General features: G+C 42.5%; 9 protein-coding genes and 1 pseudogene across 17 annotated transcripts; 5 read left to right on the top strand and 5 right to left on the bottom strand.

Annotated features, from left to right (window-relative positions):
- Positions 1 to 1945: 1945 nt before the first annotated feature.
- LOC135554977 (microfibril-associated glycoprotein 4-like) lies at positions 1946 to 3764 on the top strand. Its single transcript, XM_064987358.1, has 5 exons — positions 1946 to 2031; positions 2111 to 2284; positions 2500 to 2602; positions 3113 to 3274; positions 3417 to 3764. Exons 1-5 carry the CDS (start codon positions 2026 to 2028, stop codon positions 3662 to 3664), a joined length of 693 nt encoding a protein of 230 aa, XP_064843430.1. The 5' UTR covers positions 1946 to 2025; the 3' UTR covers positions 3665 to 3764.
- Positions 3765 to 5550: 1786 nt separating this feature from the next.
- LOC135555247 (retinol dehydrogenase 8-like) lies at positions 5551 to 6907 on the bottom strand (annotated as a pseudogene).
- Positions 6908 to 18363: 11456 nt separating this feature from the next.
- On the top strand, positions 18364 to 23849 carry LOC135555593 (shiftless antiviral inhibitor of ribosomal frameshifting protein homolog). The gene is made up of 9 exons (XM_064988169.1): positions 18364 to 19128; positions 19604 to 19739; positions 20390 to 20439; positions 20604 to 20663; positions 20996 to 21037; positions 21180 to 21335; positions 21557 to 21660; positions 21751 to 21911; positions 22094 to 23849. Exons 1-9 carry the CDS (start codon positions 19102 to 19104, stop codon positions 22309 to 22311), a joined length of 954 nt encoding a protein of 317 aa, XP_064844241.1. The 5' UTR covers positions 18364 to 19101; the 3' UTR covers positions 22312 to 23849.
- Positions 23850 to 36627: 12778 nt separating this feature from the next.
- On the bottom strand, positions 36628 to 51298 carry LOC135555591 (histone acetyltransferase KAT7-like). Of its 5 annotated transcripts, none has more exons than XM_064988164.1 (16): positions 51064 to 51298; positions 48933 to 49058; positions 47388 to 48853; positions 44655 to 44802; positions 43685 to 43846; positions 42459 to 42698; positions 42198 to 42280; positions 41966 to 42052; positions 41675 to 41773; positions 41260 to 41370; positions 40592 to 40777; positions 40365 to 40454; positions 40118 to 40258; positions 39937 to 40030; positions 39562 to 39815; positions 36628 to 38967 (listed from the first exon to the last, which is right to left on the bottom strand). In XM_064988164.1, the coding sequence occupies exons 3-16, from the start codon at positions 47400 to 47402 to the stop codon at positions 38869 to 38871; spliced, it is 1809 nt and encodes a 602-aa protein (XP_064844236.1). In that variant the 5' UTR covers positions 47403 to 48853; positions 48933 to 49058; positions 51064 to 51298; the 3' UTR covers positions 36628 to 38868. The 5 variants fall into 5 exon arrangements, with proteins under 5 accessions (XP_064844236.1, XP_064844237.1, XP_064844238.1 ...); XM_064988165.1 differs by having other exon boundaries at positions 47388 to 48878; positions 48986 to 49058; XM_064988166.1 differs by having other exon boundaries at positions 41281 to 41370; positions 47388 to 49058.
- A 274-nt stretch (positions 51299 to 51572) lies between these two features.
- On the bottom strand, positions 51573 to 54539 carry LOC135555592 (glucose-6-phosphatase catalytic subunit 1-like). Its single transcript, XM_064988168.1, is given in 6 exon segments — positions 51573 to 51838; positions 52549 to 52601; positions 52804 to 52906; positions 53742 to 53851; positions 54069 to 54139; positions 54141 to 54539. Coding segments are annotated over 6 exon segments (750 nt in total). The 5' UTR covers positions 54288 to 54539.
- Positions 54540 to 59023: 4484 nt separating this feature from the next.
- On the bottom strand, positions 59024 to 62439 carry LOC135555590 (primary amine oxidase, liver isozyme-like). Its single transcript, XM_064988162.1, has 4 exons — positions 60771 to 62439; positions 60281 to 60566; positions 60037 to 60169; positions 59024 to 59913 (listed from the first exon to the last, which is right to left on the bottom strand). Exons 1-4 carry the CDS (start codon positions 62326 to 62328, stop codon positions 59629 to 59631), a joined length of 2262 nt encoding a protein of 753 aa, XP_064844234.1. The 5' UTR covers positions 62329 to 62439; the 3' UTR covers positions 59024 to 59628.
- A 7677-nt stretch (positions 62440 to 70116) lies between these two features.
- On the bottom strand, positions 70117 to 75759 carry LOC135555588 (proteasome activator complex subunit 3-like). The gene is made up of 11 exons (XM_064988159.1): positions 75598 to 75759; positions 75017 to 75049; positions 74782 to 74844; positions 73385 to 73489; positions 72624 to 72678; positions 72256 to 72371; positions 72049 to 72117; positions 71822 to 71889; positions 71663 to 71717; positions 71491 to 71577; positions 70117 to 71366 (listed from the first exon to the last, which is right to left on the bottom strand). Exons 1-11 carry the CDS (start codon positions 75640 to 75642, stop codon positions 71286 to 71288), a joined length of 777 nt encoding a protein of 258 aa, XP_064844231.1. The 5' UTR covers positions 75643 to 75759; the 3' UTR covers positions 70117 to 71285.
- Positions 75760 to 75969: 210 nt separating this feature from the next.
- On the top strand, positions 75970 to 87632 carry LOC135555589 (next to BRCA1 gene 1 protein-like). Of its 2 annotated transcripts, none has more exons than XR_010457885.1 (19): positions 75970 to 76196; positions 78495 to 78557; positions 78645 to 78663; positions 78766 to 78788; positions 78946 to 79131; positions 80203 to 80280; positions 80433 to 80629; positions 80957 to 81082; positions 81365 to 81568; positions 81776 to 81935; positions 82096 to 82365; positions 82495 to 82702; positions 82826 to 83113; positions 83213 to 83362; positions 83487 to 83904; positions 84026 to 84108; positions 84496 to 84594; positions 84750 to 84846; positions 85059 to 85154. XR_010457885.1 is itself a non-coding variant. In XM_064988160.1 (19 exons), the coding sequence occupies exons 1-19, from the start codon at positions 76095 to 76097 to the stop codon at positions 85230 to 85232; spliced, it is 2922 nt and encodes a 973-aa protein (XP_064844232.1). In that variant the 5' UTR covers positions 75970 to 76094; the 3' UTR covers positions 85233 to 87632. The 2 variants fall into 2 exon arrangements, 1 of the variants encoding a protein (XP_064844232.1); XM_064988160.1 differs by having other exon boundaries at positions 84496 to 84571; positions 85059 to 87632.
- A 426-nt stretch (positions 87633 to 88058) lies between these two features.
- On the top strand, positions 88059 to 97649 carry LOC135555587 (transmembrane protein 106B-like). Of its 4 annotated transcripts, none has more exons than XM_064988156.1 (7): positions 88059 to 88231; positions 89136 to 89349; positions 91350 to 91503; positions 91622 to 91762; positions 91874 to 91917; positions 95278 to 95331; positions 95786 to 97649. In XM_064988156.1, exons 2-7 carry the CDS (start codon positions 89141 to 89143, stop codon positions 95901 to 95903), a joined length of 720 nt encoding a protein of 239 aa, XP_064844228.1. In that variant the 5' UTR covers positions 88059 to 88231; positions 89136 to 89140; the 3' UTR covers positions 95904 to 97649. The 4 variants fall into 4 exon arrangements, with proteins under 4 accessions (XP_064844228.1, XP_064844227.1, XP_064844229.1 ...); XM_064988155.1 differs by having other exon boundaries at positions 89139 to 89349; positions 95786 to 97143; XM_064988157.1 differs by having other exon boundaries at positions 88062 to 88099; positions 89139 to 89349.
- A 4124-nt stretch (positions 97650 to 101773) lies between these two features.
- LOC135555586 (ADP-ribosylation factor-like protein 4D) lies at positions 101774 to 104001 on the top strand. Its single transcript, XM_064988154.1, has 2 exons — positions 101774 to 101928; positions 102668 to 104001. Exon 2 carries the CDS (start codon positions 102813 to 102815, stop codon positions 103416 to 103418), a length of 606 nt encoding a protein of 201 aa, XP_064844226.1. The 5' UTR covers positions 101774 to 101928; positions 102668 to 102812; the 3' UTR covers positions 103419 to 104001.
- Positions 104002 to 120657: the final 16656 nt, after the last annotated feature.

Below are 120657 nucleotides of genomic sequence, written 5' to 3'. Positions count from 1 at the left end.
GTCAGTCCCAGGCCGCCTGCCTGTCAGTCCCAGGCATGGCTCGAGTCATCCTAGTCATTAGTCTCATTGGTCCTGGTCTAAAGGGCTTGCCCCCCCAGTCTGCCATCACTACAGTCATGCAGCTTGTTTTCACTCATTCTGAACATTCATTCAGATGAGGGCATTATTATGCCAATTCTCAAATCAACCTGTCACTGCCCTTTAGTTTTGGTTTTAACTCAGTTATGTGTTTGTTTTTTTATATACTGTATATGTGTTGACACCATGGTTACTTTTTTGAACATCTCCTCGGTGTACTAAGCTATGTTTATCAGCTGCTATTCCTTTACCACTGCCCTGCAAACATTCCTGCATGTTGCCTGTCAGTGTGAAAGCATGTTTTTGACTGCTTCTATTCTAGTTCTTTGACCCCTGGTCCTGTTTTTGTGTAGCCTGAGTCCCACATCTATTTGTGCTAACTTGCCGACTCCGTTGCTGTCATTGTTATACGTGTAAGACCGCACACATAGATCTGGGACTCAGGCTAGCTGTCGCGTTGGCCAATAGAAGCACATTCTCTTGCGGTTCCATTGGTAATGGAGGTGTTGGTATGTTCTCCTGCAGTTCAGTTACGGATAAGTCTGTGGACTGATTCCAACTCTGGTGCGCTCCAGTCGTAGTTAGTCAGTCGGTCAGTGTGAGGGCCTGGCTGGTGGGTTGGGACTGTTAGTGCTCTGTCACTCCTCAGGGGGGTGCTATACTACAGCATGCAGAGGAGCGTTCCCCTGCATCTTTAGCAGCTTGCACCCCACTAGCCATGGAGAGGACAGTTACATATGACTTGTTAGAAGACGTGGAAGGAGAGAACACTACTATGTAGTGCTGCACCCCCCCACTGTAGCTCTTTACTATGGATGTCACTCCCCAGGGATCCAACTAACCCTCACAAGACCATTGCAAGACCATTGCAGGATACTCCCTGGACAGGATACTCACTACTGGGGAAGCCAATCAGATCCTCCTCCCCTGTTCGATTTCATTACTGTTTCCTTCACTGGTCCAAGCCTGTTCACTATAACCAGCTACTACAGTACAGTCAGACCTGGGAGGTTTCTGGGTTGGACTGATACTAGGTTCAGATTCCAGTTCAGGGTTCATTTAGTGAAGTGTTTATTTGTTGTCCTTTGAGTTCCTTTCCTGGCGACACTACTATGCTCTCTCTGTACATTTCCAATATCCCAACTTCTGTCTGTAAATAATGTTTGTCCTGTGTAGATCTACTTGTTTATGATGCATCTTGTGTTTCTAAAAAAATGATTATGTACTAAAAAGGACAAAAAGAAAATGTACTTCCTTTTAGGATTATTGTGAAAATTGAGGATGTGACTGATATTTTATTGGTCTTGTATTATTAGAAGTCATAGATATTTTCTATCATTATTATTAATTCCTATACTTGTTTAAAAGTAGTTTAAAAATCATTGTACATAAAAAAACTGTTCCACAATGTTTCTTTCTACAGACAAAAGTTGTAAAATAAGTCACTTCTAATAAAAACTGTAGGGAACTACATTTCTGTGTATCTTTTTGCATTCATCGTATTTTCACACATTTATATTTGACTTGTAATAATGTACTAATTATTAAGTATCACATGTGAATAGAGCAAATCGTTTCAAATGTAGAATATGATGTTGATTGCCATTTTAGTGGATGGTTAAAGGCATCGCCTTTACAGCGTTCCTGAGACCTAGAAGTACTGTCTCCCTGGGTCAGTGGTATTGACAGTACCTCTTAAGTACCTTGTTACGGCGCTGAGAGTTGTGAGTTCGTGCCCATGCCGGGTGGAATTTCCACTCTTGTCACAATTGCACAAAAGTAAATGAGTCTACAAGGGACAGGCATGTTCTTTAAATGCTATAAAACTGAACTTCCAAAGACCTTGCTATTCATAATTATCCTCCATTTCAACGTTACTCTCGAAGCGAGGAAGGATCACAACTTTGGACAACTTCCCTAAGGTCATTTTATCCTATCCGAGAAATAATGAAGGTGAGATTACCTTGAATAGGGGGTGTGGGTTAATAATGCTGTAATAATGTCTTTAAGTTAAAGTTGACATTTATTGCAGGCTTTGGATGTGCTCAGTCTACTACTCCCAGTGGCAGTCAATACTCTACCAAATGATATCATGCCAGTGTATTGTGTTGATGTGTATAGAAGGGGCTCTGGACACAGTGGCGTGTACACCATCTACCCTGCAGGAACAAGCTGTGAGGACCAACCTGAGGGGGGGAAATGGACCGTGTGTACAGTGACTAGACCTTTTGTTTATAATCTTTTGAGCTTCATCAACGTTTGTTTCAATACCACTACCTCAGGGCTCAATCCATGTTGTTGTTTGATCAATTAACCTTTGAAGTAGAGAATATTATCAACCAGGAGAGATGGATAAAAATTCCCCTTCTGTGGAACATCTCATATTTCTGTGGAAAATCTCAAAATGTCCCTCTATTCCAGGTGATTCAGGAGAGAAAGGATGGGACAGTGAACTTTTACCATGAATGGGACCAATACAGGAGTGGGTTTGGGCAGTCATCTGGAGAGTACTGGTTAGGTAAGAGCATGACTCACTGGACACATTTGAAATGTCTATGCTGAGATACAAAATGCATTAAATGTCTGTTCATATGTATTATTACTATCTTTAGTACTCACCTCGTGTTGTGTTCTCCACCAACACCTTGTGCTCTCCCTCAGGCCTAGAAAACACCCATCTCCTCACTCAGAGGAAGAAGTGTTATTACTATCTTTAGTACTCACCTCGTGTTGTGTTCTCCACCAACACCTTGTGTTCTCCAGGCCTAGAAAACACCCATCTCCTCACTCAGAGGAAGAAGTGCTCTCCCTGTTGTGGCCTAGGAAAACACCCATCTCCTCACTCAGAGGAAGAAGTGTTATTACTATCTTTAGTACTCACCTCGTGTTGTGTTCTCCACCAACACCTTGTGCTCTCCCTCAGGCCTAGAAAACACCCATCTCCTCACTCAGAGGAAGAAGTGTTATTACTATCTTTAGTACTCACCTCGTGTTGTGTTCTCCACCAACACCTTGTGCTCTCCCTCGGGCCTAGAAAACACCCATCTCCTCACTCAGAGGAAGAAGTATGAGTTGAGGGTGCACCTGGAGGACTTCGAAGGAGCTAAAGCCCATATGCAGTACTCACCCTTCTCTGTTCACTCTGAGCATGAAGGATACAAGCTGCATTTAAGTGGCTTCAAAGATGGAGGTGCCGGTGAGCCTAAAGAACATTTACATTTCTCCTCCTTTCCCGTGAAACAACAGTATTACCAATCTGAAAGGACTACTTGGTCGATACAGTCTGAAAAAAGTTATACTGTAAATGGAAATGTGGAACAATCCCTTCTGCATTTCAGGAAAATCTATGGATAAACACAATGGGCAGAAGTTCTCCACCTTCGACAAAGACCAGGGCACTCACGCTTCAAATGGTGCTAAATCATATCTAGGAGGATGGTGGTATGGAGAATGCCACAGTGTCAATCCCAACGGGGTATATCTGTGGGGCGACTCAATCTATGGTATTGGTATCATCTGGATGTATTGGAAAGGTTATAAATACTCTTTAAACGCCATTGAAATGAAGATAAGGCCAGTGGTATAAGTTCAGAACCTCTCACACTCACACTTTGCATTCGAATATTACCTTTCAAATTATGAAAATATTTGGAAAGCCACTGACGTTTAAACATTTTAAAGCTAATAAATTGAAGGGAAAAAAGCTTTGTCTCGTTTTATTGAAGTGTTGCCAGTCTTACTGTAAACCTTCATTACACTGGTAAAATACAGTAGTAACACACTAATATCCTCTAAAAGCTGAAGGAACGGTTGAAGGAGTCCCGATTGGTCTGAGACATACTGAGCCCTTAGTCCGTACGGCTAGGTTACCAGGTTTGATTAGAGGCCCACAAACATCAGTCCTTAACTTGTCTCATCTCAGTCTCATCTTTGTTGCACAGTCATTGATAGTTTAAGAAGTGGTTATGAATGTTCATAAGGAAGGTTTCTGGTCTGAGGTGTGGGTCTTTTACTAAGGATTTATCAAGAAGGTCTCAACAGTACTCTTTTGTTGTGTCTATACACAAACACTCTTTTCTGTATACATCAATGATGTTGATCTTGCTGCTGGTGATTCTCTGATCCACCTCTACGCAGACGACACCATTCTGTATACTTCTGGTCCCTGGTCCTTGGACACTGTATTAACAAACCTCCAGATGAGCTTCAATGCCATAAAACACTCCTTCTGTGGCCTCCAACTGCTCTTAAATGCAAGTAAAACTAAATGCATGCTCTTCAACCGATCGCTGCCCGCACCTGCTCACCCATCCAACATCACTACTCTGGACGGCTCTGACTTAGAATACGTGGACAACTACAACTACCTGGGTGTCTGGTTAGACTTTAAACTCTCCTTCCAGACTCACATTAAGCATCTCCAATCCAAAATTAAATCTAGAATCGGCTTCCTATATCGCAACAAAGCATCCTTCACTCATGCTGCCAAACATACCCTCGTAAAACTGATCATCCTACCGATCCTCGACTTCGGTGATGTCATCTATAAAATAGCCCCCAACACTCTACTCAACAAACTGGATGCAGTCTATCACAGTGCCATCCGTTTTGTCACCAAAGCCCCATACACTACCCACCATTGTGACCTGTACGCTCTCGTTGGTTGGCCCTCGCTTCATACTCGTCGCCAATCCCACTGGCTACAGGTTATCTACAAGTCTTCGCTAGGTAAAGCCCAGCCTTATCTCAGTTCACTGGTCACCATAGCAGCACCCACTCGTAGCACATGCTCCAGCAGGTATATCTCACTGGTCACACCCAAAGCCAATTCCTCCTTTGGTCATCTTTCCTTCCAGTTCTCTGCTGCCCATGACTGGAACGAATTGCAAAAATCTCTGAAGCTGGAGACTCACATCTCCCTCACTAGCTTTAAGCACCAGCTGTCAGAGCAGTTTACAGATCACTGCACCTGTACTTAGCCTATCTGTGAACAGCCCATCTATCTACCTACCTCATCCCCATACTGGTATTTATTTATTTATTTATTTTGCTCCTTTGCACCCCAGTATCTCTACCTGCACATTCATCTTCTGCCGATCTACCATTCCAGTGTTTAATTGCTATATTGTAATTACTTCGCCACCATGGCCTATTTATTTCCTTAACTTACCTCATTTGCATTCACTGTATATAGACTTTTTGTTTTCTTTTGTTCTACTGTATTATTGACTGTATGTTTTGTTTATTCCATGTGTAATTCTGTGTTGTTGTATGTGTCGAATTGCTACGCTTTATCTTGGCCAGGTCGCAATTGCAAATGAGAACTTGTTCTCAACCAGCCTAACTGGTTAAATAAAGATGAAAAAAAAATATTAATAAAAAAAATGACTAGCAGAGAAGAGGGCTTGTCCACTGCAGACTGGAGTCACTCAATGACTCTTTCTGCTCTCTCTATCCCCCTATCTCTCCTCACTGGGTTATTCACTCTCTCTCCAACTTTCTGCTCTCTCTATCCACCTATCTCTCCTCACTAGGTTATTCACTCTGTCTCTCCAACCTTCTGCTCTCTCTATCCCCCTATCTCTCCTCACTAGGTTATTCACTCTGTCTCTCCAACCTTCTGCTCTCTCTATCCACCTATCTCTCCTCACTAGGTTATTCACTCTGTCTCTCCAACCTTCTGCTCAATTGGAGCTCTTCCCAGTCCTCTTCTGCAACATGCGCAGCAGCCCCAGACTGGCAGTGAAGACTGTCGTGCTTGAATAGCAGCTTATAAAAGGTGTCCAGGGGTAGACGACCGGTAGGGTCTGCGTGCTTCAGGGCAGTCATGGGCATGTACACACGGTTGGTCTGGTGGTGAAACGGAGGCTCCTTCGCTGTGATCAGTTGAAGTGTTTGCCTCAAGAGAGTAGAGTAGAGCGATTAGTCCCATTTAGCCACCAAAGGATGAGATGTTGAGACTGCATACCAAATAATACTAGGATAGTAGTCACAAAATATAAGATAGTGACATAACAGAGTGTTACTTCTGCTATTTCCTCGGGTGTCTGTTCGAGAGAGTTGAACACCTTCCTAGAGTAGGGCAGGTAGATCTCACGGAAGATCCTAGCAGTCTCCTCGTCTGACCCCGCGTGGTCCATCTTCTCAGCGTCCTCGTACATCTTCCTCTCAAATTCTGTTCCCACCGGTCCAGAGTCATCCTCAGAGTGGAAGGACAGATGGACAGAGCAGGGAGAGGGACAGATGGACAGAGCAGGGAGAGGGACAGATGGACAGAGCAGGGAGAGGGACAGATGGACAGAGCAGGGAGAAGGACAGATGGACAGAGCTGGGAGAAGGACAGATGGACAGAGCAGATAGACAGAGCAGGGAGAGATAAAGGACCACTGTTTAACTGAGGGAATCCTCCTGCTTGCACATGCATGTGCGATCAGCTATTCCCTATCTCAGGCTAATCATCTACATGAAAACATAACCTGCGGGTTCACTGTTGTGGTATTAGGGCAAAGTCTTATTACTGCCGAGTGTTGGTTTAGTTACTGATGTATGACTCATGTGAAGTGATGTGGCTGGATCTCCTTAAATGTAGACTCACTTCACACTGAACTTCCTGGCTTGTACTGCTAGACTCTCACAGAACCCCTCCACAGCAAACTTTGAAGCAGAGTAGATATCATTGAAGAGTAGCTCTGCCAATACAATCCATTCATTCGTTTTAATGTAAGATTCTATAGGGATAAGTTTAGGAAGTAAACACCATTTAAAGCAAAGTGAACAGTCACATACCGACGACCGAGCAGCGGCTAGCCCGATGACCTAACTGGGTCATGTCATTTTGCAAACTATGGCTGCTCTACTGGGAGTTGTAGTTCTTTGTTGGCAATTTACATACGTTTTAAACCGTTGGTTTAGGAGATTGGGCTGTTGATTCCGTGACTCAGTTCTCTTAGGTGTGACAGAGTGGTGGGGCCGGTGGGGGCTGTGCTACATTCGTTAAAGAGAGGATGGCATACAAAGTATTGGAGATACAGGAATTGGAATGTGTAGGAGGAATAGAAATAAAGTTGAAGTCGGAAGTTTACATACACTTTGTCATTAAAACTTGTTTTTCAACTACTCCACAATTTATTTATTTTTTAACTATAGTTTTGGCAAGTCGGTTAGGAGTTTATGCATGACACAAGTCATTTTTCCAACAATTGTTTACAGACAGATTATTTAACTTATAATTCATTCACTGTATCACAATTCCAGTGGGTCAGCAGTTTACATACACTAAGTTGACTGTGCCTTTAAACAGCTTGGAAAATTCCAGAAAAATCATGTCATGGCTTGACATGCTTGACATCATGGGAAAATCTAAAGAAATCAGCCAATACCTCAGAAACAACACTGTAGACCTCCACAAGTCTGGTTCATCCTTGGGAGAAATTTCTAAATGCCTGAAGGTACCATGTTCATCTGTACAAACAATAGTATGCTAGTATAAACACCATGGGACCACGCAGCTGTCATACCACTCAGAAAGGAGACGAGTTCTGTCCCTTAGAGATGAACGTACTTTGGTGCGAAAAGTGCAAAACAATCCCAGAACAACAGCAAAGGACCTTGTGAAGATGCTGGAGGAAACAGGTACAAAAATATCTATATCCACAGTAAAATTAGCCCTATATCGACATAAGCTGAAAGGCCGCTCAGCAAGGAAGAAGCCACTGCTCCAAAACCGCCATAAAAAAAGCCAGACTACGGTTTTCAACTGCACATGGGGACAAAGATCGTACCTTTTGGAGAAATGTCCTCTGGTCTGATGAAACAAAAATAGAACTGTTATGTTTGTAGAAAAAAGGAGGAGGCTTGCAAGCCGAACAACACCATCCCAACCGTGAAGCACGGGGGTGGCAGCATCATGTTGTGGGGGTGCTTTGCTGCAGGAGGGACTAGTGCACTTCACAAAATAGATGGCATCATGTGGAAGAAAAATTATGTGAATATATTGAAGCAACATCTCAAGACATCAGTCAGGAAGTTAAAGCTTGGTTGCAAATGCATCTTCCAAATGGACAATGACCCCAAGCATACTTCCAAAGCTCAAGGACAACAAATGCAAGGTATTGGAGTGGCCATCACAAAGCACAAACCTCATAGAAAATTTGTGGGCTGAACTGAGAAGTCCTCCCTGTCCTCTCCCAAGTCACTTAGAGGCCTAGCCAGGTCGGTCCAAACACAGTTTTAATTGATCTTCTGTATTTTACTAGGCACACGCACGCAAGTTCAAATCCTAAACTCCGCCTTGCTCAGACAGTCTGTGTTTTTCCACTATACAGGTACATTGCTTAATTCCGACTAAAACCTACACACATCATCAGATTATAATTTTATGATTCTAATCAATTTCACACAGTTATAAGGGTTCAGAGTGGAATTATTTTATCACGATCTTAACTTTTTACTAGGATTAAATGTCAGATATTGTGAAACTGACTTTAAATGTATTTGGCTAAGGTGTATGTAAACTTCTGACTTCAACTGTATGTAGGAATAGGGGTAATATTGTAATAGTTCACTTCTATAACCCCTGCAAACCTCTCTGGTTAGCAAAGTTAAAGGGATTGATAGGACCTGTAGGGGTAGAAGCTAATATGGTGTGATTTTAATAACCATAATGAAGACGACAATGGGAGTACATTTGAACAATGTATGGATAACAGGGGATTAGTGTGTTTTATTGACGGGAGGGAGACGAGAATCAATGTGGTGAGAGTCAATGCTCGGACTTAGCATTGGTATCTGCAGCGGTGGCAGGGAGGTGTGAATGAATGGAAAGTGATGAGAGAAACCACGGTAGGGAGTTATCGTTTTCCGTGTGTGGGTGTGTGTGTGTGTGCATGCATGCGTGTGTGCGTGCGGGAAGTGGTGTTGTAGGGCCAGTAGGAGGCACCCTTTCCTCTGGTCTCAACAAATATCCCAATGCCTCAAGGCCATTGCCTTGTGTAGGGTGCTGTCTTTCGGATGGGACGTTAAACGGCTGTCCTGACTCTCTGTGGTCACTAAAAGATCTCATAGCATTTATCGTAAGAGTATATGTGTTAACACTGGTGTCTTGGCTAAATTCACAATCTGGCTCTCATACCATCATGGTCATCTAATCATCCCCAGCTTACAATTGGCTCATTCATCCCCCCTCCTCTCTCGTAACTATTCCCCAGGTTTTTGCTGTAAATGAGAATGTATTCTCAGTCAACTTACCGGGTAAAATGAAAAAATAACATAAGGTGGTGCTTTGAGAAAGCTAACCTGAAGATGTTATTACCTGTGTGACCGTGTGGGACAAACGTGATCAATGAAGGGGTCTGTGAAGGAGTGCACCGAGACAGTAATGTCTGTAATTATTACAGCTGCCGATGTGACTGTTCCAGTGTGTATCATGAAGTATCAAAGAAAGAGAGCGATGGCCAGAAGAATGATTAAGACAGTGAAAGGGGAGGCATGGTGTGAATTTTGCTCCACTATTGGGATCGGGGCCAAAATTGGTGAGGTTTGGAAGAAACATTTTTAAAAATGATTGGGAAGGGTTAAACTGCTGAAATTCCAGGGTTGGTAGAAGGAAACGTCACAGCTGTAGCAAGTGAAGAAAAGGCAAATGTCCTAGGAGGTGTTTGCAGCGGTTCATAGATGTGAGTACCTGTGTGATGAAAGTAAGAGGAGACGTAGGGAAAAGTTAAAGGAGCAGAAAAGGGGAGTCAGGAGAAGCTATGGATGTTTGAGATGCCAAGGGTGTTGGGAGGGCTGCGGGCAGACTGCTTCTGAAGATAGGGTGTGTTATGTGATGTTTAAGCATGCCCCAGACAGTGTGTTGGAAGCAGTGTTAGGGTTGTATAATAAGGTGTGGCGGACTGGGGTGATACCTAATGGGTAGAAACATGAGCTGATGTTGCTCTTTTGTAAAACCAGGTAAAGATACCGCTAGTGCGTGCAGTTATAGGCCTATTGCGCTGTCATCCAACATGTGTTAATTGATGGAAAAGATCATAGTGAGTAGGATGATGTATTTCTTGGAAGTGAAGGGTTTGATGAGCGTAGCACAGAGTGGGTTCAGGAGACGGCGGTCTGCCATGGATGCCCTGTTGACAGTTAGTACAGAGATAACCAAGGCTCTGACAATTAAAGAGGTGATGAGTGTTGTGTATTTTGACATTGAGAAAGCTTATGATACCATGTGGAGGGAAGGGTTGTTGATCAAGTTGCGTGCATTGGGCACTGAGGGACATCTGTATAACTGGATCATGGACTTCCTGTTCGATTGAGTCATACGGGTGAGCGTGGGGTCAGAATTGTCAATGGGGTTTGAAGTGGACAATGGTACTCCTCAGGGAAGTGTGGTTAGTCTGGTGCTGTTCACCCTGATGATAGATGACATATTTAAGGAGCTGAGACAGGGAGTGGGTGTGGCCTTGTATGCCGATGATTGGGCTGTGTGGAAGAGAGGTGGGAATGTGAAATATGTGATGAGGAAGTTACAGGAAGTTGTGGGAGTAGTAGAAGATTGGTACCTGACATGAGGGTTTAGAATGTCTGTGGCCAATCCCTGGTTTATGGTATATTCTAGGAGGAAGGCTAAAAACGTAGGGCTGAAAAGATATGGTCAGGATATAGGTACACTCTTAAAAAAAAGGCTTCCAAAAGGGTTATTCGGCTGTTCCCATAGGATAACCCTTTTTGGTTCCAGGTAGAACCCTTTTGGGTGCCATGTAGAACCCTCGGTGGAATGGGTTCTATAGTGCATTTGGAAAGTATTCAGACCCGTTGTCACGGGCGTCCTCCTCTTTATCTGAAGTGGAGAGGCGAGAAGGATTGGAGGACCAAAATGTGGCGTGGTATGTGTTCATGATGAAATTTAATAAAGAAAACACTGAACACTGAAACACACTACACAAAACAATAAACTAATAACGACCGTGAAGCTAAATGAGAACTGTGATGACACAAGCAATCAACATAGACAATCTCAAATGGACATGATATGGAAAGGCATACACCTGTCTATATAAGGTCCCAGAGTTGATAGTGCATGTCAGAGAAAAAAACAATCCATGAGTTCGAAGGAATAGTCTGTAGACCTCTGAGAAAGGATTGTGTCGAGGCACAGATCTGGGGAAGGGTACCAAAATGTCTGCAGCATTGAAGATCCCCAAGAACAATGTGGCCTACACCATTCTTAAATGGAAGAAGTTTGGAATCACCAATACTCTTCCCAGAGCTTGTCTCCCAGCCAAACTGAGCAATTGGGGGAGAAGGGCCTTGGTCAGGGAAGTGATTAAGAACCTGATGGTGAGCTCCAGATTTCCTCTGTGGAGATGGGAGAACCATCCGGAAGGACAACCATCTCTGCAGCACTACACCAATCAGGCCTTTATGGTAGTGGACAGACGGAAGCCACTTCTCAGGAAAAGGCGTATGACATCCTGCATGGAGTTTGCCAAAAGGCCTCTAAAAGACTCTCAGACCATGAGAAACAAGATTCTCTGGTCTGATGAAACCAAGATTGAGCTATTTGTCCTGAATACGAAGCATCACGTCTGGACAAACCTAGCACCTTGCCTACGGTGAAGCATGGTGGTGGCAGCATCATGCTGTGAGATGTTTTTCAGCGGCAGGGACGAGAAGACTAGTCAGGATCGAAGGGAAAGATGAATGGAGCAAAGTACAGAGAGATCCTTTATGAAAATCTGCTCCAGAACGCTCAGGACCTCAGGCTGGGTCGAAGGTTCACCTTCCAACATGATAACGACCCTAAGCACACACCCAAGGCAACGCAGGAGTGTCTTCGGGACAAGTCTCTGAATGTCCTTGAGTGGCACAGCCAGATCCCAAAGGTGCTTTAACAAAGTACTGAGTAAAGGGTCTGAATACTTATGTAGTTGTAATATCAGTTTTTTAGTTTTGATACATTTGAAAAAAAAAATAAAAAAAAATGTTTTTGCTTTGTCATTATGGGGTATTGTGTGTGGATTGATGAGAAAAAGGTTCACACTGAGCACATGTGACAGACGTGACAGAGTCTGGAGATGCCGTGGAGAATGTTCTGCTGCCTGCAACATCCTCCAGCATGACCGGTTTGGCGGTGGGTCAGTCATGGTGTGGGGAGGCATTTCTTTGGGGGGCCGCACAGCCCTCCATGTGCTCGCCAGAGGTAGCCTGACAGCCATTAGGTACCGAGATGAGATCCTCAGACCCCTTGGGAGACCATATGCTGGTGCGGTTGGCCCTGGGTTCCTCCTAATGCAAGACAATAATAGACCTCATGTGGCTGGAGTGTGTCAGCAGTTCCTGCAAGAGGAAGGCATTGATGCTATGGACTGGCCCGCCCGTTCCCCAGACCTGAATCCAATTGAGCACATCTGGGACATCATGTCTCGCTCCATCCACCAATGCCACGTTGCACCACAGACTGTCCAGGAGTTTGTGGAGGCTTTAGTCCAGGTCTGGGAGGAGATCCCTCAGGGGACCATCCGACACCTCATCAGGAGCATACCCAGGTGTTGTAGGGAGGTCATACAGGCACGTGGAGGCCACACACACTACTGAGCCTCATTTTGACTTGTTTTAAGGACATTACATCAAAGTTGGATCAGCCTGTAGTGTGGTTTTCCACTTTAATTTTGAGTGTGACTCCAAATCCAGACCTCCATGGGTTGATAAATTTGATTTCCATTGATAATTTTTGTGTGATTTTGTTGTCAGCACATTCAACTATGTAAAGAAAAAAGTATTTAATAAGAATATTTCATTCATTCAGATCTAGGATGTGTTATTTTAGTGTTCCCTTTATTTTTTTTAGCAGTGTATTTTTACATTATTCAAAGTAGCCACCCTTTGCCTTGATGACAGCTTTGCACACTCTTGGCATTCTCTCGACCAGCTTCACCAGAAATGCCATTCCAACAGTCTTGAAGGAGTTCCCACATATGCTGAGCACTTGTTGGCTGTTTTTCCTTTACTCTGCAGTCCAACTCCTCCCAAATCATCTCAATTGTGTTGAGGTCAGGTGATTGTGGAGGCCAGGTCATCTGATGCAGCACTCCATCCCTCTCCTTCTTGGTCTAATAGTCCTTACACAGCCTGGAGGCGTGTTGGGTCATTTTCCTGTTGAAAAACGAATGATAGTCCCACTAAGCGCAAACCAGATGGGATGGCGTATCATAGCAGAATACTGTGGTAGCCATGTTGGTCAAATATGCCTTGAATTCAAAATAAATAACAGACAGTGTCACAAGCAAAGCACCCCCACACCATCACACCACCTCCTCCATGCTTCACAGTGGAAACCACACATGCAGAGATCATCCGTTCACCTCCTCTGCATTGTAACCAAAAATCTCACATTTGGGCTCATCAGACCAAAGGAGAGATTTCCACCAGTCTAATGTCCATTGCTCGTGTTTCTTGGCCCAAGCAAGTCTCTTCTTATTATTGCTGTCCTTTAGCAGTGGTTTCTGTGCAGCAAATCGACCATGAAGGCCTGATTCATGCAGTTTCCTCTGAACAGTTGATATGGAGATGTGTCTGTTACTTGAACTCTGTGAAGCATTTATTTTGGCTGCAATTTCTGAGGCTAGTAACTCTAATGAACTTGTCCTCTGCAGCAGAGGTAACTCTGGGTCTTCCTTTCCTGTGGCGGTCCTCATGAGAAACAGTTTCATCATAGCGCTTGACGTTTTTTGCGACTGCACTTGAATAAACTTTTCCGGATTGGCTGACCTTCATGTCTTAAAGTAATGATGGAATGTTGTTTCTCTTTGCTTATTTGAGCTGTTCTTGCCATAATATTTGCAAGATTTTACCAAATAGGGCTATCTTCTGTGTACCACCCGTATCTTGTCAAAACACAACTGATTGGCTTAAACGCATTAAGAAGGAAAGACATTTTACAAATTAACTTTTAACAAGGCACACCTTTTAATTGAAATGCATTCCAGTTGACTACATGATGAAGCTGGTTGAGAGAATACCAAGTGTGCAAAGCTGTCACGGCTTTCGTTATGGGAAGGAGGAGCGGACCAAAATGCAGCGTAGTTGTGATTCATTTTATTTAATACGGAAACTATACACGATGAAACTAACAAAATAACAAACGTATGAAAACCGAAAACAGCCCTATCTGGTGCAAAACACAGAGACAGGAACAATCACCCACAAACACACAGTGAAACCCAGGCTACCTAAATATGGTTCCCAATCAGAGACAATGACTAACACCTGCCTCTGATTGAGAACCATATCAGGCCAGACATAGAAATAGACAAACAAGACATCCAACATAAAATACCCACTCAGATCACACCCTGACCAACCAAAACATAGAAACATACAAATAAACTATGGTCAGGGTGTGACAAAAGCTGTAATCGAGGCAAAGGGCGGCTCCTTTGAAGAATCTACAATCTAAAATATATTGTGTTGTTTAACACTTTTGTGGTTAATAAATGATTCCATATGTGTCATTTAATAGTTTTGATGTCTTCACTATTATTCTACAATGTAGAAAATAGTAAAAATAAAGAAAACCCCTTGACTGAGTAGGTGTGTATAAACTTTTGACTGGTAATGTACATAGAGAGAGATTGTGTGAAAAGGTTAGAGAGGCTGGACAGGGTTGGGGTTTGGGTGGTGTAGTGGGGGGAGTAAATGGGAGGGAAGTGGTATTTCACCTTCTTAAATGAACAGAACTAATGAAGATAATTACTTTTTGGTAGGCTGTGACTGGCCTTACACTCCAGTACAGTAGGTGGTGGTGTATGCACCTTAAAAGTTGGATGCGATCCACCAATCCAATCCCAAAGAAGAAGGAGCAGAGCGGGGCTGGTTGGAACGGTTCACTTGAATGGGGTTCTGAAGAGGAATCCTGGAGCAAGAACAGGGATGTTGGGACAGGGACACAGAAATGTGGATTTCTGAGGAGGAATGGAGGTGGAAAAAGAGGAAGAGGTGGTTGAAGAGAATGAGGAAAGCAGATGTTGGATTTGAATCTGGAGGAAGATGGAGATAAAAATGGAGATGGGGTGTTGAAAATGATTGGTGTCAAACAGAGTGAGTCATGAGCCAGACTGAGTTCGAGAGGAGAAATTGAAGTGTATGAGGGCGGGTTATGTGAGGTGGAAGGTGTGGTGAAGAGCTTGACATCATTGAACAAAATACAAAATAATCTAGTTCAATAGGAGTGACATTTTTGGAGAAAGTGGACCCTTGCCTTTTGGCAGATCCATTTGTGGTTTCAGGATGGGTGGGAAAGGAGTTGTTTACAGTAGAATCCGTGAAGGTAACCTGAAGTGGACTTTTTCTTTTTGTTTATGTTTCTTCTGACCCAAGGAAGCAGGCGCTCCGTGTCACGCAACTTGGGTCAAGATCTGCTTCATGCTTTGCTCTTGATGCCCGCCGTTTGGCGCGACACAGACCTGGTGGTGAGCGTGGTGAAACAGTTTGACTTTTGAGTCAGAGTCTTTACCAGACAAAGTCATGTTAGGATATATCATCCTCTTAGAGTGTTTGTGGTGAATCCACTGCTCTGTTTCAGGTACAATGTTTATGGTCATGTTGCAGCAGTGTGCAGGAGGGAGATTCCAAGATGTGAGAAGTGTGCAGGAGGGCATTGGACAGAGGATTGTGTAGTTTTGGTAAAGTTGTGTGTGTCAACTGTAGTGGTGCCCATGTTGCTGGGGATCGGAAGTGTCCGGTATGAGAGTGGCAGGTTGAAGTGGCCAGAGAGTAGTGAAGGTGTTGTCTCTGTGAATGGTTTGTCCTCTGACAAATCAACTGTAAATTTCGGTGTTCCTCAAGGTTCCGTTTTAGGACCACTATTGTTTTCACTATATATTTTACCTCTTGGGGATGTTATTTGAAAACATAATGTTAACTTTCACTGCTATGCGGATGACACACAGCTGTACATTTCAATGAAACATGGTGAAGCCCCAAAATTGCCCTTGCTAGAAGCATGTGTTTCAGACATAAGGAAGTGGATGGCTGCAAACTTTCTACTTTTAAACTCGGACAAAACAGAGATGCTTGTTCTAGGTCCCAAGAAACAAAGAGATCTTCTGTTGAATCTGACAATTAATCTTAACGGTTGTACAGTCGTCTCAAATAAAACTGTGAAGGACCTCGGCGTTACTCTGGACCCTGATCTCTCTTTTGAAGAACATATCAAGACCATTTCAAGGACAGCTTTTTTCCATCTACATAACATTGCAAAAATCAGAAACTTTCTGTCCAAAAATGATGCAGAAAAATTAATCCATGCTTTTGTCACTTCTAGGTTAGACTACTGCAATGCTATATTTTCCGGCTTCCCGGATAAAGCACTAATTAAACTTCAGTTAGTGCTAAATACGGCTGCTAGAATCCTGACTAGAACCAATTTTTTTTATCATATTACTCCAGTGCTAGCCTCTCTACACTGGCTTCCTGTCAAAGCAAGGGCTGATTTCAAGGTTTTACTGCTAACCTACAAAGCATTACATGGGCTTGCTCCTACCTATCTCTCTGATTTGGTCCTGCCGTACATACCTACACGTACGCTACGGTCAGAAGATGCAGGCCTCCTAATTGTCCCTAGAATTTCTAAGCAAACAGCTGGAGGCAGGGCTTTCTCCTATAGAGCTCCATTTTTATGGAACGGTCTGCCTACCCATGTCAGAGACGCAAACTCGGTCTCAATCTTTAAGTCTTTACTGAAGACTCATCTCTTCAGTGGGTCATATGATTGAGTGTAGTCTGGCCCAGGAGTGGGAAGGTGAAGGGAAAGGCTCTGGAGCAACGAACCACCCTTGCTGTCTCTGCCTGGCCGGTTCCCCTCTTTCCACTGGGATTCTCTGCCTCTAACCCTATTACAGGGGCTGAGTCACTGGCTTACTGGGGCTCTCTCATGCCGTCCCTGGAAGGGGTGCGTCACCTGAGTGGGTTGATTCACTGATGTGGTCATCCTGTCTGGGTTGGCCCCCCCCCCCTTGGGTTGTGCCGTGGCGGAGATCTTTGTGGGCTATACTCAGCCTTGTCTCAGGATGGTAAGTTGGTGGTTGAAGATATCCCTCTAGTGGTGTGGGGGCTGTGCTTTGGTAAAGTGGGTGGGGTTATATCCTTCCTGTTTGGCCCTGTCTGGGGGTGTCCTCGGATGGGGCCACAGTGTCTCCTGACCCCTCCTGTCTCAGCCTCCAGTATTTATGCTGCAGTAGTTTATGTGTCGGGGGGCTAGGGTCAATTTGTTATATCTGGAGTACTTCTCCTGTCCTATTCGGTGTCCTGTGTGAATCTATGTGTGCGTTCTCTAATTCTCTACTTCTCTCTTTCTTTCTCTCTCTCGGAGGACCTGAGCCCTAGGACCATGCCCCAGGACTACCTGACATGATGACTCCTTGCTGTCCCCAGTCCACCTGGCCGTGCTGCTGCTCCAGTTTCAACTGTTCTGCCTTATTATTATTCGACCATGCTGGTCATTTATGAACATTTGAACATCTTGGCCATGTTCTGTTATAAACTCCACCCGGCACAGCCAGAAGAGGACTGGCCACCCCACATATGCTCTCTCTAATTCTCTCTTTCTTTCTCTCTCTCGGAGGACCTGAGCCCTAGGACCATGCCCCAGGACTACCTGACATGATGACTCCTTGCTGTCCCCAGTCCACCTGGCCGTTCTGCTGCTCCAGTTTCAACTGTTCTGCCTTATTATTATTCGACCATGCTGGTCATTTATGAACATTTGAACATCTTGACCATGTTCTGTTATAATCTCCACCCGGCACAGCCAGAAGAGGACTGGCCACCCCACATAGCCTGGTTCCTCTCTAGGTTTCTTCCTAGGTTTTGGCCTTTCTAGGGAGTTTTTCCTAGCCACCGTGCTTCTACACCTGCATTGCTTGCTGTTTGGGGTTTTAGGCTGGGTTTCTGTACAGCACTTTGAGATATCAGCTGATGTACGAAGGGCTATATAAATACATTTGATTCGATTTGATTTGATTTGTATTCCGAGGCAGTGAAGAAAGTAGAGGCGGATGGATCAAAGGTGAGGAATCCTGAGAGGAGCCCAGTGAGTCGTAGATCTGTGTCGGCACAGAGGGAGAGGCCATAGTGTTTTGAGCTTCAGTGAGGCTGCCTTCTCAGCATTCATAGCAATGGTTATCAACTGTACTGCAGAAAGGGAAGGTAAACCACAGAAAATAGATGTTGTGGTGGCAGCTGCAGAGAAGTACTTGGGTATATGAGATTTGAATTCGAAGAGTTACAGGGTGTGTTGAGTGGGGGTGTCCCGTCCTCCCAGGCCGTTGGCAAGGAGTGTAGCTGGCAGATGGGTGTGAGATTTTTTAGATGTTTTTTAATGAAATATTGGTATATAGTTGTAGGGTTGGTTGGTGGTGAAAAGTATATGTACATATATATATTACCCCTTTTTATTTTTGTATAATGTGATTGAACATACACTGCCGCACAGTAGGTGGCGAAATGCACAAACAAAATGTGCAACGCCATGATACCAAATAAGAAGAAGAAGAGGTAGCGGGGGCTGGTTGTGTGTTCATTGGTTGGTGTGTATTTGTTTTTACGGTGTGTGGCGTGCGTGGGCGTGCGTGGACGCGTGGTACGTATGACCAGTCTAATGATACGTTCAAAACAACTCGGAACTGGGAATCCCGAAATCCGACTTCAGTGTGTTAAAAATAAATGGGAACTCGCACAACAAAAGGGGCTCTGACTGGAAAAATAATAATTTGAACGGTCATCCAACTCGAATTTCAACTCGTGAACTCGGGCCTCTTTCCAGATCTCCGACTTTACACCCTAACGTAATGATCTGACATTGTATTGTTCCAAGATCCCAGTGGTTTTGAACGCGCCATCTTATCAAAGTGAAAGTTGTTAACGTTAGTCAACACACTGCAACTGCAGCGCTTCAAGGAAATATATCGATTGTTGCAAAATATGTTGCTATAGAACGACATATGCAAGGGTAGAAAAACCCTAGACGATAACAAAATGAGCTGTCTGCAAGATGAATTTGAGGTAGGCTACGGTAAACTTAGTTTTCATTTGGCCAGTAACGCTGTTTTACATGGTCGATTTGTATGCGCCTTTCTTGTTTGTATTGTAGTCCTACGGTTCAAATGTCCAATTTGTGTTTTGGTCGATGTGAAACTTTTAACGTTGGATAATAATTATGTTTTTTTCTCTCACATTTCTCATACGTTTAGCCTAAACCTAAATAACGTCATCAAACACTATAGAGTTATTACACTTTATAAATAGGCCTATGTGGTTAGATAGGACAGGGCAAGAGCAGTGTGTGTTTCATTGTGCGTTGTGTTGTGATCTGTTTTTGAATAAACCATGTCCTTAGGCTGCATTTGCATTTGTTGCAATATTCTATCGATCTTCCTGTTGAATGTGCCTGATCTTCTATTTTATTTACAACATGATTGACACCAGCTTGTTTATTTTAGATTCTTATTGTCCTTTTCTTATTTGTCTGTTAACCCAGCTTGAGAAAAGTGTCAGGCGGTTCAGGGAGACATTCCATGGAAAGATAGCGGTGGAAAAGGCAACCTTACTGATGAGACGCTATGCCAACAAACATCAAATGGTCACCTGGGCAGTTATACTGAAGAAAGGCAACGGTAAAGAAATGGTTGACAGTAAATGCAAACCCCAGTCATACCACCATAGGAAACCCTATGGAGGGTGTTCCAAGACACCGGGTCCTGTACTAAACAGCCTGTACAGTGGGGATTCTCCATTAAATGTGCCCCTTAGTCCAGGAACAGAACTAGGATTCATCTGTCCTGGAGACTTTCCCTTAAAGGGGCAATCTGCAGTTGCTACATCCGTTTGTTGGACTTATGCATTTATGATATGTACCCATTGATTCTTGAAGAATATAACTTATAAATGCCTCATGAGCTCAGTTCAACTGTCGTAACCCATCAGAACCCCAAATATAAGCTTGTTTTACTCCATTGTTTGTAAACAAAGTCAATTAAAAACAAACACTATATAGCCTCAAAACATGGTGTAAACTATCATTTTTATATCATGGATGGTCAGTCCTTGCATCTGCAGCTCTGTGTATACATTTAAAAGTTCCTACATTTTTTTACAGAAACATGGGCGAGGAAGACTGTTATTGTTTCAGCTGCTGATGGATTCTTTAACCTCTCTTCAGACATGGTCTCGGGTGGTTTAACAACCAGACCCATTTTATTTGCGTGAAAGGGTTGGCCATGTTGACAATCTAATCTCAGACTCTTCCTCTTCTCTTGCCGTGCAGAGCTGGATGATGAGGACAGAAAATGCTTACAGACGGATCAGGCAGTCAAGGTTACATTAATACATTCCATACTATTCTCTGTCGCTTTGTGTGTGTATTTGGATTAGGGGTGTATCCAGGCGGATCTGTATTTCTTTGAAAATGTGGTCTTTGTGGTCATAAACATGACAATTCAGTTGTACCCTGACCCTTGACCCACCTCTCTCTCTTTCAGAATGTGGTGCAGAGACTCACCGCTGAGGACGGGGAACCTCAGGTCCCTCCTGCACAACAGGTACAACACAGTCACAGTGTTAGTTAGTCCGTCTTTCATTGGGTTAAAGAATCAATGTTCATCAGAAGACATCTGGATTTCAGGCATTTTAGTATAATGCAAAAATCTCTGTTGATTTTGAAGTTCCATATTCCATAACCATATTGGTAATGGGTAATAACACATTGGGAATAGATTTGTGAGCTATTATAACAACACTGTTCAAGGGCTGGAAGAGAGAATAAAACTCCTATCATATTACATTTGTCCTATATCCAATCTGATAATCAGGTTGGTAAATTCGTTGCCTTGACTATTTCTAATTCTATGACTTACATTTATCTTCCCTACAGCCCCGAGGTAGCAGACAGCCTGAAGACGATAATGATATCAAGGTCAGTCATCCACAGACTGTTTACTGACTTTACTGGTGGGGAAAGAGATTAAGGGTTAAGTGGATGGCTAACTGAAAGGTGTGTGTGCGCATCAGTGTGTCCCTGCCATTATGTGTGTGGCTCGTGTGTGTTGAGTCTTCAGGAGCTGGGAGAGCGTCTGCGGGTCCTGCCTCTCACTGAGAAGAACAAGAGAATGTTTGATAATGCACAGCGCCACCTCACCCCCTCTGTCCTGCACCAGTTTGCCTGCCAGATCTGTGACAATGACTGGTGGCGTCGGGTACCCCAGAGGAAGAGGGTAATGCTCTTCCATATATACCCACCTGGTATCCACCGTGGTCTTCACACATCTCTGTTTGATATGCATGCCAAACCCATTCATAATAGTTCAAACGTATTTCTCCATGCCTGTGTCTGTAACTGTGTTCCTGATACCTTGTTACTTTGTCTTAGAATGTGTATTTCACATGGCCAGTTCATCTACTAACTGGGGTCTCCACTGACTGTCATCTCTCCTAGGTATCTCGCTGTCACCTGTGCAAGAAGAAATATGACCCTGTCCCTTATGACAAAATGTGGGGTATTGGAGAGTTCTGCTGCACCAAATGCACACGCTCCTTCAGGTAAAAACTGGAGCGTCCTGCACATGTGTGATTATGAGAAATTATAAATGTGATTTAATCTCTATGCACATGGTTTGATTTGTCCATCAGGGGCTTTGGGAGGATGGATTTGGGCTCCCCCTGCTACTCCTGCCGAACTCTGGTGATCCCAACAGAGATTCTTCCTCCACGCAAGGGAGGGGTAGGAGTAGTAGGACCCAGAAAACCTATCCCACACAGCTGCCTCGCTGAGGATTGTTACAACAGACAAGGTTAAACTACACACACACACACACACACACACACACACACACACACATTGCGCTGTACAGTGCAATGTACTGTGGTTTGTAGAGTGTGTTACTACAAACAAGTACCACAAGATGGCGGCCTTTTACATGTCTGTCTGGCTGCTGGCTCCAGCCAACTAACTGGCCTTGTACTTCCATGCCAGAGCCCCATGTTCCTGGGACAGAGTGTGTCCACCCCCGCAGTCGCCAGAGGAACAGGAAGCCTCGCGTGGTCAATCCCAGCTCCGTCCACATCAGCTCCGGCTCCACCGTCAACACCTGCCTGAGCCAAGGAAGCCTGGAGAACCTGTACGACCTCATCATGGATGACATCAGAGAGGAGAGTGAAGAGGACAACAGTAGTGGTAGCAGCAGCAGCTAGAGCAGCACTGATGTTACCAGTGACCAACAGTCATGAGCAGCTTCCATGCTTCCCCAATTGTGCTTCCAACGATCAGGATATGATCACTTTTCTTAGGTTCACATTCAGTGTAAGGATGGCATCTCATAGGCATACCGACATAGTATTGGTTGTACTTTCCTTTCATTTTTAAAAACCATGAAAATACCGCTCAATATTCACAACAGTCAGATGATATAAGTGAGATGGTATAACTAGTTTCATGTTTTGCTTTTGTCTTTGTTTATGCTTCTTGAAGTGTTCCCACGTGTTGTTGCTGCTGCTTTGTTAATGTCTGAATGATAAGGGGAGATTGACCGCACTGGCTACTGCCCATAATTCTGACTTTACTTTTGGTTACCTATTCAGGAGATACATTTCTAGTAATGTGTGTGTTCAAATAGATTTGTCATATAAACTTGAACAAGAATATATTATAAAACACAAATAATGCATTTTGGTCCTCCCCCCCCCCAAAAGAAAACAAATAATGCATTATGAAATCTTACTGTTATTCATTTTCAATACGACTCGGGTTCAAATCAAATTGTATTTGTGACATGCACTGAACACAACAGGTGAAATGTTGAAGACTTACCGTGAAATGTTACTTACAAGCCCTTAACCAGCAATGCAGAGTTTAAAAAAAGTATGAATATAAGAAAATATTCAAAAACGTAACACAATAAAATAACAATAATGAGGCTATATATATAGGGGTTCCCAATACCGAGTCAATGTGCGGTGTACAGGTTAATTGAGGTAATATGTACATGTGGATAGGGGTAAAGTGACTATGCATAGATAATAAACAGCAAGTAGAAGCAGGGTATAAAAAATGGGGGTCAATGCAAATAGTCCGGGTGGCCATTTGATTAAGTGTTCAGGAGTCTTATGGCTTGGGGATAGAAGCTATTAAGGAGCCTTTTGGATCTAGACTTGGCGTTCTGGTGCCGCTCGCCGTGCGGTAGCTGGGAGAACCGTCTGATATGGGTGGCTGGATTCTTTCACAATTTTTAGGAGGAAAAATCACAGACATGCCACCATGGATTTGAATATATCACTGTAAATAATTGAGAAGATACCTGTACATCAATAAAGCACAATTTATTCTGTTTGTTTCAGAATAACCTGAGAAAAACATTTACAGTGGGGTTCAAAGTTATTGATAAAGATAAGCAATATTGACTTTATAAAATAAAGAATTCAAACACTGAGCTATATTGTATGCGGGAAAAATTGGGAAATTGTTATTTTATATTAATACAATTCCTCAGAGAAAGAGATGTTGTTTAACAGATAATATTATGTTTCTCTCAAAAAGGTAGTGGTCAAAATTATTGACACCCCTTAAGATTCTTATAAATAAAATAGTCAAAAGTTTTGAATTTGGTCCCATGTTCCTAGCACACAGTGAATACATCATGCTTGTGACTTCAAACTTTTTGCATGCATTTGCAGTTAGTTTAAGTTGTGTTTCAGATCATTTTGTGCCCAATAGAAATGAATGGTAAATCATGTATTGTGTCTTTTTGGAATCACTTTTATTGTAAATAAGAATATAATGTTTCTAAACACTTCTACTTTAATGTGGGTGCTACCTTGATTGCGTATAATCTTTAATGAATCGTAAATAATGATGAGTGAGAAAGTTACAGAGGGACTAAGCTCCTAGGTATAACATTGGATGGTCAATTATCATATTGACTAAGTTGTTGTGAAGATGGGGAGGGGTATGTCCCTTCTTGAGTACTGTCCGTAATATGGCCAAATGAAGCAAAGAAAAACCTAGCAAATCTGCAGCTGGTTGAAAACGACAGCACGCCTTGCCTTTACAGTGCATTTGAAAAGTATTCAGACCCCTTAACTTTTTCCACATTTTGTTACGTTACAGCCTTATTCTAAAATTGATTCAATAGTTTTTTTCTCGTCAATCTACACACAGTACCCCATAATGACAATGCAAAAACAGGTTTTTAGACATTTCTTCTCATTTATAAAAAAGAAAAAACTTCACATGTACATAAGTATTCAGACCCTTTACTCAGTACTTTGTTGAAGCACCTTTTGGCAGCAATTACAGCCTCGATTCTTCTTTGGTATGACACTACAAGCTTGGCACACCTGTATTTGGGAAGTTTCTCCCATTCTTCTCTGCAGATCTTCTCGAGCTCTGTCAGGTTGGATGGGGAGCGTTGCTGCACAGCTATTTTCAGGTCTCTCCCGAGATGTTCGAGTTTTAAGTTCCTCGGCGTACACATCACAGACAAACTGAAATGGTCCACCCACACAGACAGCGTGGTGAAGAAGGCGCAGCAGCGCCTCTTCAACCTCAGTAGGCTGAAGAAATTCGGCTTGTCACCAAAAACAGTCACAAACTTTTACAGATGCCCAATCAAGAGCATCCTGTCGGGCTGTATCCAGAGGGTAGTGAGGTCTAGCATAAAAGCCTGGTTGGTGAAGTCCTGAAGAGATGGTTGACCTTCTGGAAGCTTCCCCGATCTCCACAGAGGAACTCTGGAGCTTTGTCAGAGTGACCATCGGGTTCTTGGTCACCTCCCTGACCAAGGCCCTCTCCCCCCGATTGCTCAGTTTGGCTGGGTGGCCAGCTCTGGGAAGAGTCTTGGTGGTTCTAAACTTCTTCCATTTAAAAAGGATGGAGGCCACTGTGTTCTTGGGGATCTTCAATGCTGCAGAAATGTTTTGGTACACTTCCCCAGATCTGTGCCTCGACACAATTCTGTCTTGGAGCTCCTCTGACAATTCCTTTGACCTCATGGCTTGGTTCTGCTCTGACATGCACTGTTAACTGTGGTACCAAATCATATCCAATCAATTGAATTTACCACAGCTGGACTCCAATCAAGTTGTCGAAACATCTCAAGGATGATCAATGGAAACAGGATGCACTTGAGCTCAATTTCGTCTCTCATAGCAAAGGGTCTGAATACTTATGTAAATAAGGTATTTCGTTTTTTTATTTTTAACAAACTTGCAACAATTTCCAAAAAACTGCTTTTGCTTTGTCATTATGGGGTATTGTGTGCAGATAAATGATTAATAATGATACATTTTTAAAAACATTTTTAGAATAAGGCTATAACTTATCAAAATGTGGAAAAGGTGAAGGGGTCTGAATACCTTCCGAATGCACAGTAACTGCATAACATCAACAACAAGCATGCCAATCTTTCCTTGTTGAGGGTTAAAGAGAGATTAAATACTTATCTTGTAGTTTTTATAAGAAATATTACTTTGATGAGAATTCCAGATTGTCTGCATAATCAAATAACATACATCTCAGACACACATACATACCCCACAAGACAGGGGACTCGCCACAGTATTATACAGAGCCACGATCACATGGAACCCCCCTTCTATCTCCAATTACTCAAGCAAATATCAAAATGACCTAAAAATGTTTTATAAAACAACATCTCATGGCACAATAGGAACTGTGAAATGACACACACTGACACACTCTTAACAAAGTTTAAGACACTGCATCTCAGTGGTAGAGGCGTCACTACAGACACCCTAGTTAGATTCCATGCTGTATCACAACCTGCCGCGATCCCATTTGGAGGCGCACAATTGGCCCAGCGTTGTTCGGGATTGGCCGGTGTAAGCCATCATTGTAAATAAGTATTTGTTCTTAACTGACTTGCCTAGTTAAATGAAGGTAAAAAAAAAATAAAAATACATTCTTTAGTTGTATTGCTTATATATTGTTGTATTTTAAATTTGTATGACGGTTCTTGTGTATCAGTGTTTTGGTACTTGTCGTGTTGTATGTGTGGACCCCAGGAGAGTAGCTGCTGCTTCAGCAAAAGCTAATAGGGATTCTAATAAACCAATAAAACCAGTAGACATTCAGGATTTCCTGATACAATACATTAATTACCATTCATTTCTATTGGGCACAAAATCATCTGAAACACAACCAAAACTAACTGCAAATGCATCCAAGTTTGTAGAGTCACAAGCTTGATGTATTCATTGTTTGTTAGGAATATGGGACCAAATACTAAACTTTTGACTACTTTATTTTTACGAGTCTTTAAGGGTGTCAATAATTTGCACCCCTACCTTTTTGAGAAACATGGTATTACTTGTTAAGAAAAATCTATTAAGAAAAATCTATAAAATCTATAATCTACAATATAGCCCAGTATTTGAATAATTTATTTTATACAGTCATTATTCCTCATCTTTATCTAGGGTGTCAATCATTTCAGATCCGCTGTACACACTCTTTGCCCCTGGAAAATAATATTTGTTTGCCAAATTGAAGCATATGGAAAGCAGTTAGGAGCTTGGAAATGCCTCGGGGATGAATCTCTTTACAAGGTTTTCCTTGGGGAAGGAGTAAAAGTTTATTGATGATTTATAAATGATCAATAGAATAATGTAGTTATATCGTAATTACTTTCATTTAAATGGCATCACATTATGTGTTACTCTGATATCTTCATTTAATAAACAGAAGGTCGGACTAAATGGCAAGAGTATTGAATACACAACTCATTCATTGACTCAATACAGTGGCTTGCCATCCCATGTGTGATTTAACTCTGCTTATCTTCTGATGTGACAGTTATAGTTTAGTGAAAAGGGGTTGACTTGATTATAAAGCCCACAGTGCGTCAGTAGTTCACCACACAGTAGCTAGTGGTGTGGAGAGGAGATGAAGGCAGATGCCTCTCAGTGACTCGCTCTTTAAAAGTCCATTTCCTAACAGGGTGTGGGTGTACCTCACAGCTCAGTCTGGCAGGTAGTGAGATCTAGCCCATCTGTGACACACACACATGTTGCAGTGGAGAGTGAGTGTGTACCATAAGGCAACACACCAACTAACTGACTGATGTTTGATTTGAGTTTAACTGCTTTCCAATCAGTCGAGGACTTTAGATGAAACATGCCTCAAAGACATGCTGGTCTCTCAGGCAAATTATTGAGTCAATCCATCATTGAGGGAAATGCCCAGTCATATGAATGATGTCATGACTTCCGCCGAGGTTGGTCCCTCCTTGTTTGGGCGGCGTTCGACGTCACCGGTCTTCTAGCCATCACCGATCCACCTTTAATTTTCCATTTGTTTTGTCTTGTTTTCCCGCACACCTGGTTTGCATTCCCTCAATACTCGTCTTGCATATAACCCTCTGTTTCCCCCCATGTCTGGGTGTGGAATTATGTAAAGGATTGCGTAACTGGCTGCAGGGAAGTCATGCGCAGGAGAGCAGAAATGGTTAGCAAACGGAGCCCTTTATTGAGGCGAACAAAACACGGTACTATGAAAACTAAACACACACGGGTTACAATAACCCGGCGCAAACCAGCCTGGAGTACACATACATTTACAGAAAACAATTCCACACACAGACATTAAAAATACAGATAAACCCTTGAATGAGTAGGTGTGTCCAAACTTTTTTGACTGGTACTGTATGTGCATAAATATGATATAGCACCACGACTATACCCTGATGAAGACAGCTTGTCTGTCAAAAACACTGGTTATTAGGTTATAAAATGAGTGCGTCTGAGCTCCTAGAGTGTGTGGCTCTCCTTTTCTTTTTCAAGTGTTCTACTCTGCCAGCCAGCACCTAAACATATGTGCGTTTCTTTCGCCTCCAGATCGCACCAGTATTACCACCAGTATTACCCTTGACAAGGAATTACAAAATATTTGTAGCCACATTACTGTAGAGATGGTTATGACCAGTGACATGATGGTATTGTCATTCCTTTTTGTCTAGAATTCATATGGACAGAAGCAGTCTAATTTATTCCCTGTCCGTTTTGAGAGTGGTGACAGTGTTTCTCATCAGGACACTCAGATCATCTGAGGACACTCCTTAGATCACATCCTCAATCAGCCTTGGTCTGGTCTGGTCTAACTCATCTCATCTGTCTGCATCCTCTGACCCTTCCCACATCACTCCACGCCTAAACATGGCCAGAGATGTCTGACTACTTTCAATCACCGCAAAGTGTCAGCGAGAAATGTCTTACCTCAACTAAAGGTTCCTTTCTGTAGTTGTGTGCCTTGACGAAATGTTGGCATCTGGGAAAGTTGTGCTAAAAGCACAAAGATGATTACCAATCAAGTGGAATGTCTTTGTCTGCAATTAAATGAGATTGATGTCTTACATTTGTTAACATAAAATGAATACCTTGATAGTTGATGGTGGACTGAATAACTTTATTATTGACATTGTCCAGAGAGTTATGTGAAAGCCATTGGTCCAGTTATAAATTGGTTTCGGACTGATTTAACTGGTCAATACTTTTTTGTCACCCATCAAATACATATCACATGTGGCGTCCCACAAGGTTAGATATTGGGTCCTTTACTGCTCAGTTTACATATATATAATATATAATATAATATATTTTCCACCTTCGAAGCGTTATCAGAAAGCAAAGCATTGATTGTCACGGCTACGTAGACAATACACAACTTTGTATTTCTGTGTCACCAGAGGAATTTAGCTCCACAGATAAATTATTAGACTGTATTAGTGATTTAAATTATTGGATGGCTCACAACTTCCTCCAGCTAAATCAAGACAAGACTGGGGTATTTATTGTTGGAGCCAAAGCACAGAGAGAATCTAGCTGCACATTCTAATTCACGGGCCATAAAGATAAAACAAAAGGTAAAAATCCCAGGTTTCATTTTAGATTCTGTACAAAATATCAAATCACAAGTTAGGAATGTGACCAAAATAGCTGTCGTCGGTGGAAGAAGCTGAGGACCAAGGTGCAGCGTGGTAAGTGTTCATGATTTGTAATATAATCAACACTGAACACTAAACAAAACAATAACTAGGAAGAACGAACAACCGAAACAGTCCTGTCTAGTGAATACACACAAAACAGAAAATAAACACCAACGAAACCCAGGTGGAAAAAGGCTACCTAAGTATGATTTTCAATCAGAGACGACTAACGAAACCTGCCTCTGATTGAAAACCATACCAGGCCAAACTCAAAAACCAACATAGAAAAACAAACATTGACTGCCCACCCCAACTCACGCCCTGACCAACTAAAACAAAGACAAAACAAAGGAACTAAGGTCAGAACGTGACAGGAACATTGCCAACGTTTCTCTCTCAGGCTGATACAAAGAGAATCATCCATGCTTTTATTACAAGCAGGTTTGACGACTGTAATGCTCTCCTGTCTGGTCTACCCAAGAAAGCCATTGGTCAACTGCAAAACAGACACCATGCTGCAGCATGGGTACTGACCAAGACCAGACAGAGAGCACACCGTACACCGGTTTAAAGGTCTCTGTACTGTAAAACAGACAGAATGCTGCAACACGGGTACTGACCAAGACCAGACAGAGAGCACACCGTACACCGGTTTAAAGGTCTCTGTACTGTAAAACAGACAGAATGCTGCAGCACGGGTACTGACCAAGACCAGACAGAGAGCACACATTACACCGGTTTAAAGGTCTCTGTACTGTAAAACATACAGAATGCTGCAGCACGGGTACTGACCAAGACCAGACAGAGAGCACACATTACACCGGTTTTAAGGTCTCTGCACTGGCTGCCTGTGAGTTTTACAATTCATTTTAATTATTCTATTGTGCACCCCAATACATGTCAGACATGTTATGTACCCAGTAGGTCCCTCAGGTCCCCTGGCACTGTCCTTTTTACTATCCCAAAGTTATTATGCAGCCTTTAGTTATTATGCCCCCAGACTCTGGAATAGCCTCCAATAGAACCCGAGGGACATATTTAAAAGAGATGTTAAAACACATGTTTTAGCTTTGCTTTTCCTTAGGGTGCTTTTTAGTTGTTCAGTTTGTCATTCTTTAGTATGTTTATCTTATGTTTGTTGTGTAGTAAATAGTTCAGCTTTTATTTTTGTAGGTTTGTAATATTTTTTTCCCTGTAAAGCACATTGCGTTGCATTCCATGTCTGAAATGTGCTGTATAAATAAAGCTTGATTTGATTTGTGGAACGAGAGATAACACTAAGGACTAATCATGCTCTCCCTCAGCAGCGTTTTAGTTGGCAGTGTGACATTCCAGACTGAAGGCAGAAGTGTTGAGAAGGTACTGACATAAATTCTCATCCTAATTGGCTTGAAGTCAATCTAAACTATGCATACCTCGTTACCTGTAATAGAAATGACTGACATGTATCGCCCAGGTCCAATTCTAGGAACACTTTTTTACTCATGAATACCCTCAGAGTTATAAGATGTCGCATATGTTGGGTAGGGTTGTGTAAACAATCCAAATTAGTAGGCTAATTTCCTAATTAATTGCAATAACTAATAAAGAAGCTTTCAAGTTGACATCAGATGTTGAAAACTTGAAGACTGACATTCTTTATTGCTATTTATTGCTCTCTGTGGATGGGTTGCCTGACAACATCACAAAAAAATATGTGGGCGCATTGATGGGCAGAATGCTGTGTTTTATGATTCTGAAAGGTCAGATAGCTGGGAGAAATCTACTCAACGATATGGCTGCTATGTCTCCATCTAATTTGGCTGATCTCTTGAGCTGTGCTAGACATGATTAACACAACACAGCTATGTTACCAAAATGTTGTTTCAGTTATATGGCTGAAACAGGACTGTAAAACAAACAAAAAAAGATGACTAGACTAAACATTTATTTCATTTTTTTTATCTTCCAGAAATATGTAATTATCTCCTGATGACATACACAATTTTATCTTTATTTAACTAGGCAAGTCAGTTAAGAACAAATTCTTATTTTCAATGACGGCCTAGGAACAGTGGGTTAACTGCCTTGTTCAGGGGCAGAACAACAAATTTGTACCTTGTCAGCTCAGGGATTTGATCTTGCAACACTTCTGTTTACTAGTCCAAGGCTCTAACCACTAGGCTACGCTGCCATTGATGCTGCCATTGATGCCATTGATGCTGCCATTGATACTGACCCTTATGACTTCAATGGAGAATGATTTTCAAATGGGTTTGATTTTCAATGCAGCTTGATTACAGACATTTGAGCTTCAATCATGTCATTTTGGCAGGCTCTATATAACCTCTCACCTGTATCAATCGTTCTACTTCAATGATACATTAATTTTATTACATACACTTTTTTGTTTTTTTAGTAATCACATTAAAAAAGTGAATCCTGTCAAAGACGCTAAGTTAACTTAACTTCCCAGCCAGACTGATCTTCTTAGCACATATTCACACCTCTAAACATGAGAGAGGCAGCAACATGCCTGAGATTGACTGCGTACTCAGTGAGACCGCCATTTCACTGAAACTACCTCTGTGGCCTGGGTAGGATTGAGCTGGATAGAGCAGCAATCTCATTTTACAGATTCATCCCTAGAGTTGACCCCAATGTCCAAAAAGACAATGAGGATATTAGGAACCTTTCTGTCTGGCTGGGATATTGAATGCAAAACACATTGCTATGTGCTGATTGAACCACTGTTGTCACACACATCCAATAGCACCTGCACTTCAGCCTGGAATTGGTCCATCTATCATTAGAGGGATGATGTAACCAACACGTGTGTAGCATGTTATTTTGTTCTTTCTTGTGGTGTATATCCAACCTGTATTTTACAGTTGAAGTCAGAAGTTTACATACACCTGAGCTAAACGCATTTACTCCTAGTAAAAATTCCGTCTTAGGTCCGTTAGGATCATCACTTTATTTTAAGAATGTGAAATGTCAGAATAATAGTAGAGAGAATTATTTATTTCAGCTTTTATTGCTTTCATCACATTCCCAGGGGGTCAGAAATTTACATACACTCAATTAGTATTTGGTAGCGTTGCCTTTAAAGTGTTTAACTTGGGTCAAACATTTTCGGTAGCCTTCCACAAGCTTCCCACAATAAGTTGGGTGAATTTTGGCCCATTCCTCCTGACAGAGCTGGTGTCACTGAGGTTAGGTTTGTAGGCCTCCTTGCTCACACACGCTTTTTCAGTTCAGCCCACACATTTTCTATAGGATTGATGTCAGGGCTTTGTGATGGCCACTCCAATAACTTGATTTTGTTGTCCTTAAGCCATTTTTCCACAACTTTGCTTGGGGTCATTGTCCATTTGGAAGACCCATTTGCAACCAGGCTTTAACTTCCTGACTGATGTCTTGAGATGTTGCTTCAATATATTCACATAATTTTGAAGTGCACCAGTCCCTCCTGCAGCAAAGCACCCCCGCAACATGATACTGCCAACCCTGTGCTTCACGGTTGGGATGGTGCTCTTCAGCTTGCAAGCCTCCCTCTTTTTCCTCCAAACATAACAATGGTCATTATGGCCAAACAGTTCTATTTTTGTTTCATCAGACCAGAGGACATTTCTCCAAAAAGTATGATCTTTGTCCCCATGTGCAGTTGCAAACCGTAGTCTGGCTTTTTTATGGCAGTTTTGGAGCAGTGGCTTCTTCCTTGCTGAGCGGCCTTTCGGGTTATGTCGATATAGGACTCATTTTACTGTGGATATAGATACTTTTGTACCTGTTTCCTCCAGCATCTTCACAAGGTCCTTTGCTGTTGTTCTAGGATTGATTTGCACTTTTTGCACCAAAGTACGTTCATCTCTAGGAGACAGAATGCGTCTCCTTTTTGAGCGGTATGACAGCTGCGTGGTCCCATGGTGTTTATACTTGCGTATGATTGTTTGTACAGATGAAAGTGGTACCTTCAGGCGTTTGGAAATTGCTCCCAAGGATGAACCAGACTTGTGGAGGTCTACAATATTGTTTCTGAGGTCTTGGCTGATTTCTTTAGATTTTCCCATGATGTCAAGCAAAGAGGCACTGAGTTTGAAGGTAGGCCTTGAAATATATCCACAGATACACCTCCAATTGACTCAAATGATGTCAATTAGCCTATCAGAAGCTTCTAAAGCCATGACATAATTTTCTGGAATTTTCCAAGCTGTTTAAAGGCACAGTCAACTTAGTGTATGTAAACTTCTGACCCAGTGGAATTGTGATACAGTGAATTATAAGTGAAATAATCTGTCTGTAAACAATTGTTGGAAAAATTACTAGTGTCATGCGTGAAGTAGATGTCCTAACCAACTTGCCAAAACTATAGTTTGTTACGTAGAGTGGTTGAAAAATGAGTTTTAATGACTCCAACCTAAGTGCATGTAAACTTCCAACTTCAACTGTATGTGTGTATTAACATAGACCTTAGCCTATGCCTGCTATGTGATGCATGCCATAAAACACATGGAAGCTGTAGGCCTACATGCTACATGCAGATCTGCCACCAGAGGTGTCATGCCCATAAGGGGCACAGGGACACGTGCCCCCTCAGATGTGTCCTGGGAAAAAAAGAACATTACATTTTTTTGTTTAATTTGTTGTTATTGTTTCTCTGTAATACTACTAGACCCCTACAGATGTAGGATGTTAATTTGAGGAAGTTTACTACAGCAGGAAAATAATCCCACAGCAATAGGAAATGGGAATTATTATGTGGATTATAATTAATGCACATTTTTTTGTAAGGGAAAATCAAGTCTGTTATTTCAAAGTGGAAATGACAGACTTCAGAAACCATTTTAAACCTCAAATACACTACAAGTTTTACATTTCCTGCATTGCAGGAAACTTATCCTGCAGCAGGGTGACCTAATTTAGTTTTTGGAATCAAACCACTCAACTGCATCCCTACTTTATATCGGCATCGAACATGTCACCCTCCCTAGGAGAGGGGGTGACCTCGACAATTTATTGTTAAAATGAGAGGCTGTCTGGATCTTTAATTTATAGACCCTTGCCCCCTTCAGTCTTAACATAGACTTTGATCTGAAGCCATTCTTGTGACTATTGTGATTTAGCTATTCATTGTAAATGTTTGTAGGCCTATGAAGCCAAATTGTATCTATGATCGTATGCTATCCATTCATGATTTTTATGTTATTTTTTATATCTGAGAATGAACCAATGATATCAGGCCACACCTGGCTATGATTACAGACACCTGTGTGTGTCCTTTGACACTATAAACTAGTCACCCCGCAGTGTTTGTCATTATACCCTGATGAAGACAGCTTGTCTGTCAAAGCGTTGGTTATTAGGTTATTAAATTATTGTATCTGAGCTCCTACAGTGTGCGGCTCTCCTTTAATTCTGCAGCAATTTTATGAAGTTGGCTTTAGCTAGCCCAGTGATAGCCCGGTGATAATGAACAAAGCAATGTTATACATTCCTAATTAATGACATAATTGTGTTCTGGGTTTATTTTGTAAATTAGCTTCTGTGATTTTATATTTATAGCCCCTCTCTGACCCACCCACCAGACATCCTCACATACTTTGTGCCCCCTCAGGTTTTTGGGTTGCATGACGCCCCTGTCTGACACAGAGATAGAAAGAGTGAAATCACAGAATTAGAACTGTTAAGATCAATACATATATTCATTAGAGAGGGTTTGATATGTCCAACATTGATTCCATTAGCCTTTTTCACCAAGTCAACTGCAAATGCAATGTATATTTCTTCAATAAGTCATTGCTTATTGTCCTAACTCAATAGTACTCACCTCTGGGTGTTCTGCCCTTATTGGATAATAATTTATCCAGAGGTAAACCATTCGAACACACAATGTAAAACAAATGGGTTGAGAAAAACAACACATGCATCATGAGAAAAAGGTCAGGTGGCTTTAGACAAGGCTTTAGACAATCTTGAGTTTGCTCACCAGTTGCGCACAAAGCTATGTCAAAAACAATATTTACTCCCATAGAAATGCACATATGATGCTATATGCCGAGGGGCGGAGCAAAACATTGGAATATAAACTGACCACAGCGTTACCGATTGACAGGCACACGGGAGAGACCACACTATAACGCCTGTTACAACTTCGGCTTTGCTTAATAGATATCTGTTTGTTTCATACAGAAGCAACACCTGCTGCCTATCATTTATTCCCCAAAATTTACCGACATGGACGTTTTAAAGTTTGTGGTTTTGATAGTTGCAGTTTTTGCGCAGGTTTACTGTGCCCTGGGAACCCCAACCAGCGACGATGGAGATATTTGGTCGATTGAAAACTGGCAGGTAAAACGCACGTCCCTCTTCTGAAGTGCATAGCTAGTTGGAACTAGCGAATGTTGTAGCGTTCTGCTGCGTTCAAGCTATTATTTTTAGGTTTCACGTTTAGGACATCTGATAAGGCAATGGTTGGTTGATAGAAGGCTTCCGTTACTTATTCACTGTTACAATTATTGTTACAGAGGGATCCGTTGGAGAGTGGCTTGGCCTTCCGCGTGGCTGACCTCACCAAGAGGTCCGAATTGCAGCAGTTTCAAAAACTTGTGGGGAAAAGCTCAGGTCAATTCAACTTTCATATCTTTTGATCTGGTCTGGGGGGGGGGGGAGGGGTCATAGTAAAATGAGCTTGTAGGCAATAATTTATAGAAATGATAGAAATTTGAATGAATTAAACGCATTTAATTTCCAGATTTAGGAGTCCCTCAACCGATTCTAAATAGGTGTTTCAAATTTGAAAGCATTTTAAATTAAAATTATTAATTGGCCTGCTTTGGGCTATAGCCTATATTATGTACTTCTCAAATAAATGTGTATGTGTGTGTGTGTGTGTGTGTTTCATCAGGGAATAAAGCAGACATGTTTATTGGACTCATGGGTCGAAGGTCCTCAAGTCGAGGTAGAGTCAAGCACCTTACCAGATGATAAATATGTTAGCTGTCATTCTTCCGAACAATTTCAATCTAATGTATTTATTCTATATTTGTTTTTTTCCAGAGTCACAGGAGGAATGGAACAAGCCCCAGTATTACTAGAGATGAAGATATGAACTTGATTGTTCAAAGTTACTGTAATAATCAATGTTGCTCAAATTATTAATCTAGGTCAAAGCAATCCAATACATGCAACAAAGCTTAATTGATGTAACATAAGTAAGGAATGTGTAATGAGGGTCAATTATTTGACCCATGTGTTTAAAAACTGGGTTGGGGATTTGCTGCAACTAATTGACATTGTATGCCTTCCTTAACTGTATCATTCTATACTCTCCTTTGCAATACAAGCTGCTTGTCATGTTCAATCAAGTATTTTGTTGTTGTTGCATAATATTATATGGCTTGTTATGCATACAAACAGGTACATTTGTCTTACTTAAGATAATTCACGTGTCATCACTGAGATCATTACTGAACTTCAAGATTCATTAGTGGAAAAACAATTTGCTTTTCTGTGCTTCATATGAAATGCTGATAATTTGTCAGTCAACCCCTACACATGCTGCCCCAGAAAGAACACCTTGCACACAGGATCAAGACATTTTGGAGTTCAGATTTATTGGAGAGGAAGCAAGTACAAAAGCAGGTGCACACAACTTATCTACATATTAATGCTGTACAGAGGTACTGCTGTGTAGCTACAGTGGTCTACTGCTCTTTTGATAGCTTATTGAAGAACAACTGCTTGTATGAAGGTGAACATTATGACCACGCACACTAGTTTCAGGTAAACCGAGCTGTTCTGGAGTTGCTTTCTATAGCTGCCATGACAGGCACAGGAGGAAGCATCAAGACAACACAGACCACAGCAACATGTTGGGAGGCAAAATATGAAAGGCAGAGGTAAAGGAAGATAATTGTTTGTGGGAAATTAACAGTTGACCTGTTGTTGCAGTGTTCTCAGGTTCCATTAAAATATACAGTGAAATGAGCTGCAAGTTTACCTGCTATAATACCTCTGTGTGATGTTAGGCCAAGTTAGCATCTATTCATGCCAAAGATGCTGACATTATACAGACTCTTTGAAGAACCATGAACTTTGCAACTAAATCAAAATCATACCACAAAATATAATGGACAGTGTACAATCTAGTTTTAGAGAGTCAAAATAAGGAAGTAAACAATCTGATGGGCAGGTATATTTCAAGGCCTTTCACTTAACATTCAAAAGCAGAAGGAATGAATAAAGCCTGACTGGCCCAAAACTATTTTAACATGCAATTTAAATTGGACATCCAAAACTTCAACACGAGTGCTTGTATTCTGAAAATAATCATAAAATGCCATATTATTGGAGAATTACTTTCTTAATTCAAACCTGGATCCAGTGAAATATACAGTCTATTTTTGGCAGCCTTGAAGAAATACCTCTCAGATTGAGCTTGTTTTGTTACTCCCCCATGACATACAAATGCACAGATCAAATAGCTTATTTTTTTTAAATACACAAGAAAAACAAAAACAACCTAGAAACACAACTGAATAAAAACTCTACACAAGCATTAACACGATTTCAGAATGACAGGGAAGTTTGTGAATCCTTTACGGTGTTAATAAAGAGTTCACTTTTGACATATGGTCAGTAAAGGCCATTTCTTCTGCAACTATAAAGATGTGCACTTTATATATTTATTGCCCTATTGTGGCTATAAATTCTTGAGATGAGGGCCATACGTTGCTGTGGAAACTCTAAATCTTTATATACACACACACAGCAGATGGAGGTAATTTCTGGTTTCATCCAATGTATATGCACAATCAGTCTAGCAGTCAGTAACATTTGCAGCAATTCAAAATGTTGGTGAAAAAAAATCCATTATTTTATCCTTATACACATAAACTGACATAAAATGGGTTGACCACAATGCAAAACAAATAGTCTCTATTGTTGGGTACTACATGCATTGTTCCTCTGCAACATGTTCGAGAAAATCTCTTCTAATGACACGTTCAAATCTAGTTCTCAGTACGGCTAGGAAACCAGTCCTGCACATTTTAAAAACTTTCTTCAAATATACTTTGTCTTGCCAAACCTGTACCATAAAATCTTCTCTCTATCATTTAAATATATTGACAGCATGACTTGAACTTGACATCAAATTCGTACTTCGGCCTCAGACAAAGCCAGACTGCAAATTCCAGTTCTGTTCTTTTTTTTCTTCTCTCCCAAAATGTTTACTTGTGCACTCTCCCTCATGGATTTAAAAGGAATGGATTGGGGTAAAGAACTTCCTCCAGCCAACGTTTTCACCAGTCCGATGCTTTTAAATACTTGAAAGAGTGCACACTGTGGAGAGAAGGGGAAGAAAGGGAATTGGCAATCTTTCAGGAAGCCAAATTTAAAATAGCTTAAAAAAGGACATGAGCCAAAACAGCTTAAAACAGTGGTAAAACCAAACAGAAGTAAAAAATTAAACAAAATAAAATAAAGCCAAAACCAAACAGAAACACTAAAGACAATCAAGACACATGGATACATTGTTGTGTTACCTCGACCCCTCCCCAGAAAGACAGCTAGATTTCCATACATACTGACTGGCTCACTAGGTTAACATGGTTCTACTGAGAAGTCGTGTGAGGAAAGCTATGGTCTGGTTTCAAGCCACCCACCATTAGTATTCTTCTTGATATTATGATCTACTACTTAAGCCTGGTTAGGACTCTCAATAATACTGATCAAAAGTTGTTTGAAGTAAACTATTCTGATAGTGAGCTTTGAACCCATGTCATTGTGTTGGAGAGTTGGCGTGGTATGGTGTAGGGGGAGGGGTGTCCTATGTTCCTTTAGGCGGGGTCCACTTTAAGGCGGTGGGTTCAATAGTCTTGCTGCTGCCACGCTTGGTCTCCTTGGCTTTCCAGTCGTCGATTAGGTCCTGGAGGAGATAGTTAGCATGTTAGCCTCAGAAGCCAAGGTTTGTCACGTTCTGTTCCAAATCCTGTGGAAGTTCTCCTCAAAATGAAATTTAAAAGAAAGGACAGACAACAGTGGTATAGATGGAAACTAGACATGTTGCCACTTTCAAACCCATTAAATATTTAGCATGTTTCAGATTTTTTTTTAAATTAATACACAACCTAGACAAACTGTCTGACACGGTAGAAAGAGAAACAAAGCAAGTTAAAAAAATAAAGCAAAACAAAAAGCCTCTCCTGAGGGGAAACGTCACTAATACTCAAAATCCAATACCCAAGTTCTCCAGACTTCCAATAGTGAAGTCAACGTGACGAGATTTGGAAGGATGGCTCCGTGAGGTTAGTAGCACGCTAGCACTGCTAGGCTCAATGATAAGTGGATGTCCACAACAATATTGAGACTGAACTGACGTCTAATGGAATAACCCAAACCCCAACTAATTCCACAGTTCGTTGGAGAAATGTCCTGGCCGTCACACTAAATCAGAACTTGTTCTTAGCTGATTAAATAATATATAAAGAATAAATATATGAAGAAATGGTAAGTGACATACCTGTCTCTTCAAGACCAGGTGCTTCCCTTTCCAGTACTTGAGCATCTGGAGGGACTGCAGGGTGCTGACGATGTCCACTGGGTTGACGGCTGTCTCCTGGCTGATCTCCTTGATGGAGATCTCCTTCCCCTGGAACTGGTTGAGGTAGCGCAGCAGCACCTCCTTCCAATAGGACCTGTAGCTGATTAGGCCCAGGTCTGAGAGGGGCCGCTCTGGAGAGCCCACCTTCTCCTCCACTTTAGACAGTAAGTAACCTGGGAGAGGGCAGACCACACACAGGGTTACACAGAGACCAAGGTATGAGAGAAACCAGGACCAGACACAGGGTTACAGAGAGATTAGGTAGAGAGACCACAAGGTAGTGGCTGTACTCACTGAAGTCAATCAGCATCTTTCCGTAGCCCTGCCTCATGTACTGTGGCATGGTGAGGATACAGGAGACATTGTAGTTCAGGAACGAGTTCTTCTCCTAAAATGGGAGGGCATAGACGTTTTGAGTTTGAGAAAAGCAGTTCATAAATAAAACGTAGCATTATGACTACGACTGACTGGTTACCTTTGAGAAGTAGCCAACAAGATGGCAGCCGGTGTTGTCAGCCTCTGTCATGACGTAGAAGAGGAATGGCTCCACGTCGTAGTATAGGGTCTTGTGGTCCAGGAAGAGCTTAGCCAGAAGGCACAGGTTTTGGCAGTAGATCTGTGGACGATAGGGTCATTTAGCAGGGCTATGGTCAGAGCAGGGAGGTCATAACATTCACAAGGCAGGATAACATAACATTCCTGGGACCCCAGCAATCTCTCACCTTGTTCTTTTTACCGTCCACCTCAAAGACGGAGATGTTTCCCTTTCGATAGATCTCATCCCCTGGTGGGTGTTTCCAGACACACTTGGCCTGTACAGGGGGACGGACAGCACCGATCATCATACAAAAACCTACTGAGAACTGAGATCCACTCTGAAACGTCTGAATCCATCCATAACAATCAGAAAACACCGGAGAAACTAATTGACATGCACCAACGTTCTCACCATGTGCCGGCGCAGGATGGTCAGACTCTTCATGTACTTGAGGCAGAACTCACACATGTAGAGGCGTCCCAGGCGGGCGTACTCCTCGGGGTAGGGCGAGTGGTACCAGGTGTCCAGCTCGTAGCGGCCAAACACAATGGTCTTGATCATGTTGCTGCCCTCCGCCACCTGGCCCTGCAGCTTCTCCTGCACCAGGCGGAGGACAGGGAGAGGGGACAGAAAAGAGAGGAGGAAGAGAGAGGTTTGACCAACGCAGCGAGGGAGAGGGGCAGGCAAAACGCCACGGGAGAAGAACTCATTACTCTCCATGGAAGCGACCACGGAGAATACGCTTTCATTTGGAAAAAAAGGTTATAAATATGTGTGGAAAGGATAAGAGAGAGCTTTGATTTGGAAGACTGAAAGGGGAGCCTCTTAAAGATATCGGCTAGAGTAAATCTAGCTCAAAGAGAGTGAAGAAGAACTTCTCCATAAACTACCCAGTCTTGTAACTGACAACACCAGACAGTGTGAGTAGCCAGATTACTCAGAATGCTCCCTGTCTGGCACTGCCCACCATAAATGGTGAGAGCTGGGCGTCGACTGGGCCCAGTCCAGACAGTCACTAGTACAGGCTCAGGAAAAGAAAGAGGAAAATGGGAGGAAGGGCGATGAGTTCTCTCTCTTACAAGATCCTCCGAAGCACGTGCCTGGGCTTTTCGAAAGAGCTCCAGGTCGTAATCACTTGTGATGTTCTCCAGGAGGGGCTCTCGGTTGTTGCCGTGGGACTGCCGGTGATCCTGGGACATCAGAGAGGGAGAAGAAGCCTTTAACCTCAGAACAATCAGCACATCTCTTCAACCGGACACATTATTTACCTTCAACATATCTGTTGTCCGAACAGTTGTCAAACTGTGCTTGCAAGACACTTTATAATTTTGCAAGTCACTTTATAATTTTGCAAGTATTATATTCGTTTACCTTTCGTATGGGATAAGAGTGTATTACAACGTGTAGGCTACAGATTTGTCTTCTGGCACTAATGGAAAAGGGTCGTTTTTTCTTTCCTAGAGTTTGGATTAGAGGTCAGATCATCACACTCACCATGTACTGGTCTTTCTGCTCTTTTAGCAGACCCGAGTTCCTCTTCTTCCTCATTTCCGTCACCTTCTCCTTGTACCTCATCTGTCTCTCCGTTGGGGCCTAATCCATTATGCAATGTTATGAAACTGCCATGATACTGCCTTTAAATCCAAATCCTTAACTAATTTGCGCCCTATTGCCTTTCTTGAAACATTTACTGCAAGGAAGGACAAATCCAAACCAAAAACAGTAGCGTAGTGATAAAATGAGATGGTCGACCAAATGAAAGGCCCAGGATCAGGATCATAGTACCTGGTGACGGGTAGCGTGTCTGTTCTCATCCTGCCGGTGGGATAACGTCCGCTCCTCCACCTGTTTGTCACGAGAGGAGGCCCTCGTCTGTGAAGAGAAATCCCGTTTGGTAAGCCATCCCTACTAAAGATATGCCTACAGTATGTTGTTTTATTAAGTAGTAGGCAGACAGATTTCAGACATGGCCCACACCTCAACACTAAGGCAAACTTCCAAGGTCTTGTAGATTTACCTTGCATTCATCTACAGAGAGGTTGTGGAAGAGAGGGCAGCCAGATATTGAGAAGTGTCTCTCATGTTTCCCTGTCAAATGGCCTGAAAGAAAATAAAACAGAGAACGTCAAGTGAAACAAATGCAGAACAAAACAATTAACCGTGTGTGTTTTGAAGGTGTTGCATTCTGAGGTCCACATTACACAAAAAGTCAACTATGTAAATAAATGTCCTGCCCTCATTGACGGTGGAGCTGACAGTTAAGAATGAGATCATTTACCCAGGGAGTTGCAGCCTGGTGTGGGGCACTTCATGTTGAAGTTGTAGCTCTCGTGGAAGCGACGGCGCTTGGGCCTGTGGGAGAGGTCGCTGCCAGAGTCTTTGAGTGACAGCTCCTTGGCCAGGGACTCGTCAGGAGAGGCGTTAGGGCTGGACACGTCAATGTCCGACTCCGATGAGAGGGCGTTCCCTGTTGGGGTGCGGGGCGGAGACTCGTCCTGGTCTGCTGCTCGCTTCAGGTCTGGAAAAGCCAACGAGGAGATGAACACATGTAAAGGAATTGCTATACTCACAAGCCCGACAGACACCTCACATTTTTTTATTTGACCTTTATTTAACTAGGCAAGTCAGTTAAGAACAAATTCTTATTTACACTAACGGCCTACCCCGACGACGCTGGGCCAATTGTGCGCCGCCCTATGGGACTCCCAATCATGGCCAGTTGTGATACAGCCTGGAATCGAATCAGGGTCTGTAATGACGCCTCTAGCACTGAGACGCAGTGCCTTAGACCGCTGCGCCACTCGGGAGCCCACACGATGGGGCTTAGTTCATATTTCAAGTGCCTGGCATGGATCTAGAATTATAAATGAGGACATTCCAACTATCTCACCACTCTCTCACAGTACCATGTTTATACAGTTTCAGGACACAAGATTCCATTTTGTTGTGATGCTGCTATACACACACTATGCTATATTTTTTTGTCAATGTTGGTGATGCATTTGTTTTTCACAAAATTCTTGCACGCCCCCTTCAGGTTTTCCCAAGGCATGTTTTTCCAAAGGCAAAAAGTGAGTGGTATGAAATAGGACAAGAGGGGATGATGACACATCGTGACACCAAACACCCAATACATGATCACATACAACGACCCCACCACACCAGGAACGGAACCCAAAGGAATGAATAGGGATGGTAGCTACAAGCATAGGCTGCAATTTTCAGCAGAACTGTCTTGAGTAACGAGCAGAAACATAGTAAATGAGTGGAATAACGTGGAGGACAACTCAAGCTCAAATAATCTATGTTTGAGGACACAAGTCCAAAACAAACTTAAAGAGTAAAAATGCGCTGGTTGAGCATCACTGCCTCTTCGAAAACTTAAAATGATACAATGAAAATATATCATAAATAACGCAGTGGGTGGCCAGCTCTCAGGCGTGGACAATTGAGCAGGGGGGGGGGACTGTGAGAGAAAGTGACCATGCTGCCTCGTCCTCCTACCTTCCACATGCTGCTCCGTGTCCGACCCCGAAGAGCGACTCTGGCGCAGAGGGTATTTCTTGGGGGTAACCGGCGGCCCTTGCTGCAGACTACGGCTACGGGTCACACGCCGGGCAGAGAAGGTCACCACCTCTGCAGGGCTGATCTGGACAGGGCTGGAATCTAAAAATACATGTTTTTTTTAACAGGCGTCTTCAGGGGTCTCTGGCCCTCAGAAGTAATGTAGCAGGCTAGGAGCTGCAAGTCTTCTGTCTCATCAATGGAGAAATCCCTTTCAAGCAGACACTTACACTCCCTTAACAAACAGATTCATTTCCACAACATACCTGACCATATAGGATTCATATACAGGCAACAAAAAACAAAAACATAGGCCCAAGCAGTAAGCTACTTGTTGTATATAACAACTTAATAACAATATCAGTTCAGTTGTCACATTGAGGACCAAGGGACATGCCAAGCTTTTCAAAAACCACATTGAAAAAAAACTGGATGCATTCTATAACAAAAGGGAGTGGGAACAATATCATCCTCTACTCAAACCATGACCGCCAGACCGAATAGGGATCAGGGGGGGATGACTGCTGTCTAAACCTATTCACAGTTTATGAGCTTGAATGCTGATATACAATGGCTATTGTACAGCAAGAGATAACAACTCATGAGCACATCTATGGGTATATCTACAGACAGACAAAAGAGAACCCCAGCATTACAGTCAGTATCCTCATTTTGAAACTTCTGACTTAGACTATTGTCATAACATTTGGTTCAATGACCGAGACTGAAAACTCATAGGGATGGAATCCAAGGGATTCATATAGGATTCATAGTTATTCAGCAGATTCTTGATGCAGAAACATAACAATATAAATATCTTGGCCATCTCATGACAGTTCCATATCAAAACTGCATTGTTGTATTCAGCGCATGTGACAAATAAAATTTGATTTGAAAACAGCATATTTACCTTGAGAACTTTGGCTGAGTCGCAGCGATGCCCGGGTGAGGCGCGTGTTCCTCCGTGTTCTCCCATAGGTCTCGATTCTGTCTGTGTGCTCATGGTCAGCAGAGAAGTCTGAATCCTCAGTGCCCTCGGAGCTGCTCCCAGCATTCCTCTTTCATAGAACAAAAGGAAAGATCGTCAGTTATGCACATCAATCAGTAACATAAATATCACGATTCTTTGGTTTGGTTTCTGTTAGCTTGTATAAACAAAACTGCTATCATCCATTTATGATTATCATGAAGCATCACTTGTGTGCCCCAATCTTCCAACATGTGGGAGGAAACAGCGCAATAGCCCCTCTAACTGGGATGTGAATAGGCTATATTCAGTAGCCTACATTGCATTCGGAAAGTATTCAGACCCCTTGACTTTATCCACTTTTGTTACGTTACAACCTTATTCTAAAATAGATTAAATTGTTTTTTCCTCCTAAATCTACACACAATAGCCCATAATGACAAAGCAAAACGTTTTTATTTTTATTTGAGCAAATTTATCAATATATCACATTTACATACGTACTCAGACTGTTTACTCAGTACTTTGTTGAAGCACCTTTGGCAGTGATTACCCATTCTTCTCTGCAGACCCTCTAAAGCTCTGTCAGGTTGGATGGGGAGCATCACTGCACAGCTATTTTCAGGTCTGTCCAGAGATGTTGGATTGGGTTCAAGTCCGGGCCACTCAAGGACATTCAGAGACTTTTCCCGAAGCCACTCGTGCGTTGTCTTGGCTGTGTGCTTAGGGTCGTTGTCCTGTTGGTAGGTGAACCTTCACGTCAGTCTGAGGTCCTGAGGGCTGTGTTTAGTCCAGACTGCATTCTCACCTGCAGTGAACCGCACCACGGTATGAATTGAATCGGACAGAGTACACCCTTTTTGAAAAAAACATGGCGCGTTGTTCAGTGTGCTCCCAAGTGCAGATAGTAATCACACCAGTCCAAACGAGCCGAACTAAGGGGTAAACGCACCTGAGGTCGGGGAGAAAATGCACCAAACCAATTGTGTGAAAGCCCCCTACAACTGCAAAAACATGTGGCAAAGAAATGTACTTTATGTCCTGAATAGAAAGCGTTATGTTTGGGGCAAATCCCAACACATCACTGACTACCACTCTTCATATTTTCAAACATGGTGGTGGCTGCCTCATGTCATGGGTATGCTTGTCATCAGCAAGGACAAGCAAGTTTTTTAGGATAAAAGAAATGGAATAGAGCTGAGCACAGGCAAAATCCTAGAGGAAAACCTAAACACGGGGTAACAAATTCACCTTTCAGCAGGACAATAACCTAAAACACAAGGACAAACATACACAAGAGTTGCTTATCAAGATGGCATTGAATCTTCCTGAGTGGCCGAGCTACAGTTTTGACTTGTAATTGGCTTGAAAATGGCTGTCTAGCAGTGATCGACAACCAACTTGACAGAGCTTGAAGAATTTAAAAAATAATAATGTGCAAATATTGTACAATCCAGGTGTGCAAAGTTCTTCGAGACTTATCCAGAAAGACACAGCTGTAATTGAAAAATGTGATTCTAACATGTTTTGGACACAGGTGTGAATACTTCTGATTTCATTTTTAATAAATTTGCTAAAACTACATGTTTTCATTTTGTCATTATGGGGTATTGTGTGTAGACGGGTGAGAAAAAACATCTAATCAATTTTGAATTCAGGCTGTCACACAACAACATGTGGAATAAGTCAAGGGGTATGAATACTTTCTGAAGGCACTGTATGTTTTGAAGCAAACTGGACTGGAGTACTAGCTAGTAAAAAAAATCATAATCCAACAGCACAAGCACATAAAATACAAGAATCACCCGAAAATATTGTTTACAGGGTCAATTGTTTACACCTTTATTAATATGGAGGAGGAGCATGTGTACCAGCAACACTTCCGTAGTACTTTTCCCACAATGCACCATGTCAAAACATTTACCAACGGCCAGAATTGAAATCCGCTCGGGAAATGTTCCAAAACAAACATGAACATGAAACGGACCATACATATGTATATCAATAACATTACCATACTGTTACGTTAACTAGCGTTGCAAAAATAATTTCGAGATGAAAATGGCTCAACAATCTTGAGGGCGCTATGTGTCTTTAAACCAATTGCAAGTGAGGAAAGGCGGGACATGAGAATATTAAACCAATTGACACTATGTTATTCCTGAATCAATCCAATAAAATCGTTGTTTTCAGGAAGACAAGTATTTCCCTCGCCACCAGCAGGATTCAACTAGCTACAGCCAGAGAGGTTTGAAGCTATATAACACCTTTTCCGTACACCCTGCGGGTCAGTTCCACCAAGCTTTTGATTCAATCACTGCTAGCTGGTGGTTCATCTGTAAGCTAGATAACTACGTTAGCTAGCTAAAACGACTGTGAAGAAATGTTCAAATGCGCCCCATCACTATAGCCATGAATGAACACTCACAGATAGCTAGCAAGCATTAGCTAGACCAGTATCGCATCAGCTTACCATGGCATTTGTGCTATTCTAAATGTTACACAACTTATTGTGTTATGCTTGAACGCAAACTAAGGTTCAATTAGCTCATATTTGTCACGTTATAGTGACATGATAGCTAAACAAATTAACATTACATATAACGTTAGCTAGCATGAGTCAGTCACCTGTATTTGACCACCAACGTTAAGTATCTAAATCAACCAAGTTCTTACCTTTCTCCGAGGCATATTTCACTTTAACGGCGTCTGTTTTAAGACGTTGGCTATCCCTTAGCAGTAAAAATAAACACAGCGTTTTAAAATTAAAATGCTCACTAAATAAACTGGTTGACTGGACATACCGCTCAACGTTTGTCTCACACTTCCGTGGTGTGTTCAAGCAAGTCGACACGTTTCGGAATGTTTTGAAACGGTTCAACTGTTATTCAATTGACCACTAGATGGCAGTGTTGTAACTTGTACACGATGGTCCCTTGTGTAAAGGCCCCTTGCTATTCGGAATCCTTGGGATGTCCCTACCCCCCACATTGAAGTTGAAATGTAAGGTTAAGGTTTAGAGGTAGGGACATCCCAAGGGCCCCAGAGAGTGTAAATCAAAGTTTATTTGTCACGTGTGCCAAATACAACAGGTGTAGACCTTACAGTGAAATGCTTACTTACAGGCTCTAACCAATAGTGAATAATAGGTAGGAAAATAAATAAAACAACAGTAAAAAGACAGGCTATATACAGTAGCAAGGCTATAAAAGTAGCGAGGCTACATACAGACACTGGTTAGTCAGGCTGATCGAGGGAGTATGTACATGTAGATATGGTTAAAGTGACTATGCATATATGATGAACAGAGAGTAGCAGTAGCATTAAAGAGGGGTTGGCGGTGGTGGGTGGGACACAACGTAGATAGCCCAGTTAGCCAATGTGCGGGAGCACTGGTTGGTCAGCTAAATTGAGGTAGTATGTACATGAATATATAGTTTAAGTGACTATGCATATATGATAAACAGAGAGTAGCAGCGTAAAAAGATGGGTTGGGGGGGCGGGGGGCACACAATGCAAATAGTCCGGTCGCCATTTGATTACTTGTTCAGGAGTTTTATGGCTTGGGGGTATAAACTGTTGAGAAGCCTTTTTGTCCGAGACTGCTTGCAATGTGGTAGTAATGTGGTAGTAGAGAGAACATGACTTGGGTGGCTGGTGTCTTTGACAATTTTTAGGGCCTTCCTCTGACACCGCCTGGTGTAGAGGTCCTGGATGGCAAGCAGTTTAGCACAAGGGATGTACTGGGCCGTACGCACTACCTTCTGTATTGCCTTGCGGTCAGAGGCCGAGAAATTGCCGTACCAGGCAGTGATGCAAATCCTTTTAGTTTCCTGAGGGGGATAGGCTTTGTCGTTTCCTCTTCACGACTGTCTTGGTGTGTTTGGACCATTCTAGTTGGTTGTTGATGTGGACACCAAGGAACTTGAAGCTCTCAACCTGCTCCACTACAGCCCCGTCGATGAGAATGGGGGCATGCTCGGTCCTCCTTTTCCTGTAGTCCACAATCATCTCCTTAGTCTTGATCACGTTGAGGGATAGGTTGTTATTCTGGCACCACTCGGCCAGGTCTCTGACCTCCTCCTATAGGCTGTCTGGTTGTTGTCGGTGATCAGGCCTACCACTGTTGTGTCGTCTGCAAACTTAATGATGATGTTGGAGTCATGCCTGGCCATGTAGTCGTGGGTGAACAGGGAGTACAGGAGGGGACTGAGTACACACCTCTGGGGAGCTCCAGTGTTGAGGATCAGCATGGCAGATGTGTTGCTACCTACCCTCACCACCTGGGGGCGGCCCGTCAGGAAGTCCAGGATCTAGTTGCAGAGGGAGGTGTTCAGTCCCAGGATCCTGTACAGGGAAATACATTGATTCACTGACTCATATAGTTTACATAAAAATAGACTGTGTATTGTTTTCCTGAGGTAAGATACAGTACACAAGATGCATAGCAAGTCGTTTGATGAGGATGTAAATAGACCATTCATTCATCATAGAGTGCTCATTGAGTGGATATCAGGGGACCTCCCCTCCCCCACACATTCTGTCTTTACTACTAAGTCTCACTCCCACCGAGGTCTATACAGTTCTATACTGATCAAAAATATAAATGCAACATGCAACAATTTCAAAGATTTTACTGTTACAGTTCATGTAAGGAAATCAGTCAATTTAAATTCATTAGGCCCTAATCTATGGCTTTCACATGACTGGGAATACAGATATGCATCTGTTGTTCACAGATACATTTTTTTTTTTTAAGTAGGGACATATATCAGAAAGCCAGTCAGTATCTGGTGTGACCACCATTTGCCTCATGCAGTGCTACACATTTCCTTCGCATAGAGTTGATCAGGCTATTGATTGTGGCCTCTTCTTCAATGGCTGTGCGAAGTTCCTGGATGTTGGCGGGAACTGGAACAGACTGTCTTACACGTCGATCCAGAGCATCCCAAACATGCTCAATGGGTGTCATGCCTGGTGAGTATGCGGGCCATGGAAGAACTGGGAAATTATCAGCTTCTAGGAATTGTGTACAGATCCTTGCGACATGGGGCAGTGCATTATCATGCTGAAACATGAGGTGATGGCGGCGGATGAATGGCACGACAATGTGCCTCAGGATCCCGTCACGGGATATGCATTCAAATTGCCATTGATAAAATGCAATTGTTTTCATTGTCCGTAGCTTACAACTGCCCAAACCATAACCCCACCACCACCATGGGGCACACTGTTCACAAAATTGACATCAGTAAACCACTCGCCCACACGATGCCATCTGCCCGGTACAGTTGAAACTGGGATTAATGCGTGAAGAGCACACCTCTCCAGCTTGCTAGTGGCCATCAAAGATGAGCATTTGCCCACTGAAGTCGGTTACGGGGCAGACTGCAGTACACAAGGTCTGCTGTTGTGAAGCCGGTTCGACACACTGCCAAATTCTCTAAAACAAGGTTGGAGGCAGCTTATGATAGAGAAATTAACATTCAATTCTCTGGCAACAGCTCTGGTGGACATTCCTGCAGTCATTCAATTGCACGGTCCCTCAAAACTTGAGACAACTGTGGCATTGTGTTGTGTGACACCTGTGTAATGATCATGCTGTTTTTAATCAGCTTCTTGATATGCCACACTTGTCAGGTGGATGGATTATCTTGGCAAAGGAGAAATGCTCAATAACAGGGATGTAAACCAATTTGTATGTACAATTTTAGCGAAATCTGCTTTCTGGGATCTTTGGTTTCAGCTCATGAAACATGGGACCAACACTTTACATGTTGCGTTTTTGTTCAGTGTATATGTAATTATATGCTCATATGCTTTACAATCTAAAGTCTGAATCCTCCACAGGCTTTTCTGGCTGAGAGCGATAACAAATACAAATACTGTGGTCTATCTACAGTAAGCGATTATTAATTATGCTGTTTGATAGTCAAATAAAATGTGCTATTGGGTATTACAAATCACAGGGCATTTACAGGAAAAGGGGTTGTTTCATAGAACATGATTAATCTGGATTGTACACAATAAAAAATAAATATATTTAATTTTAAAATAATTGTCTCATATCATATAAAAAGAAAACCAAGTAGTGAGCTAATAACGGCTTTATATTGCTGTCTAATTTCTTAGGGCAAGCCCTGTCCATGACCACTGCACTGTGTGAGGTTACCAGCACTTCTCCATTGAAAAACGACAGCTGATCCCACTATAGACATTTTATCCCCCCCCCCCCCCCCAACGGACAATTACCCTGTACACACCCAATGAACATTTATATTGATCATTGTCACGTTGTAGACATGTATACTGAATAATAATAATTTGTATTTTTGTATTGTTTCATTCATACCTGCACTGCTGGAGCTCGGAGCGTAAGAATTTCACTGTACATTGCAACTACATCTGTGCATGTGACAAAAGAGGGGGGAAAAGTAATATTAAACATCCACCTCATGGAGCAACAAGGGTCTACTGACCGACCTTCAAGTCCTTTCAACTGGGGTGAACATTCCTGCTTCTCCTATGACAGTCCGTCTCTGTCTGTCCCTTCAGGGCATTTCTCACAGAATTACAATAAGTTCCAATTAGTTCAAAACTGGTGTTTCTTTCCGTTCCATACCGCTGCCTCGGCCACGCAGTAGGGCACTATGCCCACAGTGGCCAGGGGCACAGTGGCACTCTTACAGAAGGACAGCAGGTAGAACAGAGCCCTGGTGTGGGCTGGTGGCCTGAATGAGTCCAGTAGGTGGAGCAGCAGCAGTGTGGCGCCCACCCATGCCAGCCTATATGTGGCACCACCGCCTACTCTCCGGGCCTCGGCTTAAATTATTTAGATGATTGGGGCTGTTCCACTGGATGTCATAAGCCCAAGCCCAGGCCTAACAGAGTGCCGGTGTTGCGCAGGAGGCTGGCGAAGGGTGTAGTGTCTATGTGGACCCATTGGGGCCGCTGGCACCAGCGCTGGGCCTTGTCCAGGGTCCAGAGCAGGTCCACCCAGAGGCCCCTGAGGACCAGGTAAAGGCCCACAGCGAAGGAGAGCAGGGAGAGGGTGGTGTAGACATAGCGCCTCAGGCTAGCCCTGTAGATCCAGTAGACCCGGTCAAAGGTCTCCGCCACTAGGATGCCTAGGGAAAACGGACAGGCTTGTCAAAGAGAAGTTCTTTCCCAGCTTTCACTTGCATGTTCTCAAATGGGAAAACACCTAACAAAGGCGCCAGGCACCTACTACCTTGCCTTGTTCAAAGGCACCTAAATATTTTGTCTTGCCCATTTGCCCTCTGAATGGGACACACACAATCCATGTCTCAATTGTATCAAGGCTTAATAATCCTTCTTTAACCTGTCTCCTCCTCTTCATCTACAATGATTGAAGTGCATTTAACAAGTGACATCAGTAAGGGATCATAGCTTTCAACTGGATTCACCTGGTCAGTCAAAGTCATGTAAAGAGCAGGTGTTCTTAATGTTTTGTACACTCAGTGTATATCTGAAAGGTTTGTATTTGTAGATACTTTTCCTGGGGTCCAGTAAAATTAAGGCAGTTGTACAATTTTAAAAACATCACAATACATTTCACAACAGATTTCACAATGCATTGAGTGTGTGCTCCCAGGCCACTACTCTACTAACACATATCTACAACACAAAATCTATGTCTGTGTGTGTGTGTATAGTGCGTATGTTATCATGTGTGTATGCATAAACAACATCTATGGCATAAACTACATTTATGGCAGAAGTTACACCAAGCCAATCAGTGTTGGAACTGAAAGAAGGGCAGACAGGGTAGGGTTTGATTTAGAATTCAGTATAAGAGTTGGGGCTCTCCACTGACCTGTGACGACCCCAGCGACAACCTGGTGAGGGAAGTGGGCAGCGATGAAAACCCTGGAGAGACAGACACACACCTGCACACATCAGAAGACAGCCCACAGGGTCCCGCGGACACACCTGACACACACACACACACACACACACACACGCAGGGAAGGACACAGAGTCAACTACTTTGCAGAGTTGGATCATTCAATCTAGAGAATTGTGTCTAGCAGATAGACTCTGATAAACAACATAGAATTGGTCCTCTTACCAGTTCTTGATGTGACCCCCAAGTTCCTTGAGGATGGTGAGGAGTGATGAGATCATAGCGTAGTAAACCCCTGCAGCACTCATGGCATGACCCGACGGACTTCCTGTGAGAGGAGAACTGCTGTCAAGTACAGTTTTGCTTGAAAAAAAATTGCCAACTGAATGGAATCGAACTGAATCGAACTGCACTCTATACTCTTCTGTAAACTGGTCATCTCTGTATATCCGTCACAAAACCCACTGGTTTATGCTTATTTATTAAACCCTCTTAGGCCTCACTCCTCCCTATCTGAGATATCCACTGCAGCCCTCATCCTCCACATGCAACACCCAGTCTGCCAGTTACATTCTGTTAAAGTATCCCTAAAGCACACACATCCTTGGTTCGCTTGTCTTTTCAGTTCGCTGCAGCTAGCGACTGGAACGAGCTGCAACAAACACTAAAACTGGACAGTTTTATCTCAATCTCTTAATTCAAAGACTCAATCATGGACACTCTTACTGACAGTTGTGGCTGCTTTGTGTGATGTCTTGTTGTCTCTACCTTCTTGCCCTTTGTGCTGTTGCCTGTGCCCAATAATGTTTGTACCCTGTTTTGTACTGCTACCATGTTATGTTGCTACCATGTGTTGCTTTCATGCTATGTTGTGGTCTTAGGTCTCTCTGTATGTGGTGTTGTGTTTTCTCTCTTGTCATGATGTGTTTTTTCCTATATTTGTATTTAATTTATTTTTATTTCTAATCCCCGTCCCCGCAGGTGGTCTTTTGCCTTTTGGTAGGCCATCATTGTAAATAAGAATTTGTTCTTAACTGACTTGCCTAGTTAAATGAAGGTTAAATAAAAAATAATGGAATTTAATTCATTTGAGTTGAAAATACTGCATGGATTCTCCAGAAAGGAAAGTGGTTCTGCCACCAGCAACAGACAAACAGACTCACCTGGACTAGTCTCACAGGTCATAGGGAACTGCCCAATTTGTGGCGCTGATGAGTTGCCATAGTAAGGAGTCTCTTGAACCCACCAATAGGGACGCTCGCCAAACAGGATCCTGTGTAGACATGAGAGAGTTATATATCATGTATCACATATTGAATCCTTCTCTGTCTGGCAACATACGCACTGGAGGGATCATCTGTTAGATTGTTCTCATAGCATAGTTAAATCATTCAGAACCTGCAGTATTTTCATCCTGGAAATATACATATTATATTGTTATTCTTTATCTTAGGATCTGAGCACTGTGATTAGTATTGGTAGTCACCTACCATTTGAAGATAAGGTTGAGCCAGTCTCCCACCACAGCCACCCAGACCTGCTTGATCCCCACTGATTTCCGGCAGGTGGAAACACACAGGGAAGAAAACAAAGAAGGTGTTCCGCAGGTCAGCTACCATGGAAACAAAAAGGAACCAGCTCTGAGTGTCCCTGTAGTGAGTCTGGAGGTATCGTGTGGTGCTAACTCCATAGGCGTGGACGGTGTCCATGGCTGCTCTCTAGTTCACTGTATCTGACAGTCACACTAACGTTAAGAACAGTCTTCGACAACTAGTCTATAGCTGCTGCTGTGTCTGATTTCCTACGTCAGAAGAGCAGAGGTGTCTGCTGAGATGCCCGCTGGCAGTACCATAGTTCTGTGTGTATTGTCTGATAAAGTCAAGAGGTAGTGGTGTGAGGTCTCTGTGCAGCCCTTGTAGTGTGTGCTGCTTGTCTGTCCAGTGCACGCCTGTCACCGCTGCTATCCCTTTTATACCCTGTGTGAACACCTGGTCACTCCACCACGCCTGATCTTTGAACTGGAGAGAGTGGGGAGGGAAAAGAACTGGACAAACATTACATCATGACCGACTGCACTGCAGCCAGCTGACCAGTGCATCACCATGGGGACTACCTGTGGTGTGGTATTGCTGGAAGACCCCCCACACACACACACATGCACACACCTACACACACACCAGTGGCGGCTGGTGGGAGGAGCAATAGCAGGACGGGCTCATTGTAATGGCTGGAATGGAATCAATGGAACGGTATCAAACATATGGAAACCACATGCTTGACGCCGTTCCATTAATTCCATTCCAGCCGTTACAATGAGCCCGTCCTGCTATTGCTCCTCCCACCAGCCTCCACTGAGAGACATATGCATGCACACATACTCATCACCACCGTCACATGTCATGCATGTGCAGGGGCTGCTCCTCCAGTTATCGCTCCCTGCCCTGTTGAGAGCTCAGAGTGAGTAGATACCAGATGAAGTAAATGTGAAGTGTTGCTTTTCCCCCGCCGCCTGATTGCCCTCTTATGGGGCTAATGGAGTTGAACAATAACAAGCGTATGGGTTCAATATGAATCGCTGACCAATTTACCCTTTCAAGAGTTCAATATCCCTCAATGTCTCATTGGTCCATCATTCTTATTTCATTCAATGACTACTTTAAACTACATGTACTCTCTAAGGGTTCCAAAAGGGTTCTTTGGCTGTCTCAATAGGAGAACCCTTTTTGGTTCCATGTAGAACCCTCTGTGGAAAGGGTCCTACTTGGAACCCGAACGTTTTCTACCTGGAACCAAGAATTGTTCTTCAAGGTGTTATCCTATGGGGACAGCCGAAGAACCCTTTTAGGTTCTAGATAGCTCTTTTTTTCTAAGTGTGTGTATGGTTAACCATGTTAAGAAAGATGTATTTTCAGGACATACTACTTAGCATGAGTTGCTGAAAGCCAAAGGAGGGAAAAAAAGAGGACAACATGGAAAACCCCACACTGTACAGGCACGTCGAGCTTGTGATGGAAAAGAGTGTAGCCTCGTTTAGTGAGGCATGGAGGGGAGTGAAGAGGAGGGGAGGAGGAGAGGGTCTGTGTTTACTTCTAGCTGAGTTTTCCCAGCCACCACCCTCCAACCAGCACAAGTTTCCAAGGTGATATGTTATCTGGCCAAGGCCGGCTGACAGACATTAGGCCTGTTCCTTGCCTGATGCTGCTATTGTTTGCTCCACAAACCATAATCTTCCCCAGGGAGCTAAAAATAACACTAGCATGGTCCCACTATGCAGCCCACCACACGTACACACACATCCTACAATTCCCATTTCATATCCGTCCCCCCACCCCTCCAACTGCACTAATGGAGCGGATGGCTTTCCTTTGAGAAACACGTTCAGGGAGGGGGGAGACAAGTGAACGTGTGTGGGGTGGGGAAACCAGGTGAGAGATGCATGATCTAAGTGTGTTTTGTTGAACTCTTCCCTGATGGTAGAATAGGATATATTTTTGAGATATTTATTAATGTAACCTTTGTAAATCCATTACAAAGCTATTGATATTTTCTAGCCAGCTAAGGGACTGCTACTGGTGTGAGATTGAAACTCAAGGAGGCCATTAACTGTGGTTGATCTCTGCTATACAACATGTCACTGTGAAGATGTTTACTCAGTCAAGAGCCTCTTGTTTATGTCTACACAAATACTTGTGTGAATAACAAGGCAATTGTCTTAATTGTGCCATGTTGATTACCAGAGTGCTTTAACCAGGTTTAATAAACAGAGGTAAAACAGAGGTTAAACCAGGCACTCCATCACAAATAATACCCTTGCCATAGAACACATCACCAACATCACTGCCCTGCACACCAAGGTAACATCTGTCCCAGTGGACTGTCCTGATAAACGAGAGAAAAACACACAGTTGTCCAAATACGGAATGTTCAGCCGATGGTTGTCTGCTTTGTATGGAGATCAGGCTTCTGAGCTATGGCTGTTTGGGACTGTGAGTTATGACCTAACCAGGTCTATTAGTTAATGATTACAGACATCCCCAACACATTCATCACAAGTGTGAGGATGCATGATGTATTAGAGAGGAAACCTGTGCAGGTCACCATGCGTTCATTACATTGTCTAGTGTTGCTGTTGTTCACCACGTTACAAAAGGAGGATAATGGTCTCCTGGAGACTTTTAGCACCAGGGAATCACAAGGCTCAGACTTTTGCGGAAATAATGCATTCATGTCAATGGGAGATTTTTGTGAGTTATCCTTGCAGATCACATGGTAGGATTCCTCCCTGAGTTTCTGGACTCTGTCAGCATCCTCTTTCATCAGTTGGAGAGGCTTACCTTTGAGGAAGTTCCAAAGGGTAGTCAAATACTGGGGTCTCACACCATGCATAGGCCTAGATTTCATTAAATTGATGGTTTATTTTAATATGGACGGGTACAAGCACATTGAAATATTGAATAAACAATCATCTGATGTGTATCATCAGCTAGATTAGCGTATTAAAATAGCATCACTGTGTTTACACAATACAATTTAGCCATAAAGTTGAGGTCTTGTTTATAAAGTCATCTGGTCTGTTCAGCATTTATACATCTGTTATAGAAGTTGTTGTTGAAAGAGAAACTAGACTAATTAAGGACTACAGGCTCAAAGGAAGTGTTGCACTATACTATAATGAACCTCAACTTAAAGGCAACTTTCCGTCTATTGCCCTTGAGAATAGGCAGATGAAGCCATAGCGTGTGACACCCATGTTGCTATCGATGTCTCGCCAGGCAGTCTGCCAAGAGAATCCAAATGATAAACAGTCTTGTTATGACAGTAAGGTTCTTTATAGAAACTTCCAACATACTTTCCCAAGTCAGTTCAGACTCCTCACAGTATGCACTGAACCAAGAGACCCTGACATTAAGTATTTTATGCTAGATGTTCTTGTTGCCATAAACAAAAACATTTCCCATGGTTGAAGAGACCTAATAGTTGTGCATGGGTCTTTTATTATGAAATTAAAATCAAACTCAAGTGAACTCAGGTAAATTGCTAAAGATGTGTGATTTTATCTGGCCAGCATTTGATCTAATGTTTTATAGAAATATGTTATCTTTCTATGTAGGCTATCCTGTGTATATTCCTCTATTCAAGTCTTCTTACTGCTTAGTCTAAGTCTAGTAATCTTGGCGTAGACTTTTAAACTCCAAGTGACTCTCAGAATGAAGGTGCCTCTGAAGAGACTGACAACCAGTCTTTGGTCTACCTCTGAGGTCAGTGTGTGGGGGTGCTTACCAGTAACTGGAGCAGCCTACTGGTCATGACTCATGACCGTTATATGGTTAGTGGAGCAGGAAGATCATAGGGCGAGGACATTGGGGTGACGAGCACTAGGCAGCTAAGAGTTTGAATCCAGTGGCAAATGTCCCTGACATTAACACAGATGCAGTTATCTCCTCTTTATTTATCGGGGGGGGGGGGGGGGTTGCTGTGTCAGGAGTCAAGTTGGGAATTTTACAAATTAAGTTCTTTGCTTTCTCCTGAGTGTTTGTTTTTTTGTGCTAATCTTTCTTGTTTTAACCAGGCTAGCCTGCAGGCATGATTTAGAATGGAGGACAAACCAAGGTTTCCTTAGTGTCTGACTGAAATCATGTGAACCCAGATGTGGTAATCTCCATAGGAACGTTCTCTGACACCACTAACTCCAGTGTTGATTCAATGTATCCATTCCCCTCACAGTTCTAACACTTTACCATCTGGTCTGTAACTGAATGTCTACACAGTGAGTGGAATTTATTGAAAGTGGAAGGTCAAATTAAAATAGACATTTTGCAACATAAGTGGGAGCAGACATATGTGTGTGTGTGTGTGTGTATATATATGTATGATGAGTAACCTACACAGCTTTAAGAGGCACTTAGCAGCAGAGCAGAAATCCATTTTACCAAAATGTGGACAAGTTGTGCGTAAGAGGCCTGTTAGCTGCCTGCATGGACATTCCTTCAAATATTTACGATGGCCAGGGAGAGGTCATTTTCAGGTCACCTTTTGTAAGGATTGGAGGCTGCGCCAAGATTTGTTACAAAATCTGTGGGTTGTCCAAGAGGGAACATTACAAAATATTGTGCAACAGACCCTATTGTGCTGTGAAAAAAAATTTGAAGTTAATTCTTATTCAGGCTGTATCACAACCGGCCGTGATTGTCCCATAGGGCGGCGCAGTTGGCCCAGCGTTGTCCGGGTTTGGCCGGTGTAGGCCGTCATTGTAAATGAGAATTTGTTCTTAACTGACCTGCCTAGTTAAATAAAGGTTTAAAAAAAAAGGTATTACAACAAGAACTTCCGTTCCCATGAAGTGAGGAGGGGTGGGGAGTTCATTCACCCACTTTGATCTGGTCTCTGCAGACACCATGGGGAGTAGAAAGACTGTAATAAAAACAGGAAACAGCTGAGGTCCAGCCCATTTTAAACAAATATTTTTATTTGGAGAGACAACTAGACAGATTATTTCTTATGTGTAAGGTAAAAACATAAACAATCAACGGAGAGTCCCAGCTTCCTCCTCATACAGAGTGGTCAGACGAAAGTGAATTAAAAAGCCTCAGTGCAGTGATAAAGTATGCAAATGAGCAGATATAAACCTATACTGTATTGAGTTGAATATATACAGTGAGTGTACTATTTAGAGGGTGAATGGGCAAGACAAAAGATTTAAGTGCCTTTGAACAGGGTATGATAGTAGGTGCCAGGCACACAGGTTTGAGTGTGTCAAGAATGGCAACGCCGCTGGGTTTTTCCACTCTCTACAGTTTCCTGTGTGTATCAAGAATGGTCCACCACCCAAAAGACATCCAGCCAACTTGACACAACTGGAAGCATTGGAGTCAATTTGGGCCAGCATCCCTGTGAAACTCTTTTGACAACTTATAGAGTCCATGTCAAATTAGAAATCCAATATTGTTTCTTAATTATTTCAAATGTTGTCTTGGGCAAGATTCACATTTTCATAAGTCTTTTAGTGTTTAGCGCAGAGCACACTCAGGATTGGGACTGGGGTCTTTTTTTTCACTCTTCAAACTTCATGGTCCCTTCAAACCCATTGTAGGTGAAGGGTTCAATGATTGGGGTGCATGCGTCTTCAGTCAAGCAGGCCATCTTGTTATATTCACAGTTTCCCTCTGACCCTGGACTGATGTACACCCCGTCTGGAGAGTGAATAGACGGGTCCTCATCAAAGTAGTTATGTGGTCTCAGGATCACTCCGCCTCCATTTCCAACGGTAACTGTGTTGGGGATGTCCTCAGCATGAGGAATGTGGAGGAAGCCGGTGGTTACCCAAGCAACCAGGTCCTAGACAAAAAAGCACTAATTTGGTGACTACCAAACCTTCATTTATCAATGACCTGAAAATGTGCAAATCTCAAGAGTGGCAAAATATATGTAAGGACAACGGCCATAAGATCAAAAACACACCTGGTTCTCAATGCTCTCGTCATCCTCAATGTACTTGCTGAAGTCCACTGCTGGTGTCCACATGTTGTTCTGACTGTACAGGCTACTGCTGGTCTGCTCTGAGTCTTTGTGCTTAGTGATGGCCACTTTATACCTGTCAAATAAAATAACAAAAGTTGGTCAAACTGCTTTGCCTTTGGTCTACCTGCAACCTGTGTTTTAGGAAGTAGGACCTTCCTTAGGAGGAGACGGGAGGGAGACTCACCTAGCCCAAGACATGGACTTCTCCTCTGGCTCCGTCTCTGGAAGGCTGTCACCGGTGAAGCTGACCACCTGGAGGCGGTAGGAGCGCTGGTGGCCCCAGCGGTTGGTGCGGTTGCTGGCGATGTGAAGGTAGCGTGGCGTCTTGGTGTCGTAGCGGAGAGCAGCCTCCTTCTCAGTCTTTAGCTGGGCCTCCACCAGCTGAGGAACCATGGCATAGCGCTCCGGCATCCAGGGTAAAGAAACATTCATAAACTTCATGTCCTTGGTCTGGAATACATTCTCAACCCCTGTGGTACAAAATCCCAATTCAAAATTCTAATTATTGGATCATGTTATAATCCTAACATTGAAATGAAAGATAACTCAGACACATCCAGCACCAATGTAACCAACTGGGGTTAAAACCAGGTCTTCAGTGGCCAGAACACATTTATAACTGTGCTTGACCTTTCATCGGTTCATACTAGGTCAAATGTATTGTTCACACTTACCCAACACGTCCAGGTCAACTTTGAAGTTGATGAAATGAGTGTGGATGTTCCCAATAGTATTTTCTGCCACCTGGTGTCCGTATTTGAGATTGCCGTCAACATTGAAAGATGACGATATGTATCCAGTGGCATGCACTTTGGCCTCAACAGAGCCGCTCTGGTAAAAAATGAAGTCCCACAAGTAGTCATAGTTACCTATGGCCGTAATGGTCCTAAAAACTAAGGCACTGTTTACCATGCCTCCATAACTATTGCTGAAAAAGTCCGAGAAGTGTCTTCTGAGAGGACGGCCTGTATTGTGCTCAAAAATGCAAATTGAATTCCTGAATCTATGAGGTGCACTGACGTCAATGTATCGGAAAGTGTCGATGTAGGTTGCCGCGTACGGACAATCCACGCCTCGAACGAGCTCGTGCGCAAAGCGACCTATTCCGATACTAGAGTCCAAAAACTTAGTCAGAATCATGCCGGGTGTGATGGAACCATAAACTGACATTGCCTCTTGAACACTAAGCTCATAAACTATCCTCTCCCCCTTGAAACGAATGTCAAAAACTCTCATACCGGTGAGGGAACTCAGACCAAACGCAAAACTCCATTCGAGATACATGACATGATTATTCTTGACACTGAAGCGTTTACCCTGCGCGTAAAACTGCTGAGGGCTTAAACCGGTGGGTTTACTCCTAGGTTTGAGTGATGCATAGTTCTGGACAGGTTTATACACAATTTTAGTCACTGTCCCGGCATCATATTGTTTTATAAGATCCTCCACACTGTCAAAGTACTGTCCGTTATAAAGTAATCTCTTCACACTCCAAAGAGACGCGTTGGTGCTTTCGTGGTTGATTAAAACTTCCAAACCTACAGGGTGGATGTACATCCCACTCAAATCACGAAAGAAAGATATCCATGTCTGTCTCTCTCCCGATTTGACACCCCGAGGCATGCCTTCGAAACCATTCAGGGTTTTCTCTTTACTGACATCAAAACTTTCTTTCACAATTTTGCCAAGTTTTGTAAATACCTCTTCATTAATAAACTTGAAAATAAGTGCATATTCACCAATGGTGACCGTACGCGCATTGATGGGCAACTCTTCTTTATACCTCTTAACCGTGACATCGCGGTGGTAAATCGGGTTGGGGAGAGGTCCCACCACATATTCTTTAATGTACCCAAGGGTGCCATAGAAAACCACCGCAGTCGCCTCTCTCATCGGTTTGGGCTTATTGTTATCTAGGTAGCCAAGCGCATCCGCTTTCATTGGCAGCAAAACATCAATTAAGAAGAGAAAATTCCCTGAAGGCTTTGTAAACGCATTGACAGAAATATTCAAGTCTTTCTGGTTACTCATATAGTCGCGGACTTTGAGATATTCCTCGGCGGACAGGTCAGCAAACATCCCGCTGCGTTCATTGTGTTTTCCCTTGAAAACATGATGCGGCTTCGAGGAGCATTTGGGCAGCCTACCCGAGTAAAGACATACGATGACAATATTCGCTATTACTGAGATCAGGCCAAAGAGTATCAATATCCATTTAACTAATGAAGTCATTCTCCAAACCACAATCTAAACATCCTGGGGTGTTCTGGATAGAGGAGGCGATTGCGAGGAGCATAACATAAAATTAGGCGCGCAAGTGAATTTGGGATGAGCTACACCCGTCCGTCCCTCCCCCGTGCAGCACCCTCAAGAAATTCAAAGTTCTCGTATACTTTGAATAAAGTTATGCAATTGCCGGGATTTAATCCAATAGTTTTTGGATAAAGGCCAACATTCCTCCTGTGTAAAGTATATTTTACGCACATATTGTATGCTCCCTGTGGAAAGGGCATTGCGTTCCTGTCAACTAAATACTTGTTCAATGGACTTGGTTATGTTGATATATTTTTTTACAGATATTTTATTTGTACATGTAGGCCTAGATAGAAAATTAAATGTGTAACTATTTATACACAAAATGTGGTGTGCAAGAGCATCGTCGTCTTGAAGTTGAAATACACTATAATGGTTATTTTAGTTGGGAAGCCTCTATAAACCAGGCATTACACGCAGACAAAACAATTGATGGTGTTGCTTTTGTTGTTTTTCACTAGCCTGGGTCTCACTGCACTGTCGAAAAACACCTTAATCTGATGTGTCTGTTGTGGCCCGCCGTGTTTCCTGGACCCTGGTGGGAATAGTTTTCCGTTTCGGAACGCAGCCAACATTCTCTTCCCAACATTTGATGTAAGTGGAAAGCCACAAGTCTTGGCAGCCTTTCTGAAATTACTCAGTTTGAAGTAGGTTTATAGTGTATAGCGCTCCTCACTTTTTCTTTCTGAGGCAAGCCGTAAAAGGAGCTCTCTTATTCTAACCAACAAACACAGCTATAACTCTTAGTTGCTACATCCAATTTTGGATATAGGCATTAAAATAATGATATAGCCTATACCCATTGATTCATGAGTAATAGGCTACGTTATAAATGCCTCATGAGCTAGTTCAACTGTCGTAGACCTACCCCATCAGAAGCCAAAATATAAGCTTGTTTGACACCAATGTTTGTAAACAATGTAGGTCTAAATGTAAACGAACAATGCATACCCTCAAAACATGGCTAGCAGAGACAGTTTTGTATTAGCAACTGATAATTATGAGCTTATATGGTATTGAAGCAGGGAGAACAGGGTTCCTGATGATCATTTTGGCCTTCCTGCGACACCTGGTGTGGTAGGTGTCCTGTAGGGCAGGCAGTGTTATTGACTATCGCTGTGGAGATAGTTATTGACTATCTCCACGGCGGCCCTGTTGATGAGAATGGGGGCATGTCCAGCCTTGTTCCTCCTGAAGTCCACAATCAGCTCCTTTGTTTTGCCAACGTTGAGGGAGAGGTTGTTTACCTGGCACCACGCCGTCAAAGTGCCTTCCTCCTAGCTGTAAACTCTCTTGTCGTTGTTGGTAATCAGGCCTACTACTGTCGTGTTGTCAGCAAACTTGATGATGGAGTTGGAACTGTGTGAGGCCACACAGTCGTGTGTATACAGGGAATACAGAAGGGGACTGAGGACGCACCCTTGTGGGACCCCTGTGTTGAGAATCAGTGTCGACGAGGTAATGTTGCCTACCTTCACCACCTGGGGGTGTCCCGTCAGGAGATCAAGGACCCAGTTGCAAAGGAAGGAGTTCAGTCCCAGGGCCGTGAGCTTTGTAATGAGCTTATAGGGCACTATGGTATTGAAGGCCGAGCTGTAGTCGATGAACAGCATCCTCACATATGCATTCCTTTTGTCCAGGTGGCTAAGGGTAGTGTCCAGTGCAATGGCGATTGCGTCGTCCGTGGAACTGTCAGGTCGGTAGGCGAATTGGAGAGAGTCGAGTGTGTCAGGGAGGGAGGTGGTGATATGGTCATTGACTAGCCTCTTTAAGTACTTCATGATAATGGAAGTGAGTGCTACTGGTTGGTAGTCATTCAGTTCAGTTACTTTCCCTTTCTTGGGCACAGGGATGATAGTGGATATCTTGAAGCAGGTGGGTATAGCGGCCTGACCTAGGGAGAGAAAATGTCAGAGAAGACAACAGCCAGCTCGTCTGCACATGCTCTGAGGGCAGGGCTAGCAATGCCGTTTGAGCTGGCAGCCTTGTGAGGGTTAAACCATTTGAATGAGTTACATATGTCCTCAGTGGATACTGGGTGTGTAGCCCACGTTGTCATCAGGGCTCTCCTTGGCAGCTTAGGGTCATTGTGCTCGAATCATGAGAAAAAGGTGTTTAGCTGGTCCGGTAGTGGGGCATTGGTGACCGCGATATGGATGGCTTTCTTTTTTATGCTTCAACTAAGGAATCTAGCTTTAATTTCAGGATTAACTGGTATACTTGGATACATTTTATTCCCCATATTCTATTGATCTAATACAACAACACAATTCATAATTATAAAAATTGTAAAAAAAAAATTGCTGAGGGCACCCAAAACGCTAGGCTGCATGTGTGGGTATCGATGTGGGTATCGATGTGGGTATGGAGAACTGCGAGCCTCTGCGGCCCCTCGTGACGATTTCAGAATTGTTTTCTGGCTCCCACCCCCATCAAAAGTTGCCCATCCCTGACCTATATATTTTCTAGCCTTTGAGCTTCCTGCCATTCGACTTAGATTTACTGAGATATGTTTCTATAATTCACTAATGTATTCCTGGCCAGGGCACGAGCTGCGTGGCCCACTCATATTCCTTCTCCTATGAGACCTCTCTGCCTTGTGAGAACTTTCAGATGTTGTATTCCAGGGAAACACAACAATTCGCATCTCAGGAGGAACTCCGATAACTTGTAGCAAATTCAATGTCTGTTTATAAAAGAAAACCAAGAATTGTAGATCACTCTGAGTATATTGGTGTCACTTTCGTTGTAACGAGGAGACCAAGGCGCAGCGTGATATGAATACATTCTTCTTTAATGAAAATGAAGAACACTTAAAGCACCGATCATGTCACTAGCATACAAATTAAGACCCTCGATTTTATTGGAAAGGAGCATCAAGTTCATCACTGCACTTTCAGCACCCTGTAGTGTAGACAACTGCATGCTTTACCAAGTTGCAGTGGGAGGACCACACAACATGCAAATCTACCTCAACGTGATGAATATTCTGTCAAATTGCGTAAGAAATCATTTCCACCGCAATTTGTCGCACAATTAATTTTACCCGACACAAAGGGCCCACCATGTCATACAAAGAAATTGTAAACATTTACAAAATTATTAAGGACACATCCTGTTTCTATTACACTTGTCGTGATGTATTTCTATACGGCAGGCCTTTCCTCACATAAAAACTGTTGATGGATACATGGTTATAGGATAACTTTAATCTACTACAGCGGTATTCTACTCAATTACCCTAAGAAGTCTGGAGCCTGCTGGTTTTCTGTTCTACTTGATCATTAATTGCACCCACCTGGTGTCCCAGGTCTAAATCGGTCCCGGATTAGAGGGGAACGATGGAAGAAAAGGAAACAAATAATTGGCATTGGCTTCGAGGTCCAGGGTTGAGTTTGAGGGCACTACATTATGCACTCGAGTAGTGGTGGTATAGAGATAGGGAAGTGCACCCAAGAGGTAATGTATAACAGGCTAAATAATGGGAAATAATCTAGAATTGGCTGCTGGTTGGTCAAGGGCAGGGTTGTGTAGGTTACTTTCTAAATGTAATCTGTTAAATAATGTAATTTTGGGATTACCCAAACTCAGTAATGTAGTATGATTAATTTCAGTTTGGATTACTTTCCCCTTGAGGCATTAGAAGACGAAAAGGACACATCAAACACATTTGGTGTGTCATCATAGTGGTCTCTGACTTGTGGTTAGACACACTCAGGTGGATCAAATTTAAACTTGAGCATCGGTGTACACATCACTGACAAACTGAAATGGTCCACCCACACAGACAGTGTTGTGAAGAAGGCGTGACAGCGCCTCTTCAACCTCAGGAGTCTAAAGAAATTTGGCTTGACACATAAAACCCTCACAAACTTTTATAGATGCACAATTGAGAGCATCCTGTCGGGCTGTATCACCGCCCACAACCGCAAAGCTCTCCAGAGGATGGTGTGGTCTGCCAAACGCATTACCGGGGGCAAACTTCCCAACCTCCTGGACACCTACAGCACCCGATGCCATAGGCAGGTCAAATAGATTGTCAAGGACACCAACTACATAAATAAATATTCAGACCCTTTGCTATGAGACTCGAAATTGAGCTCCGGTGCATCCTGTTTCCATTGATCATCCTAGAGATGTTTCTACAACTTGATTGGAGTCCACCCGTGGTAAATTCAATTGATTGGACATGATTTGGAAAGGCACACAACTGTCTATATAAGGTTCCATAGCTGACAGTGCATGTCAGAGCAAAAACCAAGCCATGAGGTTGAAGGAATTGTCCGTACAACTCCGAGACAGGATTGTATCAAGGCACAGATCTGGGGAAGGGTACCAAAACATTTCTACAGCATTGAAGGTCCCCAAGAACATAGTGGTCTTCATCATTCTTAAATGGTTTGGAACCACCAATACACTTCCAAGAGCTGGCCACCATAATTTGCAAATAAATTCATTAAAAATCCTACAAAGTGATTTTCTGGATTTTTTTTCTCCATTTTGTCTGTCATAGTTGAAGTGTACCTATAATGAAAATTACAGGCCTCTCTCATCTTTTTAAGTGGGAGAACTTGCACAATTGGTGGCTGACTAAATACTTTTTTGCCCCACTGTATATACATAAACTCGGCAAAAAAAAGAAGTCCTCTCACTGTCAACTGTGTTTATTTTAAGCAAACTTAACGTGTTAATATTTGTATGAACATAGCAAGAATCAACAACTGAGACAAACTGAACAAGTTCCACAGACATGTGACAAGCAGAAATGGAACAATGTGTCACTGACCAGAAGTAACACACAGTGTCTGGTGTGGCCACCAGCTGCATTATGTACTGCACTGAATCTCCTCCTCATTGACTGCTCCAGATTTGCCAGTTCTTACTGTGAGATGTTACCCCACTCTTCCACCAAGGCACCTGCAAGTTCCCAGACATTTCTGGGGGGGAATGGCCCAAGCCCTCACCCCCCAATCCAATAAGTCCCAGATGTGCTCAATGGGATTGAGATCCGGGCTCTTCGCTGGCCACGGCAGAACACTGACATTCCTGTCTTGCAGGAAATCACGCACAGAACGAGCAGTATGGCTGGTGGCATTGTCATTCTGGAGGGTCATGTCAGGATGAGCCTGCAGGAACGGTACCACATGAGGGAGGATGATGTCTTCCCTGTAACACACAGTGTTGAGATCGCCTGCAATGTCAACAAGCTCAGTCCGATGATGCTGTGACACACCGGCCCAGACTATGATGGACCCTCCACCTCCAAATCGATCCCACTCCAGAGTACAGGTCTCGGTGTAATGCTCATTCCTTCAACGATAAACGCGAATCCGACCATCACCTCTGGTGAGACAAAACTGCGACTCGTCAGTGAAGAGCACTTTTTGCCGGTCCTATCTGGTCCACCGACGGTGGGTTTGTGCTCATAGGCAACGTTGTTGCCGGTGATGTCTGGTGAGGACCTGCCTTACAACAGGCCTACAGCCATCAGTCCAGCCTCTCTCAGCCTATTGCGGACAGTCTGAGCACTGATTGAGCGTTCCTGGTGTAACTCGGGCAGTTGTTGTTGCCATCCTGTACCTGTCCCGCAGGTGTGATGTTCGGATGTACCACTCCTGTGCAGGTGTTGTTACACATGGTCTGCCACTGCGAGGATGATCAGCTGTCTCCCTGTAGCGCCGTCTTAGGCGTCTCACAGTACGGACATTGCCATTTATTGCCCTGTCCACATCTGCAGTCCTAATGCCTCCTTGCAGCATGCCTAAGGCATGTTCACGCAGATGAGCAGGGACCCTGGGCATCTTTCTTTTGGTGTTTTTCAGAGTCAGTAGAAAGGCCTCTAGTGTCCTAAGTTTTCATATCTGTGACCTTAATTGCCTACCGGTCTGTAAGCTGTTAGTGTCTTAATAATATAGCTAGATATATAAATGTGTATTTAACAAATTAAATATCCTCATAGTTCTGCAGATAGGCCGATTGTTGTAACGAGGAGACCAAGCCGCAGCATGATGAGAATACATTCCTTTTTATTAAAGGAAGAACACATAAACAAACTTAACAAAACGAACGTGAAGCTATAACCACTGGTGCTGACACAGGCAACTAATATGTGACAGAATAACCCACCAAAACCAGGACCAAGCAGTGTGAAAGGGAGGAACAGCGCTTGGTGGAAAAATGGACCCGGGAGAAGGATGAGTGGGTGACAACCTGGGAGGAGATAGAGAGGTGGTTGATCGATCCAGGGAGTGCCAGAGCCCACCCTGGATTCAATGGAACAGTGCGAGGAGGGATACAGGAGAATGGAGGAAAGGTGACGATATAAGGGTACACGGCTAGAGGCAGCCCCAAGATTTGTAGGAGGAGACCTGAGCCAACTCCTCGTGCTTACCATGGGGAGCGTGTAACTGGTCAGGCACCGTGTTATGCAGAGATGCTCATGGTGTCTCCAGTGCGCTCTATTCCAGCTAGGCATCCAGCCTGGAAGGAGGGTGCCGGCTCAGCACTCCTGGTCTCCAGTATACCTCCTTGGACCAGGATATCCTGCGCCGGCTCTGCGTACTGTGTCTCCGATAAGTCTGCACAGCACAGTGCGTCCTGTGCCAGCGCCCTGCATTTGCAGGGCGAAAATAAATATCCAGCCAGGACGGGTTGTGTCAGCTCTCCACTCCAGGCCTCCAGTGCACCTCCACAGTCCAGTACGTCCTGTGCCTGCTCCCCGCACTCTCCCTGATGTGCGTGTCCCCAGCCCGGTACCACAAGTTCCGGCACCACGCACCAGGCCTCCTGTGCTCCTCCAGAGCCCAGTACGTCCTGTTCCTCCTCCCCGCACTCGCCCTGAGGTGCGTGTACCCAGCCCGGTACTACCAGTGCCGGCACCACACACCAGGCCTATAGTGCGCCTCGGCAGTCCAGTACGCCCTGTTCCTCCTCCCCGCACTCGCCATGAGGTGCGTGTCCCCAGCCCGGTACCTCCAGTGCCGGCATCACGCACCAGGCCTACAGTGCGCCTCGCCAGTCCAGAGCGTCCGGCGACAGGCCACAGTCCGGAACCTCCTGCGACGGGCCACAGTCCGGAACCTCCCACGATGGGCCACAGCCCGGGGTCTCCAGCGACGGTCCCCAGCCCTCAGTGTAAAGAAGGGGGTGCGGCGTCCAGAATCTAAGCCGCCACCAAGGTTAGATGACCACCCAGACCCTCCCATATATGTTTAGGTTTGCGGCCGGGGGTCCGCACCTTTGGGGGGGAGGGTACTGTCACGCCCTGACCTTAGTATTCTTTATTATTTTGGTTAGGTCAGGGGGTGACGAGGGTAATATGTGTTTTTGTCCTGTCTAGGGTTGTTGTATGTTTATGGGGTTGTTTCTAGTCTAGGTGTTTTTATGTCTATGGTTGCCTAGATTGGTTCTCAGAGGCAGCTGTTTATCATTGTCTCTGATTGGGGACCATATTTAGGTAGCCATATTCCTTGGGTATTTGTCTATGGTTAGTTGCATGTAAGCACTCGTTATATATAGCTTCACGCTCGACTTGTATAGTTTGTTTAACTGCCAATTAACAAATTCTTGTTCTTATCATATAACCTAACCTATCCAGTGTAAACTATCAGCAAACTTGTCTCGAGACCATGAGAACCAGATTGGGCAAATTCGAAATTTATCGCAACACTGCGTGACAAAACTATCAGTAGAGCGGAAAATGCCATGGAAACGCATTGACCTTTATTCAGTACATGAAACTTGATCACACACCACATTTTATCCACACAGAAAGTGTCTGATGGAAACACATCTGGTGGGGAAAGGCTTTTTTAATGCAGATTTGATCACATTTGTATGAATATCTGTTGCAAATTAGATAGAAACCTAGCGATGAAGTATTTTGCCCCCTCATTCTGAGGTTAATAATTTTCACAGCAAGGCTTGAATTCAAATACACAAGCTCTTTGAGACACGACAACAGTTTCCGCATATACAACAGGTGAGAAACCATGTCATTCTCTCAAGGATGTATTAAGTAAAAATATTCATTCTTAAAACAAAATTACAATTAAGGGAGAGATACAGTAAAGACACTTCTCTCATCACGTAGCATCTGGATGTGAGAAAATTACAGATCTGGCTTTTAACACAATTGAAACTCCCAAGATCAGAGTGGGAGTGGATGGGCATTACATATTGTGCTGGAAACAGGACATAGTCCTTCACAATGTACTTGTGAGTAGTCCCTTAAGTAAAACTAAATAAAAATAACTGACAGGACTGCAAGCTACACTATGGCTAAAATGCAGACTGAGGATTCCCACACACTCACCTTGACAATCTCACATACAGCTAATTTTAGTTACCACCAAGCACTTCAGAATCCTAAAAATAATTCATTAAAAACAAAACTAAACATAAAACAGACAAAGTATACCCATGAAACTCTCATGACAGTTTCCAGACAAGACATATACACTACAAGCACATGGACACAAAAAAAGTTTCATCTGACCTCCTTACCAACTTTGTGGAGGCCGGCCATGTTTGAGTTCAGTTCAAGCCCGCTTGATTGGTCGACATGGAGAAAAATCCATAATCAAGGTACAACCTTCTCACAAGTCCTGGAAACATGGAGATCATTTCAAAGTCCACCTTGAGGGAATTGATGATAATAGTCCAGAACAAAGCCCCCGTTACAGTCAATGGCTGCATTCACACAGGCAACCCAATTTGGAGCTTTGTTCCACTAATTAATTGGTCTTTTGACCAATCACATTTCTATTCAAAGCTTATCTGATTGGGCAAAAGACTAATTAGTGGAAAAATATATATCTAAATGCTGCCAATGTGGCTGTTACTAGGAGTTGGTGAGAAGAGGATAAGTGGAGTGTTCAGTAGAGGGCTTCATTGTTGCTGCTTCGTGGCCTCTTGATCTTCTCTATGTTTTTCAGGATCATGTCATGTAATGTCACCTGCAAGCAGATGGGGTTTGGTTATTACGGTAAACAAATATCTGCACCAGAACATGACAGGCTAACAACATAGTTGATACAACTTGGTTGAACAGAGCCAGAACAGTGTGCATGTATTGCTCACATATTGATTCCTCAGCTCTGACACAATGATCTTGAGGCTGATATATTCCTTCTCGTCTATTTCAGTCACCGTGCGCTGGTAGTCCTCCTGCAGACAGACGGATGGTCAACAACAAGAGGACTCAGGGCAGCAGATTGGATGTGGATGTAAACAGTATGCAGTTAACACTTACCACATGAGGGTACTTTGTAATTTTTGAGACTAGCTTCGCTCTGGTGATGTAATACCTGTTGAAAACAAATGTTTGAGACAGTGCAAGCAACCGTTTAAGATTCATAAGGGATTTTTGTGAAGTAAATAAAAACACAAGGTAGTGTATAATGTGGCATACCTGGAAATTTGGTCCAGGTAAGAGGCTGCCTCTCCTTCCACAGTCCTGAGCTCAGCAACAGTTTCCTCCTGTAAACAGAAACAACAAGGCCAGCATCATCTGACAGAAAGGCAAAAGAGCGCAAGTACTGCCCCCTAGTGTTGGAGATTTGTTCATGTTTGGAAAAGTAGACCAGAAGCTAGACATGTGAATGTCTCCGCACTCATACTGATGGGAAAGTATAATACCTGGATGGATACACCAAAGTTGTTACCATCCTCTATTCTGGGGATTAAGAGCTGGACCCACATTTTGACCTGAGAGTGAGAGACATACAGATGAGACAGTCATTTCTTAACAGTAGATCTCCACTAAGCAATTCAGAGTGGGAGAGCCCTCAAAAAGCAATCAAATAAATCCCTCAAAGAAAAATGGCTGTGTTTGTGGGTACATACTGTGTTGCATTTCTCTATGAGGGTTCTTATTTCTGGCTTGACTCTTTCGATCAGGTCCACCAGCTGGCCGTTGCTCTTTATCATCCCCCCTGACATGCCAAACACCTTAGGGCTATCTAGAGAGGTGGGATTGAGAGGTCAAACATCCAAGCAGCTTCTAGCTAATATAGAATATTGCAAATCAGTCAAGTGTAGTCTACTCTTCTATCAAGAAATGTATTGAAGATGAATGGTTCTGGCATAAGTCGGCATTGACAGACATTAAGAGATATCAACAAGCGTATTTTATAGTACAGCAATGCCATCAGACTTACTATGTAAGTATTAAATGGCATGACAACAGGCAATAGGGTTTACATAGGGTTTACCTTGACAGTTATCATCATCTAGTCCATCTTCCATTTTCCGTTTTCTGGAATTTTGCTATAAACATTAACCTCGGGTTAACATAGGCATTACTTCTGTTACAGGTAGGTCTCCCTAGATCAAAGGGATTCCACATTTTTCTACCTCGAACAGTAATGGTCAAGAGCTTTGAGCACAGTGACCTGCTGAGAGTCAATGAGCCATTCTGTTTATGTCTCATTAAAATTCTTTCACAGTGTTATGTTAAAGTGAGGGAGAGACTACTGGTGTTGGCTCTCCACCACTTTGTTCAGGGTAGTCTCTTTTCAGATGTGGAACATACCCTTGTGATCAGACTAATGAAGTTGTTAGGCAGCGCCAATATAAACAAATGCTTGCTAACTGTGGTTGCAGGTCTTTGTTCCAGCCAAGCAGTAACACACCCAATTCTACTTTTCATAGTCTTCAATCAAGATCTGATTTGCTAAATCAGGTGTTATCTGTAACCATGGGGGCGTCAGGTAGTCTAGTGGTTAGAGCATTGGGCCACTAACCAAAAGGTTGCTAGATTGAATCCCTGAGCTGACAAGGTAAAAATCTGTCATTTTGCCCCTGAACAAGGCAAAACCCACTAGGCTGCCATTGTAAGAAAAATAAATCTTATTTAACTGACTTGCCTAGTTAAATAAAAAATTCAACATGTAATTGACTAAATCATGTTTGGTATTGAATGTATAAACTTTCATGACACTGATTTGATGCAAATGAGAATCCATGAACTTACCACTTCTACTCCATCATGGCTATTGTTGAGAATGATTGGGTCTGGTACTTTGATGTTTATCTCTGAGTGGATCTCTTTCAGGTCTGCGACATTCAGAATGGGCTCCTGGAAAGGATGAAGAAATCAAATCAAAGTATTTGTCACATGCTTCGTAAACAACAGGTGTGGACTAACAGTGAAATGCTTACGGGCCCTTCCCAAAAATGGAGAGAAATTGAAAATTAATATAGCGTGGAATAATTAAAATGAGTAACGATAACTTGGCTATACTGACTCAATGTGCAGGGGTACGAGGTAATTGAGGTAGATATGCACATACGTTGGGGTAAAGTGACTAGGCAACAAGATAGATAATAAACAGTAGCATGTTATGAGTCAAAAGAGAGTGCAAAAGGTTCAATGCATATAGTCCAGGTAGCTATTTGGTTAACTATTTAACAATCTTATGGCTTGGTGGTATAATCTGTTCAGGGTCCTGTTGGTCCCAGACTTGGTGCAATGGTACTGCTTAACGTGCAGTAGCTGAGAGAACAGTCTGACTTAGGTGGCTGGAGTACTTGACAATTTTTAGGGCCTTCCTCTGACACCGCCTGGTATCGAGGCACTGAAAGGTAGTGCGTACAACCCAGTGCTTGCGGTCGGATGCCAAGCCGTTGCCATACCAAGCAGTGAAGCAGCCAGGCAAGATGCTCTCAATAGTGCAGCTGTAGAACTTTGAGTATCAGAGGGCCCATGCCAAATATTTTCAGCCTCCTCAATGGGGAAGAGGCGTTGTCATGCCTTCCTCACAAATGTGTTGGCGTGTGGAGTAGAGCTGGGTGATATGGACAAAAATCCACAGCACAATAAATTGCCTAAATTGATGCAATAATGATAAGTTATAACAATGTGCACTAGATATTTTTTTATTTTTATCTACTACTGGTTTGATGGTTGTAGCCATCAACTGTCCCATTAAAAATCACCCATATTAGCAAATGTATTTAACTTAAAATTTCTCTAGTATAGGCTACTTATTGTAATGATTGATATCAGTAAAATTCTTGTGATTGGTGTTGATAATTTTCAGTTTATCGTCCCAGCTCTAGTGTGGACCATGTTAATTAGTGATATGGACACAGGAACTTCAGGCTCTCAACCCGCTACACTACAGCCACGTCGATGGAGGCGTGCTCGGCCCTCCTTTCATGTAGTCCATGATCAGCTCCTTTGCCTTGCTGATGAGGGAGAGGTTGTTGTCCTGGCACACAACAAGGGTGGTGCCAGGACAACACATCACAGCTGACAACACATCATGTCAGCTGTGACAGTACTTAAGGGGCTCTGGATTAACCTAGATTCTATTTTGACAAAGAAATGTACAACAATACAATCCCTGTTAATAGAATATGAATTACCTTCAGAAAGCTGTCAAGTTCCAGCAACTTTTTGGGGAAAAAGTCTGCAACCAGGTTTTCAGCCTAGTAAAGAACAAAGATTTTTTTAAATGAATAGTCACGTGTGCACCAGCATCAGTATATACATGATGCCTCCTAACAGTCATTTGTGGTTGTTGGTCAAATTTTTAAAATAGAAGACTAGGACCATCAAAAAACTAAAATAAGAACATGTTGACATAATATTGATACTCACCTCACCCGTGATCCGCTCTCTGAAGGCGTCAACCTATGAGAAAATAATAATAATAACTCTTTACGAACACATCTTATGACATGTGATAGAAAAACCACGTAGAATGACAGTCCAATAACACCACGTGCCATTTGATGGAAGCAGCTGTTCTTACCACCTGCTTTTTTTCCGTCGTGTCTTTATCTGTAGCTAGTAGGCGACCTATCTAGTTAAGTTTGTTCAAATGCTAATGTTATCGCTCTCCCCAAGAACTGGTAGTGTTATAGCAGATGAAGTGGGAAATATTTAGTTACTAACGTACTAGCTAAGTTTCTGCAGAAAAAGACAGCCCTCGTGCGCGGTGCGGAATACTATACACAAACAAACAAATCGGTACTGTCCAGTCTCAACAGGATAGATAAACAAACACCACTTGACTGAGCCAGATTATCTAATAAAACATTCATAGATGATAATAATATGCTAATAACGTAGCTAGCTACTATAAGCAATGAGCAAAATGTAGCTAATCTCCCTAGCTAGGCCTGGCAAGCATTCTCAATTATTCAACTCCTGCGTCAAAGTAATTGTGAAAACATTACCTTTGTTTTGAGGTCATTGTCTACCTTAATGCCCTTTGAAGACATAATTTGAAATAAATCAAATTAGCTGATATAAACAACAAAAAAGCGGTTTAAGTGGGTCGTTGTTGCTTTTGCCGCACACTGCTTCGAAATCAAGTTATGACGTAGAAAAGGTGCGACTCGTAAAACAACCACGTGGACCAAAAAAAGTATCATTAGCTATTTGTCTCGTGGATTATTTTAAAATACAAGATTATATATTGATTTAAAAAAGTTACGTCCGTGTGTTACATTAACGGTGTGTCCATGTTTATTTTTTGGGCAACATTGATTCAAATATGCTTTTCTGTCACGTGATCATATGGGTGTGTTTACATAGCTGATGATGTAAACAGAAAAGACGCCTCATCCGGATAAGTCACATACCATAAAGGCAAACTCTCTGTATTTATCTCGGCAATAGTGATTCATTTTTGTTTTCCGTGATATGTTTTAATTCATAGAAACAAGGAGCAATGGACTTCTACATCAATTTGAAGGTGAATTTCAGGGGGAATGCGAAGAATTTTCTCCTGTCAGGTTCGGAGACGAAGAGTTGGGAGTCAATGGAGGCCATGGTAAGCGATTATAACGACGCTGGTGTTTTCATAGCAGCATTCATCTTGGCATACCTTTACTGAAACTAAAGCTATCAACCATCGATCGTCGGCCGCTTATTTGCTAAATGTTGTATACCTTGTATAAATGATTGATACCTTGTAGTTGAGAACATTGTTCTAGCTATGACAATCCAGTATTGAACACTTTAGGGCCTAACGTTAGCTAGTAGTTACAGTAGCTAGCGATCTAAACGAACAGAATATCAGTACTACAACAACATCCCAGTCGCAACAACATAATATCGATCAATGATAAAATAAGAGGCGCTGCTATTTATAAAAGTGTATATATTACAATAGGCCTACATTTTTCTGAAGATACATTAGACATTCATTTGTTGCCTGCCCTGCAGAGGGCATCCACGTAGATGAGTAAACATTTTTATTTCACCTTTATTTAACCAGGTAGTTGAGAACAAGTTCTCATTTGCAACTGCGACCTGGCCAAGATAAAGCAAAGCAGTTCGACACATACAACAACACAGAGTTACACACGGAATAAACAAGCATACAATCAGTAATACAGTAGAAAAATCTATATACAGTATGTGCAAATGAGGTAGGATAAGAGAGGTAAGGCAATAAATAGGCCATGGTGGCGAAGTAATTACAATATAGCAATTAAACACTGGAATGGTAGAATGTGCAGAAGATGAATGTGCAAGTGGAGATACTGGGGTGCAAAGGAGCAAGATAAATACAGTATGGGGATGAGGTTGATTGGATGGGCTATGTACAGGTGCAGTGATCTGTGAGCTGCTCTGACAGCTGGTGCTTAAAGCTAGTGAGGGAGGTAAAGTCTACAGCTTTAGTGAGTTTTTATTGTTGTTGTTGCAGTTAATTCCATATGACATATGACATGTCAATGGTAACAACAACAGTAAGGAAGACCAGTGACATTCTTGATATGAGCACTTGAATCCGTGGCTGTCAAAATAGACTACAAGCAGAACCTATCTACTCATGGACAATCTTACTAATGTTTGTGGCTGCTTTGCGTGATGTATTGTTGTCTCTACCTTTTTGCCCTTTGTGCTATTGTCTGTGCCCAATCATGTTTGTACTGTTTTATGCTGCTACCATGTTGTCATGTTGTGTTGCTACCATGCTATGTTGTCATGTGTTGCTGCCATGCTATGTTGTTGTCTTAGGTCTCTCTTTATGTAGTGTTGTGTTGTCTCGTCGTGATGTGTCTTTTGTCCTATATTTTAAAATAAAACAAAACAATTAAATAATCCCAGCCCCATCCCCGCAAGAGGCCTTTTGGTAGGCCATCATTGTAAATAATAATTTGTTCTTAACTGACTTGTCTAGTTAAATAAAAGTAAAAAATAAAATGCCCCAGTATCATCTATTATTCAGTTGCATCATTTTGGGATTAATTCATATTTACCCCAGTGACACATTATTGACAACAGTCAGGCTATTGAGATGGAGGGCTACACTGCATGCTACAGTTAATGTTGCTAGTTCTCTGCGGTTCTCATTTCCTTTTCATAAATACAATAATATAACATATTACTCGCCTATGATAGCTTGGTTCGTGTTTGTACTGTACTCTATTTGACGTCAGTATGTGGAGGGTATTGATTTGAGGGCAAGTCTGGCTTATGACACTTGAGGCTTCCGTCTCTCTCACTCCAGGGTTTAACAGCCCAGCCATATGATGTCAAAATAAACATTTGAGCCAAGCCTCCTCCTCTGACAACATCCCCTTATGCCAAGATGTCACTTTCCGAAGCAAGCCAATAAAATATCTTGCAGTGGGCTGAATTTGCTCTCTTCCCACAGTAAAATGGGAAATCTTAATTTCAGTGAGTGCAAGGTGAATGGTGGATGCCAGTTGCTGGTTTTCCAATAAGGAGAGCTTATGAGACTATCTTCCTCTGAATCTCCTGTCAGCAGCAAGCTCAGACTCCATTGTCACTCCCCTGTCCAGTCACCAGTCACGGAGTTCATCCTCATTGAAATTGCCATTGTGTCTCCATGTTGCCATGGTATTGCCTTCAAGGAGACCAGTCAATTTTCCTTTCAGGCATCATATGCTACATCATAGCCCTGATTGTTCATTCAATTAGCAAATATGGGATACTACGGCATAGCATAAATATAACCGTGATAACATGATTGCTTTTTGGCTCTCCTTGAAATGATCACTTTTATGTCATTTGGAGGCGCCTGTCCTTTGTTTGAGAAATAGCTTGGTTAGTCATGTAATACACTGGTTGGTTTATAGATTGTGTCTTTTGTCTACAGGTGAAAAGGTCCTTTGGCCTGTGTAATCTACAGGTTACTTATTTTGATGAGGAGAATGAGGAGGTGAGTGAGAGCAAAGAATTACAGCAATGTTAATTTGTTGGGAATGGTAATATTGTTGTTGCAATACCTTTCCGTTTTGTGTTTCAGGTATCCATAAACAGCCAAAGTGAGTAGTAAAGCACCAAACATAATATTGTGTTATGTTTTGTATCAAACATAATATTAGTTGTTCAATGTAACATGTCCAATAATTATATTTTTCTTCTAGTGGAGTATGAGGAGGCATTAAAGGTAGGTGGTAACTTAAATCTGACTCCTGTCCCTGCTTAGGCCTTATGATGACAACATTTTCAAGTGAAGTGGAACTGTTACCTGAGGCAGGATCCAAAATACGCCTTCAAGTAACAAAGCAATAGATTAACCATCATTACTCTGTTTATTTCATCAGAGTGCATCCAGGCAAGGGAACCGGCTGCACATGAATGTGTATGAGACCAGGGGTCAGCCCACGCGTGTGCCGGCCAAGGCCAGTGGAGGGGAGCCCAAGAGAGGGTTCCGTCCCCCACAGCACTGCCCAACCCTGGCTCAGGTGGTGAGCCGGAAGGTCCAGGCTGCTGTCCCCGAACAGGGCATGGTAAGGACAGAGCTATAGTTATACACACTGCTGTATACTTCCTACCGAATAGTGCTGAGCGATTAACCAACATTTTGGTTATGTTTCGGTTTTTAAACAACTAATTGACCGATGTTGGTTAAATTATAGGGACTGAGTGGTGCATCGGTCCAAGGCAGCTTCGCAGTGCTAGAGGCGTCACTACAGACCCAGGTTCGATCCCGGGCTGTATCACAACTGGCCGTGATCGTGAGTCCCATAGGGCGGCGCACAATTGGCCCAGTGTCGTCCCGGTTAGGGGAGGGTTTGGCTGGGGTAGGCCGTCATTGTAAAAAAAAAGGTTATTTGAATTCCGTTTCATTCGTTTGTGCACTTCCATTTCGATCAATGCGCACATCTCACAGTTTCTCTAGAGATAAATTAGATCCAGCCTGAACTGTGTGATGAAGGGAGTTGAAGATTCCGAATGGCCCATATTCGACATAGTTTAGCGCATACAATGTGGTAATTAACTCCAATGACCATAATCCACTGCGTGGGGTGATATAGAGAGCAACTGTTGCTTCGTGAGGTACCTCTACCAGAAAATACACAATCTCTTTAGCAGTCATAAAAGTATACCTTATTTACTTTCAATAACTACATTTTTTAGATTTTGTCAGACTGCATAGGCAGCAGCTCTATAGAGAAGAGATGACTTGAAATAATAAAGTAATCAAATAAACCAAATGTAATATACACAACAACTGAAATATTTTATTAGTTCAGTGAATAAATGATGGTTGATAAGCAGTAATGGGCAGTCACTACCTTCATGGGATTTTTATGAATTGCTTTAGTTTGTGTTACTGCATTCAACCCACATAATGCAGTGTATTTAATGTTGTTTTTATAATCTAATCGACCTCAAAGTACTTATTGCTCAGCACTATTACTTTATAAAGCGAATTCTTTCAAATTGAATGAGCTTTTGTGTCATTAGGTAATCATTTAATACAAGTAAAAGGCCAAACTAAGTCATTGCGTGTCCTAAAATAAATATGGCTTAATTGTCTGATTTCTCACCAATGTTTTTCTACTTTGGTTTCCAAGGTGATCATGAAAGAACTAAAGGGGACCAAAGAGGAAGATAAGACACCTCCAGCATGGTTTACATCTTACATGGAGAAGGTGAGGAGATGATTTGGAAATTACTGTGGTTTTATCTTCAATGAATGTACTATTTAGAATCATATCACTTAACCTTAAAATGTATATGGTTGTATGTGTATATTTTATAGATGAAATTAAGCTAACCAGTAACCCAAACTCTTGTCATCCAGTTCAAAGACCAAGTAGTGAGGGAGGCAGTAGAGAAGATCTGTCGGGAGTTCTCGGGCCAGTGCTGCATCCACAAGCCTATTGGGGCTGAGGCCCAGATCCCTGAGGTGACCTCCTCCACCCTGCCTGGGGGTCCGAGTTTCACCCCTGCCTGTAGCAGCTGCCGGGGCCAGACCGCTGGGGGAGGATACCAGTGCAGGTGAGAAGGGGAGGAGGATAAGAGAGTTGGCTCCGAGAGAGACTAGGGAGGACATTGACAAATGTGAATTAGTTAAAATGTGAGTAAAGGTAAATGAACACCAATGTAATCAGATATTTTACATGTTTTTGTAAATAGCCTACTCCCACTTACTTTTAATTTAGTGCCTCCAACATACATTGTGTTGCTCCAAAACAAACAAATTCCTTCGATCAGTTGTCATTTCCATTTCTTCAGTATGCGAAACCTAAGAAGATCAGTTTAAAATAATCAGAAGGGCCTTTGTTTGGTGTGCCGCGCCCTGAATGTCTGGTTTCTTTTTCCCAGTGTGTGTACGTCCTGCACACTGTGTGAGCCCTGCAGCTTCTCCCATGACCCCAGCCACAACCTGGTGAGAGCCAGAACACCCCTCTCCATCCCTGAGCACGGCTCACCAGCCCCAGACCACAGCAGGTAAGACCAGGGTTGGAAAATATTACATATTGTAACAGTTACATATATTCTGTTTTTGGAACCTCATTTAATGCTTATGGGGTGCCAATGTTAATTAATTCTTGTTTAGGGGGCTGCTACGGTTTGATATGAGAAATTACTCTCCATTTTGGTGGTTGTTTTGTATTTGTAATTTTCAATTCTACAATGATCATTGTCATCAGAAAGTTGTCAGAACTGTATCTGTCCTATGATGGCCAATCAGAAACCCTTGCACTCTTCCCTTCCCTATCTCGTCCCCAGGTTCTACCGGCGAGGGGACCGGAGCTTCCGGAAGGCGGAGAAGCAGCGTCTGAAGGCTGAGAAGCGTCAGCTGAAGGCGGAGGTAAAGGAGATCAGGAAGCAGCTGAAGATGGAAAGGAGGGGCCTGCAGTGGAGTGCCGCCGGCGACGGGAGCTCCTCCCCCGTCCTGCTCCAACCCAGGGCCACCCAGGCCAACAGCCCGGAGTATGTTTTAAAGTGACAGTTCACCAAAATTAGATGAAAGTAGATACTGCTTGCAAGGCTTGGTATTCAGCATATCTTGAGGTCAAATCAGTGAGAGGCACAGGTCTTGTCTCTAGTTAGACTGCTGTCAAATGGAGGGAAAGGACAGCAAGAGTTGCGCTTTGGAGAGAGATGATTAATAGTGTATTTTGGCGCTTTGTCCCGCAGGCGTCCCAAGCGGCCATGCCCTCTGGTGGTGCCAGCCATGACGGCCCTGTTCCTGGATGAGAACCTGCCTGATGGGACTCGTCTTCGCCCGGGCACCAGGTTCATCAAGTACTGGAAGATGAGAAACACTGGCAGCGTGAGCTGGAGCTCTGAAACCAAGGTACTATTATGGGCTGAGGATGCACCTGGGATATGCACATTATCTGAGGTTACCATTGACAGCCACAGTAATCTTAGCAGAAAGAGAGGACACGACGATGAGAGTTAGACTGTCAATGTTATGTTCCCACCCCCCCCCTCTACCCCCATCTCCTTCTCAGCTGAAGTTCATGTGGGGGAATCTGGCGGTGGCGTCGGGTGACCGCTGGCGTGAGGTGGCTGTGCCTTTCCTGCAGCCAGGTCAGGTGGGCGTAGTAAGCGTGGCCCTATGCGCCCCGGCCCTGGAAGGCTCATACACCTCCCACTGGCGTCTGGCACACGGTGGGGAGCAGTTTGGCCCTCGCGTCTGGTGCAGCATTGTGGTGGACCCCCTGGCCCCTGCAGCCATGATAGCAGATGGCGTGCTGGTGTCGCCCTGCGTCACCCCACAGGCAAGTCCACCCACCCTCTTGACTTTGGTTCTCAGTGGCCAATCCCAAACTGCTACACAATGCTGTAGTACTCTGGAACCGTGCATTCTGTCTGGGTAACATTTGTTTTTATCTGCTGGTGCTCTACAGGGGAAGAACCCCCTCTCCACAGATAAGGGTGGGAAGTCTTGTGCTGCAGCCTCTAGGGATCAAGCACTCATGTCAGTGGACCAAGGCGAACGAGAATACTACATTCCCTCTGTGGACCTGCTCACAGCCCAGGACTTACTCTCCTTTGAGCTGCTTGACATCAACATTGTGCAGGAACTAGAGAGCGTGCCCAACAACACCCCGGCAGGTCAACCCTCCATTGCTATTCACATGCTAAATCTGCAGGGTGTTCCTAATCAGTTGACTGAACTTAGGGTCTCTCCGTCTCTTTTTCTGAATTTCTCTCTCTCTCTCTCTCTCTTCCACACAGATATGACCCCGTGCATATCCCCATTGCCTCATGACGGTCCCCTGCAGGAGAAGCCCACCCTGCGGTTGATCCAGGAGGAAGCAGAGGCCCATCAGGCCCAGGGAGTCACAAGCATCCAGCTGTCTCAGGGCCTGGTGCCAGGGGCGGAGGGGGGCCGGGTTCCAGCCCAGGAGGAGGGAGAGGAGGATATGAGCGGGACTCAGTTTGTGTGTGAGACGGTGATGCGCTCGCTCACACTGGAGGAGGCCCCAGACCACACACCCCTGTGTGGGAACTGCCCCAGCAAAGGTACGTTTTTATTAATTAGTTCCATATGAAGCCTACGTTAATACCAGATTAAGGTCCATAACATTGTGTAACCAAAATTTCTTTTCCTGATCTTCACAGTGGTTCGCCCAGCAGCCCAAGGTGGCTCCGCCTCCTCTTCTCTTAAAGGGAAAGGTGTTGAGAAGCGGTTGGAGAAAACCCAGAACATATCGCCCGTGGCCCCAGCCCTAGCACCACCCCAGCTGGCTATACCAGAGCTGATGATGCCAGGTGATTGGCCCAACTTATCCACCTGTTTTCAATTAGTTGATTGGTTGATAAATACCATTTGAGCTCAAATCTGGGCCCTCTTGTCAGGTAAAAAACAACAATTAAATAGTTTGACCGTTTGCAGATGAGGGACTGGAGTCAGACATCGAGAGCATCTGCATGGACGCCAGAGGGGACAAAGACGAGGGCGACGATAAAGGAGAGTTGACAGAGGGGAACAGGGGAGCCCGCAGCCGTTCCTCCTCGGCCTCATCCGAGGATTACATCATCATCCTCCCTGACTGCTTCGACACCAGCCGCCCGCTGGGAGAGTCCATGTACAGCTCTGCCCTCTCCCAGCCTGGAGATGCCCCCGACACGCCCACAGACCCTGACAGCCAGGGCCGTACCACTCCCGAGGGGGAGCAAGATGAAGCAGAAGAGACCGTTTCAGGCTCCAGCAGCGCCAACGATATGCTGTGCACCTCCCAGACTTTGGACGCCGTGCCCCTAACCCCTGTGGTGGTGGCACCCCCTCGGCTCAACTCAGCTCTTACACCCAGGTGAGAAACCTTGGGCCAGCTGTGCTTGGAAATAGGTTTACAGTGCTATTACACACTTTGACAGTGCTAAATTGCTGAGATGTTCCAAAATGTAGATGTATATTGTTGGTGTTGTCTTCAGCCTCGACAGCAATGATCAGACCAAGGCAGCAGCAGAGTCCCTGGACAGGACTGAGGTCTACCAGCAGGGAGAGTCAGAGGATGGTAAGGAACACACATGGTCACATACTGAACAGTAGTTCCAGCAACTAAAGGAAACAAAGCATTTTTGCTCGTCACATGAAGGCAGTTGGGCATAACTGACGACAATGCCCTAACTGTAATAATGTTTTCTGCTTGCTGCAGTGCCTTTTTGCTGTCTGATCATTCAGCGGTAATATCGAATGTACAATTTCTGCTTGGTTCTAACAAACACAAGTACTAAGCACTAGATTAATGACTGGAGGAGAGGTCTGCTTGGAGTCATTCTTGTCAAAGAGCACCTTCTATACACTCTCCTCTAGAGCTCTACAACTTATCCATATGAGTATATCGGTATATCCTTATCCCAGAACATAACCAACCAGTCATCTCTGTGGTTGTGTCTGAAAGGTTCCAAGCAGCCAGACAGCCAACCAGACAGCCCATCTGCTTCTGGTGACTCAGAAGACAACTCCGAAGACCCGAGGTGGGACCCTGATGTGCAACTCAGTCAGTTCAGATGCTAATATTTTCTGAGATCTCTTGTTAAAGAGATTGTTAAAGTGGAATGTCAATTTAATGATGTTAGTGTTGGCTGGCCAGAAACAAAATGGTGTCAGTAAGACTCAATCTCTGGCCCTCTCTGTCGGTCTTGTTCCTTCTAGGCACCCAGGCATCACTGGAGGCCTGGTGAAAGGAGCCCTGTCTGTCGCAGCATCCGCCTACAAGGCTCTGTTCACTGGGCAGCCTGGCCCAGTGCAGGTCAGTCCTCTATTCACTTCCTACAGTGCTGTTAATGATGGCATTCAAGGTCATCTTTTTTGCAATCTCAGAAGATTTCTATATCATATTAACATGGTGGTTGAGAGATCAAACTGGAATGCCACCATCGTACGGCTACTTTAGCATTACTGACTATCAGAGTCAAGTTAGTATCTAGGTGTATTTTAAACCGTATGCTGTCCTTCCTGCAGCCCCCAGTGGATGGAGCCACCCAGGACACCATGATGGGGGTGTTGGTGGAGATGGGCTTTGGTGACCGGCCGCTCAACCAGCGGCTGCTGAAGAAACACAACTACAACCTACTGGACGTGGTCAATGAACTGGTCCAGATGACCGACAATGATTGGTACTCCACCCGCTACTGAGGAGAGAGGGAGGAGGAGCTGGGGTGGTGTCATGGGTGTAACCTCTGCTGCCTTGACCTCGTGTCTCTTCTTCCTCTCTTAGATTTGGCCCAAGTTGACAGGAGATATCCTGATTATGACCTAAAGAGACATTCCCATGGACTTTGGGATATTTAGACTATCAAATAGCTACTGTATGTATGTATGTATGTATGTATGTAGATTAATTTAACATGTCTGTTTCTGGCTGTTAGCTTTTGCAGTATGTGTACGTTTAGCTGAAGGGATGTTGGGTGTACTATTTATCACAGAGCCAGGACCATATAGGTCTTACCAAATGATAAGCTGTGGCAATAGTCAACATTGTATGACGTTAATCAACTTCATAGAGTGTTTGAATAGTGGACACGTCAGGTCCTCGTTCCAAGCGTGAATGACTGTCAGTGTTGGAGAATGCTATGCTTCTTTCAGATCACAGCAATTAAACACACACCCACATGCTTAAACCTTTCTCAGCTTAACTGTTCAAAGTATCAGCATACTGTAGACGTATGATGTGTGTCTTATTGATTGAAGATCATCATTCCCCTACTTTCTGTGATGTCGTGCCATGGCTGACAACATGCTATGGATATTTGAGTAATGGTGTACACATGAAGTATTTTTGAAATGAGGACCATTACATGGATGGTCCATTTAGTTCCATTTTGAGAGGGTAATTTAATCACCATTCTTAACTAGGAGTATATTTGGGTTTAAAAATAATCATGTAAATATAATATACAAATGTTTTTTTGTTGCACATGGAAGACAAATATTGATGCAAACCCAAAAGACTAGCTGCTCAAGAAGTGAAGGACGTTATAATTTTTAAGATCCTGTTGAAGGGATTTTATTTATCAAGAAATGAATTAACCTCCTTTACAAAATGTCTTCAATCTGCTCTATATTGTCCTCAGAGGGAGGGGGTTCTTTTCAGAACCATACAGGGGGCCTGGTGTTCATGATATATCAAAAGCATTGACTCGCTCCACTTGGTATAATTTTTTCCACTTAGTATCATTCTTTAAAAAAAATGTCAAGTTCTTTCAAAACTGAAATCAAGCAGTATGTAACAAGTTTGAAATACTTATTTTTTTCCAATATGGAAATGCTAACGTGTTTCAGGTAATCCTAGGAGGTAATCTTTGTTAAAATATTTTTGGTTTTAGACTTGATTGCTTGAGGGCTGTTTTGGAAATGTGAAGGAAGATGTGCCTATGTTCTTCTGGTTGAAGCTTGTTCATGTCATTGTGTTTGAATTCCCACTGTTCTAATATGTTTTTATTTGAAGAAAAGATACTGGAAAGGTTTGCTTAAGTCTTGTACACTAAGGGGAACTTGACAGGGTTGTGAGCATTGTGAAAAATAATTAGTGGCCAGTCATATAATGTAGAAAATTGATACTGGTAAAAATCATTAGTACAAAAACCCTTTGAATCGACCCTATTTTGGTATAGTGTAGTCTTAATGGTTCTTAGGGTTTGTCTTACCAAAGGATGTGTCTGCTAAATGACTCAAATGTACAGTCCTACCAGGTGATGGTATTTGATTTATTACCACTTATGAGTCAACTTTTAGGGTGTCAAGGAGAAACTAAATTCAAGGACAATAAGGATTGTGGTCTTTTGAATTAAAATTAAAGTAAGCTTTTCCCACATATGTCAGAAATTATGGCAGGTTAATGGAGGTCAGAAACCATGCGATTCATACATTTCTCCATACATGTACTTGAAACATTCATACCTTCCATATATGGGCAGGATATTTTCATAGAGTGTGAGGAATGAGAACTCCAAAAAGTTTTTAGGGAGGGATAATGTGCAGTTTGTCTGAACTCTTTCTGTGTTGCACTTAAGACTTGCCTGGAACCTTGACATTGAATTGCATTGCATTCTAGGTTGGGCAGAATTTAGCACATGAATCAGGAAAAGTTTATACTCACGACTTCTACAAGCCAGAATGTTGAATAAAATTATATTTTAATGTACTTTACCGGCATGCACACATGATAAAAATATATGCATTACTTGCCGAGCTCGTGCACGTGTTTACATGGTTTTGCGCATGCTTCAGGTGATAGAAATCTGAATGTAATTCTACTTTCCTGTGGATATTGTCTCACATTCCTTCCACCAAAAGGACCAACCACACAGACAACCGGTAAAGTACGTAAAAACTATTTTATTCAACATTTTGGCTTGTAGAGATTCAAACGCTCATTTCTGCCTACCTAGAATTCAATGTTGGGTTTCCAGGCAATTAAAATGCATAGGCTACCTGTGATGTACAAATATCTGTCTCTAATAAAAGTCACTACACTTAATGTCACTTATTTGAATAAGGCTAAATAAAACACATTTAAAATGCTCACATACACTACCAGGAATCAATGTATTTATTTGACTTTGTTTAAAAAAAAAACTTTTAGTAGGCAACCTATTAAAAGATGCACTATGCGGATATTGTTTTGCCATTTTCTCGTTGCTAACATTTGTCTAATTTCAGTTTGTGACTAAACGAGCAAGTGCAGTGTAAAATAAATTGTACCATCTAAATCACTTAAATATTTTCTATAACCAAAAATATTGTATTTTCAGCTGTTTGAAGCTGGTGTACAAAACAAAGTAAAAGACTCAAAAATAAAACAATCACGGGAAGCTTAAAAATAAAACGCATCTACCGCTTCTTAGATTTCTTTCAATGACAATTACAGATCTAGAACTCATCTTTCTATGTGACTTTGGTCGTGTTCCCCAAATAGCTACATATAGCCGATGTAATTATTTCCTGTGGGTGGCAGCAAAATTACGCTGCGTCATCCGGATAGGAAATTGCGCCACTGCTCAGTGAGTATGTGACCAACATAAGAATATTAGACAATTTTCCACGACTGCTGTGAGGCATATGGTGTGGAGTTAAATTACAGATAATCTTGACGACGGCACCGTCTTTATAAATCGTAACACTCCCAAAACAAGGCAAGTAAACACAGTGCAACAAGCTGTTTTCTTCAGGGGTGGCAGAGAAACGAAACTCATCACAATACTTGTATGCGGAGTGTTGTAAATGCGTAGTCAAATTTCTGTTTAGAATAAAACTAACGTTCGCCATCGGTTATTTGCTAAATTGTATAATTAATTCACATAAGGTGTTGTCTGATGTATGGACAAAGCCGACTTCGATCTAATTGGTTCAGTGTCTGCGAAGATAATGAAACATCGTATAATTGTATGCATTTAAGATCATCTCCATTGTGAAATACACCAAGACAGCAAAGCACATACATACACAGAATATAATCCTTTGTCGTCACAAATATCACATAGTTGCTTCACAACAATATAATGATACTTTACTAACATTACAGGTAACTTCCAAAGTAAAAGAGGGATACAAAGTATATTGAAAGCAGATGCTTCCACACAGGTGTGGTTCCTGAGTTAATTGAGCAATTAACATCCCATCATGCTTAGGGTCATATAAAAAATCCCCAGTTGCCTATTATTTTGGCTAGAAGAAGAGAGCTCAGTGACTGAGGTTATGGTTAGGGAAAATAGGATTTTGTTGGGGAGCCAAATATGTCCCCACAGGTGTGTGTGTGTCAGTAACTAAATCTCAACACAATTGAACACTTATGGGAGATTCTGGAACAGCGTCTGATAGTGTTTTCCACCACCATCAACAGAACACCAAATTATGACATCTCTTGTGGAAGAATGGTGTCGCATCCCTCCAATAGAGTTCCAGGCACTTGTAGAATCTATGCCAGGGTGCATTGAAGCTGTCCTGGTGATTCGTAGTGGCCCAATGCCCTATTAAGACACCTGATATTGGCGTTTCCATTATTTTGGCAGTTACCTGTATATATGACTGTCTCTTTAGCAGGCATGGGAGCTGGTTCCAGTCAACCCAGTGAGAATGATGAGCAGGCCATCGTACCCCAGCAGGACAGGAGAAAGACCTCTAACAGGAGACACTCTGAGGAAACACTGGACTGCCCAACCTGCCAGGGCACGGGCCGCATCCCACGAGGCCAGGAGAGCAAATTGGTGGCAGTGATCCCCTGCTCCGATCAGAGGCTGAAACCACAACACACGTAAGACCATGTTGAGATTTACAGCAACAATTGTTTTATTACCTACATGCATCATTTAGAAGGTCTTTTAAGTGTATGGTGTGTAGAGATGTTCAGTGTGTGTACAAAGTATTATTGCGTTCTGTGATTGGGCATCTGTATCTAGGTGTGTTTTGTGTATACTGCATGAAAACGCTTGTGGTATGTTAAAATGGCCAATGCAATGAAGCCATTTTTTTCCCCCAAAATAATTTCTGGGTAACAATGAATTAACTTACTGTAATAGATTTCCATTAATAAGCTTTTTAGCTAACTTTCTATAGCAATGCTATAGAAAGTTAGCTAACATGCTAGTCGGAACTCCCGACTTGCTGATTCCTTGAACGCAGCACGTGTATAACAACCAGTTAGCAAGTTAACAGTTGAATGCAGCATGACTGAAGAGAGGAAAACTAGCTGTTATTTGCAGAGGTTTGGAGCTTTTTGTTATTGGTCTACTAACTAGAGGTCGACCAATTTTTCAATTCTGATTATTGGAGGACCAAAAAAGCCGATGCCGATTTAAAAATATATACATTTAAAAAATGTTTTTGTAATCATGACAATTACAACAATACTGAATTAACACTTATATTAACTCAATATAATACATCAATAAAATCAATTTATCCTCAAATAATGAAACATGTTCAATTTGGTTTAAATAATGAAAAAACAAAGTGTTGGAGAAGAAAGTAAAAGTGCAAAATGTGCTAACGTTTCAGTTCCTTGCTCAGAACATGAGAACATATGAAAGCTGGTGGTTCCTTTTAACATGAGTCTTCAATATTCTGAGGTAAGAAGTTGTAGGTATTATAGGACTATTTCCCTCTACCATTTGTATTTCACTAACCTTTGCCTATTGAATGTTCTTGTAGGCACTTTAGTATTACCAGTGTAACAGTATAGCTTCTGTCCCTCTCCTCGCTCCTCCCTGGGCTCGAACCAGCAACACAACGACAACAGCCACCACCGAAGCAGCGTTACCCATGCAGAGCAAGGGGAACAACTAGAAGGCTCGGAGCGAGTGACGTTTGAAACGCTATTAGCGCACGCTAACTAGCTAGCCATTTTACTTCGGTTACACCAGCCTCATCTCGGGAGTTGATAGGCTTGAAGTCATAAACAGCGCAATGCTTGGCGCACAACGAAGAGCTGCTGGCAAAACGCACAAAAGTGCTGTTTGAATATGAATGTTTACGCGCCTGCTTCTGCCTACCACGCTCAGTCAGATACTTAGATGCTTGTATGCTCAGTCAGATTATATGCAACGCAGGACACGCTAGATAATATCTAGTAATATCATCAACCATGTGTAGTTAACTAGTGATTATGATTGATTGTTTTTTATAAGATAGGTTTAATGCTAGCTAGCATCTTTCCTTGGCTTACTGCATTCGCGCAACAGGCAGTCTCCTTGTGGAGTGCAACAAGAGAGGCAGGTCGCTATTGCATTGGACTAAGTTAACTGTAAGGTTGCGAGATTGGATCCCCCGAGCTGATAAGGTGAAAATCTGTCATTCTGCCCCTGAACAGAGCAGTTAACCCACCGTTCCGAGGCTGTCATAGAAAATAAGAATGTGTTCTTAACTGACTTGCCTCGTTAAATAAAGGTATTAATTTAAATAAATAAAAAATCTGCGCCCAAAAATACCGATTTCCGATTGTTATAACGATTAATCGGTCGACCTCTACTACTAACCGTGTGGTGATGTCACCATGGAAATCTAAAACTTCTGCCTATGCAAACCTGCTGATTAGAAGATCCTGTGTAGATTGCATTTTCAACCAGCAAAAAAAAGCACACTTTTACAGTGTTAATTTCATCAGCTGTTGTACAATATGATATCAAACACATTGAGGTGTGTTTGTGTATACTGCATGAAAACGCTTGCGGTATGTTAAAATGGCCAATGCAATGCAGCCATTCTTGCTGGGCCTTCAATCAATACTCAACTTGTATATATCATGTCCCCCTACAGGAAGTTGTATGTCACTGTGTCGGTGACGCTGTGCCTGCTGGTCAGCTCGCTGGTCCTCTTCTTCTTGTTTCCTCGCAGTGTCATCCTCTCACCTGTTGCTGTCAAGTCTGTCTATGTTTACTTCACCCCGACCACTGTCCAAATGAACATCACGGTGAGACCTCATTGGCCTTATTCATTCATATACCACACAGTCGGTTTCTATCTGGGCTATGCCATAAAAGTATTGGCCTCTGGCAAAATATAATCGCCTTGTCTCTCTCCCATCACAGAACATCCTGAATATTACCAATGACAACTTCTTTACAGTTCAGGCCTACAACTTGACAGTGCAGGCTCTTTTTGATAAAACTGTTGTGGGCAAGGCTGATATGAAAAATGTCACCACTGTCAAACCACTCACGGACAAAACGGTGAGCATCTCTCCTCATTACCAACTGCTATACTGCAGAGATGTTAGCTTCTGTAAGCCTCTAAGTATTGTTACTTGACTCACTAACGCTCTTCCTTATTTCCCCTGACAGTTTGCCTTTGAGATTCCTGTCACGCTAGTGGAGGAGGGTCTGAAGTAAGTACAAATTTAACCAAGGTTATACTATGTCTGGTGCTGAATCTTCCATCGAGTCAGTAGTGAGATATAAAGCTGCTTTTGTGGCTGTTTGGTTACACAAAGTGCCGTGGTAACACACTTACAATATAGTGACGCAGTCCTTTTAATTTAGTTGTGCTGTAAAGTTAAGCTTATTTTGATTGTGGCATGTTGTCATGTGAAAGTAATGTAACTCATTCGCTGTAAATGTGAGTTGATTTTGTGTGCTCTACACAGTTATTCTCTGCCTCTTTCTTGGCTAGTTTTGAATAATGTATAAAGACAAAGCAAAACTGGAAATGTGTTTTGTATTTAGAGCAAGTCTGAGGCATGACTGTCAAATGTTTGAACAGATTTATTAAGTATTTGTCTTACAAAAGTACATAAACTAGCATAACCTGCTTAGCTGGGAGCACTGGCATGTGCAATTCATCTCCATTTCCTCTATGTGTTGCAGGCTAATTGTCACTAGCAGTAGCAATTCCTATTCACAAAATGAAAGTGCCTCTGGACTGAAAGAAGTCTAAAGCATTCCCACTGGGCACACCATGTCATTTCAACGTGGGTACTTGGTTAAAATTTGGCTAACATCTTGATCAATGAGATTACAACCTATATTCACCCACTCAAAAAGACAGCTGGAAGTTAGATGAATTTCCAATGTATTATCACTCTGCTTTCAACCATCTAAAAGCACAACCAATGGAAAAACGATCACATTTTTGGTTGTCGTCATCACCCCAAAATGTCTCACTGCTTTCAACCATTTTAAAAACCCAGCAAAGTTCAAATGGGAATGCAATGTCATATTTTGTTTATTTATAAAACAGATTGTTTTCACTTCTTCTAAAAGCAGAACCAAATGGCCTAGATTGCAGTTGAGATTACATTAAAAGTATATGGTGCAATTGATATTCTGCACAGATTACAGAAATTGTGAAGATCTCCACAGACCCGTGCGTGTCTTTTGAACATGCAGACTTTATATGGTTACATAAAGAAATGTATAGTTACAGTTTCCTCAATGTGGTATTGGATATGTTACTCATTTTAGTGTTGAATGTTACAATTGCTTGTAAGATAGCCTTAACTTTAAGCAATTTACTTTATTACAAAAGTAATATTGAATTGTTTGGTTGACAACACAACAAAATATCAGCATTTTAAAGGAGAGGTATGGGTAACTGCCAAAATAAATGAACCACCAACCTAGTGTCATAATAGGGTGATGGGCCAGAACAGCTTCAAATGCACCTTGGCATAGATTCTACAAGTGTCTGAAACTCTATGGGAATGCAACACCATTCTTCCATGAGAAATTCCATAATTTGGTGTGTTGTTGATGTTGGAAAATGCAGTCTCAGGTGCGCTCCAGAATCTCCCATAAGTGTTTTAATTGGGTTGAAATCTTCTTACTGATACGGCCATGGCAAGTGGTTCACCTCGTTTTCATGCTCCTCAAACCATTCAGTGACCACTCGCTTTTTATCTCTTGTTTATGCAAGTGTTTATGGATCTACTGCTTGGCTAGTTCCATCTGAGCCACTGGCTTAGTCCATAAAACCTAGCAGTCAAGCAAGGAAATGGTTCCAATCGTTTTCCACCATTCATTTTTCCCATGGGGGATTTTAGAAACACTTCAAATAAGGGCTGTGTTTCGTGTAGGCTTAACCTGGCATGATCTTTTTGATAACCGTGTAGTCTCTAGGACTAGGTGACATATCAATATATTCGCCTGTATTTACCCCTATAAAATTAAATGCTAATGTGGCTATCATATAGAACTACAAATGCCGTGATCTGGATGAGACTGCCAAATCGAGGCAAAGGTAAGAATCTCTGGATTAACTATCTCAATGTAGTAATTAATATATTGGCTACATTTTAAAACCTGAATTCTTTTAACTTTCTTGTGCAAGTTTTAAACTGACTCTACCTGTTAGCAAAGGTGTCAGCGCAGGAGCTTGCAGGGTTTTGTAGTTTTGCATGATGTCTACTTTGATGCTGATTAGCGTTTTCGAATCTGATTAGAGGCGACTTTATTGATTAAAGTCACCTTGTCCAAGAGATTTGCATGCTTACAAAAGGTCATGCCAGGGTAAGCCTACACGAGAAACAGCCCTTGTTTTAAGTGTTTCTAAAAAATTCCCTGTGGTTTTTCCACCATTCATTTTTCCCATTCATAGGTATTATGACACCTCAACTGTGGTGCTCGAGACTTTAACTTTTCTATTTTTAGATAGGTTTGAGACAGCATCCAACCTAGCATTTTGTTAAGTTGTCGACAAGTTTAATAGGCTATTGTATTTCAAAAGGGATATTGAATTGTGTTCAGTTGGTTTCAAATTTAAATGTTTGAAGATTTTAATCTTCTGCTTGGATAGTTCCATCTGCCACTGACTGCCACTGAAGTCTGGTTTTAATTCGTTTGTATACAAATTAACAATTTTATGTTGTATTCATGACGCCATCTCAACCAAAAATCGAAATTAAAGAATGCAATTAAATTAAACTTTAAATGCACTTTAAATAAAGAATAGGATCAAATCAAACTTAAACTTTTTGGTTAAGATGGAGATTATACATTTGGAATTAAATTCAGCCTAAGTCTTTGGCACAGATGGAACTGTCAAGCAGAAGGTGCATCTCATTAAATTTGAAGTCCACCAGAGCTTGAAACGCTAGGCCTAGTTTGTTGTCTATTTTTAGATTAATTCTGGGTTGAATTTAAACAGCTGATGACTTTGCAAATGCTTTATAGGCCTAAATAGCATCATTAAAGATAAGTGATAAAGTATGATCACATTTTAATTTACTCTGTTAAACCTACCTTTTGGAATGACTTTGATAGCAACAGTGAATTTATTTAGTTTTAAATAATAATAGTGACGATAGCACATTGGTAATAGTCAATGACAAATTGCATAGTTAAACTGGGCTGGGCTTGGTTAAAATCCTGGATGGGAGACTCAAGGGTAGCTGTAGTTGGATGAATTCTTCAGTAGGAGGTGCTGCCCAGCCTATTGTTTATTTTCTGATAGTGGATATAACGTTGGATGTCTGACGTTGTTTTTAAAGGTACAAATTCAACATTTTATACAATGTCTCAAATGTGGTTACCTTGACATACATAATCCTGTGGTTGAAATTTCACCCTCAAAACAATAGTTGATGACTTTTCAAATCAATGTATTTTCCACAGATTCCACGTCACAATATGTTGTCAAATTACATTGAAACAGCGCCAATTCAATGAGTTTGTGCCCAGTGGGTTGTTTTTGAAATGATATCTTTCATAAGGAAATCCTGAAGGTATTCATTATTTTCTCTTTTTCCCAGCAATTACTGCAAGAAATCTACAATCAAGATCCATACGTTATTTGTCCATCTTCAGTGAGTATTTGCTCAGTCAGTCAGTATGGGTAAAACACCCCTCAAATGTAGCTTTGCTCACACAGATTAGCCATTTAGATTATAATGCATATATTCAACAATGAAACAGAATCATGTTGAGTCTGTGTTCAGTGGAAAAAATGTAATACCATAATTCATGACAATGTTTTGATGATAAACCAACACAACTTCGCCCACCTAGTAGCCCAATGGGGTCAGAGACTAACCTATTTATTTCTTATAAGTGGTTCAAATCTGAGGAAGGGATATGAAAGGGCTGTATTGCTTGTTAACTTGGCCCAGTTTTTACAGTGATGGCTCAAGGGAGAGTTTATTTCATGGCTATGGTTAGGAAACCTTGATAGCTGGCTGACCAAAATCTGGTACAATTACATAAATTATCGTTACATTTGATAAATAATAGATGAAAATCTGTAACCACCTCCTCCCTCAGGATGTCAATGACTGTTTACTACCTGGCTCACTTTGAGCAGCTTTCCCTGGACACGTTTGAATACATTGACTGTGGGTCTAACACCACAACACCCCACCTCATCAACCCTACACCCTGAGATCAAGGGCTCCATGAGTGGCGGGATGACTGAGGAGTAGGCCATGAGGTGAACTGTGTGGTCAAAAGACAGTTATTTTTTTCTTGAAAAATGCAAATGTCCCTCAAGTTATGGGGAAGGAAGAAACTACAAAAATGTGGAGCTTGAAATTAAAATTAAAGCTCTGAAATGTTATGTTTGTCTTTCCTATGCACCTCTGTAGCACTTGCTTTTTAACTAGGGTCATTGCTGTGGTTGGAGGCTCTGCGCTGTGAAAATTACTTTTTTTTTGCCACATCCTACTGAAGGTTACTCTGTTTTGTCTTCAAAGAAACTGAGACTTGAGTGGACTACAAATTTGCACACATTTTTGAAGGAGTAATTTAGATATTATATTTTTGCATAATTTCTTATAAAACAGATTGTCAGTGCAGTTCTACAAACAAGTAAATTACTTTTGTATGCGTTTTAATTTGTTAAAGTAGGTAAAACCATTTAGTATTCTTAAATGTATGCATACAACTCTGTAGCATTGATCACATAATGACTGTGGTAGAGACCATTTATAACTTTTCTATGGCATAACATCGGAATTACAGTTCTGTCTTTGATTTGTACACCATTGGGATTGACTACAGACCACACATTTGTATGTTAAACCATAATCTCTAATTGTATGCTAATTCTAACAGCTATAACAAGATCTGGATATTAATTCACCTATTGTTTTTATGTGTCACTGAAATGGGATTATTGGGGTGGGGGGAAAGGTTGTTAGGAATCCACATGGACTAGTAGTGTCACCAGGGGTTTTTTGGAATCCACATGGACTAGTAGTGTCACCAGGGTTTTTTTTTTGATGTGGAAGCTAACTAATTTACTCACTTGTTCTTGCACTACAGCATAATCATGGCAATGTTTTCTGTGCCCTGTTCAAATACTCAATCTTTACTTTTTAGTGCATTGTTTTCACCTTTGTCAGATCAGTGAAGTAAATAATAGAATACAGTATTGAATACTTTAAAATACCTTTTTTTTCAGGCTTTGTGATTCCACCTTCCTTGTTTGGTCACATGATTCAAGGGTGTCGTATTTTGAAATGGCCACTGAGTGGTGCTGAACTTGCACAGAAAGTTGCCTTGACGATAGTTGGGTGCAGTCCATATTAGTCTTCTTCACCAATAACTGGATATGGGTTCTTCACCACTGCTGGGAGTACTGTATGAACTAAAGTAGAGAAATAAACACTCCTATAATTATATGTACTGTATATCAATAATACATACCATTATCACAGCATATCACATGCACTCATTGAGTATCTGTTGTCAATCTTAGCACTGTACTGGAGCTTGTTTGTGGAGTGTGAACATTCATTCACGGCTGAAAGACGAGGAGAAGATAATGGCGTGTTAGTGGATACAATGGTCAAGAGAGGAAGTCATCAACGGTGCTCATAGAGTACTCCAAGACTTTGTACAGATATGTTGTAATCTGTGTTGTTCTGTTACTAAGAACCTGTTATCCTTCCTGTCAACTGGTCCAGTTGTCTGAGACTAGAGTTTCACAGTTGATAATTCACCTGCAAAATAGCACAATGCAGGTGGCCATACAAATGAACTGTACGTGACCCATGTCAACGGGCTGGCAACTACTTCTAGTCCTTTCTCACCCATGACAGGCACTCACTGGGGGTTGCATCCAGTAAGAATTAAACAGGGAAATGTATTTTTGAAACAATATTATTACCACTACCTGAACTTGTAACCAAGTGTTTTCTCCTGTTTGTTTCTACTGAACACAACCCAAGACTTGGCTGCCTGCCACAAACCTCAGGTTTCCAATCCCCATAATTCCTCATCTGTGATATTTGAGCAACTACACAGTAGGAGTGCAGAGCATGGCCCCATTTATTATTTAACAGACCCCATTCTAATGAGAGGATGGTAGAGCGTGACCCCCTCTGCTCACTGTGGAGACTTGGTTTGGCCAGGCTTGAGCCATTAAAATTACCAAACTGTATAGACACTTGGTTCTATTTTTTTGGGATCCCACGTGACCACACATTTTTGTTCAATACCAGCACTAACACACCTGATTCAAGTATTGATGTTTAGATCATAAACGCCTGTTGTGCTTGTGCTGTGGTCCTGTGTTTTCCCCAGGACTGGAGTTGGGAAACTTGACTAGTGTAGACCACCACGATCTGAGCATTCCTCCTAAATGGGAGGTTTTTCTGTTTGTGGTGAGGATGTGTGTTCATGTCACCTTTGGGGGATAGGCTGTTGACTCAGTTAATGGAAATCATTGATGTGTTACCAGATTACAGAGATATTCATGAGCCAATAGAAGGCTTTGAAGAGTACATTGTAATTCCATTGTTCTCAAAGTGTTGGAGTCAACTGGGGATTAATGGCTCTGGTATTGTGGGCTACTTGCTGGACGACAAGGCAAAGTCATGTTGGAACATGAGCCCACAGATATAACTCCTTAAACAGAAGCCTCTGGGCATGGAATTGTTTGCTTATGAGATGTGATTACTTTCTTTGCCTGAATTACAGTCAGAAGATGGTTGTGGTTGCTGGGGCAGAGATTTACAAATAAGTATTCAAAAGTCCCTTTTCTGAAAGGCTGAGTCATGAGACACAACATGAGCATGTCTGGCTTATAATGCATATGGTTTTGTTAGTAGTTTGTCACCCTTTTAGGCACAACAAAAAATGGTGCAAATTAAACATTTAGATATTACCTGGCTGCTGGGCTGGTGCGTTAGACTCTGCCAATGGCTTTGAGCTTGGCTCTGAAGGGTCCTTTGTCATCTGCACAAACAAAAGAGGTACTTGTAAATGCTGTTTACTTGAGGCAACCTGACATGCTGCAGAAACACCAAATGCACCTGAGATATTTTGCATATAACTAGGGGTATTGAACATTACTTCACAGTTTTGTAAACAGTTGCACACAAAAAGGGAAGGATCAGTTTTACACCCTCCCTGAATACCTGTCAATGTTGAACATCCAAAAGGTGGTGGAGTTGAGATCCCATACAATGATCCTTGTTCTCAATGCCAAATTAAGACCAGGAACTTGCAAACTTATTTGTAAGTGATAATGGACTGTGTTGCAGCAATTACCTTTGAATAAGAACAGAGTAGCACCTTTCTCTGCTGTTTCAAGAGGTGCTTGAGTATGTAAGTGTCAGTAAACCAATTGCATTTAATTGCCACCTTATGGTGGGAGTGAGGGATTCTGATGTTTTCCTGAATTTCAAGGCTATTCATTGGCTCTCGGTCAGTGCTGGCACACATGAAACATTCAGCCGAGGCGTAAGGTATGTCCAGAGGGACACAACCTTCAAAATGAATAATAGGAATTTGTTGACCCCTCACAGGGGTGTCCCATGTTCGAATTTGGTTTCCAACTCCAGTGTTAATCAATTATGGAACAAGCTTACTGAAGGTAGCCTGCCTGCTGCTTGGCCCTGGACATCCTGTGGTCCTCCATGGTCTGCCGGCGCCGGGCTTCCCAATACATAGCAGACATCCTACACCAGCACCTGTGGGAGAGTGGAGCTAACTATCATTAAACCACAGTGCCAGTGCTGTAACCTGATTGACAGACAAGCCCCTATATCACTGTTTCACCAATTCTGATTAATGACAGCCCAACACAATGTCTAGTCTTTGTCTTAATATAAACAGGGGTCACTGATGTTATTATCTCTCTGTCTCCACACTGCTGCATTAGGAGTTTCAATGAATATGTATTATTTTTTAAGGCAATAGCTATCCCTGGATAGTGTAAATCTAACCTAGAGTAACCACACTAACAGCCAATAATGAAAGAAAATCATGTAAGACATTAAAATGAACCTCTTGATGTACTGGATCTGCTATGTTGATTTTTTTAAATGACAAAGAATTATTGGATATTTTACTTATAACAATCCCTGGAGGAAAAAAAAGCTGTTTTTCCCTCAAAGGCAAGGTGGACTTCAGCAGCCTAAAGCAGGTAGCTAATGAGTACCTCAATTTTCCAGCTTCAAGTATTTCTCAACTAAAAAAAATTTAATTAAAAAAAAGTATTTCCCAACTGCCTCGCAAGTTACCTAGCAACTGAACGCTCCCTTGAGTTGGTGGCGTCAGAGATAAAGGTAAATAAGTTCTCACCCCAGTAGTTCACCCTCTGGAGATACAATTCTCACCTGAGGAGTCTGGAAATCTCCAACCAATTTGATCATGTTATATGTGCAATGCACGTTTGGTAACTTACCAAACGCGTTGTCGTTCTGCAATAGTTTTGCACCTGTGAATCTTTCAGGCGTAAACTTCACAATATATGGATGTATTTCCCATATTAGTCGGTAGAGGACGCTAATGTCATGTTTAGTAAAACAGCCCCTTTTGTTGATTTAACTTCGCAAGTCAGTTTAAGAACAAATTCTTATTTACAACGACAGCTTAGGAACAGTGGGTTAACTGCCTTGTTCAGGGGCAGAACGACATATGTTTACCTTGTCAGCGTAAGGGATTCGATCTAGCAACCTTTCTGTTACTGGCCCAATGCTCTAACCACTAGGCTATCGGCTCCTTTGGCTTAATACAGTCTGGAGGCATTTTTTCTTGCATTCAAATTCCAATTCATCAGATCTTTAAAAAACATAGGCCTATTTGTTTTTCTAGCCTTTTTTTATACAAAGCAAACACAGTAATTGCCAATCAGAATACATAAGTAGATGCATAGGCAGTCTACTTAGAAACATATTCTGCATGATATATTCAATCCTAAAAGTGAATTGGTACCCAATTTATCATTTTCCAATTGTCTCTTAAGATAGCAACTGCTCTATAAATGTAGCGCCAATGAATAATTGTCCATTGTATATTGAGGTTGTTCTCTTGTGATAATGACAGTAAAATGTCTGTGTTGTGTGTGTGCGAAAGTCGAGTGAATTTAAGATGAGAGAAGAAGTACAGTATAACATGCCTTTTCTCTATATTATTTGCTTTGCTTCACTTGAAAGCTAATTTGTCAGTGATTTGAACTTTGACTGGGTGCAATTAGTGAGTTCTGCTCCGAGGCAGACCCTTCGGCATGGAATCCTACTCTGCAGGAAAGATAATTATTGTTGCACATGCTGACACAATTTCTCAATCTCAATTTCCCTGTGAGTTTTCATTTAACTCCCATGTGTGATATCTGCCCTCCATTTGCTGCACTGTGGGTACATCTGATAACCACTCTATTTTCAAATCTGCACACAGTTTTGCATCCTCCCCTCATGACAGGCTACAACCAGAAAGTGTTGTGCTGAGAATAGTAACTAGATTCCTCCCAGATATGCTGATATGATCTGGCTGGTTTCATAACACATGCCTTATGAATACAGGGCACTCCAACTCCAGCGGGTCATTTCCTGAAATATTATCATGGTGCTGTTCAAGGAAAAGACTACAAAGGCATTAGCATTCAAATTGCCACAGTCGACCCATTGTCCTCTCGCTGCCCCCAACTTTGTTCAGAGCAGAAGGACCTCAAGCGGCTACACCAGCTACTTTATACACATATTTCCATGATTTTGTGCTGGTATACATTTCTCATAGGCTACTGAACATGATGTCTCATGTCAAAATATGAAATAGGTTAGTGGTTTACAATTATGTACTGACTAAATAAAAAGGCAAGACAGCCAACCAAGCTAAGCATACCCACATAATAAATATCCTACTTGGTTTATTCCTTTAGTTTGACAATTCCATAGCAATAGACTGATAACTGCCGATAAGAGGTCACTGCACTTTCCATTTAAAACTCATTGCATTAGGGGGAGGCTGGGACTGGGAGTGTTCTCGTTACGTCACTGGTGGGGGTTGTGTTTTTCAGTCGCGCTCAGCACCTTTGGTTCTATTCCTTGTCTGGAGATTCAAGTAGATGGACACTGGTGGTTCTAGCACCGCTTCTTTTGGAATTATTCTTCTTCAGTGTGGATTTGTGCTTATCTGTGTTGGAATGATGTTGTCTGACTCAATACAGAAACGCTATAAAGGTAAGATCATGTAATGTTTTAACTAACATCGTTTGTTTGGTTCGGTGCAACTAATGAACGTTAACGCTAAGTGTCCCGACTCGGTTCGATATTGTTTCTCGCACGGACAGAGCCAGCATTGCAAGTGCAGCACAGTAACTGGCCACTGAAATTACGTACAATTAAATAATTGTTACCCAACTATCTACCTAGACGGCAAACACTTACCTAAAGTGTTATACAATTTTTTTTTCGCGTTAAGGTTAGCTAGCTAGTTAACGTTAGCGTCACCAGTGTTACTATGCAGCCGCATATGCAACGAACCAACAGGACAGAGAAGTTTGCTGAAGTAACGTTAACGTTACATACATGGGACCAGAATATTCTGTGCCTTGTTGACAAAACACATTTCAATGTGGTCAATCGATTTTTCTGCAGATAGCGCGATAAAATAGATTGACAATGCGTACTGTACACTCTACTCGTATTGCCATGTAAAAAGTACATGATTTTAGCCAGTGTTGTCAAACAGTAATGGCAAATCAACTGCAGTTCCATATAATCACATATTGGAACTGTTTTTTTTTCTGCTATGGAACGATAGGCAGGGTTGTTTTGAAAAAAAAAAACTTGTGGCTAACTGAAATTGTCTTTTTTTCCCTTCGAAGCATAGTCAGTAGACTAAACATATAAATTATTGAAATCCACGGTGCCATCTATAAGACATAACTAATCTTTCCCGTTTCCTTCATTTTACAAGGTCATCAGTGAGTTTAGTCGTCTGCCTTCTGGTCTGCAACAGCTGCCTTTGAAGTAGGTGTGAATGCTTCATCTCTCTGGAGACACCCACCACCTCCGCTACTAGAGTCTGCCACCTCACCATCAGGGCCAGACAACCAGCCAAAATGGGCAACCAGCTAACAGAGATAGCCCCCAACACTCCTTTCCTCCCCAACTTCCAGTCTCTGCATGTGGTCGTCATCGGCCTGGACTCTGCAGGAAAGACCTCCCTGCTGTACAGACTAAAGCTCCGGGAGTTTGTGGAGACTATCCCCACAAAGGGCTTCAACACTGAACGGATTAAAGTAGCAGTAGGAAGCTCGCGGGCCACCACCACCTTCCAGGTGTGGGACGTGGGCGGTCAGGAGAAGCTGCGGCCCCTGTGGAAGTCATACACGCGTCGCACCGATGGCTTGGTGTTTGTTGTGGATGCTGCAGAAACCGAGCGTATGGAGGAGGCCAAGGTGGAGCTCCACCGCATCAGTCGCTCGGCAGAGAACCAGGGAGTACCAATTCTGGTGCTTGCCAACAAGCAGGACTTGGACTCTGCAGTCTCTGCTGTGGAGGTGGAGAAGGCCTTGGCCCTCCACGAGCTTAGCAACTCCACACTGCACCACACCCAGGGATGCAGCGCGCTGAATGGCCAGGGGCTCCAACCCGGCCTGGAGAAACTATATGAAATGATCCTAAAGAGGAAGAAGCTGCTCAGACACAGTAAGAAGAAGAGATGAGCTGTGCGTTTGAGCTTCCGAAAGGCGCTTCGCCCGCAGAATGGACCTTGTTGGTGTTCCTTGGAATTTTATGGGAAATTTGTGCCCCGGAGGACCTGCTTCTGGTTTCCCAGTGACGGTCAGTCCAGAGGACAGAGAAATGGACCTGTTATACTATACGCTGGACACCGCACGGACTACGTTCAGCCCTTTAGTGGCTTTTTCCCCCCGATAAACATTCCCACCTTTTTTATCAAGTTGTTGTGCCGACACGGTCTAGTTCTAATTTAGATTACCTTGTAGTTCACTTTGTTTCATGGAGGTGGTTCACCGTTGGAAAAGACCATGCTTTTGTAGATCAAAAGAGGGGACTGTATTTCATCCCACTGTTCGGATGGCATTGGAACTGAAATGCCTGCTAGCACGAGGCCTGAGGCTGCTGGCACGAGGCCTGAGGCTGCTAGCCATGATGCAAGTTTTCACCACAGTTTTGCTTGTCATGGTAGACTTAAATGTGTGAAGTTGTTACAACCAATATGTTTTTACATTCTGTACATATTTTTTTGTTGTTGTAATACTTACAAATAAATTATTGAAGACACTATCTTGACGTCCCCCTTCCTTCTGTTTATTTGACAATGCTGACCAAGCATTAGTTTGCCCTTGTTATATCAATGTTTGCCCAGTTTATGGTGTTCTCAACAGAACACCAAGGGTCCCTATAACTTATAGGTCCAAAGTCCAAATTTTATAGGTCCAAATTTAGCTTTTTTGACTTGTTTTTTTTTTCTTCTTAAGAACCTCATTGGAAAAAGTGTCCTTTCGAGTCAAACATGAGCTGTTGTCTCCTATTTCAATTACTAATCTTTCCTTTAACATCTGCCTGCTTGATCCCACCCTGGCAGAGATCGTTTTAAAGAACAAACAATCTCTTTGACTTGTAGCTTTTGCATCAATCACAAGAGGAACTGCTTACCTGTATTCTTCAATGGCATTTAATTAGTGATTTGCACATCAAAAGTCTCCTAGATGACATTCATTGGCAGTTTTCCAGTCATTTTATATACACTGCTCAAAAAAATAAAGGCAACACTAAATAACACATCCTAGATCTGAATGAATGAAATATTCTTATTAAATACTCTTTTTTTTTTTACATAGTTGAATGTGCTGACAACAATCACACAAATGATCAATGGAAATCAAATTTATCAACCCATGGAGGTCTGGATTTGGAGTCACACTCAGAATTAAAGTGGAAAACCACTACAGGCTGATCCAACTTTGATGTAATGTATTAAAACAAGTCAAAATGAGGCTCAGTAGTGTGTGGCCTCTCCACGTGCCTGTATGACCTCCCTACAACGCCTGGGCATGCTCCTGATGAGGTGGCGGATGGTCTCCTGAGGGATCTCCTCTCAGACCTGGACTAAAGCATCCGCCAACTCCTGGACAGTCTGTGGTGCAACGTGGAATTGGTGGATGGAGCGAGACGTCCCAGATGTGCTCAATTGGATTCAGGTCTGGGGAACGGGCGGGCCAGTCCATAGCATCAATGCCTTCCTCTTGCAGGAACTGCTGACACACTCCAGAGCACAGGAGAGCACAGGGCGCCAGTGGCGAATTTGCCAATCTTGGTGTTCTCTGGCAAATGAAAACGTCCTGCACGGTGTTGGGCTGTAAGCACAACTCCCACCTGTGGATGTCGGGCACTCATACCACCCTCATGGAGTCTGTTTCTGATCGTTTGAGCAGACACATGCACATTTGTGGCCCGCTGGAGGTAATTTTGCAAGGCTCTGGCAGTGCTCCTCCTGCTCCTCCTTGCACAAAGGCGGAGGTAGCGGTCCTGCTGCTGGGTTGTTGCCCTCCTACGGCCTCCTCCACGTCTCCTGATGTACTGGCCTGTCTCCTAATAGTGCCCCCATGCTCTGGACACTACACTGACAGACACAGCAAACTTTCTTGCCACAGCTCGCATTGATGTGCCATCCTGGATGAGCTGCACTACCTGAGCCACTTGTGTGGGTTGTAGACTCCGCCTCATGCTACCAGTAGAGTGAATGCACCGCCAGCATTCAAAAGAGACCAAAACATCAGCCAGGAAGCATAGGAACTGAGAAGTGGTCTGTGGTCCCCACCTGCAGAACCACTCCTTTATTGGGGGTGTCTTGCTAATTGCCTATAATTTTCACCTGTTGTCTATTCCATTTGCACAACAGCATGTGACATTTATTGTCAATCAGTGTTGCTTCCTAAGTGGACAGTTTGATTTCACAGAAGTGTGATTGACTTGGAGTTGCATTGTGTTGTTTAAGTGTTCCCTTTATATTTTTGAGCAGTGTGTGTGTGTATCTATATATATCTAGGGTAGCTCCATTAATTGATCAGTTAATTTATTAGTCAGACAAATTGGTATAATTAGCTCACAAAGATAATTGGTAATAGTTGTGAGGAATGTGTTTTCTTGAAGGGCATCTCACCTTCCAGTGAGAGAGAGAGCAGTGTTATAGTAGCCTAAAAACCACAGGCAATTCTAAACCTGAGACTGTTATAAGTTACTGTTCCTGACACAGTGCGTCACTTGGCAATAGTACCACAATGAAAATAACCTAGTTCTTGCCAGGTGCTAATATGTATCTGGTTTCTCAGATATACTGTATTTTATCAGTAGAGAAAATCTAGAGGTTTGAACAAGTGACCCATATTACTTGTATAGTGGAAATCAGTGGATTTAGTAGCAGTTATTTGATTTTGTATGTGTTCACAGAATACTAAGAAACAGGATCAAGGATCTCCAGAGTTTGGCCTGTATAAATATTTTAAAGCCATATGAAAGGAAATCTGTGTGCAGGACGGACTTCAAACGTACCACATCATTCAAATCAATAATGGAGGCTAGGAGCCTACACCAACACACGAAAACCTTCACTTTAGTCTATTTTTGGCCATTCTATTTGTCAGGTAAGGAGATTAATGCAATGTCACTGTCTTTGAATTGTCTCTCACACTTCACACATTTCTGGGGCTATGTATTGTTACCTTGTTTTAGGTTTTGTGTTGCTCTTATATTCCAATAGCATCACCTACGTTTTAGAGTCATTTCCACCCTTAAGCTTACTGTATACTTCCCTGTCAAAACAGTTTGCGCCAATATTATGACTTTTTGTTTGTTTTGGTGTTCTGCAGTTTTTTTTGTTGGGCTGTTCGAGCACACAATATTTTTTATAGAGCCTAGTCGAAGTTTACGCCCCTTTGTCTGTGATTGGTCAAAAGTAAGGATTCTTCAATTAAGTGTCTGTCATTCAATGAGAGACCAGTTTTAATGCACATTTTTTCACTTGAGAAATACTGCACCAAGCATCTTAGATGTAAAATTACATGATGAACTCCTACTCGGCAAAAACATAAAAGTTGATTACAGATATCTTGATTTTTCTTAAGATTAATTCAGACTATTTTGAGGTAGTGTATTTTGTCTATTTGTGGCTATGGTGTCTCAAGAGGCACAAAGTAATATAGGCATAATTTTTTCTAGTTTTTCAACCAATGGTATTTTAAGGGCGTATGTGAGACACAGAGACATAGACATAGAGATAAAGTAGAATCTCAATTCAACGGCTCAGACACAAGAGGTATATGGCAGGGTCTACAGTCAATCACGGACTACAAGAAGAAAACCAGCCCAGTCACGGACCAGGATGTCTTGCACCCAGGCAGACTAAATAACTTTTTTGCCCGCTTTGAGGTCAATACAGTGCCACTGACACGGACCGCAACGAAAACATGCGGTCTCTCCTTCACTGCAGCCGAGGTGAGTAAAACATTTAAACGTGTTAACCCTCGCAAGGCTGCAGGCCCAGACGGCATCCCCAGCCGCGCCCTCAGAGCATGCGCAGACCAGCTGGCTGGTGTGTTTACGGACATATTCAATCAATCCCTATACCAGTCTGCTGCTCCCACATGCTTCAAGAGGGCCACCATTGTTCCTGTTCCCAAGAAAGCTAAGGTAACTGAGCGAAACGACTACCGCCCCGTTGCACTCACTTCCGTCATCATGAAGTGCTTTGAGAGACTAGTCAAGGACCATATCACCTCCACCCTACCTGACACACTAGACCCACTCCAATTTGCTTACCGCCCAAATAGGTCCACAGACGATGCAATCTCAACCACACTGCACACTGCCCTAACCCATCTGGACAAGAGGAATACCTATGAGAGAATACTGTTCATCGACTACAGCTCGGCATATAACACCATAGTACCCTCCAAGCTCGTCATCAAGCTCGGGACCCTGGGTCTCAACCCCGCCCTGTGCAACTGGGTAATGGACTTCCTGACGGGCCGCCCCCAGGTGGTGAGGGTAGGCAACAACATCTCCACCCCGCTGATCCCCAACACTGGGGCCCCACAAGGGTGCGTTCTGAGCCCTCTCCTGTACTCCCTGTTCACCCACGACTGCGTGGCCACGCACGCCTCCAACTCAATCATCAAGTTTGCGGACGACACAACAGTGGTAGGCTTGATTACCGACAACGACGAGACGGCCTACAGGGAGGAGGTGAGGGTCCTCGGGGTGTGGTGTCAGGAAAATAACCTCACACTCAACGTCAACAAAACTAAGGAGATGATTGTGGACTTCAGGAAACAGCAGAGGGAACACCCCCCTATCCACATCGATGGAACAGTAGTGGAGAGGGTAGTAAGTTTTAAGTTCCTCGGCATACACATCACAGACAAACTGAATTGGTCCACTCACACAGACAGCATCGTGAAGAAGGCGCAGCAGCGCCTCTTCAATCTCAGGAGGCTGAAGAAATTTTGCTTGTCACCAAAAGCACTCACAAACTTCTACAGATGCACAATCGAGAGCATCCTGGTGGGCTGTATCACCGCCTGGTACGGCAACTGCTCCGCCCTCAACCGTAAGGCTCTCCAGAGGGTAGTGAGGTCTGCACAACGCATCACCGGGGGCAAACTACCTGCCCTCCAGGACACCTACACCATCCGATGTTACAGGAAGGCCATAAAGATAATCAAGGACAACAACCACCCGAGCCACTGCCTGTTCACCCCGCTATCATCCAGAAGGCAAGGTCAGTACAGGTGCATCAAAGCTGGGACCGAGAGACTGAAAAACAGCTTCTATCTCAAGGCCATCAGACTGTTAAACAGCAACCACTAACATTGAGTGGCTGCTGCCAACACACTGACTCAACTCCAGCCACTTTAATAATGGGAATTGATGGGAAATGATGTAAAATATTTCACTAGCCACTTTAAACAATGCTACCTAATATAATGTTTACATACCCTACATTATTCATCTCATATGTATACACATATACTGTACTCTATATCATCTACTGCATCCTTATGTAATACATGTATCACTAGCCAATTTAACTATGCCACTTTGTTTACATATTCATCTCATATGTATATACTGTACTCGATACCATCTACTGTATCTTGCCTATGCTGCTCTGTACCATCACTCATTCATATATCTCTATGTACATATTCTTTATCCCCTTACACTGTGTATAAGACAATAGTTTTGTAATTGTTAGTTAGACTACTTGTTGGTTATTACTGCATTATCGGAACTAGAAGCACAAGCATTTCGCTACACTCGCATTAACATCTGCTAACCATGTGTATGTGACAAATAAAATTTGATTTGATTTGATGTTCACTTCGCCTGGCCTAGTTCTGCTAAGAGCAAACCGAACCTGGTGAGAGGACGCCTTTATTCACTCTACTTGCCTGCAGGCCGATCTAGGAAGACAAGTCATGCAGGAATGTAAGAAGGGCCCACCAATACCCAGCCATCCCCCGTCACAGCCACAGTCTCACCACCAACCATACACTTCTACTGATACCAAATCCAATTACCTTAATTAGAACCTCCCTGTGTGTCTCGGCAGCTTGAGCTGGATTAGTCAGCAGTATGGACTCAAACCAGCACAGAAAACACAGTAGCCAAGTTTAATTCAATTAAACTTTTATTTGATTAGCGTGTTTTTGCGATTTCATCATCAAAGTGCTCTGCTCTCCCAAGGCACAAGACCAAAACCATGTAAAGCAGGTCTACATTAATTGAAGTTAAGGAAACATATTTCATGAGAAGTTAGGCTTTATAGAGCTTTGACCACACCATTTGGTTTTGCCAATAACAGTAATCCAGCTTGGCTGCTAACATTGCCGGCCCTGATGTCTAAATATGTCCTGCACACTACATTTCACCCCCCTGGCCAGTGCTGTAATTTAGGGTGTTTCTGATGTGTATCTCCACATTCTATGGGAGGCTCCAGCTTTATGGGCCATTTAAGGTGGCTCACAGATAGTGCTTCCAGAATAGAACATTACCTCTCACTCCCCAAGCAGCTGTGAGCACTGACCAGGTAATAAGGCAGGGAAATTAGTCTGTGCTAAGGGAATGTTTTACCCTTGAGAAAAAGTACTTGAACTGAAGTGTGGGTCTAGTAGTTTACTTTGACATACTTCACAGGGAATGCTTTGTAAGGGTGGGTACAAGTCAAGCAGAAAGAGCAGAAGAATTTGACAGGTTCTCTCTCTGCATTGTTGCTCCCATAGTATAGTGTGCAGCTAGTGCGTCAGAGCAGTGAAGGGTGTGCAGAGGCAAGCTACCAGGCTTGCGTAAAGCTCTATTATATCAAACCAACCCTGTGATCCACACCCACTCTTTAACGAATAGCTGAGCAGTGACACAGGCCTGGCAATGTGCTGTCCCCCAGGCACTATAGGAGATACCCAGTCTGACAGCCAATGAGCTGAAAGTACTACTTTATTAGTTTTTTTGGGTGTCTGTACTTTACTCTTTACATATTTGTCGCCAGACCCATTGGCTCCAGGTCATCTATAAGTCTTTGCTAGATAAAGCTCAAACTTATCTAAGCTCACTGGTCACCATAACAACACTCACCTGTAGCACGCGCTCCAGCAGGTATATCTCACTGGTCATCCCCCAAAGCCAACACCTCCTTTGGCTGCCATTCCTTCCAGTTCTCTGCTTCCAATGACTGGAACGAATTGCAAAAATCGCTGAAGTTGGAGACTTATATCTCCCTCACTAACTTTAAGCATCAGCTATCTGAGCAGCTTACCCATCGCTACAGCTGTACACAGCCCATCTGTAAATATCCCATTCAACTACCTACCTCATCCCCATATTGTTTTAGGAACTTTTTTGCTCTTTTGCACACCAGTACTTCTACTTGCACATCATCATCTGCACATATATCAGTGTTAATTTGCTACTTTGTAATTACTTTGCTACTATGTCCTATTAATTGCCTTGCCTACTTACTCCATTTGCACACACTGTATATACATTTTTCTATTGTGTTATTGACTGTACTTTTGTTTATCCCATGTATAACTCTGTTTTTTTTTGTCGCACTGCTTTGCTTTATCTTGGCCAGGTTGCAGTTGTAAATGATAACTTGTTCTGGCCTGCCTGGTTAAATAAAGGTGAAAAATACATAAACTTTACTATTTATATTCTTGACAACTTTTACTTCACTGCATTTCTAAAGAAAATAATGTACTTTTTACTCCATATATTTTCCCTGACACCCAAAAGTACTCGTTACATGTTGAATGCAGGACCGGAAAATGGTTCAATTCACACCCTTATCAAGAGAACACGTGGTCAACCCCAAGCTTGATGTCATCATCAGTGATTATTAAGCCAGCCCAACAGTAGTGATACCAACTACACCACATATGGAAAATAATCATGAAAATCAAATGCGAATCTTGTATGGCATCTTGTATGGCAGTGGTGTATTTGTATATGTGTTCATATACACATTTTATGACATACACAATTGAGTACATGATGTGGTGCATTTCCTACAAAGATATGGCAGTATTTGAGACAAAAAATCTGAATTATATGAGTAATCTACGAATATCATAAGGAATGTGTATGTGCAGTAAATGCTTTCCTTATAGGTTTCACATTGTTTTTTTTAAGTCAACATATAAAACAAATATCACAATTATTATAAGAAAAATATTATATTTTTTATAAACATTGTCTGGCATGAGTTTCTATGGTTAAGGCTGGGCAGCACCTCTTGCTAGACAGTTGATGTATCTACAGCTATGCCTTTGGTCTTGTAACGGCTTTCTACCTGGGAAGGAGAGGCGGACCAAAACGCAGCGTGGTTAGGGTTAAACATCTTTAATAAAGATGAATACCGAGAAAACACTACAAATATACAAAACAATACATGTGAAAACCAAAAACAGTCCTGTGTGGTGAAACAAACACAGACACGGAAATAATCACCCACAAAAACCCAACACAAAACAGGCTACCTAAATATGGTTCCCAATCAGAGACAATGACTAACACCTGCCTCTGATTGAGAACCATATCAGGCCAAACACAGAAACAGACAAACTAGACACACAACATAGAATGCCCACCCAGCTCACGTCCTGACCAACACTAAAACAAGGAAAACACACAAGAACTATGGTCAGAACGTGACAGGTCTCCCATCCAGTGTTCTAACCAAGCCCAGCTTAGCTATGATATTTGTCACCAAGCCAGCTTAGCTATGATATTTGTCACCAAGCCAGCTTAGCTATGATATTTGTCACTAAGCCAGCTTAGCTATGATATTTGTCACTAAGCCAGTTTAGCTATGATATTTGTCACATTACTAATGTGCTATCATGAGAATGGTTGTTGGAGATCTCCACTTAATAACTAAATAGATTAACTGCTGCTATTAAAGTCATTCATCAATTTCCTCCTCTCTTCCTCCTCCTCCTCTTCACCATCTTCTCCTCTTCACCCTCTCCTCCTCCTGCCTCTCCTCCTTCCACTCATCCTCACAGCGAACTTTGCTTATATTTTCCAGTAAGTGTCACATTGCATGTGTCAGTGACATCAGACAGTGGTATGCAAGTGCTTTGAAATGAGTATGTCCCATGTATGAGACCTTAGAAGGCTTAGCTTACATGTCTCTTGTATGGTTTATATAATATAATACATGCAATATATAAGTCAGATATTACAAGAATCTTCTATGAATCGTGTAAGTATATTTCCTGCCATGTGTATTGCTTACAAATTCCAGGTAGAACATGTACGAATCTTGTCCTATTCTTCTATCTTTTCCATATGAGATATTCCCTGCTTTTGCACGAATACAGCTGGTTGACAGATGAGCAGAGTGCTCTCTTAGTGTGGTTCTGTTTCTCTCCAATGACCTGAGGTTGTGCTTGTGTGCACAAAGGGAGATTTAGCGACACTTGCAAGTTCAGCTTCACGTGTGATCTCAAATAAAGCCATCTGTTATGTTTTTGATGTTCATCTTTTTAAGATGTGATGATGTACGATAAGTGTAGCTTCTCTTATTAAACCGTAGTCCATTTTTGATGAAAGTGACAGAAGATCGCATCAGAAATCTTCAATCTTATGAAAGCAAATCTAACTGAAACCATGGTGAAAGAGAAATTACTCTCTCTCATTCTGCCTGTACCGAACCACTCTTTGCATACATAACATCCTATCTTCCCTCTGTACCTTAATGGGTTATTGGGGTTAATAGGAAGATCCAGGGTTCTCTCTGCTTTGGACATCCTAATACTGTATTTGACACTGAGGGCCAGGAGGTAAATGATGTCTTCTGTTCTGGCCCATCCATAGAGGTCAACCTGGCTCCATTACTATCTCTGACCTTAGCCAGGCTGGCTGAACGCAGATAATACTTTCAATAACACCCACCACCACTGAGTAATAGATAAGTGCCAATTCCAATGAATGACTCTGTAACGATGTGACCTGAAATGGGTTACTGTGCAATCAGCTCCTGCACTGGTGTCTGGAAGGTGATCTGTCTCCTGCTATTGGGAATAATGAATGGTGAATGGGGATATTCATACATGGATTGGCCTTGGTCACATATCTGTGTGTCTTGCAGTCCTGGGTTTAGTATTTGTCATTTAAATACTTATAGTCTGTATTTTTGAGTATTTTCAAATAATGTGGTGCTGAATCAACTATTTATATTTGAAGTATATGAAAGCATCTTTTTAAATAGCTTTGTATATATAGCCTAATACTTGAAAATATTTTTAAATACGTGTTTCCAAATAGGTTATTTCAAATAACCCTAGGACCAAACAGACCTGAGTTCAAATGCATGGGAGTTTTTAAATAATAGCATATTTGTATTTGAAAATACATGCCAATACTTTCCAAGTGTATTTCCAAATGCATTCCAATATTCAACTATTTGTTTTTTAAAGAGCAAATATCTGAATATTTCCTTTGACATGTATGTGACTACAATTGAAATATTTTAGTCATTTGAACCCAGGTGTGGTGTCTTGCAAGGAGATGTGATACGTTGAAAGGCTAACATCACATTATTATTAGAAGTCAGGTTAACTGTTAAATACTGTGTGACGGTGAGGACAACTGATGAATCATGAGTGGAAACATAGTGTTTGTGTTTGTTGCACCCCTGTGCCTTCAACCAGTTACTCCATGTTCGAACGTGAACAGAGCAAACCCAACTAAGACCTGTCAACAAACATGGTCGCTCGGGAAACATGCACAGTACCTTGTGAGACATTGTTCTCTCAGGCGTTAAGGAGGCAATTAAACAGACTTGTTTCTGCCTCACATGGTCATTACTCAGATGCTGTTTATTTGGCACTGTGCGGCGAGTTTTAGGTAGATATTTTCCCATAGACACAGATCTAGGATCAGTTTACCCTCCCCTAATCCTGGTGTTAGGCATCAAAGGGAATTGTAAAAACTAGCTCTATATCAGCATCTATGTTTAACTTAATCTAGATTCTGTGTGGCTTATCTGCTACAAACGTAGTCATTTAGCACAAGACCTCAGGGCTTGCTCTGAATCAACATGAGTCTTGTTGTAACCCACAACCCCAGGGTACAATGAAATGATTTGGACAGTAAAGCACAAACCTACTTTGGTTCTTAGGTAAGTATGTATTTTTCTGTACCAAAGTTTTCCATTAAAAACAAAAGGTCAAACAAATATGTTTTTAAATGAATAGACCACTCTGCCATTGGTTTGTAAGATGAAATATAAGGCCTATCTTATGTTATTGTTTCTTTTCTTCTGTGATATCTTGTTTGGCCCTAAATGTTCCTCTCTCAATGTGAAGGCACTCCATGCTGACAGTTAGTTCTGGGTAGATGTCCTTGCTTGCTTATCACTCATATTGCGAAATGTTCCTATCCGCCTCTGGACAATGTTATTTTTCGATGTAGGTAGTAGAGACCGAAAACTGTCAGAAATCAGTAGGTTAGAGTACAGTGGAGGATAAGTGTGTGGTCTATGTTAGTCAATGTGTAGTGGTGACAGTGAGAGACTGACTTGGTGTTTACCACAGTGGCCTTGAGATAAGAATGCATTTGTGCATCAAAACAATATCTTTATGTGTTCCTCTCATTTTTTTCTCTCTCTATCTCTCTTCTCTCTCTCTCTCTCTCTCTCTCTCTCTCTCTCTCTCTCTCTCTCTCTCTCTCATTAGTAATTACCACTTGGATACACATAAAGAAATACTTCATAACAGTACTACAAGTGATGTAACCTCTCTCTCTCTCTCTCTCTCTCTCTCTCTCTCTCTCTCTCTCTCTCTCTCTCTCTTATCAGTAATTACAAATTGGATACACATAAAGAAATACTTCATAACAGCACTACAAGTGATGTAACCGCCCTCTCTCTCTCTCTCTCTCTCTCTCTCTCTCTCTCTCTCTCTCTCTCTCTCTCCTCCCTCCCTCCCGCCCACCTCAGCCCAAGCTGTGAGCTCCCAGGATACTTCATCCACTATTACACTCAGGAATGTTCTCATTAAACGCTTTGGGAACTCTGTCCAACCCATTCTACAATTTTGCCACGCCAGTGGCTAATTGAATTAATTGCCCTCTTTTGGTGGTGGTGGAACACAAGCGAGAAGTACAGTTCTGGAACTATTTGGAGAGTTTAACTAAATGCAATTGTGCTTTTTGTGTAAAGCCCACAGAAAAGGAAGAATAACATGTGGGGCGGTTACATCACTTGCAGTACTGTTATGAAGTATTTCTTTATGTGTATCCAATTTGTAATTACTGATAAACTCTGCATTGTTTCTCTTTATCACTGACCATGTATCTCATGACAGACAAGTGACATTATGTAAGTTAACAGAGCCCACAGTGTCACTGTGATTGTAACTGTTTACAGTTGTTAGTCACAGGATTGCTGCTTTTCCTCCCCGTCGCTCCTCATAGCCCCGGCAGTCAGCTGATCACAGTTTGTTTTCACTATAAAGTACTGGCCCAGGGGAGTAAGGATTATCTAACAGCCAAGATGGGTGTTGGGATAGGGGAGAGCAAGGGAGGAGAGGGTGATATTAGGACACAAAACTGGTTGTTTTACTCTCTGGGGCTTGGATGTCTGCCTGAACAGTCCAGCAAAGCTTTATTTGGAGCTGCAGAGGTTGGAGAATCTGCTCTGCTTGGCTCTCCTTGGCCTTTAGCTTTGCTGCTCTCAGGAAACAGACTGTCAGAGCACCACACAGGGACACAGCACTGCAGGGCAAACAGTTACAGTCTGGATCTCAGCTGGGCCAGAGCAGCTGTTAAACCCTCCAGTTGATGACTTTACCTGAGAAACAAGCGTTGTTGTTTTGAAATGATTCAGGGATTTTATATGACGGGTCATATTGTGGTGTAGACTGATGATTAGTTTACCACTCTGGGCCCTGGGCAATCTACCTCTCGATTTGGGCCATTATGGAGTCTACGGCACACTATCATGCCAGGGAAAGTTTGAGTCATTTCTGAATGAGAGAGGACATGCGAAAATGAGTATTGGTTTCCCACATCTTTGCGTGAGTTGTGCCCTTTGACCTGTGAACCATACAGAGAAGAGTAATCACTACATACAGTGGGGAGAACAACTATTTGATACACTGCTGATTTTGCAGGTTTTCCTACTTACAAAGCATGTAGAGGTCTGTAATTTTTATCATAGGTACACTTCAACTGTGAGAGATGGAATCTAAAATAAAAATCCAGAAAATCACATTGTATGATTTTTAAGTAATTCATTTGCATTTTATTGCATGACATATATATTTGATACAGCAGAAAAGCAGAACTTAATATTTGGTACAGACACCTTTGTTTGCAATTACAGAGATCATATGTTTCCTGTAGTTCTTGACCAGGTTTGCACACACTGCAGCAGGGATTTTGGCCCACTCCTCCATACAGACCTTCTCCAGATCCTTCAGATTTCGGGGCTGTCACTGGCAATGCAGACTTTCACCTCCCTCCAACGATTTTCTATTGGGTTCAGGTCTGGAGACTGGCTAGGCCAGGACCTTGAGATGCTTCTTACGGAGCCACTCCTTAGTTGCCCTGGCTGTGTGTTTTGGGTCGTTGTCATGCTGGAAGACCCAGCCACGACCCATCTTCAATGCTCTTACTGAGGGAAGTAGGTTGTTGGCCAAGATCTCGCGATACATGGCCCCATCCACCCTCCCCTCAATACGGTGCAGTCATCCTGTCCCCTTTGCAGAAAAGCATCCCCAAATAATGATGTTTCCACTTCCATGCTTCACGGTTGGGATGGTGTTCTTGGGGTTGTACTCATCCTTCTTCTTCCTCCAAACAACGAGTGGAGTTTAGACCAAAAAGCTCTATTTTTGTCTCATCAGACCACATGACCTTCTCCCATTCCTCCTCTGGATCATCCAGATGGTCATTGGCAAACTTCAGACGGGCCTGGACATGCGTTGGCTTGAGCAGGGGACCTTGCGTGCACTGCAGGATTTTAATCCATGACGGTGTAGTGTGTTACTAATGGTTTTCTTTGAGACTGTGGTCCCACTCTCTTCAGGTCATTGACCAGGTCCTGCTGTGTAGTTCTGGGCTGATCCCTCACCTTCCTCATGATCATTGATGCCCCACGAGGTGAGATCTTGCATGGAGCCCCAGACCGAGGGGGATTGACCGTCATCTTGAACTTCTTCTATTTTCTAATAATTGCGGCAACAGTTGTTGCCTTCTCACCAAGCTGCTTGCCTGTTGTCCTGTAGCCCATCTCAGCCTTGTGCAGGTCTACAATTTAACCCTGATGTCCTTACACAGCTCTCTGGTCTTGGTCATTGTTGAGAGGTTGGAGTCTGTTTGATTGAGTGTGTGGACAGGTGTCTTTTATACAGGTAATGAGTTCAAACAGGTGCAGTTAATACAGGTAATGAGTGGAGAACAGGAGGTCTGTGAGGCTTACTGGTTGGTAGGTGATCAAATACTTATGTCATGCAATAAAATGCTAATTAATTACTTAGAATCATACAATGTATGATTTTTGTTTTAGATTCCGTCTCTCACAGTTGAAGTGTACCTATGATAAAAATTACAGACCTCTACATGCTTTGTAAGTAGGAAAACCACCAGTCCTCACCCCCAGTCCTGCATTTAGAGGTTGATCCTGTTTGATAACTCAACAAGGTGCCACTCTATGCCAGACATTCAAAGAATGTATCAGCAGTTTGTCTGCATATCCCACCCCCCCTTCCCTCCCACATTCAGAGGTGTTGGGTTAAATGTGGAAGACAAATTCAGGTTGAATGCAACTGACTAGATATCCCCTTTCCTCTTTCCTTTCCCGTCTCTGTCCTGTGTATCATATGGTGGAGGTTGATCCTGTGGAAGGGTATAATATTGGCATTTTTTCCATACTACATATCAGAATATCAATCAGATCACACATTTGAAATGAAAAGAAAGTCATTTATATACTATAGTATATCCATGTCTAATGTCCACACTCTTCCTAGTCCTTATGTGTCTGATATTTGACTGCCAATGCTTACAGTGCATCATAACCATTACACCATTTGTTGGCTAAATACAGTATATCAGTCAAAATGTTTAGTTCCCCCATCTGAACAAAACATTCTGTTACAGTAGGTGTCATACCCTTCATTGGTTGGGTTAGCGCCCCCCCCCTTGGGTTGTGCCGTTGCGGAGATCTTTGTGGGCTATACTCTGCCTTGTCTCAGGATGGTAAGTTGGTGGTTGAAGATATCCCTCTAGTGGTGTGGGGGCTGTGCTTTGGCAAAGTAGGTGGGGTTATATCCTGCCTGTTTGGCCCTGTCCGGGGGTATCATCGGATGGGGCCACAGTGTCTCCTGACCACTCCTGTCTCAGCCTCCAGTATTTATGCTGCAGTAGTTTATGTGTTGGGGGCTAGGGTCAGTTTGTTATATCTGGAGTACTTCTCCTGTCTTATCCGGTGTCCTGTGTGAATTTAAGTATGCTCTCTCTAATTCTCTCTTTCTCTCTTTCTTTCTCTAGGACCATGCCTCAGGAATACCTGGCATGATGACTCCTTGTTGTCTCCAGTCCACCTGGCCGTGCTGCTGCTCCAATTTCAACTGTTCTGCCTGCGGCTATGGAACCCTGACCTGTTCACCCGACGTGCTACCTGTCCCAGACCTGCTGTTTTCAACTCTGTAGAGACAGCAAGAGCGGCAGAGATACTCTTAATGATCGGCTATGAAAAGCCAACTGACATTTACTCCTGAGGTGCTGACTTGCTGCAACCTCAACAACTACTGTGATTATTATTATTTGACCATGCTGGTCATTTATGAACATTTGAACAGCTTGGCCATGTTCTGTTATAATCTCCACCCGGCACAGCCAGAAGAGGACTGGCCACCCCACATAGCCTGGTTCCTTTCTAGGTTTCTTCCTAGGTTTTGGCCTTTCTAGGGAGTTATTCCTAGCCACTGTGCTTCTACACCTGCATTGCTTGCTGTTTGGAGTTTTAGGCTGGGTTTCTGTACAGCACTTTGAGATAGCAGCTGATGTAAGAAGGGCTTTATAAATAGATTTGATTGGTTTCCAATCTAAAACAATGGCTGACATGCAGTATCAAAGGTACTTACTGTCAACTATGCAAACTAACACCAGCTATAATACCATTACCAGTGTCAGTCAGGCTTTAAAAGAACAATATGGGTATGATAAACGCTCCATGTGAAGATAATCAAGTCTGTCTGAGACTGTTGATTATAAAGGACCCAATAACCTTTTAAGCTTCAAATCCTTCTTCTCTTTCAATTTGACCTCTACTCTGTTCTATTCAGATATGCATACATTTTACAGGTAATCCATTTAAAAGCATGATGCACACAATGAAGCAATCCAAGTTAAGTGCCCTGCTCAAGGGTACTGCAGTAATATGCACCGCTTGGGATTTTAACATGCAACAATCTGGTAAACCCTCTTCCTCTACATACAAATTCATACAGCCTATTTAAAATTCCCCTTTAAAGGCTCCTTCAACGTTTTTGGTTTTGTAATATTATTGAAGAGTTTTGACGGCCCTCAAAATACCAGCTACATACCAATATCTGAAATGATTACCGGAAATATGAAGACTATGGGCTCTATTCAATCTGTATCGCTGAAGCATTACAAATTGCGCAATAGACATTTAAAGGTAATGTCTGATTAACCCAACATATGCAGCGGTTACCATGAATGCAGTCTCCAGTAATGCGGTAACACTGCCTTTAAATATAAATTATGCTGTAATGCTGAACTTTTATAGATTGAATAGAGCCCTATGAAAGCTACAGAACACTATTCTACTAGATGAATGCATAAAACATTTTGTTTGCTTATTTCTCCTAAATTGACGTTTCTATCCTCATTGGGTATTCTCCAACATGTACACTGAGTATACAAAACATTTACCGACCAAGTGAATCCAGGTGAAAGCTATGATCCCTTATTGATGTCACCTGTTAAATCCACTTTAATCAGTGTAGATTAAGGGGAGGAAACCGGTTAAAGAAAGATTTTTAATTGTTGAGACAATTGAGACATTGATTGTGTATGTGTGCATTTCAGAGGATGAATGGGCAAAAGATTTAAAGATATAAGTGCCTTTGAACGGGGTATGGTAGTAGCTGCCAGGCGCACCAATTTGAGTGTGTCAAGAACTGCGACGCTGCAATTGTTCTCACGCTCAACAGTTTCCCGTGTGTATCAAGCAGTGGAGGTTCCTCAGAGGAAGAAGGGGAGGACCATCCTCTTCAGTGAATTTCATAAAAATAAAAATAGTGAAACATTTAAAAAAGTTATCCTTTTTAGATAAAACCATACTAAATATATTCACGTCATCAAATAATTAATTAAAACACACTGTTTTGCAATGGTCTTCAGTAG

This window comes from Oncorhynchus masou, chromosome 15, assembly GCF_036934945.1.
Source record: "Oncorhynchus masou masou isolate Uvic2021 chromosome 15, UVic_Omas_1.1, whole genome shotgun sequence".
NCBI lineage: Eukaryota > Metazoa > Chordata > Actinopteri > Salmoniformes > Salmonidae > Oncorhynchus > Oncorhynchus masou.
The sequence above is the reverse complement of the archived record's forward strand: the minus strand, read 5'-3'. Positions and strand labels throughout refer to the sequence as shown.

Excerpts from the sequence above, each read along its gene's own strand:
- LOC135555590 (XM_064988162.1), bottom strand. The coding sequence starts at position 62,328 with ATGACTTCATTAGTTAAATGGATATTGATACTCTTTGGCCTGATCTCA. Across the intron at positions 60,170-60,280 it reads AAGTCCATGTCTTGGGCTAG|GTATAAAGTGGCCATCACTA; the intron begins GTGAGTCTCCCT and ends TTTATTTGACAG. Across the intron at positions 59,914-60,036 it reads ACGAGAGCATTGAGAACCAG|GACCTGGTTGCTTGGGTAAC; the intron begins GTGTGTTTTTGA and ends TTTTTTGTCTAG.
- LOC135555587 (XM_064988156.1), top strand. The coding sequence starts at position 89,141 with ATGGGAGCTGGTTCCAGTCAACCCAGTGAGAATGATGAGCAGGCCATC. Across the intron at positions 91,763-91,873 it reads AACCACTCACGGACAAAACG|TTTGCCTTTGAGATTCCTGT; the intron begins GTGAGCATCTCT and ends TTCCCCTGACAG. Across the intron at positions 91,918-95,277 it reads CTAGTGGAGGAGGGTCTGAA|CAATTACTGCAAGAAATCTA; the intron begins GTAAGTACAAAT and ends TCTTTTTCCCAG.
- LOC135555593 (XM_064988169.1), top strand. The coding sequence starts at position 19,102 with ATGAGCTGTCTGCAAGATGAATTTGAG. Across the intron at positions 19,129-19,603 it reads GTCTGCAAGATGAATTTGAG|CTTGAGAAAAGTGTCAGGCG; the intron begins GTAGGCTACGGT and ends CTGTTAACCCAG. Across the intron at positions 19,740-20,389 it reads TATACTGAAGAAAGGCAACG|AGCTGGATGATGAGGACAGA; the intron begins GTAAAGAAATGG and ends CTTGCCGTGCAG.
- LOC135555589 (XM_064988160.1), top strand. The coding sequence starts at position 76,095 with ATGGACTTCTACATCAATTTGAAGGTGAATTTCAGGGGGAATGCGAAG. Across the intron at positions 80,281-80,432 it reads TTACATCTTACATGGAGAAG|TTCAAAGACCAAGTAGTGAG; the intron begins GTGAGGAGATGA and ends CTTGTCATCCAG. Across the intron at positions 81,569-81,775 it reads ACCCAGGCCAACAGCCCGGA|GCGTCCCAAGCGGCCATGCC; the intron begins GTATGTTTTAAA and ends TTTGTCCCGCAG.
- LOC135554977 (XM_064987358.1), top strand. Across the intron at positions 2,285-2,499 it reads CTGAGGGGGGGAAATGGACC|GTGATTCAGGAGAGAAAGGA; the intron begins GTGTGTACAGTG and ends CCTCTATTCCAG. Across the intron at positions 2,603-3,112 it reads AGAGTACTGGTTAGGTAAGA|AAAACACCCATCTCCTCACT; the intron begins GCATGACTCACT and ends CCTCGGGCCTAG.
- LOC135555588 (XM_064988159.1), bottom strand. The coding sequence starts at position 75,642 with ATGTCTTCAAAGGGCATTAAGGTAGACAATGACCTCAAAACAAAG. Across the intron at positions 72,372-72,623 it reads AGATGATGATAACTGTCAAG|ATAGCCCTAAGGTGTTTGGC; the intron begins GTAAACCCTATG and ends CCACCTCTCTAG. Across the intron at positions 71,367-71,490 it reads CAGAGCTGAGGAATCAATAT|GTGACATTACATGACATGAT; the intron begins GTGAGCAATACA and ends ATCTGCTTGCAG.
- LOC135555591 (XM_064988164.1), bottom strand. Across the intron at positions 41,774-41,965 it reads GACACGCTACCCGTCACCAG|GCCCCAACGGAGAGACAGAT; the intron begins GTACTATGATCC and ends ATAATGGATTAG. Across the intron at positions 40,778-41,259 it reads CACGTGCTTCGGAGGATCTT|GAGAAGCTGCAGGGCCAGGT; the intron begins GTAAGAGAGAGA and ends CGCCTGGTGCAG.
- LOC135555586 (XM_064988154.1), top strand. The coding sequence starts at position 102,813 with ATGGGCAACCAGCTAACAGAGATAGCCCCCAACACTCCTTTCCTCCCC.